Source organism: Cydia pomonella, chromosome 1 (genome assembly GCF_033807575.1).
Source record: "Cydia pomonella isolate Wapato2018A chromosome 1, ilCydPomo1, whole genome shotgun sequence".
NCBI classification, from domain to species: Eukaryota; Metazoa; Arthropoda; class Insecta; order Lepidoptera; family Tortricidae; genus Cydia; species Cydia pomonella.
Window position 1 is genome coordinate 32,194,497 of NC_084703.1, and position 110,015 is coordinate 32,304,511.

Below are 110,015 nucleotides of genomic sequence, written 5' to 3' on the forward strand. Positions count from 1 at the left end.
TGCGTTTGCCGCGTCTGCGTCCCGAAAACACGTCATTGTTTTTAGGCAGCTAGCGCATTGTAATTTTTTCCTATGCTAAAACAACATAGGGCGACCTTATTTTATGCGTATAACCTATAGAAAAAAAGCTGCATGTCTACGCAATAAGAGCGAATAAGACGTCGCATCGGGCGTTGACATCCCATCAGGCAGAGGGCATGAAAATTGGCATCATGCATATAGCTTTAACGTTTATTCCTTTAAACGAGCAATTCTTGTAATTGGTCGGTTCCCTAGATCGATTATATGCTATATTTCTTCCTGCTCTTAGCAACTAGGACAAGTTATATATCATTTTCGTATAATTTTGGGACAAGTCATTCATTTTTGAAATGATTGTTACTTTACCTTTTCATACGAAACTGATTTTTACACATAAAATGATATATGTTTTTTTATTGTGACAATTTTGGCCCGTATAATCCCAGTTGCATTCAATAAAAAAATTGACAATTTGCCCATTTATTCCTTATTTTTAAAAGTATGACTTCAAAGTCGAATATTAAAAATTTTACCTACCTAATGTCTTTCCCATCACGGAACAATGGTGCTCCGGACCTTTGGGAGGCGTGAGCGGAGCCGAAGCCAACACGTAGAGGCCCTTTTGACACTTCAATGAAATATAAGGGTTACACCGAGCGGATGTTGCCGTTGCTCGTGGCATGGGACGCACGCAGAGGCAGCACCCGCCAGCGTGTAAGAACTATTTGAGAGTTGATGGAATCTAAAATGTACTGGGCTATTGGGTGAAAGCGATGGACTAAATACTGGGCTATGGGATAAAAAACCGGACGCCTGCCTAACGGTATTCAATTTTATTTCCGGCAGACGGTGACTCGCCCCCACAAGATGGGCCCCCACAAAAAGCGACATCTAGGATGGCTCAAGGGCAACACCGGTGTGAGCGGCTCAGGGGTGTTGGGAGGTGTACGCCGCTTTCTATCCAGTGGATGCGAGCAGCCACTGTGCCAACTCGCGTCTTACGCAATTTTTCATTTCCACCCCTGGAGCTTATAGCTCGAACGACTCCACTCTGGCCGGCCGGCTAAGGCAAGCCAGAGGCAGATAATCCTGTCCCACCCTCCTTGCGGGTAACAGAACTCCCCAGGAGCACTCGGGTAGCGACCTCACCGCTACTCCCCAACAGCTCGCCACAAGCTGCCCTGCGTTGACGTTGACTGATTGCACTGGTACAACCAGCGGGCGATGCGATACCTAATGTCATTATATTATTATACCGTGAAAATTTACAACATTGCCCACCCACATTTTTATACTTTTTCTCAACTTTAGTATTATCAACTGTATTGTTGTCATGAGTCCTATAGAATATAATCTAGATTAGTTATGGCAAAGTTGTATCGTATTATAAGTCATTTAATACGATACAACTTCAATATTTCACTTACAAATATTTGTGGGCAAAGTCGTAAATACAAATTGTGATTCCTTCTTACAAAATCTAAGAGGAGGTGGGCGCCGCGCCGGTAAACCTGCGACGTCGCCGCCGGCTGCTAGAAAAATTCGCGCCGAGCGAGCTTAGTCAAATGTGTACTGTGCGTGAAGAACTTTCAGCAAAATGTCGTTTAAAGTTAATCAGTTTTCAATAGTAGAACTGCATAATTAGAAAAATAGGCCTAGTTTAGCATGGACGCATTTCGGCAAATTAATTTTGCACCACGAAAACCAGCGAATATTCGTCGACCAAGTACGAGTATAATCAATACAAGGTTTTACAGACTGCCAATCTGCAGATTGTGATTTATTATTTGGAATGTAAGTATCTAGAACGCGCGAACGGTTCAACGGTTAACAACTGTTTGATAGATTTTTTTTTGTTGGCATCTCTTTTGGGTCCCAGATTTTCAGGGTTAACTGAAATCGATTCGTTTTTAGATGAAGAGTTAAACACAACCCATGCGGCTTTTCTAGTGCACTTCATTAAGGAGCATGTTAAATGTTGCGATTTGTCATGCCCAGACAGAAGTTTTGGTGGCAGAATAAGGTGAGAGTCAGAATGGCGGGTGTACCTAAATTAAATTAAATGAAAACCATACCATATTTTTGTACCTAATTTGTACTATTTAGTACCTCCTTTAAAAAAAATTGTACCTCACGGTACTTAAAGTTATCACCAAAAAACAGGTCACCCGCCATCCTGACAGTCAGAATGGCGGGTGTACTTTATTACGCTATGTTCCCGTGGTTATTGATAAATTCTACAACGTGTCCCAAAACTCAACGATAAGCCGGCACCAGAGGATGGAGCTGCTTATGATTAGTCGAGAAAAAATAAGGAAAAAAATATATCTCAATTATTTTAGAAATTACAGAAAAAAAATGAAATTCATTGAAAATCGACATCCCTAATGGTATTTTTAACGACCATGTCTACAAATATTCAAATATTACTGTTTTTTATTTTGTTTTGGAAACTTCAGTAGCCCTGCTATCTAACACAGTTCTTAAAAATACCAAAATACATGTAGTTTTTACACAAAAAATAATCAAAATTCATTTTGTCCCTACAATTTTGAAAGATTGTTTCTTACAGTCCACTTTCAATCATCATGGTGTAAAAAAATAGTATCGACACCACTATGGCAATAATTTTCAAAAGTTGACGCAACTAACCAAGATTCCAAAATGGTATAATACTTTGGGAAACCTAGTCACAACAAAAAACAACGAATTTTTAAACAAGAACCGACATTTTTAAATGTTGATATTAATCACTTTTGAAAAGGGTTGTTGCAAGTTTTAAAATTTCAATGGAAAATGTGGGTAGTTAATACAATTTTCAAGTCAGTACACTCTGATCCTTTGTTCGCTGTGCACCGTTCCGTATTAATTGATGTGGCTCTCATACTAACAACTCTTGGCTTTGCTTTTTGGACTGGTGATCTGCAAACTGTACTGACCTGGCATTATTTTGGACTGTGATTGTGTTTTGTGTATTGGACTTTTTCCGTATTCTGGATTGTTTAGCGTTTATCATGCCGCTACCGATGATGGTTGCCCAGCTCACTATGCCCGTGCAGTGCGAGAATACTTAAACCAAGAGTATCCAGGGCGTTGGATCGGGCGACTTGGTCCTATCTTGTGGCCACCCCGTTCGCCCGACCTGAACCCCCTGGAATTCTTCTACTGGGGCTGTCTTAAAGACAAAATCTACTCAAAACCCATAGCAACATTGGACGAGCTTCGCCAAAAAATCACACAAGCTGCGGATCATATCAATGGTAGAAGATATGCACGACGGATAAAACGATCATTTCTAAGGCGATGTCATGTCTGTATTAATGCCGGTGGCAGGCAATTTGAACATTTACTGTAGTATTAATAATGTAGTAAATGAATTTAAAAAAAAGGAAAAAAAATGTACCATTTCTTTGCATTTATTCAACATTTTTCAACAACAAAAATCCTTTTTTGGGTACAGTAAAAGTGATTACCGCCAACATTAAATAATGTCGATTCTTGTTTAAAAATTCGTTGTTTTTTTTTGTGACTAGGTTTCCTAAAGTATTATACCATTTTGGAATCTTGGTTAGTTGCGTCAACTTTTGAAAATAATTGCCATAGTGGTGTCGATACTATTTTTTTACACCATGATGATTGAAAGTGGACTGTAAGAAAAAATCTTTCAAAATTGTAGGGACAAAATGAATTTTGATTATTTTTTGTGTAAAAACTACATGTATTATGGTATTTTTAAGAACTGTGTTAGATAGCAGGGCTACTTAAGTTTCCAAAAACAAAAAAAAAACAGTAATATTTGAATATTTGTGACATGGTCGTTAAAAATACCATTAGGGATGTCGATTTTCGATGAATTTCATTTTTTTTCTGTAATTTCTAAAATAATTGAGATATATTTTTTTCCTTATTTTTTCTCGACTAATCATAAGCAGCTCCATCCACTGGTGCCGGCTTATCGTTGAGTTTTGGGACACGTTGTATAAAAGCCAAATTTTTGTACCTTCATATTCAATTATAATAAGTCATTTTATTTTTGGTTTCCAAGTTTTACTCATTTTATATTTTGCTTGCTATTACAATTTTGCAAGCGTTATAATTTTTCAAATTATCGATTTCATTTTTAAGAAAAAACGCTAAGGTACAATTATTTTTATTACGCCAGGATTTAGTACCTTTAATGTTTAATCTGTTAAGTTCTCTAAAGAAATCTTCCTAAGAAAAATCATTTTTAAGACATGATTTTCTGAGCTATTAGAACTTAACAGATTAAACATTAAAGGTACTAAATCCTGGCATAATAAAAATAATTGTACCTTAGCGTTAAAAAAGGCTAGGCGCTAATTCAAAGAAATCTTCCTAAGAAAAATCACTTTTAAGACATGATTTTCTGAGTTATTTGAACTTAACAGATTAAACATTAAAGGTACTAAATCCTGGCGTAATAAAAATTATTTTACCTTAGCGTTTTTTCTTAAAAATTAAATCGATAACTTGAAAAATTATAACGCCTGCAAAATTGTAATAGCAAGCAAAATATAAAATGAGTAAAACTTGGAAAGCACAAATAAAATGACTCATATTATAATTGAATATGAAGGTACAAAAATTTGGCTTTTATAGAATTTATCAATAACCACGGGAACATAGCGTAATAAAGTACACCCGCCATTCTGACTGTCAGGATGGCGGGTGACCTGTTTTTTGATCATAACTTTACGTACCGTGAGGTACAATTTTTTTTAAACGAGGTACTAAATAGTATAAATTAGGTACAAAAATATGGTATGCTTTTCATTTGATTTTATTTAGGTACACCCGCCATTCTGACTCTCACAGAATAAGGTGCTTGACAAAATGAAATATCGACATGTCCGTTATCGATGTTACCTTAACGTTATATATATTTTTAACATTGTATGAGAAGATAGCAACCGCGAAATACACAACACGTTCGATATCTTCTTTGATATATTGGTATTCTTTTGGCATTGTATACTACAGCTTACGTTTCTATTTTTAAGTACTAAATATATGTAGTTAATAAATAAATTATGTGCCGATTTGTAATTGATTTTCATTCTTGATATTTCTCGGCAATTTACAGCAAGTAGAAGTTACACCTTTTAATTACTAGTCTATGACTGACTTATCGATAACAGATTTATCGATGTTTCATTTTGTCAAACACTCGTTTGTGCCACAAAAACTTCTGTCTGGTACTCTGGTACGTAATTTCTCATTTCGAGGAAAAATTAGTAATTTTACTGGCAACATTTCTAAGTAATGGCGGCTGATAAAGGTTTGTATTTATTTACAATTACGTAAAAGTATAATTTTAAACTCCATGCTTACGCGTGGAATGTAATATCAGGTGATTTGCTTTTATTTAGTGATGAATTGTGACAGCCATTCACCCCACAAATGGTCATCTTTCCTGTATTAATTTACAACCGTGCACGGTGTACACAAACCGACTCGACCTTGAGTACTGCGAGGGCTATGTCGCAGCACTCGCAGCTGAAGTGGCTTCACTAAGGGTGTACGGACTAGTAATCTATGCTTTTTAGGGTTCCGTACCCAAAGGGTAAAACGGGATGTGATAAGATATTATAAAACTTCGAATGTCGATTTGAACAATAGACAAAAGATTATAACAGCTTCAAATCTAACGACTATATAGTAAGTTATCCTTAAAAGATAAGATATTCAACAATAACATCACTGACTTTTTTGTACACCCATAGATTTAAAAACCGGACAAGTGTGAGTCGGACTCGCCCACCGAGGGTTCCGTACTTTTTAGTATTTGTTGTTATAGCGGCAACAGAAATACGTCACGCGGCATCTGTGAAAATTTTAACTGTCTAGCTATCACGGTTCATGAGATGACAGACGGACGGACGGACAGCGGAGTCTCGGTAATAGGGTCCCGTTTGACACTTTGGGTACGGAACCCTAAAAACGAGCGGCTATTCTGTGAAGATAATTCTCGTCAGCAGTGTTAGCTGAGTGATATCGTGGAAGGTCACAAGATGTCGCTGCATTCAACAAAATTAAAGGAAATATTTTTATCGGACTCAAGGTTGTTCTAAATGCGATTAACAATAATATTTTTATAATGAATGACAACGCCTAGTTACACTTACATTTTTTTAACTTGCCACACTATTCAATAACGTACGCGAATGTTGGACAACATTATTCATCTCGCTCGTGCCCACTTTGGTACTCAGCTTAGAAAATATTCTATCCTGCTCTACCGCCTGGTTAAATTGACGACGAAAGGAGATCAGATCGTTCGGCTTCGGTCCTCGGGGTCCCCTATGACTAGCCATCTGGGTGATAGTAGTGTGCGTAGTGTAGTGGTTGTGTTGTATTTGTATTCCTCTGATCCACTCAGTCAGTCAGTGTAGTGAACGAAACGAAAGGAACAGAACACTGAACGATCGGAACGGTCATATCAGCCAGTCAGTTCACCTTCGTCGGCTGATCGTGGACATCGATAGAAGTATTTAATTCTGTTTTAGTTTTAACCTATCACGCTTTTAGTTACGTGCATTTATGCACTTCTAATAAAATGCGTTTATCGAGAGTGTATTAGAAATTCAAACTTATCAAGATATTATAGTCAAGACGTCTACAATGTGAGGTTGACATTACATATTGTTATGATGTGATGAAACGCAAGTAAACTACGAAAGTCTTGTGTGCTTCTTTAAGATATTTTCATAAAAATGAGACATGCATCCAACCGAAATGCAAAAAAGTGTGTCGGTGCAAGTAGACAGTGATTTTGCTTTGCTGCTGCCGAGTGGTGTCTACGAAATTAAGAAAATGGAGCCAAGATCGAAACTACGAAAAGTAATACTATTCTGTTTACTACTCTCTCTGTTCGGAATGGTTGCTTTTGGATATTTCTGCCCAGATCAGGTAAAATATTTTGTTCTTAGTTTCACTGTTGTTCTTAAGATTTAATTTCAGGTAGCTGAATTATTAGGTACGTCACTTAGTATGAAACTTTTTCGTTTTATAAATTCTTGATGGGATTGGATTGCTATAGCAAATCAAAAGTGTGCCTAACAACAATATGTGTACAATGGATTGGTTCGCTAGATTAAGGTTGGCCTCTTTTGTGATAAATAATGTTAATCAAATTAGCCATTGACTGGTATAAGGATGCCTCACACAATCTTATGATTGCATTGCGACAGATGTTGTTGTTTACCTCTTTTGATTATTTGTTTTTATCAAAGCTATTAATATTATTAATAAATTGTTCCCTTGCTATTGCAGTATATGTGAGTAAAAATTGCTATTATTCCACTATCCATACTTACTTTCCGAATATACTGAGTAAAATGGATATTATTATTTTTATTAGGTAGGATTTCTTTTGAGGATGACTATTTAATTATGTGTACAAACACACTTATGTGTTTTTACTTACTTGTGTGTAATTTGAAATGCTGCCAATGCTTTGTAGCTAATGAAGTCATCTTGTCAAATTAATAAGAGTTACTTTTGCAAATTTTAAAATTGAATAAATCATTATATTGATTGATAACTCTGCTAGCGAATTTGATATTATGTGTTTGATACATATTATTTGTTAGGGTTACCAGTCGTCAGGAATTTTAAAACGGAACGAATTCTATTCTATTATCTGATACTGTTGATTCAAATTTGATTGCCAATTTTTCTTGTATGGTGGGTTCTAGGGTTTGCAATCTGAAATTCCAGACACTTGGACCAATTTTCCGATATTACAATTCCGGAATTGAGACCACTGAATATCGAAAATTCCGGAATTAGATTTATGTACTTTAATTACATTTTATTACGTTTAATACTGAAAATCGTTAAGAAACTACACTATGCTGATGTTATTAGCCGTCGGTGACTAATTTCTGAAGTCTAGCGGCATTAACCATTGATTTTTTTTACTTTTGATACTTACATGTTTTTTTATCATTATAAAGAATGTGAGGGATATTTGACATGTATTTTTATTGCATAACGCGTTTGAAAATCAATTAATATGTAACAATTATAAATCATATTGAAAAATAAAACATTACTTTGCTGTCATAAGTAAAAGTTACCTATTTCTAAAAAGCGTTTTTCAATAATAAGACATGTCGAGATTTGATTATTTGCCGTTTTTTCTAATGCTCAAAACGAAGTATAAAGCAAAACCATACATCTATACTTTCCCAGAAACCTACCTACGCGAACTTTTGAATTAAAATGTATACATATTTGGATGTTTCATTCACAATTCAGAAAGAAGTTTCCTTAATGGAAGATTTCGAATCCTGTAGTGGAACATAGTATATTCTGAATTAGGAACTTGTAAGGAAAAAACCGAACTAGAAAAACATATCGTTTAAGTACCTATATTTTGCATTAAGTCTCTCAGCCATTGCAGTTATTATTTTACACTTCATAAAACGGCTCATCCGGCTGAATGTAGTGCTAATAAAATAATTTTAACCATTTAGCCCATTTGGTTTAATCTTAATAAGGCTTGAGTTTTGGGCACTAATCGGCAATGCACAAAGGTAATATGTAGGTATAGCTATATACTTTAATACATAGAACACAACCTTAACTCAGGAACAAATAATCGTTATAAACAAAATAAATGCCCTTACTGAGATGGGAACCCCAGGAGCTTCATCTTCGTAAACAGAGCCACTACTTACTAGGCAACGCAGCCGTTATATTTAACCATTAAATATATAAATAAGACATAGTTTCTCCAAATAAACTAGGTCTTACAACATTGGAGGACAGAAGGAAGCGAGGCAATCTTATTGAGACATACAAAGTCTTGTCTGGACACTACAATGTTCCAAATATTAAAGACCTATACATATCAAGCCAGAATGTAAGGTTGAGAGGACACTCTAAAAAACTAGTCAAACCTCCATGTGCTAGCAACCCTAGGAAACACTTCTTGCCAAATCGTGTAGTAAATGTGTGGAACTCTCTACCAGAAACTGTTGTTAGTGCACTTTCAAAAAATAGACTAGATACACATTTTAGAACATTAAAAAGTACTAAATAAACACAAGTGCTGCGATATACACGCATCAGCTCCAAGAGCTGCTAGTGTATGAAATAAAATAATAATAATCTCGTGAAAGCCGAGAAGGACAAATCCAGCAACTACCTAGACTTGGCTCACGAGATTACTGCCATGTGGGATGTTGACTCGACGATCATTGTTTCGATAGTCGAGTCAGCGAACAGTCTCATAGCGAAGAGTCTCGACCAACACCTAGAGAGACTCTCGCTTGGTGGCTGGATCAAGGGTCAGATGCAGAAGGCAGTAATTTTGGACATGGCGCGTATATTACGTCGGTTCCTCTCTCTGCGGCCCTGACCAGCGGCAGCTTGGGCCCTGCCTCGCTGCTGGCGGCACCCTAGGTTAGGTTTTTTATAATGTGTTTATATGTATTTTGTAAGTGTTTTTATATTTTACCTTTATATTCATATTATAAAAAAACCTAATCTAAGATATGCAATGAATAAAGTGAAATAATAATAATAAAATAAATACGCCGTATCATTGAAGTGAATAAAAGTGACCATAGTAATAAAGTGCTAAAATAAGTCGTGCAATGACGGCACTACTCAATTTATTGATATTCCTCGATTAATAATACTACTAACTAATTCCTATTGAAACAACACTTTCTTTGATGAACGTAAAGTATCAGAATTTCAATTTTTTTGGTTTTTTATTAAAAAATCGAATAAAAATATGGTGAACCCCAATTCCGGAACCAGGTCCGGAATTCCGGAATTGGGACCCAATATCGAAAATCAGTTCCGGAATTGGAAACCGTCCGATATTGCAAGCCCTATAGGTTACTATAGTGTATTTCTTTAGGCATTCAACAAAGTGTAAACAAACCACAATAAGGTATTTTATTATGCAATAATGAAAAAAAGTGGCTGTGACATAATCGGACAGACACACGGACATGACGAATCTATAAGGATTCCGTTTTTAGGGTTCCGTAGCCAAATGGCAAAAAAACGGAACCCTTATAGATTCGTCATATCCGTCTGTCCGATTATGTCACAGCCACTTTTTTCCGAAACTATAAGAGCTATACTGTTCAAACTTGGTAAGTAGAAGTGGTTACACAAAAATAGAAACAAAACAATAAATTTTGGGGGTCCCCCATAGGTACTTAGAACTGAAACTCAAAAAATCTTTTTTCATCAAACCCATACGTGTGGGGTATCTAAGGATAGGTCTTCAAAAATGATATTTAGGTTTCTAATATCATTTTTTTCTAAACTGAATAGTTTGCGCGAGAGACATTTCCAAAGTGAAAAAATTTGTGTCCCCCCCCCCTGTAACTTCTAAAATAACAGAATGAAAAATCTAAAAAAAATATATGATATACATTACCATGCAAACTTCCACCGAAAATTGGTTTGAACCAGATCTAGTAAGTAGTTTTTTTAATACGTCATAAATGGTACGAAACCCTTCATGAGCGAGTCCGACTCGCACTTGGCCGCTTTTTTGCCATTTGGCTACGGAACCCTAAAAAGGAGAAACTTGATGTGTAAAAAAACTGTGTGATGCTGATGTGACTAAGTTTTTTTATAAAAAATACCTATCTTGGTATGATTTGATTAATCAATAGTAATATAGTTTTGTAATATTTGCTACTGTTTTGCGTCAGTAAAGAACCTAAAACAAGATGGATTGTTTAGCCATTAGAGGGTAAAACATTAACCAATTGAATGAAATATGTTAAAGCAAGAATGCTCATCATTCTTGCACACACAGATACAGACAGTTTTCTATTTGGTTGGTTAACCAATAAAAATTTTCAAGTGCCTGAAAATGTAAAAAACCATATTCTGCGTCGAAAGAAAAACGCATGAAACCTGAAAACATACATACCTAAGACTAATCTAGATCGATTGTCCCAGCCCCCCCCCCCCCCCCCCCCAAACCCCCCATATACCAATTTTCAGCGAAATCGTTAGAGCAGTTTCCGAGATCACAGAAATATATATATATATACAAGAATTGCTCGTTTAAAGGTATAAGATATATATATATATTTCTGTGATCTCGGAAACGGCTCTAACGATTTTGCTGAAATTTGGTATATGGGAGTTTTTGGGGGTATACAATCGATCTACATTAGTCTTATGTTTGGGAAAACGCGTGTTTTCGAGTTTTCGTGCGTTTTTCATTCGACGCAGAATATGGTCGCTAGTTTCGTGTTGCCGGCCACTGTCCGTCTGGTCCAGCGGGTTAAGAACTTAAGACGCGGACGGCTAGAAACGAGTGTTCAGGGTTCGAATCTCGCCCGGTGTCTAACTTTTGTTTTTTTTTTATATGTTCAAGTTTATATATACTTTTATGTAGATTATCACCTATATACCACCATATTACAATAAATAGTTATAACCGAGCAAAGCTCGGTCGCCCAGGTACGTTTTTATTACACGGGCAAGAGAGAGGGTCATAGGTCTTACGTGAGATCACAAATATGAGATTTTTTAAAATTTCTATTTTATGATGGCGTTTAACGCACTCTTTGCTATCAAACTCGGTGCAGAGTTAGCTTAGACTGACTCCAGTACCTTTGTAGGTGCAAATAAATGTTCCAATTTTTAAAAAAATTACATACATGGAAAACCAACAGCTGTAAACATTTCGATAAGATACAATAGAAATACAGAGCCATTACAGGTTCTCACTTACACATTTAGGACCAAATTAAGGTATTAAAATGATTTCCAGCTCGCTGGGAATTCTTTCCTCAAAACAGTAGATCGAACTGTGTAAAATTATCCCTAGATATTTATTTATCTATTGCCTTCACAAGCTCAATAATTCTGATATAAATAATAAATATTTGTAGGCCACCAAACGAAGAAAAAAAACGGGGAAATAATTCATGTACAAGCAAATTTTGGCATAGTTGTAGATAACGCTACGACGTTTACGAGTTATTTACGAAAAACTAAGAAGCGACTTTAAAATTGATTATTATTTTATTAATATTCCCGCTTTAGTATCTTCTTAAATGTTGATCCTAGCGAAAAGTAATCTGTATGTTGCAGAATAATTTCTGGTAATTATTTATGTATCAGACATTTTTTTCAAATTCATGACATTTTCAGGTCATGCTTTTCAAATTATTTACGAAAAATGAAAGAAAAGGAACCTTAAAAATGATTTTAATTAACTTTCCCTATTTAATATCTTTTTAAATATTCATCCTTTCAAAAAGTGTACTGAATCTTTTTTGTAGAAAATTTTGTGTAGATTATGTTTAACAACGTTTTTTGCTATTGGCCACCGTTTACGAGTTATTTACGAAAATATTGTAAAATGTACCATAATATTGATTTTAATTAACTTTCCCGCTTTAATATCTTTTTAAATGTTGATCCTAGCGAAAAAGTGTGCTGAATCTTTCTTGTAGGCAATTTTATATACTTAGATTATTTGCGTGAAAGAACATTTTTTAACAAGAAAAAAAAATCCCATGACATTTGCTTTTTATGTACAAATACATAAAAAAATAATCATTTTTAGGGTTCCGTAGCCAAATGGCAAAAAACGGAACCCTTATAGATTCGTCATGTCCGTCTGTCTGTCCGTTTATGTCACAGCCACTTTTTTCCGAAACTATAAGAGCTATACTGTTCAAACTTGGTAAGTAGATGTATTCTATGAACCGCATTAAGATTTTCACACAAAAATAGAAAAAAAAAACATAAATTTTGGGGGTTCCCCATACTTGGAAGCTTGGAACTGAAACTCAAAAAATCTTTTTTCATCAAACCCATGCGTGTGGGGTATCTATGGATAGGTCTTCAAAAATGATATTGAGGTTTCTAATATAATTTTTTTCTAAACTGAATAGTTTGCGCGAGAGACACTTCCAAAGTCGTAAAATGTGTGTCTCGCCCCTGTAACTTTTAAAATAAGAGAATGATAAACCTAAAAAAAATATATGATGTACATTACCATGCAAACTTCCACCGAAAATTGGTTTGAACGAGATCTAGTAAGTAGATTTTTTTATACGTCATAAATGGTACGGAACCCTTCATGGGCGAGTCCGACTCGCACTTGGCCGCTTTTATTTAATTTTTTGGTCGAATTTACATAAACTTATAAAACATGTTTCCTTCTTTCGGCCTCAAAAATGCGTGGTTTAAATCTTTCGGGTTCCTCGTGTTACACCGTATATAGATCAATACATACGTATGCATATACATAGAAAACAACCGTGAGTCAGGAACAAATATCTGTGTTCATCACAGAAATAATTGTCCTTACAGGTGCAGGGTCAGTTCAGTACCCACTAGACCAGACCGGCCATCGCATATCTGGTTTTATAGAGATTAGTCCGCCTATCTGTTTTTAAATTGCAATCTAACATCCATGAATAAGAATGTCTAGTATGATTTGAATTTTGACGGCCACAGGTACCACTAGGAATGTGCAACACCACCCACATAGCCTACTCGCCAAACGATAACTTGCGTTATTCAAGACTTAACTTATTCAGTATACTGTAGGCGGTCCTGGCCAGGTGTTATCCTGTCCATTATCAATTCAAGTCGCAACCCGATGGCGAGCCGTGCCCGATCAACCCGCTGCGCCTTATGTGGCATGGCAACGGACTGCAGCGCGCCGGTTATGTGAGAAGATGCAACTTATTCTTTGTCTCGAGCAGCTCAGTTGCTGCTAAAGGCCTAACCAAATTAGGCTTCAAAGTCGAATTTCAAGGTAAGGTCCATATGAGGGCAGTAACTGGAACGAAATATAAATGTCCCTGACAATCCCACTTTGCGTTTTGCTATTTTAATATCATTACGATGTTGTACATACATACGTATGACAAATATCAGCTCAATCGGATATCAACAAGTGGTCGTTTAATGGTTTGCAAATTTCGAAGGCAGTTTATCTACATCTACATACCTAGTTGGTTACTAAATTCTGTTACTGCAATAATCTTTATCTACATGAACTATACGAACGAAAGTTGTATAAACTATATATTAAATTACATATGACAATATCATTCAAAATGGCCTCCTCTGGCCTTGACACAGGCCCTCAAACGACGAGGCCAGTCATCAATAGCGGCACGCACGATTGTCATGTCTAATTCCGTCACTGTCTTAACTATGGCCCGCTTGAGGGAGTCAAGATTTGTGTGGGGTTTAGCACAGGCTTTTTCTTCTATAACCTGCCATATGGCATAATCCAGGGGGTTAAGGTCCGGGCTGGAGGACAGCCAGTCTTCGTGGGCAATAAAGTCGATTTTGTTCCTTCGAAATAAGGCTCGAGTTGTTTTTGCCTTATGTGCAGGAGCTGAGTCTAGTTGAAAGACCCATGGCTGGTGTGTTGAAATAGGGTGTGGCTTAAGGGCTTCACTATTGGTTCGAGAATGGTTTCCTGGTAAACTTTGGCCCCAGTTTTCACACCTTTTTCACAGAAATGAACCTGTGTTAGCCCTGAGTATGACACACCCAGCCAAATCATCACATAAGAGGGATGATGGCCTCGTTGCACTCTCGGAACAGCCGCAATCGCCTCTTGACTGTTTTTTGCATGCACTCTGTCATTCTGGCGGTTACAACATTCTTCAATGGTAATTTTTTTTTCATCTGTAAATAGTATTTTTCGGTGGCCATTTTGTGCGTATCGCTTCAATAGCACGCGACTTCTCTCTAGCGTCGTAGTCTTTAATCGTCCATTAAGCTAATGACCTTATTGTCTGCGGTAAGCGTGTAGTCCAAGGTCTTCATTGATAACTTTTTTTAGGGAGCTTCTCTTCACAGACATCTGTATTGCCAACAACTTTTACTTCCGGACGGGGTTTCTTGCAATTCTCGCCTTCACTGCCTTTATTAGAGCTGGGGTCCGAACGATACGTGGTCTTCCAGACCTCTAGCGGTCATCGAAGCTCTTGAGTACTATTGTATCTATTAATTGTGCGATAAACAAATTGTTTGTTGATTTTTAGGTTTTCAAGCAACTTCAAAATCATGTTTGGCGGGTGCCCACATTTGTGCAACGCAATTACTGCGATACGATTCTCTTTTAGGCCCCAATTCATTATAGATACGACGAGATAAGCGTTATGTGTGGTATATAATTATAGCTCACAAATCCACCACATTATGTCTTTTTTTTATTTTTTCGGTAGCATTTGTTTTAACGGAAATAAAGAGGTGGCAAATCGAGTAACAGAACTTAGTAACCAACTAGGTAGTTTATAGCTATGTATGTAGGTACATACGAATGTTGCAAGTTAGATGAAAGCATGTTAATACGTGAATTAATTATGATGCTGTGATAAATTTTGAGTCTTAGTATTTATTGAGTAAAATTTTAGTCCAGTTTAATCATAATTATCTTAGTTTGAGTTGGCCTGACTGACTTCCGGCACTTTCCGCATACCAAATTACTTACTAAATGTAGATGTCTACTTATTACTCTTGGCCTAACCAACGATCTACTACAAGGTGCCCGTGAACATTGCGAGAGATTTTAACGGTGCATTCCTGATGTCAACAGAAGCAAAAAAAATTATATGACTTTGTGAAATTCGACAATTTTTTTTGTTTTGTACTTTCTCTTTTTTTGAACACTCCTGTACATAAAACGTATTTTTTATTGATTAACACATAACCTAAAATTAACTAAAAAGTTTTTTTTTATTTGGGGGTAACCTCTCGAATACATTTTTTTTATTTTTCGATGTCAATCAATAGGTATGAATGTCCAGACTAGACCTCAAAGTGGCAATACCGCGGTCAAAAATGTGTTTTGTACCGTCTTATGGCGAAAGAATGATTTCGAAAAACATTTAATTATCTCTGAAACTAGGCCTAACCAGAAAATTTTATATGACATTTTAGTTACTAAATATTACCAGGAATGCTTAGTTAAAATTCATAAAATGATAAAAATCCCTCAATTAAATAAAAATCGTTTCATTTCTATTTCACATGAGTAAATTACTGTTACCGGCGGCCCCAAAGTTTTCGAGTACAGTAGTCCACTATGATTTTTGAGTAACTTTATCAGCAGGCCTCGTGGGCCACCGGCGATCCACAAAAGTTCCAGTGCCGCAGGCCACTATGATTTTACATCAGTTTTAACTGGCTTTACCAGCAGGCCATGTGGGCGGCCGGCGGGCCAAAGTGTTAACTTTACCGGCAGGCCACGTACCACGTGGTACGCAATGATCCCACAAAACTCAAATTACCATATCCTGTTAAAAACGAGATAATAAGGGGACCGTTGATTTTGTTAAGTAATTCTGCCCAGAACATACTGGAGCGTATAAAATTGAAACGGGCCTCAAATTAACCGTCATAATCTTTACATTATGAAAAATCCTTTGATGAAATTTTAAATCTCAAAAGAAAAACTTCATAAGCAAAAGCGTATACTTATAGTATTTTATGCAACAGTTGTATAAGAAGGGTCAAAAAAGGCGAGTGGCGTGAGTTACAATGTGAGCCGGAGCCGAAGGCGTAGGCGAACATTGTAAAGGAATACGCCACGAGAATTTTTTGACCTACTTATACAACGTTGCATACAATATTTTTCCTACGAGTCAACAAAAATAAATCTTAATTTAGGTAAACAAATTACAGCAAAAGTATATAGCCAAGACGCGCGACTCGCGCGAGCATACCTTGTTACGCGCCCGGCCCGCCCCGGGCCGCGGCCGGCCGGTCGGCGACACCACCTCGTAACTCATGAGGCCCTGGTACTTGCTACTTGCTAAATTAATTTTTTGGACAGTTTTTTCTCAATTTTGGCCACCGTAGCCTACGGAGACTAACAAGCAACGCTAAGCGGTCTTCGTAGTCTATGGGTGTTGCTATATTACGGGTGTCACATGCGTGTTTCTGACTTATGAAGTAATTATTTTTACTATGCAACCAAATGAATATTTTGTAAGTTGGCATCAATGCACTTAGTTTAAAACTGTATTCGTTTTGGTTTTGTTAGGTTGGTAGCCATTAATCGCAGTAACATTATAGCTTATAAAAGCACAAGAGCTTTTATGAGGAATAGACAATATAGACTTTTCTTGAAATCGTTTATGTATGTTCTTATATTCGTGTTAATGAATGCATAAATGACAGATAACAGTAGAGGAGTAGGAATTTTTTTTTATTGGTATCTATAAAACTCCGATTTCGTCACTGACTCACTCACAGATGATCAAAACATCCCTCAACCCCTTAAATTAAATAAACAACCCCTTAAATACTGCACGCTAAGCATAACATAATATGTTTATTTCTCTTATAAGTGAATTTATTATTTTGATAATTAAAGATTTCTTTAAACTGAAATTAGGGGATAAACATGTTTACGTGGCTTATAATTCACATTAAACTGCTGTATCTCAATGTCTTTTTTGGTTATCCCGCTCAATAACAACCTAATGGAGTCATAACGGGGTATCAGTGAGAAAGTTTCCTTATAATCCAGATCTTTTACCTAAAAAATCCTCGGGCACAAAGTCTAGCCTTAAATCTGTCTTCTTCTGCTTCTTTATCTCGCTTTACACAAAATACCCATTTACTTGTAATAGATTTCTTCTCTGTCCTGTCAGTTATAGTCCAGTGTATTATGTTCACGGGACTGAAACTCTTCTTTAATAGCTTTCTTCTATTCATGACGATTTACACCGGTCATTACCTCTTGATATGTGTTTGGTAGATACCAAAATGAAGAAATGAGACTGTTGACTCTCAAATGGCCGGAAATGAGTCTGCCGAGCATTTCATCCCCAAATTTTTTGACATACAGTGAAACCTGGATAACTGAGACTTCAAGGGACCTGCAAATTTGTCTCACTTAAAGAGGTATTCCACTTACCCAGGCTCTCAGTTAGCCAGGTATAAATAAATTTCAGTCTCATTTACAGAGGGTTCCATTAATAGAGGTGAGAATTGAGGTTATTTCAGTTATAGAGGTGGTTGGTAAGTTATTTTGTAAACATTATATAGGTATGAGTTGTGATATTTAACAATAAAAATAAGGTAAAAAAATCCTTGACCTTCAGAAAATTCAGTGAACTTTTAAAGTTTATTTAAATTTATTTTGAATGATTCTACAAAGGATAGATTTAGTCACATTATAATAATAGAAAATAATTTTTTGGTTTTTCATGTCGTTTACCAAGATTTTAGCTTTCGTTTCTACAGTTTTAACCACTTAATGAAACTTGACGTCGTTTAAACACAATTAACCAAATGAGGAATTTGTGGGTAGAGTAAAAATTAATAGATAAGGGGGCGTCCATAAATTACGTGAGGTGTTTTTTTCAATTTTCTGACCCTCCCTCCCCCCTTGGTGAGATGTCGTGAGATTTTATTCAACCCCCGCCCCCGTCCCCCAATCTCACGTGAGATTTTTCAGAATGTGGGTTTATTACGTAAACGCGTTTGATTGTTTATTGTAAAAAGAAAAAAAACAATTTGGTTCGTGCTTTTATTTACGACTAGTTAAGACTAATAATCAATATTGCTGAGAGTTATAAATGTAATAAAAATTTAACAATAGAATACTTAAATCATGACTACTGTGATAAAAAAAAAAGAATATCTACTCTAATTCAGTCCATGGAGAATTATGCGCGGTCTCAAGAGAGATTATTGGAACTAACATGTCCATATGATTTTCAGTAAAATCATCTGCTCCTTCAACTTCGTTCTGATCTAGCCACTCCAAGCCGTTGGCGCTTGCACACAGTAACTCATTAAGCCGTTCAATCTCATGTTGAATGTGATGTGTTAACTCTTCTTTCTTCGGGAATTTTTGCTTCGCGGTATTCCATAATTTTATCACATCGTCCTGGCAGGACTTCTTTGTCTTATAGACGTATCTTTTGACGTATGCGTTATAAAAATCTTGATAACTCATTTTAAAATAGTAAGAGCATGCACTGAGTCGAGTAAAACAATTACAAGAATAAACAAAGAAGGTTAGAAGTTAGAACCTGTCAGTGTGTCGCTGCCACTCAGCTCGTACGCTCTCGTTCATCGAGTCGCAAGTTCGGCTGACAGTGGCGCGAAAACAAAGGACAGGCTACACTGTACCGTAAATTCAGACTAAATTGAGCTATTGGGAATAAAATAAATATGGTGGTTTGACATTCAGTAGATGTATAACGTCGAAGTATGAATGAAATTATTTTCTTTCGAACGAATTAGTGAATAATCTTTATCGTATTACGATGGCGCTTAAGATTAAATTTTAAGCATGTACATACAATTTGGATTAAATAGACCAAAATAGTTAAATTTTTTTTTTGTTTCAATCAGAGAATAAATTGCGTGATATTTGTCGAGACCCCCCCTCTCCCCAACGTGAGATTAGATGAGATTTGACTCGACCCCCTCCCCCCTTTAATCATCTCACGTAATTTATGGACGCCCCCTAACGAGAATTAATCTGGAATAGTCCTAGTTATAGAGGTCATAGATTGACGTTATTTCAGATACAGAGGTCCGTTCCTATGACATTCTGAAAAAACCATTGAACTAAAGTATTCTTGTAAATATAGTCTCAGTAACAGAGGTAAATACACTCTTTGTCTCAATTATAGAGGTAAATGTGACTATAAAATTCAAAATACTAATCTCAGTTATAGAGGTTTGTTACGTCCCACTAACAGAGGTAATTCCGTGCTAAAGTGTTGGGACCGCACCATGAGTCCCAGCTATGGAGGTTTCTCACTTACCCAGGTACCACTTAACCAAGTTTCACTGTATAACATTGATGTGATCAATCAATCTTTGTGTTTGACTCACTTCCGGCCATTTGAGAGGTGGCAGACGAGAGTTTTCTGAAGCCACATAAAAATAGCTATACATATGTTGCCAACAGTCTCATCTAGGTATTATATGACGTAAATTTCACTTTTTTTGTCACCGGAAGTGGTACTTTTTTCGTGCTTTCGGCCAATTATTTCGAAACTTAGCATCACTTGTGTCATGGTCATGGGGCTTAACAGGGTATCAGATGACGTAGCAGATCAATCGATCCCCGCCCGTACTAATACTGTATTATACGAATAATATTACTTATTATGCATGTATTACAAAATAAACTTCTATGGGGATGGGCAATCACAATGGTGTAGGCTCAGGTGGTTCTAAGGTAAGTAACTTACAGAAACAAGTGAAATCCCACCAAAAACATTGTAAACATTGTGCCATGACGAGACCTTGTGGCTTACTCTGTCAAAAAGTTATCAGATCTCATGCAGTCTTAACTCTACAAACCCTAACTTCACAAACTCTACACCTTAGTCAAAATTTTGCCTTGACCATGAGGCAACTGTCACATCGCATGGGCGTTAGGTGAAATAAATATTTACGTACTGTGCATTACTTTTCTTTGATATAATAGTTCTTTTAGTAACGTTATGTTAACCATTATAATCGAATTATAAAGATTAATTTGAAGCCCTTTCAATTGTATACGCTCTGGTTTTTTCTGGGCCTAATTGCTTAATAGTTGCGTGATAGTAGACAAGCCATTTCCGTCAGTAGAAAAAGGCGTCTTTAAAAAAAAATTTAGGCGTGAAGGGTTGTCCTTCCATAGAAAATTCGAATTTAACGCCTTATTCTATTTTCGTTTTCTAAATTTAAATTTAGTATGGATGACGCACTGGCTTCACACTTCAAATGATGCGAACTGGTGCGGCGACCACAAGAAAGTATTTTTTTTATTTAAATTGTGCATAAATACACGCGAATTTACAATGTAGGTTCGATAAATCTACTAAGAAAATGGAGTTGGTTCACGCGTTGTACGCGCATAACTAATTTTTGAACTCCGGGTTCCAAAAATAGGCTAATGGAAATTTTGGCCTGCAGCGTAACAATGTTAACTTGACAAGATTGAAAAATTGCTCATGATTATAAGTTTCTGCTTTTGGTACGCCGGCGACCCACGTGGCCTGCTGGTAAAGTTACTAAATATCACCGCGGCCTCCTGGGCTCGATTTAGTTGGGGCGGCCGGCAGCCCACATCGCCTGCCGTGAAAAAAAATCGTTTGTTCTATGGCGCTGAGAGTGTTAAACGGAGATATAAAGTTTCTAGTTAGACTTAAATTAAATTAAATATGGCTAAATACAGGAATAATGAATAGGAAAATATTGTCCCTGATTTTGTTAGCAGGGAGGAGAGAGAGGTTCGAGGCAAATATCACGACATTTTAACAGGAAGAGGTCAAAAATCCACAAAAACGCCTCATGCAATTAATATACGCCCTATGATACACCATACAAGGTGCCCGTGAGCATTGCGAGAGATTTTAACGGTGCATTCCTGATGGCAACAGAAGCAAAAAAAAATATATGACTTTTTGTGAAATTCGATAAAAAAAAATTTTTTTTATGTTTTTTTTTGTTTCTGTTTTTGAACACTTCTGTACATAAAACATAATTTTATTTGATAAACACATCACCTAAAATAAACTAAAAAATTTTTTTTTATATGGGGTAGCCTCGAATACATTTTTTAATTTTTCCATGTCAATCAATAGGTATGTCCAGACTAGACCTCAAAGTGGCAATACCGCAGTCAGAAATGTGTTTTATACCGACTTATGGCGAAAGAATGATTTGTAAAAACATTTATTTATCTCTGAAACTAGGCCTAATCCAGAAAATTTTATATGACATTTTAGTTTCTAAATATTACCAGGAATGCACCGTTAAAATCTCTCGCAATGCTCACGGGCACCTTGTATAAGTACGCCACTAGGGCCTGTGCCGAAAAAAACTAAATATCAAACTGCTGTGATTTTATTTCTAAGCAAGATGACTACTACTTTATTTCCGCAATAATAAGTCTTATAATATTATATATTCCAATATAAATAATTCTGGTATAACGACTTGTGCGACGTTACACCGGTAAATAGAAGAGATAACTGAAAATTGGACTTTTCCAAATAGCAAGAAAATTTGCAATATCCTGTATGCTTGATTTCGAAAAACTTAAAATTAAATCCAAGTTTCCTGTTTTTCACAATAAATAACTAATTTAGTATGTTGTCTTGTCTCTTGAATAGAGGCCTCGAAGCGGCAGACCTCTAGGTACAAGTGACCGTGGCCTAGGGATTGCAAACCGGATTGATCTTCAATCCGGCCGGATCTGGCCGAATTTTAGCCACAATCCGGCCGGATCCGGCCGGACCGGATCCGGATTGGTATATTGATATTAACGTTAATTAAATGACATATGTTTTATGTTTTTGCGTAATATGAGAAATAAAGGGTATTTTTAAAATAAAACTTAGTATACAAAGTGTTACAATGTCAATCTCACTTTAAAAACAAAATTTGAAATCTAAGTAATTTATAAATTTTCTCAAAATTACGTTTACAATTATACATTTGATTAGATTCAAAGCGATGATGGTATATGGGGCGGGAATTCCTTGATAGGACAAGTTTTCGTAACTGTTCTTTGATTGAATTCTTTGTAACGCTGACATCCATTCTAGTAACAAAAGAAAATATATTACTGTTTACCAAAATTATATGGAATGTGCTCCAATATTATCTTGCTTTAATTTTTTTTCTGAGATAGTAGTTTTAAAACTGTATGAAATAAAAAAATAAGAATATCGGTCAAAATATAGGGAACAGTGTAAACTAAAGATCATCACATAGTAATATTCATTTACACATTTATGAGCCTAACTCTAGTCGGTGGAGTACCGCCGATTTAATCCTGTTTTTTGTTCAGTTTTGACATCCAATCATAACATAACATTATCCTCCTCTTTAGTCTAAATCACAAATGCCTTCTTTGACATCCACATCCTTTAATTTTTCCTTCTATTACAGTGTCTATTTAAGTAATCTTCGTATCGTGCCACCAACATGAAAGAAGAAGAAATCCTCTTCAGTTCTCAATCATCACCATATTAAATATCTTCTTATCTTACTAAATGCAAACGTTTACATTCGTTCTTTGTTCTGTTTAACTCATACCTTCCATCAGTCGCCTTTACCTCATCTAAAACGCACAGTGTGTGCTGTATTTAGGCGTTTTTTTATCTTAGTTTCAGTTTCAGTTTATTTATTCAAGAACAATTTACATCGTGTTTGAATATTCATTATACATATATACAATTAATATTAACCTAGTGAGTACACCTATACAATAGAATACCAATAAGAAAAAACAAATAGGCATGCAAAACATAAATAATAACACAAATAATAAATTCTATTATGACATTAAAACATTTCGACAATCAGCCAAAGCAGCACTTAGCTGCTGATAAGTGCCGGATCCGGCCGGATTACCGGATCCGCCAGACCGGATTACCGGATCCGCCGGACCGGATTGCAATCCCTAGACCGGGCCTAGCCCGTGTCAGAACGATTGCTAATAGATTTTGAGAAAATGAAGCATGCCTGTCATGTTTATCGTAAAAACTAGGGTGCAGTGGGCTAAACGAACGAACTACGACGAAAGTCAGTTCAGTTCTTCGTACGAAGGTTAGGATAGCCAAAGTAACCGAAAATTTGCGTTATTTAATTGTTGGCGAAGTCGAAAACCATACAATTTCCTTCGTACAAAAATCGCATTTGGTAATTGACGGAGAGCAGAGAAAGGGCACCAACCGTCCTGCCGTGGCGCTCTCTCATTGGGCTCAAATTAAAAGTGTATTAAAAGAGAAGAATAAAACAGCCAAAAAACATTAACAATTCCAGCAGGTGATGGCTGATGCAGGCAAATATGAAAAACGGGTCTGTAAAAAGCTGCCACTGCTACTTATCGCTCCTACAGAAAAAAATATACATAGTAAAAAAAAAACTGTCAAATATCTAAATTAAAAGTCGGTTTCTATTGTAGTTATTCTAAAAACCTTAGTTTGTTTTCAACCGCATTAGTTTTTTCTCTTAGACACTTACCCCCTTATTCATAAACATGTACTAAAGTTACGATGCCGCTAATCATCGTTTGTCCCTTTCCGACGTATTGGTATGATACACCCCTTAATCTGCGATACCGATTATATGCTTGGAACAATGGAAATAGCATTAAAAAAATCAAGTGGAGGTAATATACACGACATTAAATAAGCAGCGTTTGAGGTCATAAATCCCGAATAAAAACGAAATCGCCTGATTATTGATAATAAATTATAAAATGTATGATTTAACGTAGTGAGCGACAAAACTATTGTGTTTATTTTATTGATGAATCGTTTTATGGCCCCGCTGTCATAGCATACCATTAGTTGGGATAGTTTTGAGGGTGCCCTTGATTTCAATAGACCGCGAGCCAGGAGCATATATCCTCAGCCATCGCCTCCCGGATGATACTTTGTCAGATGATAGTTTAGATGCTGTTTTGAATAGGTTATATATATATAACTTTTAACTGTAAATGTATCTAGTTATTTTGATGGTCTCGAAAAAGCTACGGGGAATAGTGACTCACATGAGGCTCGATTCTACCAATTTACTTACGAATGTCACATCGCAATCGCACGTGAAAGGTAAATTCATTCTGATTTTGATCTTGACACACGTCAGTGGGGTTTTAGGTCGCCCACCCGAATTTAACCTTAAATCCTACTGCGTAATAAAATCGATTTATGACTGCTGAAGTAGTTTAATAACTCATATGAATTAGCACTTTCTCGTTCGACTCTTTAGCGTTGAAAGTTTGCACGTCATCTGTTTCGAACTCAATAAGATCATGAACAGTGATTATCACGAAATACATACATACGAGGGTCATGCCAAAAGAAGTTAGATACTCTATGGTCATTTGATCGATACTGGCCAGTTATACACCATTGTAAAGGTAGGTTATTTGCTAATAAATTCAAATATGGAACACTCGGAAAATGTTAGGATTCCTTTTTTAATTATTTTTTTTCTGGGTAATTTTGGAGGGAAATTTTCGCAACAATGGAGCTCACTCGACGTGATTTTCGTGTTATGATTTATTATGATTTTAAAAAAGGTTTAAAACCTCAAGAGTGTTTTGAACTTTTAGTTTCAACTTTTGGCGAGTCTGCTTGTTCACGTGCAACTGTTTTTAATTGGTTTGCTGAATTTAAAAGGGGACGAGAGACCTTTGAAGATGAGGCGAAGACCGGACGGCCGCCAACCGCAGTCACTCAAGAAAACGTACAGGCTGTGGAAAAAAATGTTCGTGCGAACCGACGAATTACATATGCAGAGCTCGAGCGTGAGCTGGGTATTGGATCAGCAGCATTGCAAACTATAATTCATTATCATCTGGCCCTTCATAAGCGTTGTTCAAGATGGGTGCCGCACAAACTCACCGATTTGCAAAAAGACCGCCGCGTAGATTGGTGCAAATTTATGATAGATAAATTCGACGCTGGCGAGAAAAAAAATGTATATGATATACTTACAGGTGACGAAACATGGCTATATAACTACGACCCCGAAACAAAGCGGCAGTCCACAGTATGGTGTTTTGAAGATGAGCCGACGCCAACAAAATGTCGCCGAACCCGAAGTACACAAAAACAAATGATTGCCTCATTTTTCTGCAAGACGGGACATATTGCTACGATAGTGCTAGAAGATCAAAGGACAGTCAACTCTGAATGGTATGTGACAGTTTGTGCCCCCAGAGTACTGTCAGCTTGGTGTGACAAGCGGCCGAAATCGGGAACTCAGCACCTGCTCTGGCACCATGACAACGCTGCCCCTCACACTTCTGCTAGAACACTTGACTATTTCAGCTCAAAAAACGTGACTATCTTGCCCCACCCGCCATATTCCCCCGACCTAGCCCCTTGCGATTTTTACTTATTTCCCAAAATTAAAGAAAAATTAAAAGGAAGGCGATTTGAGAACAAAGAAGATGCCCTGGCTGCGTATAATTATGAAATTTCTGAGGTATCTAAAGAAGAGTGGTCATCGGTATTTTCTAAGTGGTTTAGACGGATGGAAAAGTGTATACGTGTTCACGGTGACTACTTCGAAAAAATAGATAGCTGTAATAAAGAATAAAGTCGGTAACTTTTGAGTATCTAATTTCTTTTGGCATGACCCTCGTACAACTAAATATCATTGCTTCGTTAATAAAAAAATGTCCGCATTAATAATGTCTAAACATATTCAAATATGATGTGACTGTTCTGACCTGTACCGTGACGTAATGCGAAACAATGTAGCTAGTTATAGAATAGGTTCCGTACCTACCTATGTTATGGAGATATTCGCGAACAATAGTATAGATACAAAATAGTATCTATACAATAGTATAGATAAAGTGTTTCTTGCCAAAATCATGTAATTAGATCGTACTGTAATCAGGTCCGCGTTTTTCTAAACGCGTCTAACTAAACTAAACTACGTCGTCAGATGTATCTGTATGAGACTTGCCCAGTTGGGAGACTTGAAACGTTTTGTTTCAAATAAAGTGCTACTATATTAAAATAAGAAATATTAACCCGATTTCACTGAACTGTTCTGATGGTTATCATTATGAATGTAGGTACTGTAGCTACGGAACTAAATTTTGATGATAAACCCGAAACCTTTAATTTTCGCTGAACAAACATGGAGGTAAAATATCGGTAGCTCTTAAGGTTATCTATCATTGGTCTTCGTTTGATCCGTGCCTACTGAACGAGGCACCCTGTAGGTATATTGTAACGTACAATTATTATTCTTACATAAGCATGATTATCGCTTAAATATATGTATTATGGATACATTATGAGTTAGTAGTTATCCCGTCGTTTCCGTAGTATTTTTTATTTTATTTATTTTAATCACAAAAATCTGCCCTCTAAAGCCAATTAGCGGTACAAACATATCGTCAGATGATAACCAAAACTCACTAATTACCATCACAAGTTCATGGCCATAGTGAACCGTACAATTAGGGAATGCAAACCGGTTTTAACCGAAACCAAAAAAACCGGTTTTTTGACGGAAACACAAAACCGGGTTTATAGAATTTGAAAAAACCGGTTTCGGTTTTATTCGGTTTTTTTATTTACCTAAGTTGCATGTTTTATTCATTATAAGGGTATAAATCGGTCCTAAACCGGTTGAATCGACATCAAATCAAATAATGTGGTGTTGTTAGTTTGATCATTTGTAACGCTAAATGAATTTTTACGATACAAAAATATGAAAGATTTAAATAATATAAAGTACTGGCAGAGGCAGGACATCCGTGTTGGTGTACGAATTGGTATAAAAGGTCTTACTTATAATTTTATTATGCGATGCGCTGTAGAAAAATTCTACGTAATCAATTATATCAATGGCTTTTGTTGGTGTGGTGGTTGGTTTTTGTCTCTTTCGCACTAATAGGAAAGGGTAGTTCAAACCCTAAAGAATGGGAATTACTTGACTACCTGTGTTTGCCCAGTTTAAGCTAACACCGTCAGTTTCTAATCGACTTTTCGAGAAGAAACATGTGACGTGAATTGTTGTATTAGCTTATTTCATTTATTTCCTACTTTACAAATCCATAATAACAGTAAACGAATTAACTACTTGAATATTTACTAGAAGACAGCGAAAAACTTAGAGCAAGATTTTGGATTGGGCCATTTGATTTAAGACAAATAACATTAAATTATAAATTGATATTGTCATATATTTAAGAAAAAAATAATTTAATAAAATTGTTTTGTTCCTATTCCTAGTTACAAATAACATTAAGTTATTTGACAATTCCCATACAATACAATAAAATAGTCAGATATTCTGTCTTTAATTTCGTGATAAAATCGTGTATATACTATACTAGCATTCGTTTTGACACGTGAAGCAATTTTTTCTTTATTCCATGGCGATGAATTTAAGAATTTTTGATTCTAAAAACCGAAACCGGTTTTAACCGGTTTCGTTTTTTTTTTTGTAAAACCGAAGTAAAAACCGGTTTTTGCATTCCCTACGTACAATGACCTGAATAAGGTTGATTTTTGTTTAGTTAATTTTTAGTTATTAGTGAGTTTTGGTTGTCATCTGACGACATATTACCTTATTTTACAAGCTTTTATTTACTTTCACCTGTAGGCCTAAGATGATCGGCTCTTTATCATTTGTCACCATGCCTGTCACGTTCTAACTAGTATATAAGTGCGAAAGTGAAGAGCATCGTGACAAGTGATAAAAATGGAACCATGCTGCCACCACTGACCGTTGTCTGTTTGTAATCAAATCTTGCAAGTTAAATTTGATACACTTCCCTTGGTTTCTGATTGAGCTGAAAATTTGCATACATATGTAAGTCGGGTGACAATGCAATATTATGGTGCCATCGAGCTGATCTGATGATGGAGACAAGAGGTGGACATAGGAACTCTGTGATAAAACAACGCAACCTAATTGTGTTTTTAGAATTGGCTCGATGAGTATTAGTTGCCTGTGGAAAGAAAAGTACAGTCGGCGATAAAAGCTTGTACCAACAATTAAATTATTGCCAAAAACTTATTTTTATCAGATAATTCTATTTTCAAAAGCATTTGATTTTGAGATGCGGTATCTCAAAGGCTATTCAGCTTAGGAGGGTAGAAAAATATTAGACAAAGGACCTTTGTCTAATGATCTTTAACAATAAATTTCTAATTGTGGTATTAAAATTGTATGGAGCGTATAATAGCTCGTTTATTTAACTTTACTGTTTGACAGATTTATTTATACATATTTACAGAATTCTTGAAGTGGAAAGTGCTCCATCCATAGTTCGCCCAAGGCTGGCTGCCTCCTATTATGAATACCGCCCTACCTACTTCATTAGTCGAACAAATAAGCGGGGATGAGGTTCAGGGGTTGAGCCCTTTTATCTCGGCACCCTTGTAACATCTATCCGCGTAAAACTACTCGTTTTAGATGTAGATACTAATGGAATTTTCAGAATTATAGTTATAAAACATGTTTGTAGTATTGTGTTTGTCAGTTTATCTTTTTAGAAAGTTACGATTTACAAGTACTCTGGTACTTATAAGAGCGCTTTTTAAAAATACTATGGTATGACGAAAATAATTTGACATTTCTTCATCAGATTTATATTTAGAATTCAACTTAGGGACTATTATCGTTCGTTAACTTACCCGAACAACAAGGCAACCAAACAATAGAGGTAATTTTGGGTAAGCGCTTACCATATCAAGTACTCTTCATAGGGAAACCCTACCAAGTGGTTTTAGAACGCGATCAAGTTATTTTATACTCTGTGGCCAAGACATTGCGCATGCACAAAAAAGGGTAAATATTGAAGCTATCTATCCTATTCGATACGCAAACCACATTATAAGTGTTTTCACATCGTTAGACTAATACAATGATAGGTAAACCATATTATCTGGGTTACCACTTGATAGGGTTACCCTACCGAAAAGATTATTCAAATGAAGGGGGTTTCCGGTCCCAGATACAACCTACTGTCTTAGTGTATGAAATAAAGTGTGAACCTTAGAATTGAATTCATGTAATACTTTTCCTTACTGAAGAAATCTGGAAACGAGTTCATGTCCGTAATCTAACCTATACCTATCTGAGAGTGATAAACGCGGCGCGACTCAAAAATAAAATTTGTACGCGACGTGCTGCGCGAAGTGTGCATTGCGATGTAAGCTTCGAATGGTGGAGATTTATTCCTATTGATTGAAGTTCAGTATATGTACAGTCTGAATTCACGTGGTTGGCGAACGTGGTATCGCGGGTGTCAAGTAAATAAGTACATTATTGCAGAGGCTGGAAAACAAAAAGTTTATTAGTGCTTAGTTTCGAATTGGAACAACTGCGACGCAAGTCACGCGCCATAGTTATTTGTGTCCCAAGGCAGGAAAAGAAGGAAATGGCGTGCTGCGTGTAAAATTGTCTCCTGAGCCGAAGGCGAGGATGGCAAACACGCGGGATGGAATGTTCTACGTTTCCTCCCGTGGTGTGCATACTATTTTTCTGCTCGACGGAGGCGGAAAGCGGCGACTTCGTTTAGCGCAGCGGGACCAAAGTTGACACTTTCCGCCCAGAGGACAGAAAAAACCTTTAAACACCCTTACAGTCGCCCGAAAAATCGTTCTTACGGGTGCCTCGCGCAACAACCCGATCAGTTTTTTTTTTACTTAGCACTAAATATAAGGGTCTCGCAAAGCCTCTTAATGGTTGAAGCTGCCGCTGTTTATTAAACAACAGCCACATCACACCAACCACAACCACACAGCGATAAATCACATTACATAGAATCATATTCATGTAGCGTAATGATTCGCTCAAATTATGTTTTTTGAAAAATAAATTATATCCAAACAAAAATACTTGCGTTTAAAATGCGTCTTAACCGTAAACCGGGACTTAATTCATGCTAAGGTGGCGTTAGGTGGAAGAGAGGGGACGTTAGTGTGCGTAAAGCACCATACCTATAGTATCATGCTACATTCGTTTGAAGCTGTATATAATTAAATTGTCTTCCCCATACATCAGAACATAACTTGACTGAATCATAAGCCTGGTGTATGTTTGGTGCAGGTGTGCGCCGTGACGCCTCGGGAGCGGGTGTCGGAGCCGGCCGCGCTCACGTACGCGGAGGCGCCCGGTCGGCCGCTCCCCGACGCTATGGCTCAGCGCGGCCTCTCCTATGATGAAGTGCTCCATGATGATTTCCGTTTCGACCTCAATGCGCACGACGTCATGGTCTTCCTGCACATACAGAAAACCGGTGGCACATCTTTCGGGAAACATCTTGTTATGGACCTTGATCTAAAGGTAAGTAAAATTCGAAGTTCATCAAAAAATCCTTACTGCAAAAAGGGAATGCAAATCGGTTATTACCGAAACCGAAATATTCGCTTATAACCGATTATTATTGCCTAATCGATAAGAAATAAGTAATAGATAATATTCACATTTATTTTAAATATGTAGGTTGCCTTGTTAAATTGCATACGTACAGTATTAAATATATATATATTTTGTTATTTTATCGTATATTATATCAAATCATAGCTTACTTTATTCTTAACGTAATGTTGCCTTATTCAAAACGTAATCCAGTCTATGGTTGCCAAGATTATAAATGTAAATTTTAAAATTTTGTTTACTAATGTCAATGTGAATATTATCTATCATTTATTTCCACTAATAAATAACAGATGAGGGTATATATTTCTTATACCGTACCTTAGACTAACGTAACGGCACGTTATCGGTGCCCATAGAAATAGGACAGTATAGAACGACTGTCAAACTTCGAAAGTGTGACCAAAAATGAAATGCAAGTGTGTGTACACACACACATTGTCTATGTGCGAACAAAAATAGTGATGTCATGTTACAACATATTAATAATCTATCGATGTTTAACTGCTTTATCGACTACTTTTTCAAATGTGTTTGAAAAAGTTGAAAATGATAAAGTTGAAGTTGTTTGAAAATGTGTTCGCAAAGAGTTGACTTACCAAAAAAAAAATTGTATTTCTGATAAGTTGGGTTGGGTGTGGTTAAAATGTAAGTACTGTGTTGGAAAGTGAAGTTTAAATTTATCGCTAAACATGTGCACCTTCAAAAAAGGTATTATAACAATCGTTATTATTTTAAGTCGGTTATCAAGGTAATATCTTAATGATATCTTGTGAACAACTAATTCCATACCTACTAATATACCGACAAGTTATCGATACAGTCATATGAACATTTTGTCAAGTCCTAGCGTAAAGTAACAGTTTAGGTTTTTACACAAAATATTCTAAATTATTGACTAATATGATGAAATATTAACACAATTGAAGAAAAACTTATAATGAACTGTATAAATTAGTTTTTTACACTTTTTATGCTGTTAATTTCATAAAATATCGTTACGAAAATTTCGCTAGGAATATCATAATTACCTGTGAAATGAGTATTTTCCTGGGTTTTCTGGCCCTGACATACTACAACCCGGCACACAACATGACACCATCGTCACTAAATTACTTAATATATATTTTTCTTTTTGATTCTCTTATATTTTTCACGTTAAAAAATACCGCAATATGATCTTGGCCGCCTCGGCCGCCTTCGAACTCAAATTTGGTTACGTTTTCTCATATGTAGTCTGCCTCTTTCATTTTTCATTTTTTTTTTTCATTTCGTTTATTTATAAACACAACATAATTACACGTCAAACAGTTCAATTAATCGCTTTTCATTATACATGTAACACTTTATCTTAAGATAATTAATTACATTAGTAGAAATACACTTAGGTTAAGTTATTTTTAAAATAAGCCCACCAAAAAATAGGAGGTTGTCAATAATAAATAACTATCCACCTAAGCACATTTAGTTTTATTAATGATTAGAGTTACATTATACATTTATATATATTCTTATTAATTATTTATTTTTGGTATTTGATGTGTTAGGGTCAACGGGTTGGTCATTTGCATAAACTCTGAGACAGTGTAACACGCCGGGTCCATTAACATTGTCTTCAGTTTTTTAGAGAATATTGCGTTGCTTTTTGCCTCTTTTATGTTTAGGGGGACATGGTTATATATGCTCGTTCCGACAACGCTGAGCGCTGCGCGGGCCTTCGCCAGCCGTCGGTGCGGGGCTATTAGCAACGGTTGCCTACGCGAGGTCCTATTAAGCGTTTTGTAGTTCTGTAGGTTCTCGCGTATGTAGTCACAAGCTGTCAGTATATATATACTTGGCAAGGTTAAGATCTTATGATTTCTAAATATTTCTTTGGCAGGATGATCGAGTGGTTTCCGATCAATGATGCGCAAGGCTCGTTTTTGTAATTTAAAGAGTCTTTCCCAGGTGGCCGATGTGGCCCATAAATCAATTCCTTGAATTAAGACAGAGTGAAAATATCCAAAGTAGGTTTCGCACTTATGGCTTGTTCATATACGTCATGGCTTCCCTTTCGCTCACTTCATCTGTCTGTCAAGCGAAGCGACTGACATGTCTCTGTCGGTGCCTATCAAATGCTCCTTAAGGTGCAGTAGATTTAGAAAACGTGAGTTTGAGTCACGTTCCGATACAAACGGAGTTTCGTTCTCATTTTAAAACTAAGTGTTAGATTTTAATGGAACTTTGCACATGCAATGACATGAGGTATATCGATGCCTGTAATTAGTTTATGTAGCTTCAGATACAATAGGCAGGCAGGCAAATACCTTAACCTATTGTAAGTACAAAGTTTCAGATCAATTTAGCTAGTCGTTTAAAAATGAGAGCGTAACTACGTTTGTATGGACCGAGCTTGCTGCAGACTCTTAATCGGTTTCATTTATTATGGTTTAAAGAAAATTAAATTCAAGCCTTTCTCGTTACCTATTTCATCTTAGAAAAATACAAGGCACATAGGACAGGCGCCTTTGTTAATGTTAGTTGCCCTCTCCCTTCTAGTGGTGGCGGCAGAACTGTGTATTAAGGGCCACACTAGCGTCTGCCGAACGTCAGCGTCTATATGGCAGCTGCTCGACGCGATGTTGGCGCAACTGCGCAGCGACGCCATTTGCCATAGCGCTGACTAGACGCCGACGCTCAAAAGACGCTAGTGTGGGGTGGCACTAAGAGACACACGAACCTAGCCGCCGCCATACAAACTTACGCTCCCATTTTAAGACGAAATTCCGAAATAACGTGAAATTTGACATAAACATATCTACTTTGCAATTACTACGTAGCAATTTTGGTTGCTACAAATTGTAATACAAACGAGACAAAGCGAGTTGATGTTTTGGATGTACAACTTCTATTCGCTCTATTTTCTTTGTATAACAATGTTTAGCCACGAAAGTTATGTAGTACCATAGACATTGAATACAGATTACTCGTATGTAACGTAAATGTTAATGCCAAGTTTAATGTAATTTTAATATATCGTTTTAAAATGAGAGTTTAACATCGATTGTATTGGAGCGGCTTTTTGGCGTCATGTTCGTATGACTCTTAAGCACTTATCATTTCTGCAAAAAATGGAATTACATATTAAAGTTGTGGAATATTTGGCCGAATAATCGGTTCAGATCTTACCGAACTTATAATAAACCACATGCAAACGCTTCAATTAACTAGGTACATTACAATACATCTAAAGATGAAGCTTTCTAGTCAATTCCCAAGAAACAAACAGAATCTTTCTACAGTCTCCAAATACCTAATTAAATCACCCATGGATTCAACATGCCTCATCATGTGTCATCATTTGTTTTAATGACAATGGGAAAACGTAACCTGATGTACGATTTACAGTGTTGCAACAAGACAAACAATATAAAAATATTAGCCGAATATTAGGCACTTTAACCGAATAATTCGGCCGAATACCAACCTTTGAAAACTTGCCGAATACCGAATAGTTACAGAATATTCGGCTCATCTCTACTACATATATTATGTATTAGGAAATAGCTATCCTATATTTTTTGGGTTGTCGGTTGTTTCTTTCCGAAGGGTGGCGAGCAATTATTTCATAAGTGCTCGGATTTGATTATGTAGGGGCGAGGGGCCATGCCATAGAGCACGCCTTCGTTTTGTTTGTCATGTAGTTATGGAAACGTTCAATTTTGACCGCGACTGCAACGCCGATGTAGCGTTGCAGCAGCGGGTTAACGGGTGATGTCACTTTCAATCTGCTTGATAATGATAAAATAAGATACGGTAACTACAGAAACGAATTTAATATTTGTGGAGGAAATAGTGATATCTGATATATGTATGATGCACCAGCAACACTACAGCAACCCGTAACATCTCCCGTGTCAACGCAGCATCAGTACGCTGCAGTCGCCATTCGAATGTAACATTAAGGGTGCGTATCCATCGCTATAATTTTTATATATAATATTAGTTGCAATAACGCTATTTGATAGAATTATTGTTTCATATAACAACAAATGATATATTCACATTATGTATAATTATTGTTTTTTTATAATGTTCATTATATCGAGTAACATTTGTTATAACGTTCTTTGAGTATAATGCTTATTTCTAATAATAATCAAATGGTATAACGCTAATTTCATCTAAAGCACAGTGGGAATAACTATTCTTTAATACAATGTATTAATCAAATTTAATAACTAATTTTCCGACGTAGTAAAAAAAAGATTCCAGAAAATTGGGTAGGTTAGAACTTTACTGTGAACCCTAAAGAAACGAACTGCTATCACAAATGTAGGTTAGGTTAGATTTGAACTGTGACCCCTAAAGAAACGGATTGCTATCAGAAAAATAGGTTAGGTTAGAACTGCGATACCTACAGGAAATGATATAAATTAGTTTAAGATGGATAAACAAAACTCAATGTACACAAAAAATATATTTTTTTTTTTCATTAAATTTGCAATATCTTTTTATACTTAAATTATAAGTCATCTTGCAGAAATTCACCTTCCTTGTATTCTTGTTTTCGCTCAAGTATTTGAGTAATTATTTGTTGTTGGTTCAAATATGCTTTCTTCTTTTTAGGGTTCCGTAGCCAAATGGCAAAAAACGGAACCCTTATAGATTCGTCATGTCCGTCTGTCTGTCCGATTATGTCACCGCCACTTTTTTATATTATAAGTTAATTATACCATATGATTGTTATAATATATGACTGTTATATCAAATGTAGTATATACGAAATAAACGTTATACATAATGAACAATATACGAAATAAGTGTATATATTTTGTTGTTATACTAAATGTTAATTATATGTAATTAATGATTATACCCTTTAAAAATATACCAAATTTTGTTATATCAAATGAAAATATACAAAAAAAAAATATACCAAACATTATACACCATAACATTAATGCTGCTGCTGGCGCCATGCTTTTGTGGCGATTCACGCGGCTGTAGGCATGAAAACTTAATAAAGCGCAAATATATAACTATATGGCCTCCTGCATTGCATTACAGATTTAGATACTAATTGAGAGCAAAAACGAGTGCCTGGCAAAGTTAAACATTGAAAAACTTGTTATCGTTAAGCAAAGTAAGATAAAAAAAAAAACAATACTTACAATACTTTCATGAAACTCATTTTCAATAGAATTTGTTTGTTTGAAATAATGAGACGATATTTTTGTTTTGTGCAACGAATTAACTTTGTCTCCTTTTGTTTGCATAGCAAAGCGCTCTTTGGCGCCGTTAAGCGTTATCGAGTTTGCGATAATTTTACATATTAGTCTGGTTGAACGAATGGTTTCACTTAACTAAATGTAACTATTCCTTGGTATTCATTTATATGCAATAGTAGGATTTTAAAAGTTAACGTGTCGTAAAATACGATTATTTTATTCCTAGGAGTATTTTTAAGACGCTGTTATCGATTTTAGTCGCAAAAATGTCAAAAAATAGATTTAGTCGATGAAATTGTACACGTTTTGTTAACTATTAGAAATAATAAGTACTGGTTTCCATTAGCACGTCTTGTTATCTTTCATTTCAATAAATCCGTTTATTTAAAAAAGCCTCACTTCATTAGTAATAATTTTTTTCTGATGGACGTTTAGGTAAACGCGCGTAAAGCATTGATTTAAAAGCTCGTGAAGTTTGGACTGCTAAAAATGTTAATTTTGTATTACACATATCCTGTTTAAAGTACAGGATATGTATAATACAACATACTTTAATAAACTACATTTTTGTTATTATTGAAGTAGTGTAAATAAAAGTTAGATGAAATCAATTTTCTCCAGGAATGACTTCAAAACAAGTGATAATTTCTCGGAGGATCGACTTAATTTCAACGTAATTTTAATACTTAAACAATCTACAACATTTGCTGAAACTGTTCTTATACTTACATCATTTTGTATAATTTACCACCGTAATTTTATGAAGAATTCTTAATTCATAATCATTTATTTGCACATAAAAAGGGTTTACATAAAAGGTGTTACAAAAGTTACATGTCCTAGCCTTTTTAGCCGTTTTTGTCAGCATGCAAATGGGTCCTTATAATACATAAAATTTGTACTACATAAGACTACCTTAAATTAACTTAATTACTAAACAATATTAACTTAAATAAAACTAAAATAGAATAAACAATAAGTCAATTTTTCAGTGTACAGTGCCAGCAATAGATAATAAAATAGTTATGTATGTAATGTCATGCATGGTATAAATTATTTATAATATACATTTTACTACTATGAATTTTATACATTACTATCCGCAATAAATTCATTAATAGAGTAAAACTTTTTTGCCAGTAGCCATTTAAAAAGCGCTGTTTTAAATTTAGTATATGGCAGATCTTTTATATACTCTGGTACCTTATTGTATTTTTTTAAACTGTCCCTTTTCGTCAGATATTACCAGGGACGCACGCTTGCGACCTCATTATTAAAAGGCAAGATGAGAAGACGTGCTAATAGAAATCAATGCTTGTTATTTATATGTAACAAAAAGTGTACAATTTCAACTAAGAAAACCCCATTTTTTACCCCCGACGCAAAGATGGGTGTTATATGTTTGACACCGGTGTTAGTTTCTATAAATATATATATCCTTTAAGTAAAACGAGCTAACTCATGGTTTTAAGTTTAAGGCACTTTACCTCCAGGGCCCATTATTTTTTTCCACACTGTATAGTCGAAGTAATTAGTTCTTAACATTACCTTTTAACCATTCAACCCTTTTTAAACCTCGCAGGTGCGAGGTTTAAAATATTATGAACCTAAAATATTATGAACTTATTCCAGATTTTAAGTTTTATGACAATAACATATTTGTAATTGATGATAAATCTTAACTTTTTACCACGATAAAATCTTATCATGCATGATCTTGTACTTTATTTTACATATAACCGGTAACAAAATAATATCGAAGCAGAACTTGTGTAATAATACTTACTACAAGAATATACCATACCTAGGCAATTCACGTCAAAAAGAATGTGCACGAAGAATACGTACATGTGTTAACTGCAATCTAATATTTATATAGATACTTTAAATACCACGAGATCAGATTTCATCTTGTGCATTCACAAAGATCATATTATGTGCATGCATGACTTAGATATTTCACAGCATTTGTGCTAAATCTTTCACATTAGCCTAGCAGCTAGCATTTGGCAATGTGCGGACTGCGGAAGCAGCATTTTGATACGGGATAAAGAAGACACGGGTGGCCGACTTCAAAGCTACCGCTCCGTCTAATGATAAAAAAATACTCATTATACTATTTAATGATATCGGATAGCGAAGACAGACCACCTATTCTAGTAGGTCTCATCAAAAAGTATAAAGTATAATTGTTGCCCGTGCCATTAACAGTCAGATAAGGATACTCTTCATAATTATTTATTCCTAGACGTCACGTAGTCACGGGAACATGAATTACGTCTTTATACAATGTATTTGCTTTGCATATTCTCTATTGTCCTTTCTATTTCGGGCATCTCTACATTGCGGACTATTGAGGTTACAACCAATTTGACCGACCGATCAAATATCGCAACGTAATGAAACTCGCAACCGAGTTCTCGCACCGTGTGAATGAACCATAAGGCAACCATAAAGCTTATTAAATTCTACACGAAAAAGTCTAAGATATTTTTGCAGAAAAAATACATCTTGTTATAGAAAATACTTGCTAAATCCAGATTTAGCGTTTTTATACCCTTTCAGTGGACATTCTCTTAATATCAAACATGAAGGAATATGAACTCTACTTTTGTCTATACATTTGTAGTGATCTACCCCAGTATAAATATTTTACTCGACTGCGACTTTTTACTTAGATCGAGACCTGTTCCAGAAATTCCGAAGTTTGGCCTATTCCGATTGGGCTATAACTAGCTCCTAAAATTATGAACTTCGCTAGCGGAACTATAAGTAAATTGACATAATTGAGGTAAGTATATATTAACTACCTAATTAAAATTGGATATGAGAGTGATAACTAATACAACTTTATCATAATAATAACTATACTCGTACATTAATACGTTAAGTTAGGTACATAAAATAAATCACACGGTGGCGGTCGTGTATGAAAATTAACGCATTAATTATGATATAAAATGTATTAATCTTAGGTATATTTAATTTTGTATCAATAATAAAAATGCCTAAATGTTTCCTTTAACTTCTACCAGAGTCTAGTTTATAAAGAAGACTGACAACCCTCATACATCGCCAATGTTGTAGATTGTAGATTACATTAAATATTATTATACATAGGTAATAGTCACCTACTGCGATTTTTTCCATCTTAGCGTATACATATACTATGTATAGCTAATAAGTTTAACAAAGTTCGCCGTTCGCCGTGCCCAAGTTCGCCACCAACGCTTTACGCATAAGATGCTATAATTTGTTTGTTTTTGTTTACTAACATGCAGTTTGTGCCAATAGAAAATAGATATTCATATCATAATTAGAATAATTAAACTGAACTGGACTGTGTATCTCGGTGAGGACTGTCGTGGAGGAAAATGCATGTTTTACGTGTAAGTTAGTTTTAATAGAACCTTATGTACATTTTACTCTGTTTGTTCTCCTAATAAATAAAATAAACACAATTAGGTTACGTCGTTCTCCTGTCTCCATCATAAGATCTGCTCGGTACCATAATATTGCATTGTCACCCAATTTACATACGAATGCAAATTTTCAGCTTCACCTGAAACCGGAAAGTGGATCAAATTTCACTTGCAAGATTTGATTACATACGGACAGACAACGGGACAGGTGAAACTAATAAAAAAAACCTTTTAAAATAGAAAAATAGTAATAAAGGCACGCGAAGAGCGCCGTGTTGTATGTAAATTGACCGTCTTGAATATTTACTGGTTTCTGCTGCTACAAAACACACAATTTACGTTATCTGCGTGATGAGTAAAGTATTAGTTTTATTTTAATGGCCGTATAATTAATTAAGTGTTTCAAATATGGCATCTTAAAAAGCAATACACACGCCAGAAATGAGAGTCAAAGTGCGCATGCAAGAGACACTTTACATAGTCGTGATTTACTTAAGCTAAAATAAATGTGTTAATATGTTCATTCGGAGTACTATTGTGTTTATATGCTCGTCCGTATACAATTTCTACAATGTTACAATGCGCACATAAAGGACGCAAAACTATTTAGTGTGTTGTATTAACGATGCTGTAACAACAAAATTCAGCTTTGGTTTAATTTCTTCTAATCATAATACCATTGTAATTGTATCTCCCAAATTTCATAACAATTTAGTCCCAAAATGACTAAATATCAAATTGTTTCCTTCTTAAAATGGCCGAATGTCATAATTACTTTTAATAATATCGTCCAAGTCTCAAAATACCTAAATGTCAAAAAGTATGTTTCAACAAATGCCGAATTTCCGATTTACTTTTTAAAATATATTAAGTTTATTATTATGTCTTAAGTGCATTTTTATAACCTTTGTCGTATTTACAATATTTTCAACAATCTGCCGTAGCTAAAGACGGATAATATTGGATAAAATAGCACTCATGAATTTACATGTAAGTTGACATTTAGGTATTATGAATCCACATCAATTTGAAGTTTTGGCATTTTGGGAATGTGGTATTTTGTTAATAAAAGATAGGCATGAAGGCTAAGGTTCAGGCAGTTTAAAACTATTCCGTTTTAAAATGTCTTCTATATATATCTATTCTAATATCTTGGTAAATGGGTAAAATGAAATTAAGATTAAATGAAACTAAAGCAAAATTCATACCCCTAACATTTTTTTACTGTATTTTAAATTTTTGTTACCACGGGTTTTAGGACCCTTAGCAAACCAATTTCGTTAAACGGCTTCTAGTTTGCTGTAACTCGTGGTTAGAATGAAAATAAGCAGATTCGGTGCGGTGCGTACTCCCGCCGCAATGTAAATATTTTAACATTGTGCTAGTTTCAGCAGTCGCCGACGATATTGGAGCTCGGCTTTGACTATGTTAGTTTGATTTTGAACCCGTTGAAACAGAACAGAACAGCTCGGAATTTTGCTTTATCACTAGAATGGTATTTGAAAACCTAATTTACTACGTTAAATTATTTTTTCACCTTCGCAGCGCGAACAAGCCTACTTTCGTCACTCCAGGGAGTGAGACAAAGTAGCTTTTTATTTTAGTGAAGGCCATGAATACAGGATTAAAAACTTTACTTGATGTAAAAAAAAATTACAGCACATATTGGTGCTATTTTTCCGCACTAGTGCGTAAATTAGCACATTATGTCATTATGGGTATTATGTCGAAAATTTAAAGGGTCATATGTACTGTAAAACGTGTCGATACGTACTCGTACGAGGTACGAGTACGTACGTCGGAACTCGTATCGATTTAAAACACTCCCTTCGGTCGTGTTTTAATTTATCGCCACTCGTTACGAATTTCCTATTTTTCGCACTTGTATCGTAAATAACTACGAGTATTAACCTTTTATATGTTCTCACTACTGAGGTGAAAAGTTGCACACGAGAGCAAAGTTATGTTACATCTCGTGTTTTTGAGTCTTTTGCTTACTCGGGACTCAAAATCAACACTCGCAAAACTAGCTTTCCTCTCTTGTTGCACAAATAACTATTTAATACAGTTGCTCAAAAAGTGCTACTTTACATAGCTGTTTAGCGTGTGGAAAGTTGGTTGTCGCGAACTGATGCTTTTCACTTTTCCATTTTTTTTTAAATTTATACTTGTTCTAATTCATGACTACTTATTGATGAGTGGTAATGTTAGTTTCCTTTAACATTCGTAATGTTAATGTAAGAATAATAAAAATATACATATTTCATATTTTATTACTTACCTCTTCATCATTATAACACGTTTATTTTTTAATATTGAATATTGAAAAACCGTTCTTAATAAGTTGTCTGAATGGAACGAAATAGCTGCCGAAAGGTCTGTCAAAGAAGAGGCGTGTTTTCTTAGTGCAGGCATGTTTTAAGCTTCCAAAGGCAACATTCGATATTGTTTTTATACAATTTAAATATACGATACACAAATAATCATAAATAACGATACTTAGGTAATAATATGTAGTACAATGTTTTATATTTACAATTGTTTCTGTCTTATAGAACATGCGTTAACAAAATTACTTGTTTTTTTTTTCGCAACTGTATTTAAAAACATTGTTCGATACATGTGAAACTCAAAATAATACCCATGCGGAAATGTCATTCTTCACTCGGGAATGACATTTCCGCATGGGTATTATTTCGAGCCATAGGCGAGATATCTCGGTGCTCGTGGAGTAATGACATACTTTCCGCACTAGCATCGAAATGTACTATTGCACAATTCCCTTTACTCCTATATGACACTCTCTGGCGAAATGTAAACTGGTTGAATTGTAAGTACCGTAAATGTGCACAAACGCTTAGTTATTTGTCACAAAGGTACTTAAATACATTTTACAAAATTTAAACGCAGAATTCATTTTCGGTTTACCCTTTGTATGCAGTGCAGCCGAACCTCGAAATATTTAATACCGTACTTAATGCTTGAAAGGTGCTAGTAATGCGCAAAGTTTGTTTTTGCTAGCTATTTTCGCATTATACTTTCCCTTTTTTATTTATTTCTGACTCGATTTTGGATACTTTATCTATCGCTCTTTGTTTAGTACAAGTGTACAAGTACAGAACAATTTGACATGATAAAACAATAATGTATATATTTCTATTTATACAAATTGTTTATTTTGCTTAATGGTATAACCATTGCCATCACGTTGTACATTAACCGAAAAAAAAAACAATAATATGACTCATATTTTAACTATAGTGTTCTCGTGTAAAAGCTATTGTGATTAATCTTTAAAGTCTAGGAGTATGTACCATGGATAGATGTGCACAATTTATAATCTCATGTAAGTTAATACAGTAACTTTATACATTAGTGTTTGCGTCAAATCTGGTAGTTCTGATTTTATGCAGACTTGTATATGATGTTGGCCCAATGAAAAATCCAAGTTTGTGACCTGGAGCGCCGAACGGAACTTTGTCAAAAATCAAAAAACCGCGACAATCTCGGATTTTTTCAGATTTGGGCGAATATAACTCTTAAAAGTCTAGTTTTGGTAGTATCTTTTCACGACGTTTTTAAAGTAGACTAAATTTTCTACAATACGAAACTTGAATTGTCTCTGTAGATCTAATAGTTTCGGAAATAACCCCTTTAAAAGTTTATAATCTTTTAGAATTTTAATTATTAGGGTAGTATATTTAAGGTTTCAGGCGATGCCGCTTGGAACTATTGTTCCTTACGCTTACGTCAAACAAAGATGATTTGGCCCGGTAGCGACGAAATCGTACGCCTACCGGGCCTACCTAAAGGGGGCCCCAGTTCCAGTTCTGTGCTATATTTCTTATTGCTTTTAGCAACTAGTCAACTGATATATCATTTTCGTAAATAAGTACATCATACTAGGTTAAAGTTAATAATAATAAAATCAAACTTTTAAGGGTAGGGCAAATAGGAGGTGACATTTTGTATGAACAAAAAATTACAAAACGCATGAAACAAGCATAAACGCCGACCAGCAGGAACGCCCGTTACCGCTAGCGCAAGGCGATCGTGTTATTGCTGTTAAGTGTGTTTTTTTTACACATTTGAAATCTTTGAATTTGGCCATAATTAAAGTTCTATGGAAATCGTCATGTCGTAGAAAAAAAGTCTTGTGGAAAATTTAGTCTACTTTAAAAACGCCCTGAGAAGGTAATATTGAAACAAAAAGGTCAAGTGGGAGTTCATTGTACCCGCGCACCGAGGGTTCCGTACAAACTTTGAATTAGCTCATTTAACTATAAAGGCGAAGGACTTTTGATCAGAAGTACGCTATACTAAGTATAATTGTGTACTAATTGGCGCTATGTAATGTTGGTGGCTCCACTTCTTAACTCCATCCTTGGGTCCTAATAACCAATGCTCCCAAAGGAAATCTTCTGTTCACGAAACGCCATATTTTATGAGGTACAGGGATACGTGAAGTGTTTTTCTTTAAATCTTTAATTCATTTTTGTGGGGCGTCGTAGAATGCCTTTATATAATAGATATGCGTCTTTTCAGACTCCATTAAGCTCTAAATTATATAAAATACCTCTCCATATTTACAGATTAAATCGAAGTATACTTCTCACTTCACATTATAATCTTACTCAACATTATATGCTTGTTTTCTTACGTAAATATTTCTTATTAAATTGAAGCAAACTTATCGGACTATTTCAGCACGCGCAAGCCAAAGTTTACGCCTACGTCCTCTTGCATTTATATTTAATGAATAATTATGTTTGAAATACTGGATGCGTCCTAAAACGAAATACGATATTTCCAAGCTAATTGAGTATAAGGCGATGGGTTGGCTAAATGTATAATTTATACTTATATGACAAGGACCTTATTTATTTACTCGTTCTTGAATTTAAAGTAACATTTTCTTTACAGAGGCCGTGTAACTGTCAGAGGGCGAGAAAACGATGCCATTGTTTTCGTCCGCACAGCAACGAAATATGGCTCTTTTCGAGATACTCTACAGGATGGAAGTGAGTACCTTTTGTTAAGCTCAGGACTTAATTTAAACTAATACGTCACTGACTAAGTATGCGGCACCCGAGCACAAGGTCTCTGGATTAAAAAAAATGTAAAGTGTGTATTTTGTGACGGGTCAAGCTGTGTAAATGTTACTGCAACACGTGTTACGTTGTTTGTATGCAAAGTTTCAACCCTGGAGGCGGCGGAAGCCCTAGTACCAACGTTATGTTACATCGTAGTTATTGAAAATTGTATTCGGGCAATTTTAGAAATGGGTAGCTACGAAAATAATTTAAAAATCACTCTTAGTCTGTTGTAATAAGTCCGTCGAAATTACCCGAATATACCTTACCTTTATATTTATATATTTGCTAATTGAATACATATGTGGTAAGAAGAAGTGTTGAGTACGTTTAATTACATCACCGGCGGCGCCGCCGGCGCCGACGCTCCGTCCTTGGGCTTGTCATCTGCCTGCTGTTTCGGGCATGCAAATGTGCTCAATATACTTACATAGATACCTACCCGACGAAATATTGTTCTGGGAGCATGCTAATCACCTTCGTGGCTATTGTTCTTCGCCCTTGGAAATTACTAGACTATGGTTTCTGCATACGTGGTCAGCATTAATAATCACCCACGTTTTAAATTTAAACAAGCACCTTAAATTTGGGAACGTTTAAAGTGACAGTATCGAACAAGTGTCGTAGAATTTAAAGTACACCGGTAACTATTTTAGATCAAAACTGCAAGAAACTTTATTTGTCATGGACATATTATATACGTATTTTACTATAAGATAGGCTACTAGCCCATCTTTGATTTGTGATTTGATGTGATTTTTGAAAATTATGACCTTTTCTTTCAAGTGAATACGGGTGCCTTTTAAGTCTGTACATTTGTAAACATCACTATATAATGAGAAAAACTGGATGCGTTTCGAAGCCCAGAACAGAAAAATTAAAAAGGTTATTACCTATTAGCTTATGGGATCAATTGAACAGTGTTATCGAAGTTATGACTTGGTAATGATGTAAAGTTCCGGTTACAGCCTTTTAAATCAACGACACTGTTTCGATATTGTCACTTTGAATCCATAAAACCTAAGACAATTTCGTGCTTCAAATTTGACAGTTAAACGAGATGGCGTTGTTCAGCTCCTTCTGTTCTGGATGTCAAACTTAGGGTCACATTTTTTTCTTAGTCTTACAATCTATTCTCTTTGATATTACATACTGATTATTGATACTGACTACCTGTTTTGCTTTAATAATTTGTTTTAGAAAAAAAATCCTCCACTTTAAATCCGGTTATAAATGTAGCTTATAAATATTTCTTAAAAACGGATAGATCGACAACACATTCACTAACTTCCGCTATGTAGTTTTTATTTTTACGTCATGGTGGAACACACGACACAAACATACCTATATTTTTTTTCTTATATACATACATACCTGCACTGCCAAAACCAACCAAAACCATAACGCCTCCCGTAGTCGGAAAAAACTGGGACCTGTCTGAAAATTTTATCCTTTAGATTCTGATGCCTAAAATGAAAATATCCTTCCTAAAAAAATTCATACGCGCTGGAAAAAAAACCATCCCTTTACTGTTGGAAATCAGTGTGCAAAGCTGTATTTTATTTTCTATTGTGTAAAGTAATTTGATGCTGGTTTGTTTATTCAAGTAAGCTGGTAAAATTGATGATTTTGAATGATACATAATATATGATATTTTATAGCATTAGTTTGGATTAGGTATCTAATGTTTACAGCTAGTATTTTCCTCACTGCAGTGACGCGAAAAATGTTTTGTTACACTCAGCTGCAATATTAGTTTGCCCTTCGGGCCTTTACCCAACCCACAACATACAACTTTGAGTCGAGGGCCCGAAAGGATGTAATAATAAATTATAATATTGTAAGCACCAGCAGTTGCGGCTTGCTCATTTTCTATGATTGTATCAGTCCGTTAAGACTAATCGTCTCATTGCTATGCTGAGTTGATATATCATAAATTACTTCACATAATGCGAGCCTACCAAATGTAACTATTCCGGTGGTCTCTCATTAGAATTTGGATTTTTTATTATTTTTGAATTTTTATTGTCTACCTCTTACAATATGTATGCATTGGTCAAAAATTAAATTAAATTTCCGCCTAGAGCATGTCGGGCCATGCTCAGTGTAGGGTTCCGTGTTCCGTAGTTACCCTTCTATCACAATAGGCTGAATGGGGGCAATTAGTAAGTATTTATGTACATAACAAGCAAAAAGGACTGCTTACTTTCAAAGTGCTTTGAACTTCGTTTTACTAAGAAGGGAAGACTTTTTGCAATAACTCATAAACGACTTAACTGATCATGAAACCTATAGAGTTTTCATTAAAAATACATATTTAGCTTTCGTTCGCGATTTTTTTTGTCATATTTTTTGGAGTAAAAAAAGAGTTCAAAAGTTTAGGAGAGGGTTTCTTTCGGAGCGATTATTTCCAAAAATATTCGCTTATCAAAATTGGTATATGGAGATCTCTATTCGTTTATTAAGACCTACCGACCAACGATAGCCGACACCATGAGTTTAAAAAATAATTAAAATTAAGTAAAAAAATTGTAGGGAAATTAGGACGATACCCTAAGCATTTTTTTTTCAACTTTTTATTTCACCATTTTGTTGCCATGCTTTATTTACATACGTAATGCATTGCCAAATTGTAGCTTTCTAGCACTAACGCCCACGGAGCAAAGCCGCGGACGGGCAGACAGACGGACATTGCGAAACTAAAAGGGTTCCTATTTGACTATTACGGAACCCTAAAAAGAGCGCTTCACTAATTACTTTAGATTGTTAAAATTTTTGTGAGTGTGTTATATACTTACAGTGGCAGATTTTCTTTTGTCGCAGTAAGAGTCAATATCTGATGATCCATCCTAAATCGACTGGAATACTCACATGTTATAGCTACTTAAGGTAACTTCATTTGGTCCGACAATTTGGACATGTCCCTTAATTACCTACGCGCACCGTCTCTTGCACCGGCTCTCGGTCATGGAAAACATTACCTAATATTGCAAAAGTATGTACCTACATATTTGTCACGGTAAGGTACCTAATAATTCTAGTTTTACATTTGTATTATGTAGGTATCTTTTGTCATGATTAGTTTATGCGACCGATGGACCCACCAGTTGAAAGTTGAATATTATTATAGTACTTTGGACGACTATGAATAATTGAATATGTATGTATGTGTGTCTGTATATGTGTACTACCAACACTGGCCAGTGTTGGCCGAAACGTTAATGCAAAAAAAAGTATTGGCCATTAACCATTATAAATTGAACCGTAAACAGTAACCGTCCGTTAAGGTTACGGTTTAATTTATAATGGTTAATGCCAATCAACGTTCGGCCAACACTGCTACCGGTATAGACGAAAGTTGGTTGGCTACTTAGGTGAGGAGCTTAGGGTCGTATTACAGAAGAGCTTAGCTCGGTGCACATGACACACTCGCTAACGCACGCACGTGGGGCACTCATCAGAATGTTTTGGTGAAATGGGGTTTTATCAAAAGTTTTGAAGTATCGTTTCCTTGTTACCTACATAAACATAAATATAAAGCTTTAAAAAAAGTATTTTTGGCTTTTCTAAAGTAGTTCGGCTTATTCAATTAAAAGCAGCTGAAAAGTATTTTTAGGAAAGCATCTAATTAAGCAAGCATGCTAAGCTAAACCCATTCAGCAAAATGTTTGTTTGAGGAAATAAAATGAAGTCGACATGTAGATTATAAAATAATGATGTAAGGACCCAAAACTTAAACGGTGTGCTGCTCAGGGAATCTAGTCGTTTTCATCGAGTAGCAGCAATTTGGCTGCGTGGTGCTCACATGCTTAAATACAATACAACAGCATTTTTTAGTATGCCACTTAGCATTGAATCTGCTTTGCAATAATGATTGCTTAACTTGAATCTTTAACTTATACTACGGACATTATTTTAGTTATCTAGATAAATAAACGAATCTAAAATGCTATGTAAATCGGCCTGAGTCCACCGAGTCTTATATAAGACTAAGTAACGAAACTTATCGATAAGTTTACTGTGTTTTTCTGTTCCTGGAAGAGGCCAAGCATAACGCGCGAGATAACGCGAGATAATTTACCTACGTATTAATTTGGGAAGGCCAGCGGCGGACCTCCCAAGTCGCGCGGACATCGGCGAGTGCTTACCCCCTTCCCACTAATCGACTACTTGGCCCTCTTTAAGCGAGATTAGCTTGATTGTGTTAAGAATCCCTTCATTGAAACACCTTACACGTTAACATTATACGCATTCAGTGGGTTATAAAAGGACCCCATTATTAACCACTAAATTAATTATAACAATATATTACTAGTAGCTCTGTAAAAGCTGTAAGATTCGCGATAAGATTTACAAAATGTAAAAACAAAAAAGACTTAGTTGAGTCATTATCATAGCGTACTCACAATGGTTTTTAGTGCCATAAACCTTACACCATTTTAAACATTTTCCAAAAAAACTAAACGACAGAAAAATTCGGTACTACTGAACACGTTCACAAAACTTTATGAGATTCGAATTGCGAATTGCGACCTGTACAGGAGAACATCCAGACATACATACGAAAGCAGTTTGCCCGTGTCAAAACGAAGACTTTCGCTAACGCTTCGGTCAATAAACGGTAGCGCATTAGTACCTTTCCTGTGTTTAAGTAAAAGTTATTTAGTTTATTTTTTGGGCGTCCTTTATTTCTAGTGATTTTTTTTGCACATTTGAACCTAATGTGTATTTAAATCTGCTTATTATCATAAAACAACAGTGGGAAATGGAACGGAACGAACATTGGAATTCCAATGAAAATAGCAATACCAGCTAGACCAGTGAAATAATGACCACCAATATTGTCAACATCTGGAATTTATTAGATTACTACTGGTGGGCCTGCTACTGCATTCGTTTTGTAGGTGTGGTTCAAGTAAAAAAAAGATAGAGTGATTCGGAGATATGTGAACAACTAATAATGAGGCGTAATATATATGCACTGTACATATAGGTAAGTCATAGTATTAATTGTGTACCTTATTATCGCAATCGATGGTAGTTTCAACGAGATACTACCCATCTAAGTCCGATCCATCACGCTCCAGTGATAAGCCTGCTCGGTTATCGGCCGCCGACTATCATAAATTAGCTCAAATTATCTATCCTGAATCCTGATTCAACTTTAAGCGCAAAGAGAAATCGTTATTGTAGTAATTTATTATCTTAAATGAGACTCAATGTAAAAATCCGAGCTATATTGGGATATCTGATTGCGGGTTCATTGTTATCAGAAAACCATATAACTACATAGTTATATATATCAATAGTAATAGTACGATACAAGTGCAGAAAATAGGAAATTCGCAACGAGTGGTCATAAATTAAAACACGACCAAATAGGAGTGTTTTAAATCGCCACGAGTTGCGATTTACCTATTCGCACGAGTATCGTATAACGTTTTACATGCATGCGTGCGGGAAAGTAGCACCATATGTACTGTAATGGTACAGTTCGATGCTAGTGCGGAAAGTATGTCATTACTTTAGGAGCACCGCGATATCTTGCCACGAGCCGTAGGCTAGAATAATGGAGAAAAAAGTTTAGAGTTAAATAATGTGATTGCAAAAACAGATTTTAGGTCTTAAATGGGGTTCAAACAATAGTGACAGTAATCAAATGTGATACCTACAATTTCTGGGATCCCCGTTTGCGTGTCTTAAAATTGGAGCTTCAGGGACCACAGGGATCAGAGGGCCTACCCCGAAATATGCAAATTGCGGGGATCTTTCTATTTTACTCTCACTAAGACGTAATTAGAGTGATAGCGAAAAATGCTCGCAATTGACGAATTTCAATTTTCGCGTTTATATTAGCCCAGACGGCATAAGAAAAAGTATGCGACTTTCCTTTTTTATCTGAAGCTATGGATTTATTATAAATATTCCGTATGGCGAAGTGAGAGCTTATTAAATTTCACATCAAAAAGGTTTACAACACTATGTCCCTAAAACGAAGCCATCTCTAGAAATATGGCTTATCCATAATTGTATGGATCTACTGATGTCGTTTTAGGGTTCCGTAGTCAACTAGGAACCCTTATAGTTTCGCCATGTCCGTCTGTCTGTCTGTCCGAGGCTTTGCTCCGTGGTCGTTAGTGCTAGAAAGCTGAAATTTAAACCAACTTTTATTCACCATCCGATTTTACCCCTTTATGGCAAAACACTCGTTACCCTAAAAAAAGTATGTTTCATCTTTACACATGTACAAAACTAAAACCTTTATATATTGAAGATTACCAAAATTCAGGCTGAATCTACGGTTATTATTTAACGATTTGCTCCGTACTTCATGAATCTGACACGATCTAGAAAAAAAAATCGCGAGTTCTCTCAATTGGTCCCAAAATTGTCCGGCATAATCCCAACATACCTTACCCAGATTGTCATTGCGATACGTTCTTCAATAAGATGGCACAAGTGTTGCCCCATCGTACTACTACTACTATTTTTTTTTTTTTTATACTACGTCGGTGGCAAACAAGCATACGGCCTGCCTGATGGTAAGCAGTCTCCGTAGCCTATGTACACCTGCAACTCCAGAGGAGTTACATGGAGTTACTATTTAGATTGTAGGTTAACCATACCTACTTACAAAATTTCACAACACACCATGATCACATCCAACTTATTGTCACGGATAGGTACGACGACCGAAGCAAGGACATCATTCTTTTTTGTAGTCTTTATCTGAATTAATTAATAGATACAGTATAATATAATAAATAAATAATCAATATAAATAAATATTATAGGACATTATTACTCAAATTGATAAGTACCACAGTAAGCTCAATAAGGCTTGTGTTGAGGGTACTTAGACGACGATATATATAATATATAAATATTTATAAATACTTAAATACACAGAAAACACCCATGACTCGGCAACAAATATCCATGCTCATCACACGAATATATGCCCTTACCAGGATTTGAACCCGGGACCATCAGCTTCGTAGGCAGGGTCACTACCCACTAGGCCAAACTGGTGGTCAAAATAATAATTAAAAACAATATTATGTGATCACATCAAAAACAACTTATGTCGGGCAGCGCAGGATGTATTCCGGCCGGCTCGCCGGCAATGTCAACGGAACGGGGCGCAATGAGCGGGCGCTCGCGTCTCGCATCTGTGTGCGCGCACTCACACTTAGGTAGCTCTCGCTCCCGCCCACAGCAGCGCGACAGAAACATAGCTTCAAAAATTTGAGATTTGAAAAGTTGCTCAGCTAGGAATTGCTCTTAAGTGAATATATTCGGAGATAATCGCTCCGAAAGAAAAAAAAATGTGTCCCCCCCTCTAACATTTGAACCATAGGTCAAAAAAATCAAAAAAAATCGTGGAAGTAGAGGTTTAAAGACATTAAATGAAAACTGTAGCGGACATGATCAGTTTAGCTGTTTTTGAGTTATCGCAAAAGGTTTCCCCTTCATAGTAAAAACACGTACTATGCACAGTTCATTACTTGGTTAATAATCTGATTTAAAAATATGATTTAATATTCGGTGTCCTCTCAAAGCGCTGTATTTATTTTTCTTTAATAAAACAAGTGTAAACAGGTTGTGTAAGGCAAGTGGAATCTACCGATATGTCGTGAGAGTCAGAATGGCGGGTGTACCTAAATAAAAATAAATGAAAAGCATACCATATTTTTGTACCTAATTTGTACACAACCCAACAAACATTATACCGTCAGTTACAGGCTTCTTTAAAACTTTAATCTTTTGAACGGCGTTATAATAATCTCAGTTATAGCTTGGAACGTTATAGAGGAGTTAAGAAATAAATTCCACTCCAACAGTGGTTCTAGAGCTACAATGGATGATGTTATGCAGAATTGAGAGTAATAATAGTGTTAATTACAGCTACTGGAGTCAAGCTTTATAGCTTTAACCTGTTTGTAACACTTAAATCTTTACAACAGCGCCCGCTGACACTTACTGATGTTTATTGTTACTTAATGGTTACTGTGAAGTATCTTATATATCTTTAGGTGTTGTGATAACTTTAAGCTGCAGGCATGGGTTGCATAAAAGAGTTAGTCAAGTGTGTCGTAACACCAGATACTAAAAGCGTTGCATAACTCTCTTATGAAGTTTCAAGCTTTAACGTAAGTTTTGCTTATGCTAATTGTGTTAGCCGAGTACCTTTTTGAAGGCTTTCTACAGGCAATGGTGTAATGATTAATTCTATCAGGTTTAAAAATGCTTAGCCGGTTGTATTGTCTTCTATATAGTTAAACGCTTTGTTTGAGTCTATTATTACACTCTTATGTATACTAAAGACTGCACAATACTCTCGACTAAAGATGCTGTATCTCAAAAAGTGTAAATGATGCGTTAAGGGAGAGCTAAAGCTGTAATAGCAAGTTCGCCATTGTTTTAGTAAAGTAACCTAAAAATGTACTTGTTTGATCAATATTTATGTACAAAATACTCCATTAATAATTTTTATTTTATCATTCTATCGATGCCACGTAACTTTACTTGCCAATGGCCGACAAAAAGAACAAGTTGCTGATAAAACTTTAAGGCGTCTATTTTATTAAGCATAAGTTTTACTTTAAATCTTTAATTAATCCGGAGCGCGTTAAAATTAAGATGGAAAACATGGTATACACTTACCGTAAAATCGCAGGCGCAGCACTTTTTCACTTTTCACACGATAAAACTTCTTCTTCCTAATAAAAACTTGCGAGCAGATCGCCATTAAATGTTGCTGTGATAAGTTTTATTTTCTTTGTATCATTTATTTTATAAGTTTGATCGTTTTGGATTTCTTTGAAGCTAATACATAAAAACAGTACAAAAAGAGTTCTCAAAAAGCGGTCACATATTTAATTGAGAATGTTTTAGATATCTAGTACGCGTTAAATCGTTAACCCACTCTCTCTTATAGGTTTAACAAGTTTAAAATTCTTAACTGAGGGTTGTCTCACACCTATTGTGTTAGCTAATGATTCTATGAGAACGTAGAACCGGCTAAAGTAATAGCTGAGGGTGAATTAACTCCCTTCTAAGTACTTCTAACCCTTAAGTAACACTGTTGTATAGGCTTCCTGACACCTTTACCTGTAAAAAGTGGGGCCTGATTCGTGGTTATAAGGGTGGTATAGAGTCCTCTACCAACCTACTACAGGTATTCTTAACACTCTTAATTCTCAAATGAGAGCATTATAACAGTAATATGTAGGCTATTTTGACGCTGTCATGTTAGTTGGGAAAGTTATCATCAAAAAACAGTACACCCGCCATCCATACAGTCAGAATGGCGGGTGTACTTTATTACGCCAATTTATTACGCAAGGTGAGGTACAATTTTTTTAAAGGGGGCACTAAATAGTACAAATTAGGTACAAAAATATGGTATGGTTTTCATTTAATTTTATTTAGGTACACCCGCCATTCTGACTCTCACGATATGTTATTTTAAAAAATCTGTCCAGTACCCTAAGCTACAAGGTGTACTGAATCATCAGTCCTTAAACCCGTAACTCTACTTTCTGGTTAAGTCGCAGTCATGTAAAATGTAGATATTGGGGTAGATCATGTTCAAATGTATAGTTAAAAATGGATGGCTAAGTCTGGGTTCAGCAAGTACTTTCTATAACAAGATTTATGTTTCCAGCAAAGGTATCTAGGACTATTTTGTGTAGAATTTAATAAGTTTTAATATTGCCTTACACCATATTTTCATAGAGAACGTAGATTTAGAAGTAAAACGCGAATTTCTCCAAGACGGTACACATTTTCCAAGATCGCTGCGATTCCTCGAGGTCCCCAAATGTCAAATGGTGTGGGCATGAAAAAGGGGCCTTTAATTTATATACATACCAAATTTCAGGACTGTTCTAGAGATTTCGAGGTTGGTCCTCCAGAGATTCCGATTGTGCTATAGCTCGCTGAGGCCCTGGCAGATAATGGCAATGAGAATGAACAGTGACTACACACATATTTAGGCGCTATTCTTCATGAAAACCTGTATGGCGCGACGACTGTCACGTCTCGCTAAATATCCCTCCATAAAATATGAAACGTAGAAAATTATTAATCGCTAAGTGCCGGTAAATTATCTTCAATGAAATGAAATATTTCAAAAACGAAAGTACAAAATGAATTTGATGTTTTTTCCAAGTTTTAAAATTTCTTCGTACTGAAATAACTATTTTCATTTATCTGACAGTGTCATTTCATATATTGTTTCAAAAACGACATATATGCTCTATCGTATTCTGATCGCGGTTTAATAATAACGTTGGTTTAACTATTTGAAATAGATATCAATCTAATTTAATCACTCCATCCTGTATCGTCCTGATGAAGCAATGATCCAATATAAATATATATCTAGAGTAGGTACCTACGTGTATCTATAAATGTCAGGCTTGGCAACGAAGGACAGTACTGAATACTTACAGAACTCACCCCTGGGTCCTGAATTTAAGCATTGTACCATGTGCTCCAGTTATAAAACCACGCTTCATAATAAACATACAAAACTTTATTGTTAGAAAACCATTATGTCATAAAAAATATATAGGTTATAGGTATTTAAATTACACTAAAAACTTACATACAGGCTACTGCTAAAATCTCTCCTCTCCATCTTCTGTAGTCGGGTAAAATTAGCAAGTGATATGGTCGTTGACGAAGTATTTTGTCACTTGTCACAGTACAAATCACTTTGGTTGGGGGCATAATTCAGTGGCCAAGTCCTTATTTAGTTAGATATCTAGAAATGTCGCGGTCATCAATCGGGCGTTGACTTGGAGTCCGATGCTGTCGGTAGTAAATACTTGGCCAACCCGCGGTGCATTCTCGTCTATAAATTTCGTATATATTATTATACGTAGGGAGGTATATATTTAACGAATTGTATCATTTAATTTCGGTAGCTAAGAAACAAGAAAGTAAATCAGCACATTAGGTACACACTTGAACTTTCATAAAAGTACGATGACTGACACTCATACCTACTACCAAAATGTAACGTGGGACGCTCTTGGGCATGACGGGTACCTATCCTCGTCAGCAAATATCTGCTTTTACGAGGGTACGACACTAACAAACTTAATTTAGAATTTAATCTATTAAGCAAAATGAACACTAATATCATCTACACATACTATCACTTCAACCCAATCTCAAATTATAATATTAAACACACCATACTTACCAGAAACGGGTTCATTCTTTAAACAAGTTCGTATTTATCATGCCAGTGGTTTTAATCTTGTCGGTCGTTTGTTTAATATCTAGTAGATTAAGGGACATCAGTCAGAACTAATTGTCTTTGTTTCAATTAATGTCATGCCTGCTTGATGGTAACAAAGCGGATAATACCCGTGGAGTTTCGTGGCATCAGTGGCATCACAATGATTTAAGTCCCTGTATCGCACGGAGCGCGGGCACCAACGCTGTCGACGCTCAACAATAAATTAACGACAATTGCACTAATTGTGCAGCTAATGACTCCGCTCACACGCGCTTTGTCTAGCTTCACTGCCTAACTACTTAAGTAGTCACTTCAAACTGCTCTAGCGTCAACGTTTGCATTCATTGCTACGTCGGGCATTTATTCATAACACAATACAATCCGGGGTAATTTTTCATAATACACGAAAATTCGCAAGCGTATTGCTGCTCTTATTGCGGTTTGCGTCCTGAATATTGTATGACAGCTAGTATTAAATGTAATGGCTCTTCCGGGTGGTACCAACAAATCAATAAAATTGTATTGTAGCTTTATAATGGTATGTATATACGTAATAGATCCCCATCTAAGCTGCTCCCTCGCATGCGGATGAAATAAGCGAGTGTAGGTGTCGGCTAGGTATGGATGTATCGGCCGAGATTCGGCGGCGCGGCGACGGCGTCGCGAAGGTGCCCGACACTGAAATTGCTTTCGCCTATAGAGCTCGCGTGAGGCGCGCCGCCAATCTACGACCGATATAAATCTACCGGCCTGCCGAGTTTCCAATACATTGCTAACTATAAGGATTCCTTCAGTTTTATCCCTTTACAGGGTTCCACAGTTTACCAAGGATTACAAATTGCGAAAATTGCTCATAAAAAAGTATAAATAGGCCTTTTAGAAGGATGCTGTGAATACGATGAAATGTAATAACAATGATTGGCAATTTTGCATTGGGACCAACTACCTACTTACTAAAAAAACCGGACAAGTGCGAGTCGGACTCGCCCAACGAGGGTTCCATACCAATTTAACTTATTTATGGAACGAAGTTTCTTACCGCACGGTAGGGACTTTCCAGATGGGAACTAGGCGAAAAAAAAGTGTAAAAGTTTTCCGTTACGACCTTTTCTTAACTTCGTTCCAACCGATCCAACCGCGTGTTTCACGACACTCACGCTTTTTTTTTAAGATAGGTAATTTATTTATTTTTAAATTTGTGACATTATCTATGTATTACACCGCACTGCGTTAGCGCGGCGTTGTTTATGATAATTAAGCGTAAGCGCCACCGACAATAAGGTCCCATTTCATAGATAATGTCACATTCTTCTATGTACTTGTAGTATAAGACGAATAGTACTTGCCAAATTTCATAGTTCTAGGTCAACGGGGTATGCCTTGTGTTTTTTTTTACCAGGACGGTGGCAAACAAGCATACGGCCCACCCATTTCCTTGAGAGTCTTGAAATAGGTATAGGTTTTGTGCCATAAACGGCCGTATCTTTTTTTACGTTGATTTAGAAGTTTAATATTTTTACAGCTTTAATAAGGGACTGTAGATAGTATATGGTTTTAATTTCAACATTTTCAATTCGATACCTACCTCCACGCGTTCCCGAGATAAAGGGTCTTGACAGACAGACGGACGGACGGACAACAAAGTGATTCTATAAGGGTACAGTTTTTTTCTTTTGAGGTACGGAACCCTAAAAATTAGACGTTCATGTCAGTTATATACAATTCTATTTTGCAATACGTGCAACATTGACATACAGGTATACTTTGTGGTATTTTTACATCACATACATAATATTAAAAACATGATCATATGTTAAAATGGCAGGAGTGCACGGCACGCGGATGTGTCGTGTGTCTTCCATTGAGACCCATCTCAATTCAACTGATTGTGCCCGCCGCCGCCGCTTAAGGTCAGGAGTGGCAGCATGGTTCTATTTTTATCAGTTGTCACTATGCCCGTCACTTTCGCGCTTACATACTTGTTACAACGTGACAGGCATGGTGACAAATGATAAAGATCCGACCATCTTAGCCCTACTGGTCTCAAAGCGACGCTTTAATTTCTCCGTCTACGATCGCACTAAATCACTATCTCGTTGCTTCTGTTTCGATACCATGTGATACCAGCGTTCGGTTATCAAACCCATTTGTTTTGAGATAAATCAAATCAAAGTACTTACTTAACCTTTTTTATTGACAATGTACTAATAATGAAGAATATATATAATATCTGTGGTCTCGCGTACTTTTACAGCTTCCAAATAAAAACAAAGCAGTGCATTTATTTAGGTTTTTTTTGATTTTCTAGCGCTCGATTTCATCACTCGAAAATCTGTGGAAAACGTAGATTTGATACTTAAAGCATTTAGCCAACCGGAGTCGCCTTTAAGATCTTACCCCCTCTGTCGAAAACCTCGGCCAATAGTAATACTCACGTGGTACTTATTGTATGGCCTGACGATTATATAACCGTTACATACGAATATATTACCACATATTTGACGTGCCCCTCCCGCGCATAAATCGGCAGACTGTTTTGTACAGAAAATTAAACATACGACGTCTCCAGCTAGTTAAATGTCTTAAGATTTATCATTTTTGAAATACGATCAATAGGAATATAGAATCTATACGAGTAAGTATAGTGGTAGTAGTGGCCACTCGTTTTCAATTCTATTAGTAGAAGTTAAACGCCTGTACCCCTAGTGTAAATAAATTCGATTTCGAAACGTGACGTACGCGTTTGCGTTTAGTCTCATTTTGTATTGGATTTAGAAAGAGCGCGCCAAGCGGGACGTTTTGGAAACTCAAAATCCTATACAAAATGAGACTTAACGCAAACGCGTTCGTCACGTTATGATGTCGATCAAATTTACACTAGGGGTACTGGTAGTGGAAGTATATTCGAGCACGCGAAATCGAGCGCTCGTAATTCAAAAATCGGTCCCCTGACCTCTAACGGCTATCAACCACTCTTAAAAGTACTTCTTAATTGCGGTGCATCCCAGCTGAGCTTTCACCCATTTGAGCTTTCCCCCCTTACGAAAGCTAGACATAATTATGGACAGATATAGTATTTCTCTTTAATCGATTTTGATCGACAGAATCAATGCGACTAAGAACTGTTGTTATTGCGAAACTTACTTGAAAATATAAAAAATACTAGCTCGTTCCAAAGGATGGCTATGCTGCAAATATGTATTTTAAGTGGATGTATAAAATATGTATTTTTATCGCGTCTTCGAACTGCTTGGTCATCGGAAAAGTAATTTAATATGTTATGATAGGAAGTAATAATCATTTATTACCCGATTTAAGCGAACTCAAATTAAGTTTTAACTGCATTATTACAAGTCAAAATCACAGTCAAAACTATAGTTCTTAGATTGCGAGAGGCTAAATATATTTCTGCACACAAACGTCAAAGCCGTCGAAATGAATTTAACAGGAGGGGAAATTTAAAAAACAAATGAAAAGTGTTTCGTATAAGTACAATAGACATGAAAAATTGTTGGACGCAATTTACGTAACCCGGAACAGAACAAAAGAGGGTAGGTACCAACCTATGGGTGGAGCGCGAAGTACGGCGATGGCAGTGGGCTAATTGTTTTGGTTCCCGCACAGACGCACGGCTTGCAGACACATGTTCGTGATAGTTCGTGTACAAACATCCCGCGTCCCGTTCGTAGGGCTGGCTCCTACTTGAATATCTACACTGGTTGCAGATGCATATAGAAAGTTGTAGCAAAGAAACAATAAATCAATAAACCTTTAATTGAATTACGAAACCTTTAATTATACTCGTAGTCTCATGAGTTGTTGATCGCGTCGTCACACATACTGTGTTATACTCGTACCTCAAGTTGTTATTACATATTTCCTATACAATTTCAAACCACGTCTTAATGTTACTTATTAGCGTGGTCCAACTCTAGCAGAATAGGATACCATAGAACATAATCCGATCTCATAGGCAGTCAGAGGTTGTTAATTAAAAGTGCCGCAGGTTCAGCCAGCTGTTTTTGAAAAATTGTAGCGGTTTTGTACGCTTTCCAAAAAACATGAATAGCAATCTTGAGGAATTTCGATTCGAAATCAGACTAAACAACTTTTACATAGGTTATAACGCACAATATAAAATTGCTTACAACTTTTGCACAATAGCTAAAAATATGAAAATTACCTTTAAAAATGCGCAATTTTATTTTTGTTTGAACTTAAAGTGCTTTTTTGCTGGCCATAGGTATTGGCTGGCTGGTAGGAATTGATTGTGGTATTTTTTAACACACTGATATTTTAACTTCACGTGTAAGCTAATAAGTAACTAACAATCTTGCAAGTCGATTGAACGTTATATAGGTCATTCATTATATAGGACATATGACAATAGGTACCTACCTACAATAATTTGATATCATCGAGCCGATCGGATGATGGAGCCAGAAGATAGTGGAACTCTTCCTTGCCACCTAGTAGACCCCACGAGATTGGTCTCATATGATTCGTTATAAATATTTCAATAATTTTTCACAATACACATGATTTTAAAAAAAAGCGGCCAAGTGTGAGTCGGACTCGCCCATGAAGGGTTCCTTACCATTTATGACGTACTAAAAAAAACTACTTACTAGATCTCATTCAAACCAATTTTCGGTGGAAGTTTGCATGATAATGTATATCATATATTAAAAAAAAAAAGATATACGAAACCTCAATATCATTTTTAAAGACCTATCCATAGATACCCCACACGTATGGGTCTGATGAAAAAAAATTTTTTTTTTTTTAATATTATGACGTATTAAAAAAAACTACTTACTAGATCTCGTTCAAACCAATTTTCGGTGGAAGTTTGCATGGTAATGTACATCATATATTTTTTTAGGTTTATCATTCTCTTATTTTAGAAGTTACAGGGGGGGGGGGGGGGGACACATTTTACCACTTTGGAAGTGTCTCTCGCGCAAACTATTCAGTTTAGAAAAAAATGATATCAGAAACCTCAATATCATTTTTGAATACCTATCCATAGATACCCCACACGTATGTGTTTGATGAAAAAAATTTTTTAAGTATGGGGAACCCCCAAAATTTATCTTTTTTTTTTTCTATTTTTGTGTGAAAATCTTAATGCGGTTCATATAATACATCTACTTACCAAGTTTGAACAGTATAGTTCTTATAGTTTCGGAAAAAAGTGGCTGTGACATAAACGGACAGACAGACGGACATGACGAATCTATAAGGGTTCCGTTTTTTGTCATTTGGCTACGGAACCCTAAAAATATGATAGGTATCATGTGTAATATGTGTAGAAAAGAGCTAAAATATACGTGCCGATTGTAAAGTACGCATGGGGCATAAGGACGAAAATGAGGATGAATTAGATTCAATGTCATACTCGTAGTTGTAGGAGTTGATTAATCTTTTAATAACTTCTATTCTCCGTGTGTAGCCGAATCGACGCTAAGCAACCCTGCGTGCTCGACCTTCGTCGGGTAACATTAGTTTTTTATTTGATTTAAAGTAAGCACACGCATAGAGTGTGAGTGCCGGTGGCTCGTGGAGATGACGCAGAATGTGCGCCCCATGCTGATATCGTTCGGCCACTGCTGGAATAGTTATTTGTACAACAAGAGAGCAAAGTTTGATATTTCTTCGAGCGCTTGTTTTGAGTCCCGTGCAAGCGAAAGATTCTATAATAGATTCACGAGCGTAATCCGTCTTCAACACTATTTCACTCATGTTTTCTGAAGGTATTCTAACAATTAACTTTAATCACCGCAATTAAACAAAACGAAAGAAATTTCAATAAAATAATACGAAAATAATGATATACGAACATCAATTGACAGTAAAATCGACAACTTTTTTTTTGTAAAAGAAAAACTTTGTAAGATCCGGTCCGAATTGCGGATACTACTATTTGTCAACTATAGTAGAGATCGTTAAAAGTAGTTAAGTAGAATTATTTCCTGCGTAACAGTTGCGTAAATTTGTATAAGTTCATTGTTTTGATTGTGTTACAAAATACGTAAAATATGGTGTTTTTATTAAATTGTAAACTTTTAATTTATTAATTAATTATTACGAATGAAGACTCGTAGGCTGTTTTGGAACGATGCGGTCTGACCTATTTCAGGGGTCTATTATAAACCGTAAATATACCGTTGAATTACGTATGCACTTTTTTGTCTCTTTCTTTTTGCTAATGACGTGAAAGGGACAAAGACAATAGAATCCAAAAACTTCGAACTTCTATTAGGCCCCGCACGTTGAAATGACATTCGAATATAAAGGTCACTTGAATGTTATTTTGTCTCACTCAGTGAGCAAAATGCGATTTTGCTCACTGTTTTTAAGCAGCAAATTACCCTTGTTCGAGCTGCTGACGTGAAAAAAATATATTGTACAGACAAGGAAAAATATTTATTTACTTACACTTTTTCGGTGAATATCGCTGGTTGAGATGTAGATTTATACGTAGTATGTATTTATTTTTTAAAACTTTATTGCACAAACAAAGAAAAATGTACAATTGGCGGACTTAATGCAAAAAGGCATTCTCTACAACTCAAACATTGGGTAACTGAGAGTAGTAGACATGTCGGTGCAGGAGATATTGTTAAATTATATAACCGAAAAGACAAATATTATACATAAACATAATAAAATAAACCTACCAAACTATGATTAAATAGTATTACTTAAGCAAAGCTAATAACAGATAAACTTTTCCACTGGCTGTGGTGGAGATATTAGCTTGCGCACCGCTGCTGCGCTACTGCTCCGCTGTCGTCCAAAACAGAGTCATTCAACTCAGATACGTAAGTTCAAAAGAAATACATTTTGATCGTGCCGCTCGGGGCGGGACGGTGCGAGCGGTAGTTTGCGCGGCACCATCAAAATGTATAGACTTGAATGAATCTGGCTTTCCGCACCGCCCGCCGCCCCGCTCACCGCGCCGCGCGCCGCGTGCGTCTAGTCCGCGACCTTATATGGTGAGAGTCAGAATGGCGGGTGTACCTAAATAAAATTAAATGAAAACCAAACCATATTTTTGTTCCTAATTTGTACTATTTAGTAGCTCCTAAAAAAATGTATCTCACGGTACTTGAAGTTATCACCAAAAAATAGTACACCCGCCATCCTGACAGTCTGAATGGCGGGTGTACTTTATTACGCTATATTCCCGTGGTTATTGATAAAATCTATAAAAGCCAAATTTTTGTACGTTTTTTGTACCTTCATATTCAATTATAATATGAGCCATTTTATTTGTGGTTTCCAAGTTTTACTCATTTATATTTTTCTTGCTATTACACTTTTGCAGGCCTAATAATTTTTCAAGTTATCAATTTCATTTTTAAGAAAAAACGCCAACGTACAATTATTTTTATTACTCCAGGAATTAGTACCTTTAATGTTTAATCTGTTTAGTTCAAATAACTCAGAAAATCATGTCTTAAACAAGGCTAGGCGCCAATTCAAAGAATTCTTCCTAAGAAAAATCATTTTTAAGATATGATTTTCCGAGTTATTTGAACTTAACAGATTAAACATTAAAGGTACTAATTCCTGGCGGAATAAAAATAATTGTACCTTAGCGTTTTTTCTTAAAAATGAGATCGATAACTTGAAAAATTATAACGCCTGCAAAATTGTAATAGCAAGCAAAATATATAATGAGTAAAACTTGGAAACTACAAATAAAACGACTCATATTATAATCGAATATGAAGGTACACAAAAGGTACAAAAATTTGGAAATAAAGTACACCCGCCATTCTGACTGTCAGGATGGCGGGTGTACTGTTTTTTGATGATAACTTTATGTACAGGTACTAAATAGTACAAATTAGGTACAAACATATGGTATGCTTTTCATTTAATTTTATTTAGGTACACCCGCCATTCTGACTCTCACCTTATATGTACTGCGCGTCTAGTTATTATGTACATTATACGTACGTACTTAGCCTGTATGGAAAATATGTAGCTATGTAGTAAAATTGAATATTTATATGAATTTATAATTTGTTTATTACATTCGCACCGAATTACAAAGGTTGTACCTAATAATAAGCTTCGTGGAAATAAAATGAGTCTCTAACACATGATCGTCACGGCATGCTTGCAAAATTGTATAGTTATTTGTAAGTACTAATAATTATGATTTTCAGCTATCTCTTAAACTGGCACTAACAAGGCAAATATATGTTTAAGGATATGTTTCTTTGGCAAGGGCGGCGCTTATCGTTATATTGTAGCGACTGAAGAAAATGTTCATCACTAAAATATTACCCACTTCCCTATATTTTCATTTTACCCGCTCACAATTGATAAATGTCTGCCACTTAAAATGATTTCGGGTAATGTTTCCGGTTGCTCCGAACAGAAAAAGTCTTTGTTTGCGCGGATGCTTATTACGGCAGGTCCGGAAAATTCGCGTCGGCATGAAAGCGTGACCGTACTTAAGGGGATGGCTGCCATTGTGCGCGTCACCCGCGCTGCGCGCCGTTGTATACTCACTACAGTGTAAAGAAAATTTTTTTGGGTTCCGTAGTCAACTAGGAACACTTATAGTGTCCCCATATCCGTCTGTCCTCTAAGACCGTTAGTACTAGAGAGAGCCGCACTTTGGCATGGATACATGGGTACATAAATCAACGATTTGACGAAGTGGCAAAATATAAATTAGAAAAAAAAAATTAGGGTACGAGAAATGATTTTTTTTCGCTTTAACCCTGTGGTTCGGGGTGTTGTCCGCATAGGTCTTTCTAAAGAAATAGGAGTCTTCAACAACCATTTTTTAATAAAGTAAATATTTTCACAAATAATCGCTTCAAAAGAAAAAAAATGTCCTCCCCCCCCCCCATCCGCCTTTTAAAGCATGAGTCCAAATAATAATAAAAATGGTGAAACAATTTAATTGAAAAGTATAGCGAACATGATCGGTTTAGCCGTGTAAAGCCTTCCCTTCTTTGTAAAAAGACGTGAATGCGGATCCACTACCTTTTGAAAATATAAGGTGGCGTACCCATAGTTTTCGATAAACTTGTCATGTATCAATGCAATAAAGCTAATCAAGCTTGCGTTCGCCATTTCATTCCCCGCTGATGGCGCCGACAAATAGCCCAATCAACGCCGGACCTGACCCTGACCATAATTCATGAAAGTCTAACCTACCTACGAAACTTGGGAAACTCGAGTGTTTTTGTTTGTATTATTTGGTGTTTGTAATCTGTAGCGAAATGTGGTCGGTGTGCTCGTGTTAAGAAAGACCCGAACGACGACGAATTGTTAAGAAATATCCGTTTTTTTTATGGTTCACGTCAGGGTTTATACCGACAGAGTTAACCGGTCCCTAGTCAAAAATGAAGTTGTTCTGGGTTCCAGATGCGATCAGCACGCATCTGCCGGCGCGCGCCGACGCATTGAGTTCCCACGGCTCATTGGGAATAACTGTTGTTTACTCAATGTCGTCGAAATATCACTGCGACGCCAATTAATAAATTGCTAACACTACTCATTCGTTTCGTTATAACCGACTTATTATGTATGTTATAGAGGTTACAACTGTCTAAATACTGTAGTCTATTTTATATTAATTTAATACCTTCAGCGCTTATTACTTTATCTTATATGTATTTATGTTACACTCGAAATAAAACGTATGTTTAATTTTATTATTTGTATTATAATATGTTGTCTAAACCAAAAGTAACATTTGCACAAGCGTGAGGATATAAATCAGGCACTTTGTCGTGCTAGTTCAGATTATTTTATTGTTATCCCGTCAGCTTTATCCAGAATACGAATCCTCATGTTTAATTTTGCGGAATTATTTCTAATGCAAAAAAACGAAGTACGTCTATATGGGAATATCAGTACATCTTTAAAAAACAAAGAACCCTGCCGCCTCTGTCTCTGTCTCAGGTCGCGATAAACTGAAAAAACGGCTTATTTTCATGCGGTTTTCATCTATCAATGAATATAATTTGTTAAGGTTTTGTGTGACTTGGTTGAAATATGACGCTACCCGTGCGAAGACGCGGTGGGTCGCTAGAATGTTATAAAAGTGACAAGTAGAGGACGGGCCAGAATGAAGTAGTTTAACGTTAGTTAGTTAAATATAAATTCCGACGAACCGATTTATGTTACATATTGTTTCATTGGTATATAGAAGTTTTGAAACATTCATGCGAGATATTTTTTAATACATATGCATTTTAGACACGTATATTTGGAGTGAAATCTTTGATAATTTCCACTAGATCCGTCGGATCTGGAAAGGCTCTAAAGGATGGGTTAAAATTTTAGCTAAAACACATTTTGGTGCGCGCATTTAAATAACTTTGCTTTCTCAAAATATTTTAATTCATTTTATACCTGTCTAAACTAAATAGATTCTTATGAAAAATATATTCTAATCGAATAATGCCTAAAATTTACAATATTTTAAATAAAATTAAACAATCATTTGGTTGATGAGATCAGAAGACTTGGTAGGATTGTCTAGTGGCCCAGCATAAAGGTTTCTAGTCACGTGCTAGGATACGTCGGCTCAGAGAAGCGACGTCACGCACCCTTCTTCCGGCGAGAACAGCGCCTACAGAGAACATATAGGTACCCCCGACCCGTCCTAGTCGGGAATGTTTTATCAAACATCCAAGGAAATATTGGCCTTAGGTTCCTTATCATAAGCTGCGAAGCATCGCGTTTCCGGCACAGCTACTCGAGACGCTACTAATTAAATAACATAGGTGTAGTTACAACATAACATAACAGCTAGGCCTGCCTAGTAATGACGTAAAGCTTTTTAATTTCGGTTTTGTTCTAAAAACTTAATTGACCGCTTTTTTGATGGAATTTAGAAAAAATCTGATACATTGATATCTAAAACCATTAAAGCAATTAAAAAGCGTTCGCGAGTCGCAGTTGTTGTTTAACTATCCGCGGGTCGTCCGTCTCCCTAATTGTAGAATAAGTAGGTTAATTTGAGTTAACAAAGTTTTTCAGACATTGGCATTCAAAAGAAAAGTTGGGAGTGAAACCGAAATAAACCGGTATTAACTGGTAAAACTGCTGTCAACGACGATATCTAAAACACAAATGTCAATATATATCTATATTACTTCTACTAACTACTTTACCTTAACATTATTATTTCTATTAATTATGTTTATTGTGACCCAGGTTCAAGAGTAATAAAATAATGAAAAACATTTTGAGTAATCGATAGGGCAGTTATTATTTATACCGTTGTTGTAATTGAAATCGGACAGGCGAGTAAAAGTTGCACGAGTAGGTACAATGTTGAGCCTTGGTTGTTAGCCGTCGTTGGCGGGATAGGGGTTGATTCGTTTCTTTTGGAAACGGAAACTCTGTTTTACATTCCTCATATATAGTGAGGATCGCGTAGATGCCTCAATGCCTATCTAATATTCAAACCACGCTTTAAGTACGAGAGACGTCGGTAGGCTTTTTAATATATAGAATTGATGACAGTACGTGTTAAAAATGAAATTCTGACAAGGCGTTAAACTTTTAACTTCTTCGTATGACAAGTTTATTATGCATGCAAGATATCGCAACGGCATAAAATAGGTACTGAGGTTGTGTCGAATATTTACCAGCTAGAAAACGGAGGAAATAGCGCGAAATAAAATGATTTGCAATTTGCTTACTGTGATTTGATCTATCAATGTTTGCAGCAACAAATCAACGAAACCTCATACCTATGAAGTGGTATGGATCAGTAACCAGTATGTTTATTGCATTAATAGATAATACAAGACGTTCCATTTTATTTGTTCCGCTATGAAACCCTGTAGGGCACTGTAATACAACTGAAATCTAACTTAATTACTATGGCTTAAGGCCATCTCTCGTATACATAGCTTATAATTACCATATTGGCTATGCAAGGTATATCATACATGTTATGAACGGAAACAAATATTTTTAACTTGCTATATCTAAACTCTACTATAGTAGATACTTTAACTATACATTAACTATTTAAAAACTCTTGCAGAGAGTAAAAACAGTTATCTAATAAATATTGAGATACTTACTCTTCAGTTCTTATATTTATTGAAAGTTTATTATTTGTATACACATTACGCGTGGACACTGTGGACTAGAGGCGTGCATTTTTATCTTAGATTATGGCATTGGAATTCTGTCTCTAGAGCGTAAGTTACAGTTTGTGGAAATTTTTGCTTCTGAGAAGAACTGGTTATATTCTCTTAAATTTGTTAAAATCGAATATGTGAGACGTCATGGTCATAATGTTGAGCTTAGGAAAATGTGGTCTGCAACTATCTGTTTGTGTTTACTAAGATCCTCATACATTTGTACAAAAAGACACCGTTAACATTTGTACTGTTGCCCTATATTATAATACCATGTCATAGCCATGAGTGGGCGAATGCGTGATACGCACATACAGCCGTATATCGGTGTGTTGTATCAACATGATTTTCACACGTTATAGTTAAACTTACAAGAACTTCTAAAATTAGAAAATAATGTGCAAAAAGTGAGCACGTATCACTTGTTTACTATGTAAGTATATACAACTCCGTGCTACTGAAGCGATCGCCCAAAATACCCTCCGCGTACGATCTTCCAAATGGTATTTTTGTCCACCTCCATCGACAGGTACGCTTTTAACAATGAACGGCTCTCACAGAGCTTGATTCATATTCTCTTTGAAATGTCCGTCTCTATGGCATAAATGTAGTCGAATGATTTTAACTTAGGTTCAGCCTAGTCAAGCGGTCACATCCCATACTTTTCGGGTTTTGCAATAACTTATATATTGCAGTGATAAGGAAAAGCTCAAGTGCATATTTCATTTTCCTCGGACAAACGTAGGTACAAATTGTTTGAGCTTTGTCCTTGTGATTATAGAAATATTTAGCAATAGCGCGTGCTCACAAGTGTGTTTGATCCGATGTTTGAGGCAAAGCCGAGTGTAAAATCGGCGCTGAAAGAGCTCGCCGCTCCGGCGCTGTAGGCTACTTCTTCGGATTATCCGGATAATGCCGCGGGTTCCCACTGATACCCTGAAGCCGCTCCGACATCCTACCCACGAAAATACAATATCTACTTAGCGGCGCTTCGCATGATACTTCAGTTTTGCGAAATCCCTAATAAATAAAAAAAAGCCTAAGACGGTTATCACACTGGATGCGATTTGCACTTCGCTCCAATGTTTGAGCGAGATAACGCTATGCGCGTAAATCGCGTAATATAGCGACATTGTACTCGCAGATCGGAGCGACGTGCGAATCGCATCCAGTGTGATAACCGCCAAATTCGATTAAATTCTGTAAATGTTATTTTTAATACAGTTGCTCAAAAAGTGCTATTTTACGTAGGTGTTTAGCGTGTGGAAAGTTGGATTTCGCGAACTAGTGCTTTTTACTCTTCCACGTGTTCCAATTCATGACTACTTATTGATGAGTGTTATTGTTAGTTTCCTTTAAAAGTCGTAATCAACATAAAAACCTACTGTTAATGTAAAAATAATAAATTTAACCATATTTCATATATTATTACTTACCTCTTCATCATTATAACACGTTTATTTTTTAATATTGAATATTGAAAAACCGTTCTTAATAAGTTGTCTGAATGTAACGGAATTGCTGCCGAAACGCCTGTCAAAGCAGAGGCGTTTTTTCTTACTGCAAGAATGTTTTAAGTTTCCAAAGGCAACATGGGATGTAAGCAACCTAGCAACGCAAACATTCACTGAAAATGATTTCTCGTATATAAATTTAAAATAAAATAGATCTTTTATTATTTCTCATGCTTTGACCCAAGGCAAGGCTACTAGACGATATAGACAACGTGTGAACCGGAGTATTACTCCGCGGAGACCGCAGCCTGGGCCACTTTGTTGCGCCGCTGGGGGCGCTGGGTGCCCGAGCCCATATGACATCTGTCAAGTCGAGAAAATAATTATTTATTTTGTGTACTTGTAGAAGATGTGCGTGATATATAATATACCTACGATTATCATCAAACATTTCACCTATCTTTTTGTCGAATGTAATGGACCACCCTTGGAATAGTGCCAGTAAAAGTGTGTTAATTGAAATCGTGATATACGTGACTATCTCTTGTATGTTTATATCTTTTTAATTTCTGGTTTTATAGGTAGTTTTAGTTTATTTAACTATATATTATTTTGTAATCTTACGTATCGCCTAAGATCTTTGTTTTTATACTTCGATTTATTAAGTAATATATGTCCTCTCAACCCTGCCTTAACCCGCTGGAGTTGCTGTGTTGCCCCATTTGCGGAGGTAACAAACAATACAAAGGTCGGCGGGGGCTTGCGATCCATACCGCTCATAAGCATGGCACTCGTATGGCTGTCAACCCCCCGCTGCCCAGCGTTTCTCAACCAGCGCCATCATCCCCCGCCTGGGGCTACACAGCTTCTTCACCACCAACCGCTGAAATACCTCTAGCGGATAGGCTAGGGTCATTAAAAGCTAACGTTCCGGTTATAAAGAGAATACCCCGTGGTGCGCGCTTCTGTGTTGCACGCTGCCTCGCCGAGAGCGTAGCCAAAGTTGTTGCCGAGAATTCTACTCAAGCTTGGGAGCGTTTTCTTACCCTCCCTTACATAGTCCTGCACGCCGACAAATCTAGCAAAGTTTCACTTACATCCCAAATTAAAAATAATACGTCATATATTTCTAATCCACCAGTTACTTTCCCATCCCGTGAAAACTATACTCGAATACCTCATAATTCGCTCAGTACCAAGATAAGATCAATTGAAAATAAATTTTCGGAAGGGGATATAAGTGGAGCTGCCCGTCTTTTATTCTCCCGCGACGACTTGGCTGCGCACTCTGCTGAGACCTATGCCGCCTTGATTGAAAAACACCCCGCCCCGGCCGCCTCCTTGACGCTGCCAGTTCCACCCGCCTCTGACGACCCTACTATACATGTGTGCGAGGACGCAGTGTTGCAAGCCATAGCTTCGTTTCCCAATGGATCTGCTGGCGGAATAGATGGTTTGTCTCCACAGCACCTTAAGGACCTGACCACGAAGTCTCTAGGCGAAGCCAGAGCTGACCTAATAAAGCAACTGACGGCGTTAATAAACCTGATGCTATCGGGCCGCGTACACCCCGAGATCGTCCCGCTGTTGTACGGTGCTAATCTCGTGGCCCTAGCTAAAAAGGATGGCGGGATACGCCCGATCGCAGTGGGTTGCACCATCAGACGATTGGCCTCAAAGCTCTGCTGCAGAAAGCTCAATAAACAACTGACAAATGCCTTCAAACCCCGGCAGCTGGGTTTTGGAATCAAGGGCGGCTGTGAGGCAGCAGTGCACGCTGCGCGCACTTTTTTGAATCGTCCGGACTTTGAAGTTTTTGTCAAATTAGACGTTAAAAATGCCTTTAATTCGGTTGACCGCGGTGCTCTGTTAGCAGAAGTAAAAGAACAACTGCCAGACATTTATAATTATTTACGACAATGCTACGGAGCACCATCTAAATTATTCTTTGGAGACAAAACTATTTTATCAAGCATGGGCTGTCAACAAGGAGACCCGCTTGGGCCCGCCATTTTCAGCTTAGTCATTCATCCGATCATCACTAAACTAAATTCAAAATTCAACCACTGGTATTTAGATGACGGTTCCCTTGGTGGCGATGCTTTAAACGTTCTACAAGATGTTCAATACATAATTAGTAAATTTTCGAAAATCGGACTTTCATTGAACTTTACCAAATGTGAGATTTTCATACCAGATCACGTTCCATCGGAAAAAAAAATTGAAATATTAACTAACTTTAACGCGGTCCTACCAAATATTTCCGTTCATTCTAAATCATCTCTTACCCTTTTAGGCTCTCCAATTTTCGATGAATCAGTCACCCCTCTAATTAATTGCAAATTAAATTTATTCAATAGTACATCTGATCTCCTGTTTAAAATAAATCCTCATATGGCGCTTTTTATCATTCGTTTCTGTTTGTTTACACCAAAATTTATGTACTTACTCCGTAGCTGCCAAATTTGGAAATTCGCATCTATCCTTTCATCAGTTGACTCCTCCCTTCAGGCAACTTTAACCAAAATTCTTAACATTCATTTCTTCATTCATCTATCTATCTATCAATAAGATTTGGGGGGCTGGGTGTTCGCACATCCGCTAGCATAGCTCTACCTGCTTTCCTGTCCTCTGTATATGGTTCGCTTTCTCTCGTCGGTATTATTTTAAACCGATCTTCGATACTTGACGATGAGATAGCGAACCTGAAGGAGGCCAGGGAGGCCTGGTGTGAGTCGTGCCCGAGTGCGGATATCCCAGTTGCCCGTCATTGCCAGCGGGATTGGGACTCCCCACGTCTTAAGATAGCCCATGCCTCACTCATCGAACACAGCCTGGACGATTCTGAACGTGCGCGTATTCTAGCAGTTTCGGCCCCCGAGTCAGGCCACTGGTTACAGGCTCTCCCATCCAGACAAATCGGCACTGTTCTGGACCCAAGTAGCTTAAGAATAGCAATATGCTTGAGGCTTGGGTCTAGAATATGTGTTCCCAATACGTGCGCCTGCGGCAAGGATGTGGACCAGTTGGGCCGCCATGGCCTCTCATGTTCAAGAAGCGCCGGCCGAATATTCCGCCACGGCACTATTAATGATTTGGTCCGACGCGCGCTCGCCACCGTGTCTGTGCCTGCGGTTTTAGAACCCGTGGGCATGGCGAGGGACGACGGCAAGCGTCCTGACGGAGCCACGTTAGTGCCGTGGAAACTAGGAAGGGCCCTGGTGTGGGACGCAACGTGTGTCGACACCTTTGCACAGTCCCACATTCAGGGGACCCGCATTCGAGCCGGCGCTGCCGCTGACCAGGCCCAAGTACTCAAGCGCCGCAAATACTCGACGTTGCTCGACGACTATGAGTTTGCGGCGCTCGCGGTTGAGACTTTGGGTCCCTGGTCAGCCGACATGAAAATATTCATGGCAGCACTGTCGGCGCGGCTGGTCGACACCACAGGGGACCCCAGGGCTGGCGCGTACCTCTTTCAACGTATTTCCCTTGCCATACAGAGAGGTAATGCCGCCAGTATCATGGGGTCCATGCCGCAAACAGACCTGTTAGAAGGGGTATTCTCTTTATAATTGGTTCCTTTTTTTTTTTTTTTTTGTAGGTAAGTATATTTTATAGTAGATGATTTTATTTTATTTCTAGGTTTAATTTTAGTTTTAATTTTGTAATATTATATTTTAGTTTAGTTAGTCAATATAGATTGTTTAAGAAATTTATTAGAATAAATATTATTTTTATTAGAATAAATATTATTACAACATGGGATGTTGTTTTCATACAATTGAAATATACGATACACAAATAATAGTAAATAACGATACTTAGGTAATAATAGTCTAATATTTTATATTTACAATTGTTTCTGTCTTATAGAACATGCATAAAAAAAAGTTGTTGTTTTTCTTAGTTTTTCGCAACTATATTTAAAAAACGTCGTTCGATACACGTGCGGAAATGTCATTCTCCGCACTAACATCGAAATTTACTATTACGTACCTAGTAGTATAATGTCTTTGAGAATCGAGTAAACTAATTTGAGTAGAATAAGACCTCTTTCATGCAGTTGTACTGTTTGGATTGTGAAAAAAATTATAACTCACTTGTGAGTTGTAGCTATTTAGGGTTCCGTAGCAAACTAGGACCCCTTAGTTTCGCCATGCCTGTCTGTCCGTCCGCGGCTTTGCTCGGTGGTCGTTAGTGCTATAAAGCTGCAATTTGGCATGGATATATAAATCAATCACGCCAACAAAGTGGTAGAATAAAAGCTGGAAAAATAGTTATTAACGATACAAGTGCAGAAAATAGGAAATTTGCAACGATTTATCACCAAATTAAAACACGACCGTAGGGAGTGTTTTAAATCGACACGAGTTGCGAATTACCTATTCGCACGTGCATCGTACAACGTTTTACAGTACATATGGCTCTTTAAAGTTTCGACATAGGCACGGAAAGTGCTCATTACCGCACGCGTGCGGGAAAGTAGGACTATATGTACTGTTAAAATAATTTTAGGGGGCCTCCCCTACGCGTAAAGTAGGGGAAAAATGGATAGGTCCTTTAAAACTAATAGGGGTCTTCAACAACAATTCTTTTATAAAGTAAATATCTTAGGAAATAGTGGATTTCATAAGTCAATATTTTTGTTTATGCTTGAAAATATTTAATTTGATTCATTTAATAGCCGTTAATAAATATTTTTACATAATTTTCAATCATGGCTGAATGCCGGATCGGTGTGCCTTCGATGCGTAATAACCTGTCAAAGAATGATAAATAGCGGATGAATGTTTAAAACGTTACCGTATTTAAGAGACCGTTATCGATTTTAGTCGCAAAAATGTCAAATTGATAGATTTAGTCGATGAAATTGTACACCTTTTTTTAACAATAAGAAATAACAAGTACTGGTTTCTATTAGCACGTCTTGTTATCTTTCATTTTAATAGATCATTTTTTTTGAATACAGTCACTTATTTAGTTGATGATTTTTTTCTGATGGACGTTTAGATAAACGCGCGTAAAGCACTGATCTTGTCGATCTTATTTGTAAATTTTGTAAAGTTTGGACTGCTAATAATTGTAATTTTGTATTATACATATCCTGTACTTCAACTTTAGTAGACTACATTTTTGTTATTGCAAATTTGAAGTAGTATAAATGAAAGTTAGACGAAATCTATTTTCTCTAGAAATGACTTCATAACAAGTGACAATTTCTCTGAAAATCGACTTAATTTTAATGTAATTTTGATACTTAAACAATCTACAACATTTGCTGAAACTGTTCTTATACCTACATTATTTTGTATAATTTATATTTATTTATTTTTCTTTTTTACATGGTTGAATCTTATATAAAACAAAAGCTGTATCTTTTATCTTTCTTAAAATACACAATTCATAATTTAATTTTGTATAATTTATCACCATAGTTTTATATGAATTTTTAAAAACTGTCCCTTCTTTTCACATATTACCGGGGACGCACGGTTGCGACCTCATTATTAAAATTCAAGATGAGAAGACGTGCTAATAGAAACCAATACTTGTTATTTAGATATTACGTAACAAAATGTGTACAATCTAACGACCAAATCTATCCATTTTACATTTTTGCTCTAAAATCGTTACCGGGCTCTTAAGAATTATTTCGCTTAAAATTTAGTTATTTATTCGCAAGTTTGAAAAAAAAAACATCGTGTGTGACTCCTGGAGTAAGAATATTGCATACTCGAGTCTTTAATTCAATCCAACCTGCGAATTAAGTAATACCCTTGTTTGCGATGTTTCACTTACCTTGGTCGTTAGTCACATAAGCAACGTAAACTGTTATAAGTAATAGGTATATTGTAGAACAAAAATAGTTGGCAGTGTATGCAGACCATCTAAATACAATAGCCGAAATGGTTTTATTAAGTTTAGAATCATCGTTTTTTTTTTTACTAAACCATTTGTGTAACTGTAGATAGGCAATGTAACAGTCTTATGTTACTTGCTATTGTTATCATTTATTTATATTGACACTGTCTGTTTAACCGGTTAACACCGGGTTAGTGGAAAGGTGCAAGTAGCGCCAAGTAAAACATTGAATGCTAGGAGACAATCAATTAAACCAAAAAGATTAGATGCCTAGATTTAAATATGTATTCGACCCACTAGTACTCTCTTGTACCTTGTTTGGACATTAACGACCCGACTATACAAAGTCGCAAGATTACACGAAGTTGCAATATTCATAATGGATCGAATAGACACCGTCGAACTCTAGTTTTCAATTAATAGTTTAGTAGGTATCGATGTGTATGTATAAGTTGATATTCGGACGACCGACTTTGTCGATTATTTCGTTGCGAACAAGGCTCCTATGTCGAGCCGTCACGATTTGGAAGCATAGCTTTTCATCTCAGCAGCTTAAACAAGAATATTTACCTATATATACACATGTCGATCACTCTCTGGTCAACGTGGGACTCGAACCCACATTTTACGCATTGGACCAGCAATCGAAAGATGTGGGTTCGAGTCCCACGTTGACCAGAGTTGATCATCGTTGATTTTTTCATTGTGATCGACATCTGTATATACAATTTATAGATTTTAATGTGGTACGTTCCACAATAAAAAAGGAAAATAAGTATTTACATTTAAGAATATACCTAAAGGCCGTATAATTTATTTCATGTTGTATTTGTCTAAAATGAAAATTGTAAACGAGAACTAAGAAACAAGTATAGCTAATAACTACGCTGATACGCTCATGAATATAATTTAGTTTTTAGAATATATGTTATGCATACCTACTTACTATTTTCGCTTGTTGGAAACTCAAAAATGAACTCGCGGCAGAAACCAACATTACGAGTACACAAAACTTTACCCATATTCTACGTGAGGCATTATTATTCTTTGTTTAAAAGATAATTATCTCTCCCTAACATACTGACCATTAATTTACAACATTATACGGGCTTGGCATTTGCGATTGTCTTCGAAATAATTTATGTGTAGGTAAACCGACGAATACCGTATTGAAAAAAGCAGCGTATGGCAATGACAGTGGCACCCGTCCGCCATAAATATTACAAAAGCCGTGTCCACGGAACGTGGGTGGAGGTGAATTTTGCTCGTCGTGCAAGATCGGCGACAGATAATTATGCCACTATTCGGAAACACTCATTTGACTTTTTTATATTTCGTGTTAATGTTATTCCTCTAGAACATCTGCGTATTTTGTCTGTTTGTAATGTTTATGTATGACGCAAAGATGACAATCTTCCCCATATTCCCATAAATCAACCAGTAAATTTAACTAAATAAATTCTACCTCTATAGGCAAAAAATAGATGACCTGGCACAGCGGGCTCTCTCCCTAGAGTTCAGGAGGTTGCTGATCTCTATAACATAGATGTGATGCTTCCCTTGTGTTATTGGCCTGATCGGTTTTATATATTGGGCACTTGACCTATTTTATTTATAAATAAAAATGACACCAGGCTAGATTGTAGTATATTGTTTAGGTATTAGTTATGACGCACGGTGATTTATTTATTGCTGTGCTGTCTAAATGGAACTCATAATTTTCGCTTTCGTGAAATCCAAATGATGTTACAATTGTCCTTTAATTTTTAGTTTTTACCGGAGTCTAGTTATTAAAGACATAGAACATTTAGAACTGTTTTAACTTACTAAATTAGATCAACTGCTCAAAATACACAATCTGGTTATTCTTATCTCAAGAGGATAGTTATAATAAACAAAAATAATGTATAACATTAATAACATTATTGTAGTATTTGCGTAAGTAATTTTAACTGGTTATAAGGGTTTATAATGATTGGGTTATTTTTATACTAACCGTTTGTCACGTAAGACGATTTTTGCTAGATTTTGACCACCCATATGTAAGAAAAAATAAGAAAAGGTTTGTCAGGTTGTTTGTTTGAAAAAGGTTGTCCCCCCCCCCCTCCCGCCTGTTTAATATTTAATACGCAAGAATCTAAAGGAAACATGAATACACATCGGATTGATTTAATTTTGATTTTCAACGAAACTTACATTTTTTAGCTGCAACGGTATAATTTTATTTTTTTAAATATAATAATCTACTTTACGCCGACTCACGCATGTTTTAAAAGTATAATTTTAAGTTACACATTAGACAAAATAGTAAGTGTATAACCTATATCGGGCATATGGTTCAAATGAGAGCGTGTCGAATGTGTCCAGAGCCTTTTGTGTGGCGCATGTGAAAGTGTCGAGTGAGCAACATCGGCAGTCCGCGGCCGGAGTGCGTTTCCGTGGCCCCGTGCCAACTCGAGCGCGATCCGACGAGGGCTCCTTATCCTCTACATGCGCCTACACTCCCGTCACGACACCCTCACCCGCCCTCTTCAAACTCTAACTCGATAAAAAACCTTTTAGATCAAACAATATCCATCACGTCAGAATCCTGTTACACTTGACAGATCTAATTATCTGGTTCAACATTAATGGAGAGGGGATAGCGTTCCTTGTGTCTTTTATTATTCCTGGTCTTAGTCGGAACAATACAGATTTCGTGTGGGAACTGTGGCTGCGTGCCAGATAAAAGACACTAACAAATCGACGACAGGGTTCAAGTTCAAACTCAATAAGCTCACGTTGCATAATGCCTACACCTAAAATAATATATAACACTTTTTGTCATCGTAATTTCTGACGTTTGCTTTGCATTTATATTTAAATTGAGTACTATGTTTGTAGTTTGCGTATAAAGTGTTATTGGTGAACCTTTTAAGAGTGCTTATCTTATTATAATTAATTAATGATTTTCTCTGCAATGAGTTGTTACCAGTGAGATGTCATTTTAATACAGCTCTACATATACAGGGTGGAACATTTCTATGAACTGGGCTGAAGGGATGGTGTTGTCTAAGTGATCTACAATCGACTTATTATAATCGTAAAGCTGGCTTAAAAAGTAAAACAAAATCATTAAAATGAAATATGTTTATATCAGAGACAATCCTACTACTTACAACAAAGTTTTCACTTCCACCCCTGGTGCATATATTGTAGATCTAACGACTCCACTATGGCTTGCCGGCCAAGGCAATCCAGAGCCATGTAATCCTTTATTATTATTATTTTCCTAAAGGTAATTACTTTTAGTAGTTACTAAGTAGTAGTGGAAGCGCTGGTGGCCTAGCGGTATGAGCGTGCGACTTGCAATCCGGAGGTCGTGGGTTCAAACCCCGGCTCGTACCAATGAGTTTTTCGGAACTTATGTACGAAATATCATTTAATATTTACCAGTCGCTTTTCGGTGAAGGAAAACATCGTGAGGAAACCGGACTAATCCCAACAAGGCCTAGTTTTACCCTCTGGGTTGGAAGGTCAGATGGCAGTCGCTTTCGTAAAAACTAGTGCTTACGCCAAATCTTGGGATTAGTTGTCAAGCGGACCCCAGGCTCCCATGAGCCGTGGCAATATGCCGGGAAAACGCGAGGAAGAAGAGAGTTACTAAGTAGTAGTAGGTAATAGCGTTGTTTAACACGGGCATTATATTTAAATCTAACAAACAATTGAAAACTATGGCATATCAATGACATTTCAAATATCGTCCGTGATAGTACTCGCGTTTAGTAGCAACTGTATAAACTCATACTGAAATCTAATCAACATGTAAATAGGCCCTAAGACATTATAAATCATTGATTATTACCAAAATTCAAACAAGGTAAGTACTGCCTTCATAACTGGTAATTGTATCTTAACCCCTTACCGCATGAATTAAGAAGAGATTGAGTAAAAAATTTTTTTTCTGCAAAATACAACTTTTTTGGTTATACATATAAACAGGTCTTACATGATTTTTGATTTGTTTTATTTAATTATAAAGAAATAACAATACAACGCCACATATGGCTTCGTATGTGTTGCAGTGAAAGAATATTTAGTCATATTTGGCTTCATATGCATCGTCGCGAATATTGGTTATGAAATTACATTTTGTGAAAGCTTGTTCACGATTGTCGTTAAAACATTAGTATTAGTAGTTAGTATTAGTAATTTATTTGTAGTTTTACATGTATGTAAAATGTATAATTGTTGGTGCAATAAAGAATATTTACTTATACTGAGCATTTCTCATACTTGGTGAAAGAACGGTATTTTCCACAATGCTTGCATAGCAGATGGATGTTCTTTGTCCAAATGGGAAAATTATCATAACGCACAGCATTTAGAGGTACATCTTGGGACCTCCTTGGGGTCTTACGAGATTTTTTGGATGAAACGGGCGACGCAGACAGGCTACAGGAAGTACCTGGACGACTTTATGTTGGTGTTCCAGCAATGCCAGATGGTCGGCCTCTTTTTTAACCGACTTCAAAATCTCCGATATCTCCGAGAATCTTGAACCGATTTTCAATTTTTTTTTAATCTAACGGGTATAACCCCGATATGGTCCCGTTGGCACCAAGTCGGGGTCTGATGATGGGATTTTGGAGACATCGAGGGAACTCTTCAAATGTTATAGGTACATGTATGGCGCTTTTGGTAATTTTTAAAGTCGGTTTTATTTTTTGTTATTTGCCAAGCGTTTACCTACTTTCAACATATGCTCTGCAATAGCAAGTTTGAAATCGAACAATGCCACATATTGGTCTTCATTGATTCAGCGCCACAACAACCAAGCATCAACAATACACATGTTAAAAACTCCTCAATGCATTGGAAGCCACATATGACCAATACTGTTTTCGACTTGAATACATTGGGAAGCCAAATATGGCTTTTACAAAAACAAGATCAAATGTATCATTAAAATACAATTTATCTCAAAATTCATACGCAATATATGTAAATGAAAGTCTAAGCTATGTGTTATTATGTTTTTGGATGAGGTCACTTACCTCTTTTCGTTGTTTTCTGGCGTAGTTTAACTATTGACACTGCATTGCACCGACCTAAGTCGTCTCACTTACCCTCAACATTTTTGCAAGAAATCGCATACCCACAAGAATAAAAAAAAATTCGTTATTATTCACGGAAAGAGGATTTTTGATAAATTATATTCATATATATAGTTTCCATTAAGTCAGTATCTATAAAAAAGATTAAAGTTTGGTGACCAAATAAGGCTACACATGCGGTAAGGGATTAAATATTTGGAATCATTTAAGATCTACCAAAATTGAGTTAATTAGAATACCGGGTTCTTTGAGAAAGTTACTTAATTAAGTTCAAGAATGCACCCTTGAAATAAACGGGCTTTAAATAAAGACCAAGGAGTCAGACCAAGATAAGTTGGCAGCGGTTTTGTCAGCCCAGACAGTGCAAGTGTTATTTTGAACGTCAAACTTCTATGAAATTATGAAGTTTACTTAATACTTGCACAGGCTGGGCTATCAAAATCGTTACCAACTTAGCTTGGTCTGACTCTACATGTATGTCATTCGCGTCTTATGGCGTCTTTACTTTCAATTCAGTTTTGGCGGTGTGGTGGAAATACTACATAGACATGGCCACATACTTACATATTTATATGAACTGTTGAAATCTTATTTTAAGCTGTCACGTAGTCAGGTAACTGCTAATTAATATGGTCGTGGTCATACTAGTAGATATCTGGATCGGAGTCGATCGTCGGTTCTTCCTCGACCAAGCACCTGCCAACAAGAAATTGCCGCCAAACAGTCTAGGCGACCATCTGCTACTCTATATCTAACGAATTCATTAAACTTACCTACTTTATATTCATCAACAAATATCTGGTTTATAAATCAGACTTTACTACATTTATAAACCAGATATTTTGCATACTAAACGCTTCAAGCAGATCCCATTTCAATAAAATTAGCATCTGGCCGTACCATACGAGTATATGTATAGACGTAAATAGTTAGCTGGCTGACCTATTAAACCAAAATGAGAAACCTTGAAAATACTAATGAGACGGATTTTATCGTTGTTGAAATTATAAACAACAGTTTTCAACATATTGACAAGGCACCAGCCTAAGTACCTAAGAACAAATGTATAGTAAGACCATTTTTAAAATGCACAAGCCTATAAGGGTTTGGAATTGGCTCTTAGGACAATCAAAACAGATTTTTTTAAAGAATGAATTTCCAGCAAGCTGGAAATAATTTTAATACACTCATTTGGTGCTCAATGCGTGTAATCCGTCGTTGCGCAGTCCCAGAAGGTGAGCAAATATGTTTGATTCAGTTTTTTGCTTGTAGCTCGAAAACGGTACGTCTGACGGAAAATCGGAAAGGTACCTTAATATGAATTCTTCGTCAAAGTTGTACAAAATGGCCGCTATTTTAAATTTCTTTATTTTTGACAGAGTCTGAACCAAGGCAGCGTGATAGCCCGGAATGTCTGGACTACTTTACGTTTACTTAACACTTGCACTACGTCATAATGTCATAGAAGATTGACGTTTAAAATTACACGTGCACCATGCTTGGTCTGACTATAGAGTCAACCATTTCACCAGTGTCTTACCACAAAACCTTGCTATTAGTGATTGTTGGTTCCTTCTACATCGAGTAGTTTGGCAATCCAGGGAAAAATGTATCTCCTAAGGTCCCAAAAATTATGCACACCCCCTGAGATTGCGCAAACTCGGTCTACGCGCATTTCGGATCAAATTAAGGTATAGAAACGATTACCAGCTTGCTGGGAATTCATTACTGAAAACACTTTTATTTGATCTAATTTCATTGGTGGCTCTTCTAATATTTATTAGAGAAGATCTGTCGTATCTGGATCATGATCCGAATAGTTCCATTCATACTGATCGGATCCTGAGGGCCTACCGCGAACCACGTTCGACATGTTGCCTCTCTGTCGCACTTGTAAATTCGCACGTAAGTGTAACAGGGAGGCAACACGTCGAACGTGGCTCGTGGTAGGCCCTCTGGTTCCAAACACTAACCACGTCTAATCGATACATTTAGATGTGAACATAAAAACATTAGAGGAGTGACATTTTAAGATTGTTTAAACTCTAAAAGCAGAAGTACCCTTTACGGATTTACTAAGATTTTTGTAGTCGAATAATAAACGCCACCCCAGCAGTCAGTTGTAATTGTAATATTTCAGCTTGAGGTCTTCTTCTTCTCTAAGATGCAGAGCTCCGTTGTAATAATAATAATAAGCCCCCAGGGCAGCTTGTGGCGAGCTGAATGGGAAGTGACGTCCCTTGGGTCCCGTACCCCCGAGAGTCGGCCAGGTCCCTCTCCGGCTTGCCTTGATTGGCCGGCTGGAGTGAACACTGAGCAGGGGACGCGGGACTCTCACCTCTGGCTTGCCTTTACCGGCCGTCCAGAGTGGGGTGTCAGAGCTATAAGCTCGCAGGGTGGAAGTGAAATTTGCATAAGACGCGAGTTGGCACAGTGGCTGCTTACAGCCACTGGGTAGAAAGCGGCGTACACCTCTCCACACCCTGAGCCGCTCACGCAATGTTGTCCCCTTGTCGCTCCGTGCGAGCGGCCGTTTTCGGGGACCCATATTGTGAGTTGGCAAGTCACCACCTGCCCATTTTGTCGTGTTTTTAAAAACATATGATCAGGGCAGGTGCCATAGTATTCTCCATAGTCTCGGTTACCAGTCCACTTGCAACTCAACCCAATAGCCCGGTTTATTTTGGTACCCTTTTTTTTACAATAGTCCTACAATAACCGGGGCTTGTCCTTGGGTGCACTGCTATAGTGTGAACAGGGATAATCGTCGGTTGGTGTCACGTTACATTTAGAGTAAATTGTCTTATTACAAGGGGCCTCTACGTGTTGGCTTCGGCCCCACGCACGCCTTTCAAATGTCCGAGATCCCATGGTCCCGAGAATTTGTAAAAGACAGACAATAATAATAATAAAATACTTTATTGTGCACTACAAAGAAATATACATGTTACAAACAAAAAAAAAGGACATAAGTAAGTAGGTAACAACAGGCGGACTTATCGCTAAAAAGCGATCTCTTCCACTTTGTACTTAGTTTATAGGTTCTAAAGTATAATGTTATCATTCAAACATTTTCAGGTGTAACTGTGTATTATAGAAATCAGTAGAGTGATATATTTTCAAATAAGCATCATGTCCCTTAGGTAGGTACTTGTGGTTGGAAACTAATCGTAGCTGCAGTAGTTAGCTTGTAAGTACTGCGTAGTAGGTGGTTGTTACCTACCTGTATTAATTATTGCTGAGCGGTAATTGGCCCTGCGTCGCTGCACCGGCGCTGTTGTTTCTGCGGCCATCGATGCGCCTACACAATGTATAGTATCACGTCTAATTAACTTGTTGTTGTTACCTACGTACTGTAGATTGCTGATACAATCATGTGTTAACATATCATGCTTATTAGCGCATACACACACTGACCTACTTATTACAGACTTCATTTACAAAAATTGCACCATGTAAAATTATTAGGCGGTGTTAAAAACTTCATCCTTATTTTTAATTTCTTGTATTCTATTTCTTACAAATTTTTATTTAGAAGCTAGACATTTTACTACATGCAATTCTGTCAACTGTACTCTATGGTCTCTCCCCGACGTATAAACCGCGTTAGTGTCACTGACGTCACTGTTACAAAAGTGATTTTGACACCAACGAACTGGCCCAATCTGTAGTGCCCGTAAGGCCAGTCTATGAGTGCGGGTTGTCTTTTAGGTTTTTAGAAGGGCACGGTGCGTTTAGTGTCGCAAGGCTAGATTGTGTGTGTGAGACCTGTCAGAGTAAGACTTTAGTTGATGAGCTGCGTAAATAATAATCACTAAACTGATAAAAACAACATATTAAGTGGGAAAAACCATTTCAAAACATGACACTATCATGGAACCGAAGAAAAACACTCCCGGGAATACTCTGGTGAGCAGATATTTTGAAAAATACATCTAAATCTAACGACGAACATAGCTGTTACACACGCACACAGAGAAAACTTTCAATTAACTGCTAATAATTGAAATAAAATATAAATAAAAGCACGGTAACAAAATAAAACAGCTATCTCTGAATGACAGAATTGACAAGACGTTTGACATCAAATGCTCGTTCAGAAATTCTGCCCGCGTTTACGGAGCTACTTAAGGAATCTACTGTCATTACGATCTACATATTGTAAGAATACAGACTAATTAAAATAAAATAAAATTGTGTGTTATAATTACTTATAAAAAATAAAATATATTGAAATAACAATGAAATGCAATAAATGCCACTTAGATCTTAGTTTAGAAAAAATAATAAAATGTTCAGTTTGCCAAGAAAAAATGCATTACGACTGTGCTGGCCTAACAGAAACAGAATACAAAAAAATTCTACCGATGAACATGAAGAAATGGAAATGTTCAGGGTGCAAGCAGCATAAAAAAGCATCAACACCGCCAACTAAGGAAGTTGGTGACTCCGACGATAGCCAATCATCTAGAACCGGCGCCGATGCCGATGGAGTGCTGCTACCAAAAAATTCGGCGACTCTTGCGAAGTCAACGCGAACAAGAAAGTTGCTTGTAGAAAATAAGGCCAACACTGCACAAAGCGATGAGGAAGTACAGCACGACCACCATAAGTGCCTTAAAGCGATTAGTGATAAAGACAAGCTCATAATAAATCTAAAAAATGAAATTGCTCAAATTAAACAAAACTTAACGAATAAACATGATAGCGACGTTTTAGAACTCCAAGAGCAAATTAAATCCCTTAAAACACTATTGAGAGAAAAAAATGAATTATGTAAAGGCCTTAGTACTCAAATAAATGTGGTTACCCTTGATAACAATGACCTCGCGTCCCGCATTGAATACATGGATACAGATAATCTAGAAGTGCTAACACCATTAAAATCTACAATCCAAAAAAACGAACAAGAAAAAAGAAACCTAGCACTTAGAATTGAGGAATTAGAGGAAGAAAACTCTGAACTAGCTAAAGAAATTACTAGACTGAAGGAGACATCATTAGAAACACAACATATTCACGACGAAACGAATCCTCAAGCCGAAAGGGAAAAGAGTAAAAGTAACAATATCAAAATTAAGAGGCTTCTTAGTCGCCTAAGTAATATAACAAAAAATTACAAGGAATTACAATCCGATCATAAAGTACTGAAAAGGAAAGAGGCCGTCATTCTCCAAATGCAACGATCTATTTCCTCACTGCAAAAGAAAATACAAAAAATGGAAACCGGCCTATGTGATCTGATTAAACCTCACCTAGCTCTCTCACACTCAGTGAAAGCCAATACTCATACAGCCAAAGCTGCAGATACGTCGCCTTTGAAGAGCGGCAACCAATCGTTCCGTGGTGCGCTGAACAATCCAACAGGAGAAACACAAGTTGACCATAAACCGAAACTCTTAATACTATCAGATCTGCACGGAACTGAGTTATCCTATATACTTTCCAAGATAAGGAAATCAGATTATGATATATATACAGATGTGATTTACCATGGAACAACCGACCGTGTACTTAAGGATATCAACGAAAAAACGAAAACTTTTACAGACAAAGACTGTGTTATATTAATGTGTGGTGGCAGCGACTTTAATGTCAACAACTACAAGCACACAGTAAAATGTATAGATGAGGTTGTAAATGCCCTTGCACACTGTAAAGTCATAATCTGTACTATACCACTAAGCGTAAACTCATATGCTGAGACCTTTAATAATTTTGTAACTAAAATTAACACTGAAATACCACTTCTAAGTAAATATTCTCATGCATATGTCGCATGTGTCGGTGACAACCTATTGTTTCAGGATTTCAAACGAGATGGATATAAATTAAACACTAAAGGGAAGTACAAGGTTGCACTCTCGATTAATGCCTGCCTAAAACTGTTAAACGAAAAAATGTACAATGGCCTATCTTTTTTATGAATAACGCAACATCCGCACTATCACATGTAAGTCCTACTACTACTATAATGCACTTAAACATAAATAGATTGAGGAATAAATTGCTTAGTCTAGAGGCTTATCTTGAATGTGATTTAAACATGTATCCTAATGTTATTGCTATTACTGAAACGTGGCTAGAGCCAAATGAATCCAAATCAATCAATCTACCGGGCTACACTATTGCTACTGAAACCGCACGTAGTGAAAGTAGAGGAGGCGGTACTTTACTATTTGTCAGAAATGACATCATTCAGCAGTGTACTCCTATCGATGTATCAAAATATAATATTGAAAGATGCTGTGAGCTGTGCGGTCTGCGTATCAACTCTGGAAAGTCCAATATGTATATTTTCGCTATTTATAGATGTCCACAATCTAGTATAAAAATGTTTCTAGAAAATATAGACCGCTTTCTCTCACAATTTGATAAGCAAAATATACTGCTGTGTGGCGACTTTAATATAAATATAGCAGATAGTAAAATGCAGACCACAAAAGATTTTCTAGAGACATTACTTGTACACAATCTAAAGCCTAGTATCACTGATCCGACAAGAAGTACAAAAAACACTGAAACCATAATCGACAATATTTTTACCGACAATCAGGAATACATAAAGGCCTCAGTTGAGCCATGTTCTTTTTCCGATCATGATGCACAGATAATATATTTTAAAAATAGCATGACTGAAAAAAGTGTTCAATACAAGGTAGTGACAAAGAGATTCTATAATAAACTAGCAAATACTCACTTTAGAAGTGCTTTAGAGCAAATAGACTGGTGGCAGCTATTAACTAACGTACACTATAGTATACAACTAAATACATTCTATGACATCCTGCATGACCTAATAAATAAATATTACCCAGTTAAAACACGCAAAATTAAAGTTAACAAAAAGCAATGGATAACTAAAGGAATTAAAATATGTTGTAGAAATAAAAGAAAAATGTATATAGAACTAAAACGTAAATATGATTATAAACTCGAGTCTCACTTTAAGATATACCAACGGGTCCTTAAAAAAGTACTGATCACTGCAAAACGTAATTATATTACAAAAACATTAACAAAAGACCATATACACACTTCTATAATTAAACATAATATTGACATCCTTTGCATACCAATCTGCCATATATTCAACGAGCATATAAAAATAGGAACATTTCCTAGCCAACTCAAAAATGCTAAAGTAGTCCCTGTACATAAGAAAGGTAGCACAAAACAAATTAAGAATTACAGACCCATCTCCCTGCTCTCAATAATCTCGAAAATATTCGAAAAATGTCTTGCAGACCGGATAGAAAAATATATGAATGACAATTACTATATATCAACAAAACAATTCGGATTTCTGAAAGGCAAAGACACAATCACAGCTATTACTAAACTAACATCTGAGATAATGAATCACCTTAATCGTGACATTAAATGTGCAGGAATATTCTGTGACCTAAGCAAAGCATTTGATTGTGTTGATCATAAGATTTTACTTTATAAATTAGAATACTATGGCATACGGGGTACTGTACTCAATCTCATATCTTCCTACCTAACTGGGCGTAGACAATTTGTTGAAATTAAGTGTTCAAGTCAAGCCGAAAGCAACAAAATCTATAAATCTGATGAAGGCATTATAAGACGTGGCGTTCCACAAGGATCAGTCCTTGGACCTCTATTGTTCATAATATTTATTAATGATCTTCCAGAAAATATCTTAAATGGAACTCCTTACCTATATGCCGACGACACCAGTCTGATTCTGGGTGCAAAGACTCACAAAGAATTGCAGAATATAACCACCAGTGCCTGGGAAAATCTCACAGAATGGTTCTCCGCAAATGGTCTATCGCTCAATAATGACAAGTGTTATTACATGATTTTTAAACGTGCATTCAACTCAATGGACTGTTCTCTAAATCTCCCTTTTGCTAAATCGGACTCAATTCGTTTTCTAGGTATCGAACTAGACCCATACTTAAGGTGGCATGACCACATAAACTATGTTGTGAAACGTCTAGGAAGTGCATGTTATTCTCTAAAATCGATGGCTAAACTTAGCGATAAGCAAACCCTGAGAACTATCTACTATTCATATGTCGAGAGTATAATCCGGTATGGCATTGAAGTATGGGGCAATAGTCCAAGTGTAAATAAAATTCTACTGATGCAAAAAAAATGCATACGCTTCATTGAAGGTTACTTCCCTGAAACGCATAGGAACCTATTTATAGAAAACAATATCCTTACAGTAACTGCATTGTATATATACCAAATCTGTTTATTTGTTCATAAAAATTTAAGCGCATACAAATCCAAAAAAGAATGTGAGAGATACCCGCTTCGCCGCAATTTAGATCTACTGCTACCTGAATCACACTTTGCATACTATAAGAAAAGCATCAATCATATCGCAATCAAAATATATAACAGTCTTGAAATAAAAATTAAGGATTCCAGTAACGTTAAGGAGTTCAGTACAAATCTAAAGACGTATTTAATAAGTAGACCATTCTATAACCTGGACGAATACTTTTGTAAGATATTGGATTAATTTAGACGGATAATCAGACTCATTTTATTTTAATTTTTATTGTTTTGGACTGTTATTATTATTATTTGTTGAATTTACTGATATGTTGTATTAATTTATTGTAACTATTCATTATTATTTTAATCGGAATGACCTCATCCATTTCAATTTTGTGTTATTTATTAATTTTATTATCAATATTATTGTTTACATTTGGTTTACATTTGATATGATTTTATACTGTGTATCTGCATGGATTTTTTTCCTTATGAGCAATAAAGAAATTGAATTGAAAATTGAATTGAATTAGCGCTTAATCGAATGTATGTAGATAATTGAATCGAGCAAAGCTGTTGGTAACTTGTTATAATGCCTAATAACGAGCATAATATGCAAATATATGAAGGTTGAAGAAAATCTGGATCCGTGCTTGTACTATAATCGGAATCGGTACTGAACGGATAATCGCGTCGTCGCGTAGTGGACTGCGAGGCATGTGCAGTCGCTGGACTATCTGCCACTTCACACTTCACTTCATCCCGTGCTTTCAATGTACGCTACTGTACTTGCCGAATTAGAGTTCGCCCTTTTTAGGATAAACTTGACTACAAAAGCATTCAAAAGCACTTGTCTATTACCTGCGTGTTTGTGTCAGGTGCTTGGTCAGGTGTATGATTAGCAATGTACCCGTCCAATATGTGAATGAACAGAATATAAACCACAACCAGAAATTAGGTTCCATTCTGGTTAACTTCCAGAAACAGGACAAGATCTTTTTCTATGTCTCTATGACGCATTTATGTGATTTCCTTATCAATTACTAAAATGTACGATGTAAGTTATAACATAGCGCACATAGTGACGACCTGGGGAGCATATTTAAAAGTCTATTTTAAATTTTATATTATAGATAGTTTAGTTAGTTTACGCTGGTGGCCTAGCGGTAAGAGCGTATGCGACTTGCAATCCGGAGGTCGCGGGTTCAAACCCCGGCTCGTACCAATGAATTTTTCGGAACTTATGTACGAAATATCATTTGATATTTACCAGTCGCTTTTCGGTGAAGGAAAACATTGTCAGGAAACCGGACTAATCCCAACAAGGCCTAGTTTACCCTCTGGGTTGGAAGAGCAGATGGCAGTCGCTTTCGTAAAAATTAGTGCCTACGCCAAATCTTGGGATTAGTTGTCAAGCGGACCCTAGGCTCCCATGAGCCGTGGCAAAATGCCGGGACAACGCGAGGAAGAAGAAGATAGTTTAGTTAGTTTATTTATTTGTTATTTAAGTTGACTGTATTGTATGATTTTGTGTTGTCATAATAAATAAAATTTAGTTAGAGCAAATCTGTTCACCAAGTTATAAAATTGCCGGACACAATAAGTGGTGTTACTTATATTGGTATATGGTTTGCACACAGGTGCGGGTTGCATGCGGACTTCACGGAGCTGACAGCGTGCGTGGGCAGCGAGCTGGACCGGCACGAGGGCTCGGCCGTGCACAGGAGATACTTCTATATCACCTTACTGCGGGAGCCAGTCTCTAGGTATCATTGTACTTTTTTACATTTGGATTTTATACCGGAATCCGCAGGACGAAGGGTAACCTTACCTCGTAAAAACTGCAATATGTTATTAGTGAGATCATGGGATGCGCTTCGCTAGGGCTCCTGTAACTTTCATATAGGGTAAACCCGGAATGATGCTCCGGATAGTTGCTCTTAGATATTTTAAACTTTTTAGATACACGCCGTGATACAGATATACGATGTAAGTTTTTTTTAAATATAATTCTTATATTTTTTTTACGAGATTCGTATTACTATTACTTTATGAGATACTAGTTACTCGTATACAAGCGTTTATCTGATGTATAAGATCCCGATGTAATTGGTGTTTAGAAAAACAAATGCGTCATTAGTAAGTACATGTGAGGTTTTTTAACTTAGGCCATTTTTTTGTGAGTAATGTCAGAAAAAAATATAAATTTTTAAATTTTTTAATAATTAATATGCTGCGATCTAAACACTACCAATTAAACATTTTTTACATAATTTACATTATTTTATTCCATACTATCCATTGGGCATCAATCGGTCTTACCAAGAATAGAATATACTCGTAATAGAGAATAGAATAGATCTATCCTAAAGAAACGTCTGGAAATACGAAAATTCAGCACTACAGTTTACTGTAGTTGTTATAACCGAAGAGACAAGTCTAAGAGTAAGTACGTTTTTAATAAACATATTGATTTTTTCATTTTTTATTTGGAACGTATCACATTACAATTTATATTTTGTATATACAGGTGTCAATCGCAATGAAAATATTCGTAATAGATTAAAAGTTTCAAAATGTATGACATCTATACGGGTTTTACACTAGTCTACATTTTTAGGCTACAGTAGAAGCTTGAGGTAATCGCAGCCAATCGCCATTCCAATATTTGATTAAATTATTATTAATTAAATGCCCTTGGTGATTTGTAAAAGAAATGGGATAGGATTAGGGACGAAAAAATTAGGTACATACATACACATACCTTTATAAAAATAAATATTTATACCACTATTAGATGCCAAAGAAAATTGTTTGATTAAAACCCGTTACAGACGTAGCGATAATATACCAAAAGATATCTCTAAGTCATCTTACGATATATTTTACGTATCATTAGAAAGCATGGATATATGAGAAGGACGAATGCCTTACCTCCGGCCCACGGGGTCGGAACCAGTGTACTTACATAGTGCATCAAACTTTAGTAACAGCAGCTGACGTGAGCAACTGCGGCTACTGTTCGTTAAAAGCCCATTACCTAAACGGAACAAAGCCCTTTTAAAGCTTTATTGCTGACTACCTTTCCAGGCTGTTTGATAAACGATAGATGTCACATTTTTATTTGTGCCGGTCGTAAAAGCCCTGCCGACTAAACTATTGTTTACGATTATATCACTAATAATAACTGAATGATCAGTGTGTCTGTTATTTCGCTACAATAATTATTCACAATAAATTATATTCGTAGTAAATTCGAAATCAATACGAGTAAGTATTTAATTACGTCATTACTTTTTCAATAACATATATTAAAATGAACTCATTAAAATATACTTATGTTGTTACGAATAGTACTTTGACGAATAGTGGGAACTTAGCCTTGAAATTGTCCACTTACAAATGCCAATATAATTAAAAAAAACCGAACTACCTGCAAAGAAAAATAAGGCTGTTTTCGGTGCTTCTACTTGCCTGATTTCACATTTTTAGACCACAGGGCGTTAAATCCTAGAAGTTATTAAAATATGAGTATTTTTTTATATTCGGCTAATACGAATATTCGCGTTCGTATCCGATGCATCATTGAAATAATCTCATTAATATATAGGCGCTTGGCACCCGTCTTGTGATTCCCACATCGCTCCGATGTGCGAGCGGGATATCGCTATAATACGTGCATAGGGTTTGTCTCGCTCAAACATCGGAGTGACGTGCGAATCGGACCAAGTGTGACAAGCGCCATGGCCATAGTAGTGATAACACTACGCATAAGCTACTTATTATTTATATTTCTACTCGTCGACTGTAATGGTTGAATTAAGATTTCGTATACCAAACTGTAATTGGGTACTTTTCATGTATGGGCTCCCAACTCAACTATAATATTCATTTCGAAACGGTTTAGTCAACTATAATGAAATGGATCAATAACAGCTCGCCGCGGTCAAGAGCACGAAACAAAACGACAGCTCAAATTAATTAATTATTTTAGGTTGTATAGTAGTAACAATTGCTTCTTAAAGGCCGGCAACGCACTTACAACCCCTCTGGTGTTGCAGGTGTCCATGGGCGGCGGTAATCGCTTACCATCAGGTGATCCGTCTGCTCGTTTGCCTCCTCTACCATAAAAAAAAGTCATAAACGCACATGTGACACCCTTAATATAGCAACATCCATAGACTACGAAAACGCTTACCATTGATTGTTAGTTTCCATAGGTACGGTGGCCAAAATCGAGAAAAAACTGTCTAAAAATTGAATTTAGCAAGGAGCAAGTACCAGGGCCATGAGTTGCGAGAAGGTTTCGTTAACCAACTCGCCGGGCCCCGGCGGCCGGGGCGCGTACGAGTATGAAGGTATCGCGGCTGCTCGCGTATCTTAAATTTACTTTAGGCTTGTTAACCTGTATGATTTTATTAGTTTAAAGTATTATTTTTATTGACTCGTAGAAAAAGTATGGTATACAATAGTAATATAATCAAGCTTTTCAATCTCGTACCTCACTTTGTACCTACTCGACTGAAAAGCTCTCTATTATATTACGATTGTATCAAATACTATATGTGTACTCAAATACATACATTACGGAATGTTGATTATTTACGAGTATCTTTATTGTGTACATGTGTGCAATTTAGATGTTAACAATTACAAAAAAAAGTTTGAATGAGTTCTGTTTGTCTGTAGGTACCTTTCGGAGTACCGTCACGTGAAGCGCGGCGCGACGTGGAAGGGCTCTCGACATTGGTGCCAGGGCCGCACGGCCACGGGTAAGGACCTCTACCCCGTCCGTCTAACCTAAGTGCCACGTCACTAGGTACTTCTTATAACTACACACTACACACCAAGAAACCCATGGGGTAGATTCAAGTCCCGACCCGCACTGTATGCGTTCCCGCTCCCTGCAGTGGCAATAAAGTGGGAAGGGATAAATTATTGCTTCTATTTTTACGCTTTCGATAGTATTTCGTACTAATGCGTTTTATCAACACCTCTTACTTGCGGCTCTGCCACTGGCACCCTTCGCAATTATGATTGAGGAGACCTAAGTCAAGACGCGTGACATTGATCGATCTCTCCTGTTCATTATTACACTAGCCTAAGCCACCTGTTTAATATCCTCGACGCAAATTTGAAAGTTCAGCGCATTGGAAGTTGTGGTTACAGTCGGGGTCGGCGGGACTTACTATATAGTATTGTAAATTCAACATAGAATACATTTTAACTGTACACGTCTTAATAATGAAAATTATTTTATGCTTCATGTTATTGATTTCATTAACATGATGGTAGAAGTAACATTAAATTTGGTATTTCGTGTTAATATTTACCACATACTTCCATATCATCATAAATCGTTTATACCCAAGTATTTAATATTTTATGAAATGCTTAGCCAATTAAATTAGACATATAAACTTTGAGATTTTGGGATAAAATTAATTATACTTATAAACTCTGCCCATATCCTACCAATATTTCATTTCTTATGTCAGGGGTCTCCAAATGTCCTCCTGGCCTGGTCTCCACTTCATTTTCGCGGACCTGATTGTATGGATATAAATATATAGTTAAAAAAAGCTAAGTTGGCAGCGATTTCGATAGCACAGAAGTTATTTTAAATGAAATCATTTTATTTAAGTTTGATGTTTAAAATAACATTTGCACAGTCTGTGCCATCAAACGCTGCCAACTTAGCTTGGTCTACTTCTAGGCACTTTTCGCAGGCCGAATTGGTATGTTCACGGGTCAGATCTGTACCTAGTAGTTTGGAGACCGCTGTTTACAAATACCTAATATCATATGATAAACGTAAAAGTAATTGTATTAGGTGGTGTTGAGTGTTGGTATGTGTGCGACAGCCCTGGAAGTACCGGCGTGCTACAGCGGCGAGACGTGGCGCGCGGTGACGCTGGAGGAGTTCGCGGCGTGCCAGTGGAACCTGGCCAACAATCGGCAGACGCGCATGCTGGCCGACCTGGCGCTCGTGGGCTGCTACAACGGCACGCTGCGCCACCGCACGCCTGACTCCGACCGCGTGCTGCTCGCCTCCGCCAAGAGGAACCTCGCCGCCATGGCCTACTTCGGCCTCACTGAGTTCCAGAAGGTAATTATTACTGACCTAACTGAAAACCGACTAAATTTAATAGTATATTGTGATTAAAGTGTGCTACGTTGGTCATTACACACGAGGCGATATTGTCAATAAGAAAGCCGATGTGTGTAATGGCCAATGCACACGCGTTTCATACCACGTTTTTCAACACACGAGGAAAAAAACAAAACTGATATATTAAACAAATTTTAATTGTTAAACCAGTAAAACCACAATTTTTAAAATGGTGGCTTCCACTTATAACATCGAATAATTTTACCAAAGCGAACTGGACTTGTAGTTACTTATTCGCCAATTTAAAGTTAAAAACACGTATTCCGGGAAAGACTGGGTATTTTTGCTGGTTTTCCGTTGTACAAAACTTTCATATGCCGCTAAGTATTTCTCACTCGATTTTGATGGTAAAAGGCTAAAATTTGCGGTTCTTGCCTCTATTACTATTTCTCGCAGGTCACAGCGCCAAATTTATTTGTTCTTCATTTTCTATTCTTGAAATGGACATTTTCGTCAATATTCAAACTAAAAACTTGCGAAACTAGCCTAATGTCGTAAGAAATACGCAAAATGGCGCGTATTTTTTTTTGTGCGCGATGTCACTGCTCCCATGGCAAAGGCGCGAACGAAGTCGACAAACAGCCTATATTAAAAATATTAAATACTGAATATCGTCAGGTGACAAGCAAAACTCACTTATTACTAAAAATAATTAAACATAAATCAACCTTAAATTAGTATTAATACCTATGGTTAAATATGGATATGAACTTGTGGTAATTAGTGAGTTAAGCTTGTCACCTGACGATATATTCGTATTTTTAACCGATGGAATAGGACCAAATCGATTGTTTTTTTATGTTTATTAATTAATATAATTTACAAAAGAATGTGATTTATAATGTTTGGCGAGATAAAACGTCTTTGAACTTTTAAAATCGTTTAGTTGGTTTAAAAAAAGTATTATTTGACCAATTACGAAGGCTCCGTTTCCATACATATTGTTAGTAATTAGTTACCTTCTTAACTCAGTCGGATTATCATATATTACACACAAGTGCTATAGGATTATGAGCGTAAAAGCGGTTTAATAAGTACCACGTTGCGAGCAATAGTGTTGAAAAATTCTATTGTATTCCTGAGAAGCGCTGGTGGCTTGGCGGTAAGAGCGTGCGACTTGCAATCCGGAGGTCGCGGGTTCAAACCCCGGCTCGTACCAATGAGTTGTTCGGAACTGATGTACGAAATATCAATTGATATTTACCAGTCGCGTTTCGGTGAAGGAAAACATCGTGAGGAAACCGGACTAATCCCAACAAGGCCTAGGGTTGGATGATCAGATGGCAGTCGCTTTCGTAAAACCTAGTGCCTACGCCAAATCTTGGGATTAGTTGTCAAGCGGACCCCAGGCTCCCATGAGCCGTGGCAAAATGCCGGGACAACGCGAGGAAGAGAAGAGGTTTCCTGAATAACTATCTAACTCGTTAGAGCTACGAGTATAGTTATTCAGGAATCCTAGTAATGCCTCCGTTTTGCGATAACAATTTTAGCGTGCACCTATTTTAATTATTAATTGCTGTTTAGTTTATAGTTTAGTAGTTTGTAAAATGTAATACCCTTGTTAATACCAGTCTTTCGTTTCCCTAGTGTGTGCCCCAGTGTATCAAATAAACGATGACCTTAATATGAATTATATTATATCAAGATGGAAACAAAATTACTCTGATTAAAATTATTTTAGATCGCTCGATAGTGGCTATAATTATTTAACGTAGTCGACTATTATCGACCCTGAAGTCCATGCGAAACAGAGCCTCTTAATAATCAAATACTATTTAAGTTCAGTACCCCTAGTGTAAATATTTTCGACAGCGAAACGTGACGTACGCGGTTGCGTTAAGTGTCATTTTGTATGAGATTTTTGACTTTCCAAAACGTCCCGCTTGGCGCGCTGTTTAAAAACCCATACAAAATGAGACTTAACGCAAACGCGTACGTCACGTTTCGCTATCGACTAAATTTACACTAGGGGTACAGCTATCTAAAACTGTTAGTAGGTCGAGAAGGGAACTGCAGAAACGGAATAACTTACAGATGGTAAAATGTGACGGAAATATCGGCACCGATATCATGATTTATTACTGGCGCTTTATGAATGTGGGTCGTGTAGTGCAGGACGCGAGGCTAAGCATGCACAATTACCTATTCCACCTATTCTCGAGCACTGACCCCGGACAAGATAAGCACGGGCATTATTTGCACTTGAATCATTGTTCCCGTATCTGTGGCGCCATTTATTCCTTGTCGCTCGGGCTTAGGGCTGCCATATATCAATTTCTAAATAAAACCCTGACTGCCTCCGTACTACTGAATTGACACATGTAGAGTTCTGGGTACACAGATTGTGTACTATATTAAAAAGGGGTTTCTTTATAAAACTGCGGTCACCGCATATGCGCTGTAGAGTTCTACGCCGCGAACCGCACTACTAAGTAACGTACCTACGACTACCCGACGTTTTATCGACGTAGTACTTATTTGAATAACGGAAATGCCGGTGTCCGCGCGTTGCCCAATATGTTGCATCAAGCTAGGCAGGTAAAGTGATCTGTGTTTTAATTTCGTTTATTTCATATACCTATAAGTGAATAATAACCAAAGCGCTTACACGGTAATAAAAAAATATAAATTATACATATTTACCAAAATTACAAAACTGAACTGCACATTAAAATTACAGAAAATAACAAATTAATAAACAAAATCAGACAAATACACATAGTTTAAGTTACACGGGCAAAGTTCAAAGCCAATTGTGAGTGATTGTGTAGTTTTTTTATTCAGTTGTGGCTATTTTTTTAGGGTTTCGCCTTGTCACATTCACGGAACGTAGCTAACTCACAATACATGTGGTTTGGTACGGCTATAAGTACTTATCTACATAAAGTCTTCAAGCATAAGCATAGTGAAAATTGTATTAAGGTGTATTCGGGTAATTCCGAATACAACAGATTGTCGGGTAATCTGATAATCACTCGAAGTTTTCAAAAAGCGGCCATTTTTAGGGTTCCGTAGCCAAATGGCAAAAAACGGAACCCTTATAGATTCGTCATGTCCGTCTGTCTGTCCGATTCTGTCACAGCCACTTTTTTCCGAAACTATAAGAGCTATACTGTTCAAACTTAGTAAGTGGATGTATTCTATGAACCGCATTAAGATGTTCACACAAAAATAGAAAAAAAAAAACAATAAATTTTGGGGGTTCTCCATACTTAGAACTAACTGAAACTCAAAAAATCTTTTTTCATCAAACCCATACGTGTGGGGTATCTATGGATAGGTCTTCAAAAATGATATTGAGGTTTCTAATATATTTTTTTCTAAAATGAATAGTTTGCGCGAGAGACACTTCCAAAGTGGTAAAATGTGTCCCCCCCCCCCCCGTAACTTCTAAAATAAGAGAATGAAAAAACTAACAAAATACATGATATACATGATATACATTGCCATGCAAACTTCCACCGAAAATTGATTTGAACGAGATCTAGTAAGTAGTTTTTTTTAATAAGTCATAAAATTAAAAAAAAAAATCATTAAACCCATACATAGGTCTTCAAAAATGATATTTAGGTTCCTAATAAAAAAAAATTCTAAACTGAATAGTTTGCGCGAGAGACACTTCTAAAGTGAAAAAATGTGTCCCCCCCCCCCCTGTAACTTCTAAAATAACAATGAAAAATCTAAAAAAAAATATATGATATACATTACCTTGCAAACTTCCACCGAAAATTGGTTTCAACGAGATCTAGTGAGTAGTTTTTTTAATACGTCATAAAATTAAAAAAAAAATCTCAAACCCATACGTGTGGGGTATCTATGGATAGGTCTTCAAAAATGATATTTAGGTTTTTAATATCATTTTTTTCTAAACTGAATAGTTTGCGCGAGATACACTTCCAAAGTGAAAAAATGTGTGTCTGCCCCCCCCCCCCCCCCTGTAACTTCTAAAATAACAGAATGAAAAATTAAAAAAAATATATGATATACATTACCCTGCAAACTTCCACCGAAAATTGGTTTGAACGAGATCTAGTAAGTAGTTTTTTTAATAAGTCATAAAATAAAATTTTTTTTTTTTTCATCAAACCCATACGTGTGGGGTATCTACGGATAGGTCTTCAAAAATGATATTGAGATTTCTAATATCATTTTTTTCTAAACTGAATAGTTTGCGCGAGAGACACTTCCAAGCTTGACTACGTTTTCATATTTAGGTACATTTCGAATCCTCAGATATCAATTTTCATCATGATTAGAGCAAAATTTTTCTGCCGGAAGTACCGTTTTTGAGCTACAAACAAAACATTTGGTACGCCTCCAGTAATTGCGCAATCTCGCAAAGTTACACGCATTTAGGACCAAATAAATGTATAAAAAAAAAAAACAAATTCCTAGGAATTAATTCTTCGAAAAATCTAATTCGATTTGTGTACTATGCCTCATCTGTGGGTCGTCTCGCGAGGCGCATGAACTCTGGCATTGGTGCAGGATTGCACATGCCTAACAAAATGTTTACTTTCATTTTAGATGTTCCATTTCAACGTATATATTTCAGGTCCGCATATTGAATGTTCTTGTTACTCGTACCACTTGCGGTTTAATAATAATGTCTCCTACGGATAGATATAGTATTTATAAAGTAGAAGGAGTATATTGTGTATTTAATTTGAGAATAATTGTTACGTTTATTACCTTCCTATTAGGTCGAAAGCTCCATTAATTCAAAGATGCGATAGTTTCAGCTGGCTCTACGATAATCTATAACTAGTACCAGGCACCACCGTAGATAAATATACGATAGTATCCCGTATTCTTTGATCCTGATATACAGTCAGCGGCAGATATAGTAGACCCCCCCCTCCCCCAACCCCTGCATACATACAAACAGTCTATGCAGGGGGGTCAACTATCGCTGCGGCTGACGATTGTTGATGAATGAATGATAGTAAACCATGTGAAATTTGGGCACGCGTTTTAATGCTCTAAGTAGGTAAGTTTCTTTAATAGGTAGTATTTATTCATTATAAAGTATTTTATTATAGCAACAATTCGGTCACACGGACGCGGATCTGCGCGCTGTGTCGGTGTGCAAACGGGACATCTCTATATGTATAATATTCATAGCGCTGTCTCGCTCACACAGTGGATCCGCGTTCGTGTGACCAAAGCTTGAAACAAGTTTATATAGGGTGTTGGACTCCGGAAAATATTAAGCGTGTCGTGTGTTGGTTTTGTGTCAGATATCGCAGTACGTGTTCGAGGAGACGTTCAACCTGCGGTTCGCGGTGCCGTTCACGCAGCATAACGCGACGGTGTCGGGCGCCACGCTGGCCGCGCTGTCGCCCGCGCAGGTGCAGCACATCAAGCAGCTCAACTCGCTCGACCTAGAGCTCTACGATTTTGCCAAGAACCTCATGTTCAAGAGGTACGCACCTTCTGTCTACAATGTTCTACTGTTCGTGTACGCACACGGTACTCTGTTGAGCGTAATCACGCCTTCTTTTATTCGCTATCGATTTGACCTACCTTCACTACCTTGACATTCACCTTAACCTATTTTACGGTTTGAATTGGAAAGTTGAAAAATACTTCGGCTGGCATGCATCAAAGGAGATGCGGATGGATTGTAGTAATCCTTCCTTTAAAATTAATTGACAAAACAAAAAAAACCTTTCTTAGTTTTTAAGTTCCAGCTACACCCGATACCGTACAAGAAAACATGTGACTGCATTCGGGCACAGGCAAACACGTTTGCCACTAGGTTATATTACGACTATTACGAGTATCTAGCTTATATTCGGTTTTAGTTTTAGACTAGCGCCCCGCCCTGGCTTCGCACGGGTTACACAAAACAAAATCAGACAAATACATACCTTATTAAATTATACACTTAAACCTTCCTCAAGAATCACTCTATTGATAGCTGAAAACTGCATGAAGATCCCTTCAGTAGTTTTTGAGTTTATAGCGAATAGACATACAAACAGACAGATGCGGCGGGGGGACTTTGTTTTATAAGGTGTAGTGGATAACGCTCCCACTGAAACTCGCACAATAAAGAAAAGTTAAAATTAAATAAACTTGTATTTAAAATGAAATATGTGATAAATAGGTTTGAGGCCCTGAAGAAACGGGACTCCGACTTCGAATACCGCTGGCGGCACCTGGGCGAGGTGGCCCCGCGCAGCGGCGTCACGGAGTTCGACTGGGACAGCAACCTCGAGGACGCCACCACGGAGAAGTACCGCGGCCGGCGGTAAGCGCCCCAACACTAGTCAACCACCCCTCCTACCCAACCTAGCCGCCAACACGTCATTCATATAAATACGTTCGTAGTTACACCAGTTAATACTATAAACTCTAAATGTTAACATAGGTCTGTACAAATATTTACAAATATCTTCGAGCAGAACTAGTGTTTTGCTAATGTTTTCTTTATAGATTCTTCGTAACATCCTTGTCTTTAAGCTATTTTAAATATTATTTTATGATAAGTTTCGTAGACGTTGGCATCTACACATTGTGCTATAATTCCATCCCTTGTAATTATAATGACTAAATATAAATTATATTTTATCCCGTTATTATATGAAAAGAATGTTAATGTTGAAACAGGGTAGGTAATGCATCTAGGATGAGCCCAACGAAGTAGCTTTTAATGTAATTATCTGGGAAAATGAAGAGTGACATGACTTATAAGAGTTATAAGATACCCGATGACTAGGATTTGTTTTTAAAAACACTTTCCTATGGATTATATGATATAATGACCGACAAGTATATATTCGATATTTACCATCAGCTTTATTTTAATGTATATGTTTACGTCGTATTGGATATTGTATTGGTTCTACAGATACTCTTATTATAATTTAAATAGTCTCATTTTAATTAGCCAAAGATCAAAAAATGGAAATAAGTCATACTCAAAATAATTGTAAAGGTTTTATGTAAGTACGATTATACGGTTCACTTTTAATGGTAACTGTAGGCCTTCGTGTGGCTGGGTTAGAGAGGCTCGGGCTTGCCCTCATACTGGCAGCTTCGTTTGGCTGCCACTTTACATTACGTGCTATTCTTAACAATAAGCCATTTATTTGCACAGGTGTAATAAACGTAAAGATGTGTTGAACAAATTATTAAGACATGATTTCAATCAGTAAAAAATTTTTTTACGATCGACTACTTAATCCGTCAGCCACACAATGGGTCCTGAATAGTTACTGTCAGCTTTATCAAACAAAAGTGTTCTACGTGTTGTTATTAAAATAATTTGGCCGACCGTTTTAGTTTCGTCCAATTATAATTTACATATCTTTATCAATTAGGTTAGAGTGTTAAGTATATACAGTGTTAAGTGTATAAGTAGGTTATATTATTAAATCACTTAAGTGATCTCTCAAACCAAGCACACGGCAAGGCAGCGGCTAATAGAATAAGGTTTTAATTTGTAATTCGCGAACAAATTACTATTAATATACTGATGTTTAAAACACACGCATACCTACTGTTGTATTGTATAAAGCAATAGATTTAACAAGCCGCCGCTTTCACTACTGGCATGTGCTGCGACGTTTCTAATTTCAAGTAGCATTCAACGTTCATACAAGCGTATTCATTAGTCGTCCAACTAATTCAACCATTGGAAGTTACACGTTAAGTACATGTGTGTACACGTTATTACCTACCGTACCTACGTTAGTACCTACTGTAGGTATTATAGTTACCACGAATTTCTCTTAATCAACAAGTCTGTTGGTTCCGGTTAAGGCTTATGGCTAATCAGTATTTTTATGAGTTATTCAAAATTCAATAATACTTATAGTCTATTCATTGTGTTGTTTATAATGAATAAGATTTCTAGGTCTATCAGAAAACCCAAAAGTTATATTTCCAGCTATACTCAATCTAGCCTTTGTTCGTGGCTCACCATACTTGCAATCCAACGAGTACTTAAGTCCTAAGTTCAAATTTGTTTTGCGACCCGATCCCTTAACTAATACGACTTTTAGGTCCTTGTAAACAAAAGGTAGAGAATACCTGAGTTGCTGTAGTCCGATTGTCGCCACAGCATCCAGATTTCAAAGAGTACTACTAAAATATTATAAATATTTTTGATGAAAAATATGGAATATTCTATTAGTATACTTATTCAGAAAATGTAATAAATAAATAATAATCTTACACAAATCGACCCAGTCCTACAGTGCGCTCAATAAGGCTTGTGTTATGGGTAATAGATCTAGATCTAGCATTTTTATTACTTAGCTATGTAATGTATTTACTAACTAAATTGTATACCTGGCATGAATCCATAAAAAACTATGAATCCATAATCGATTTTCATGTCATAGCTGTGTCTGAAGCACTGCCAATAGATGTGTTTGTTTTCTGGCGAATAGTATTTGAAACAATGTCGTTTCCCGAAACAGAAGGATTGATCATTGTACGATCACACTTTTATCGCAGCGTGCGGCAGAGAGGTCGACCTTTGACAATAAATTCGATAGCTACAACTTGTCTTGTGTTGATTTTGTTCGCTTAGCTGATACGTAGATGATGCATTTTGCTAGATAATCGATTGATTCTTTAAAAGACATGTTTTGTATGTTACTCAGGCGTGTGAAACGTATTTTTTACCTATTTATCTATGTGTGATGTAGTCATTGTTTTTCGTCTGATTGAAATTGTTCGCTGACAAAATGTCAACGGTACTGGCATGCCATTGCATGCCATTACTTAGTCACTCCACAAGTTCCGTCACAAAGGCTTTGGCTGATAAAATGTAATACAACTTTTTTCATTAAATAAAAATCGGCAAAGAGCATGTCGGGCCTTGCTCAGTGTAGGGTTCCGTAGTTACCATTCTTTAAGAATAGGCTAAAGGGGGCTAAATTAGTAAGTATCATGTACACTCAGCTGAAGTGATCCCCGCTGCAAACAAATCACTTTTCTCTACAGCTGACTGTCCATTGCAAGCATAAGGGAGTGGAGGTCCCCAAAAAGTTATCTACTTTAGTTTTTATTTTACCGTTTGGTTGCCATGCATGATTTAATACATGATCCATGCCAAATTACATCTTTTTGGCAACAACGGTCACGGATCAAAGCTGCGGACGGACAGATAGATGGACGTGGAGAAACTATAAAAACTTACTTATACATTAAGGATTCCTATTTGACTACCGAACCCTAAAAATGTAGCCATGATTTAAAAGCTTGTTCAATATTCGTCAAAGCGTAATATAATTAATTTAAATTTTAAATGGTGACTTATTTACTTCTTATTTCCTTTGTGATTGTCGTTAGGCGCGAATACGCTGCTAAATTGTGAAAAATGATCCTTGACAAAAGGGAGTAAAAATTAAGTAGTAAAAAAGTGTCACAGCACATTAATAAAATATGTACAATTGTTTATGTGTATAAGCCAAATTTATTAGATCATAATTTGTCACCGGCATTTATAGAGTAATGTTATATATAATGTTTAGTAGCACGCCTAGATTTGACTGCCATACAACAAGTAGGATTGGTAAAACATGTGCCGTAGCAATCTTGTTAGTCCAATTCACGTGATTTTGATATATCAAAATAAAGATAAAGATTCAGCTTTTGCGTTATGCTAGATTTAAGCATGTAAAAAAGGCAAATAAATAAATAGGGCCACCATTTTTTTTTTAAATTGAAAATGACCTCGACAAGGAACGTGTTATTTGACGTTTTAATTCTATGACTTCTTCCGAATATAACATAGAATCATGCAATACTCCGACAGCAACGTTACGTTAAATTATACTGCAAGTAATTCACTATTAAATAAGCTTTTAAACCATATGCATGAATAATAAAAGGGACCTGTAACTTTCTTATCAGTAAAAACCTTCGTGACGGAACTTATGGGCAGACTAATGAACTATAGATTTAAATAAGATTAATGTTTGTTATTATGATTATATGATATGAATATTTTTTCGGTGTGTAAAAAATATTACACTAAGCCCTGTGATAAAATCTTTATGCACCCAATATTTCAAAATAATCCATCGCATAATCCAGAGCTTTATATTTTGTTCTCTGCTTAAAATACAATTAACTTTTAGCCTCCTACACCCTTTTCCGTACAAATGTTAAGTGACCAAATCAGTTACAAGGTATTTCAGATGGTCTCTTAACTTTTTTAGTTAAAAAAAGATATGTCTTATATTTTAGGTCACTTATTTGTAGCGATGATACCAGTTTAAGGCATGACACTTCATCGGTTGCGGTGTGAACTGCTCATGTGCATGTGGGAAGTGTTCGATCAGAAGGGAAAGGGTGCCCGGGAACGTTGGCCGAAAGTAATGGGTGCAATTGCCATATATCGAGTTAGCCATTTATAGAGCACGTAAATGTTATTCTTAACGATTGTCGTATTAGGTGTTACGAGTGACTTATCGAATGCGCGTATCAAATAGCTGCACGTACAAGTGCCGATTGTGGTCTTGTACCAAATTTTAGGATAAGGTTTATTAAGTTCCAGACTGAACCAAATCATATGACGTCATGTTGTGTTAATAAACACTAAGTAATAAAATAAATGAATACAAAATATCCAAGGTCTTTTTTCTTTCCCTTTGCTTGATACGTGGTGTGGTACCTAGGTATGTACCTACACTTAAGTTCGCTGCTACGTAAAGTATTATTAACGGTAGGAAACGGGACGGGAATTTTCATTTTCGGCTGCGAGAATGCATAGGTGATATCGTTATCGCCATCAAAAATATCTGTGTTATGATGACTTTCAGGACGGTTAAAATATCCGAACATGCACTAATGTACACAGACATGTAAGCACCTTGTCCGCTCCAATATACTTATCTGATGGTTTGGTGCATGGATGGCACTAATGGCCACTTTACGAATTCGCGAATAATTTATCCATCAAAGCATTGAATACGAATAATCATTCGAAAAATTATATTATTTTCATTCGTTAGCCATTCGAATCGCCCATGTCTGCGCGTGGCTATAGGTATCTTGAGGAGATCCGGTCATTCAGAGAGGTTAAGGCGACTTGCATCTTTTGCATTCTCTTGTTAGGCTAAGTCTCGTGCAGATACATACCTAAGTACCAAATTAAATTACCAATACCAATTAAGTTATGTATTTATAATTTAAGTATGGAATGTAAAGTAATGATGTTAGCAGAAAAATAATAATAATGACCAAACTTAGGGTCCGTAGTAGTTACTTATGTCTAATAGTTTGTGATTTTTTGCTTTACAACTGGATAAAACGCCTTGTATATTATTAAAAAAGCGGCCAAGTGCGAGTCGGACTCGCACATGAAGGGTTCCTTTATGACGTATTAAAAAAACTACTTACTAGATCTCGTTCAACATTTTACCACTTTGGACACACATTTTACCACTTTGGTAGTGTCTCTCGCGCAAACTATTCAGTTTAGAAAAAAATGATATTAGGAACCTAAATATCATTTTTGAAGACCTATCCATAGATACCCCACACGTATGGATTTGACGAAAAAAAATTTTTTTTTTAATTTTATGACGTATTAAAAAAACTACTCACTAGATCTCGTTCAAACCAATTTTCGTTGGAAGTTTGCATCGTAATGTATATCATATATATTTTTTAGATTTTTCATTCTATTATTTTAGAAGTTACAGGGGGGGGGGACACACTTTTTTTCACTTTGGAAGATTCTCTCGCGCAAACTATTCAGTTTAGAAAAAAATGATATTAGAAACCTTAATATCATTTTTGAAGACCTATCCATAGATACCCCGGGTCTCTATTGTTTCCCATAAAGTTTTAAGTCATAATGTATTGTTTGTCCGCATTTTCGTTAGTCATAATTTGGTTTTTCTCAGAAACGCGTAACTTTTCAGGATTGCCATAAAACAAACCTAACCTAACCTAACCTATCTATAGGATAATCTAAGGAAATTCCTGAAAAGTTAACGGTTTCAGAGTTATGACTAATGATAATATGACTATCATTACATTATGACTTTCAATAATTATGTCAAACAAAGGGATCCGTAGATACCCCACATGTATGGGTATGATGAAAAAAAATTTTTTTTTTAATTTCATGACGTATTAAAAAAAAAAACTACTTACTAGATCTCGTTCAAACCAATTTTCGGTGGAAGTTTACATGGCAATGAATATCATATATTTTTTTTAGATTTTTCATTCTGTTATTTTAGAAGTTACGGGGGGGGGGGACACACATTTTACCACTTTGGAAGTGTCTCTCGCGCAAACTATTCATTTTAGAAAAAAATGATATTAGAAACCTCAATATCATTTTTGAAGACCTATCCATAGATACCCCACACGTATGGGTTTGATGAAAAAAGATTTTTTGAGTTTCAGTTCTAAGTATGGGGAACCCCCAAAATTTATTGTTTTTTTTCTATTTTTGTGTGAAAATCTTAATGCGGTTCATAGAATACATCCACTTACTAAGTTTGAACAGTACAACTCTTATAGTTTCGGAAAAAAGTGGCTGTGACAGAATCGGACAGACAGACGGACATGACGAATCTATAAGGGTTCCGTTTTTTGCCATTTGGCTACGGAACCCTAAAAAGACCTACTAAAAGATCAAGTTAGTCCTACATAGAAATATGTTTCCATTTCAATTAATCATCAAGAGGCTCCTGATCGTATCGGTAAGTACGTATAACAACGCGCGTCAAAAGGATCGTCATTGAATGAGGAATGAAGTATCCTCGCGAATTCGCATTGATGTGATTAGGCGCATCCGCTACGCCCGCGGCGCGGCAGTGAGGGGTCCCGGCCACTTATGCTCTCGGTAGCACGGCTCGCCTTCAAATACAAGGCGTTGGGTTGCAAGTGGCAAGTATTGGTTACACGTCTTGATTTCCAACCTATCTTAGATATGGTAGTTAAATAACTTTGAACATAATAAGGACCGACTACACTAAACAGTTCCTAATGCCATCGTTTTATGGTCTTCATCAGCAGTCCCACTTTACCAAATAATGCTTTCCGAAACGAAATGCGCAATGTCAAAGAGGTTTATCATTTTATCTATGGCAAAATAGGTTAGGGTAGTGGGAGGGACATTCATTTAATTACATATTTTATTCCCTCTTGGCACCCTCTTGGCGACGCCTTTGTGTGTGCCTATAATATTAAAAGAGATCCCTCGATTTCTACAGTAGGTAACCAATCGTCCGGTCCTAAATTGATGATAATGAGACCAACTGTAAGACATAAGACTATTTATGTAACTATATTACGTAGGTGGTAGGTCCGCAAACTTTAGTGGGCGATGAAACCGGGGAATAGCTGCCTGGCTATGGCAAAATTACCTAAACTTCCAATTTGTATCAAGGTCAGGATACTTGCCTGTCTGTGATCTGTACCCCTAGTGTAACTTTGATCAACATCATAACGTGACGAACGCGTTTGCGTTAAGTCTCATTTTGTATAGGATTTTGAGTTTCCAAAACGTCCCGCTTGGCGCGCTCTTTCGAAATCCAATACAAAATGAGACTAAACGCAAACGCGTACGTCACGTTTGGAAATCGAATTTATTTACACTAGGGGTACTGAATTAACAAACGTGTGTAGCTACTGCCTTTCGAGTGCAACGACTCGACCGCATTAATTGATGAATGGACAGAAATTAATTCAACCTGCGCCGTACCGGATTTATCAATAAATTAACGTGGTCTGGTCGCCAGCGATACAATGTGGAGGAGGCGACAGAGTCGACAGACGCAGACATTAATTCAGTTCTGATTCTGCATCCAATATTGTCGTAATCATTTGTTGATTTTTTTACATTTTTAAATCTGTAGTTGACCACTTGAAAATAAATCATTATTAAAACTTTTTATTCTTACTATCATTTAATCTTACGAGTAACTCCAAATTAAGCATTTACGGCTCCCCTACTACTAGTCAGGAAAGCTCACTATTGTTGTGCTAACCTATGAATTTCAGACGAATTGGCATAAAAGTGTCGAGCATGATTTTTTTCAAAAATAATTGTATTGCACCTTGGGTGCGATAACCTAATTCCGGATTCATTGTTTCGAGTTAATTAAAAGAGCACTGAACATTCGGGTTTCGCATCGGCCAAAATGAAACAACGTTGTTTTCTAAAAGACACTTAAGCGGCTGAAGTTGAACGAAGGGGACAAGCGAAACCTCCGCATTTCATCTAAAAAGCTTTCAGAACAAGTTGCGTTAAGACATCACCGCTTTGTCTTTCGGTTCAGTGTGTTGTAACGGCTATTGTGCCTCTTATCCGCGGCGTGCAACTTATCGCCTATCGGCCAAATTAATGCCGAGTTATTACGCAGGTCCAACCAATGGCCAATTTAAATAGGGGCGCCTTTGTTCTCCACGTTATTGTAAAGGTCTTGGAAATTTTACACCAGCCCAAACAATAAGGTTATAAGATGTGGTGTTCCAACGTAACATGAGTACACTAATAAGTAAGTTCCTACCGTTAGGTAGATATACCTTATTGCAGAGTAAACCATTTTTAATAGCATGGTGTTTCATCTACCGTATCATATAAACCTGCATACTTGATGTAGAACTACCCATGGCTACCGCCGATTTTTTCGATACTAAAAACTAGATTTCATATTTACAAAGCAATTTTATTATAATGTTTGTATCCAAGCAAAGTAAAGGATAGATGACGGGGCGGCGCGACGGCGGCGGCGGCGGCGGCGGCGAGCCGGCGAGCGCGCTCGTTAGCGCTCGCGCCGCTCATGTTTTACGCACTGCTGCCGCGGAGCCGCGCCGGCGAGCTGCCCTCTGTAAACAATGCTCTTTTGTTCCCCATTATTTCCGAACGATGCATAGGATTAATTACGCCATAACGTCGGCCTGCTAATACGTTGTACGTATATTATGCTCAAATACTAGCGACATTATTACATTACTAAATGTGTAAGTACACATTACAAATTTTAATGTGACTTATTGTTAGTTTATTTATTACCTTCTGTTTGTATTGTACCTACATACGTTCAATGTAGGTTTTGTCGGGTTGGTATTCGAGAATTTAGGGCTTCGTCATGCTCATCCTAACTATCGGTTTTATTGCAGTAGGTAGGTATTAAGTTCGAAAACAATGAT

The 110,015-nt window shown here is 36.5% G+C and overlaps 1 protein-coding gene and 1 long non-coding RNA gene across 2 annotated transcripts; both read left to right on the forward strand.

Moving 5' to 3' along the window:
• The first annotated feature begins 5,852 nt into the window (after positions 1–5,852).
• On the forward strand, positions 5,853–105,467 carry LOC133519710 (heparan-sulfate 6-O-sulfotransferase 2). Its single transcript, XM_061853773.1, has 8 exons — positions 5,853–6,951; positions 30,577–30,813; positions 44,462–44,559; positions 90,346–90,471; positions 93,395–93,477; positions 94,570–94,814; positions 100,118–100,302; positions 100,990–105,467. The coding sequence occupies exons 1-8, from the start codon at positions 6,763–6,765 to the stop codon at positions 101,135–101,137; spliced, it is 1,311 nt and encodes a 436-aa protein (XP_061709757.1). The 5' UTR covers positions 5,853–6,762; the 3' UTR covers positions 101,138–105,467.
• Positions 80,840–90,190, forward strand: LOC133519717 (uncharacterized). The gene is made up of 2 exons (XR_009799661.1): positions 80,840–84,200; positions 89,239–90,190. It is a non-coding gene; the product is annotated as an uncharacterized LOC133519717 (long non-coding RNA).
• Positions 105,468–110,015: the final 4,548 nt, after the last annotated feature.

Excerpts from the sequence above, each read along its gene's own strand:
- LOC133519710 (XM_061853773.1), top strand. The coding sequence starts at position 6,763 with ATGCATCCAACCGAAATGCAAAAAAGTGTGTCGGTGCAAGTAGACAGT. Across the intron at positions 6,952-30,576 it reads GATATTTCTGCCCAGATCAG|GTGTGCGCCGTGACGCCTCG; the intron begins GTAAAATATTTT and ends TGTTTGGTGCAG. Across the intron at positions 44,560-90,345 it reads AGATACTCTACAGGATGGAA|GTGCGGGTTGCATGCGGACT; the intron begins GTGAGTACCTTT and ends GTTTGCACACAG.